The sequence below is a fragment of the Triturus cristatus genome, chromosome 5_1 (assembly GCF_964204655.1).
Source record: "Triturus cristatus chromosome 5_1, aTriCri1.1, whole genome shotgun sequence".
Lineage (NCBI taxonomy): Eukaryota > Metazoa > Chordata > Amphibia > Caudata > Salamandridae > Triturus > Triturus cristatus.
In genome coordinates, this window is record NC_140587.1 from 597,726,382 (window position 1) to 597,870,560 (window position 144,179).

Here is a 144,179-nt window from a genome sequence, read left to right on the forward strand (position 1 = left end):
TCTTTTTTGGGGGGCAGACAGCCGTCACAGGATTAGACCATAGTTCGCCCATGCCCATGTCAGTCAAAATAGATTTGATTTCAGACAGCCAGCTAATTCTATGGGAGCCCCCAAGGGCTTTAACCTCTAGCAGTGCCTTAGCATATAGGAACAGTTCTGGGGTAGTCCATAGGCGTCGCCAAAACGCCAGTGGCCTATACCGCACCATGTCCTCAACAGGCTGACAACCTAAGTCATATAGGAGGGGAATACGTGGAGATGATTAAGGTAGCCCTACTGCAGACCTCAGAAATTTATTTTGTGCCACCCTCAGGGAATCCAAATTGCTAAACCCCCATAGTTCAGCACCATACATTACAGCTGGGAGAATTTTAAACCCGTAAATTTTGATCAGGGGAGCCATAGGTTTAGTTATAGATTGCCTATGTTCTTCAAGTAATTCTCCACCTAATTGTAAGTGCTTAAGGCTGAAAAGGTCAATCTGGGGCTTCCAACTTAGATTGTCACTAAAATTGACCCCCAAGTAGGTAAAGGTGGATGTCTGTTCCAGGGTAACTCCACCCATTTCAACCCTGGCTTTTACTGGACGGGCGCCACGAAGGACCATAAACTTGGTCTTCCCCACATTTACCTCAAGCTCATGATCGCGGCAGAACAACTCAAACCGGGACAGTGCTACCTGTAGCCCCTGTCGTGTTTTCGAAATTAAAAGAGTGTCATCCGTGAACATGAGCAGGGGGACTTTCATACCAGCTATGGAGGGTGCATCTATTGGGAAGTTTAGAAAATAGTTAATTACTCCATTAATAAACAAGGAAAACAGGGTGGGGGCCAGTACACATCCTTGTCTAACCCCTTTGGACACCTCAAATCTTGCTGTCACCTCCCGTCGTTTTCCCCAGCGAACCTGGGCGTATGTGTGTGCATGCAGATTGATCAACAACCGCAATAATTCTAGCGGAATAGCCATCTCCCGGAGAACTTCCCACAATTTGGACCTTGGCACAGAATCAAACGTAGACCTTAGGTCCACAAAGGCTGAAAAAAGCATGCCACCGCCAAGATAAACTTCCTTCCAGTATAAAAGCATGAACCTGAATGCTTGGTCAATAGTTCCGACATGCGTCCGAAACCCCGCCTGTAAGGGCGTTAATATGTCAATTTCGGAAATCCAACTCGTAATACCACCCAATAGCAAGTGAGCTGTAATTTTTTGAACAGCGTCTATAAGGCTAATCGGCCGATAGTTGGCCGGGGCAGAGCGATCACCTTTCTTGTAGATCGGCAATATCTCTGCCCCGAACCAAGAATCCGGAACCAATGCTCCACTAGCCAAAGCATTAGCTAGAGTGGTCAGATAAGGGACCCATAGGTCCTGCTCCTGCTTAAATAAATCTGCGGGAATGCAGTCAGGTCCCGGGGTTTTGCCACTCGGGAGAGATTTCAGGATTGTCTCTACCTCACTAGGAGCAAACTGTAAAACTTCAGCGCCGCTTTAAGACCATGATCCAACTTCTGACCCGTCCCTGGTCTTAAACTGGTTTTCAAAAAAGCTAACCCACTGTTCAGGTTCGACGTGGTTAACCGGGGTCATGTCCTGCGGGTTCCTACCCCATTTTAGGAGATGCCAAAATTGACACATATTTCTACCCTCACACGCCTCATATAGCTCACTCCAACGTGTTTCATCCCAATTTTTCTTTGCTTTTCTTTGAGCAGATTTATACGCAGCTCTACAGCTCCTAATGGTTTCCGGTAGCCTAGATTTAATAGCTATTATTAAAGCGTTACGAGACTCTCTACAGCCTGCATCAAACCACGAATTTTCCCTCAAACATTTGATCTTACCAGTAGCAGGGATGCTTTTAGTAAAAAAGGTTTTGAGCCCCTCAAATAGTTCTCTATGGATACCCGGGATGCTGCGCTTAATCCCTTCCTCAGACTCACATCTGGTCAGTTTGCACATAGCTGAATTGACCAAATTCCTAATAGCAGCCGAAACGGGTGCATTGGAAGCAATCCCTGGCCAACGAACCCTTCTCAGGTCATTAGTCAGGATAACTTGCGTGTACACCGAACTACCATCATCAGTGCGGGGGCCAGTAAAACTACTATCAGATAAGGACAGCGTCAGAGGGTTGTGGTCACTTTCTAATCTATCAGTCACCACCATATCTATAACGGCCGGCCACAACTCACAATTAACCTGGATATAATCTATTCTACTCCCACTTCTACCGTTGTTAAAAGTCAGCTTCCCAGACCTGTCCGATATCGTTCTCCCATTAGCAGCCCTCAACCCCTTTTCAAGGCACAGGCCCTTCACATATAGGGCTGCTTGGGTCCATTTCCTAATGGGATTTAATTCCAGTTGGGGAATTCCCCACACGGAATCCTCAGCCTCAGACAGTTTTCCATCATCATCATCCCCCAGGGGTTCGAAACAAGTATTAAAATCACCTGCCACCATCCTATGACCAACTCTGGGTGCAGTACAAAGTAATTGTTCCAGTAGATAGACTGACGGGGAGCATTTGCCTCCTGGAAGACCCCTCACATAGATATTAATGATGAGGATATTAAGGCCCCTTATGGAGGTGACCCTGATGGCCAAAATGTCAGGGTTGTCAGTCGGGACTTCCACAACTGTAATGCCCTCACATTGGCGTACCCAAGTAGACAGGCCTCCCACCGGTCTACCTCTAGGGCCCTTAATGGCTGGTTTAGAATAATTCACAAACCCTACTCGAAATATAGGATCAACCGTCCAAGTCTCCTGGAAACACCATATATCCGCCTAATCGACGAAGGCCACCCAATCTGGTACAACCAATCTAGATTGCAAACCAGCAATCATATTTTCATCTTTCATTACATTATTCGTGGATGAGAGATTTTTTATGATACAATCGGGTATTTTTTAAACATAGTGATGCATATACATAAATTCTTTTATGCTCTTTATGTTTAGATTTTGGTTAAAACCACATTGGATCTATTAATACAACACTACTGTGCTTATTACCAATACCATGTAATCATGAGCATTAGTGACATGACAAAAAATGAGTGGGTTCCGTTTAAATTTCATCATCTAAATTTAAATAATTATGCCTTTTGATGTGGAATTTTTATCTGAGAAGATCGCTATGGCCTCGAAAAAACTTTTTATATTGTTTCATGTGGTTTCCTTCCTCCCGTTTATTTATTTGTTTTTGGAATTTGATCGTTTTTTGACCCATCTATGTATGTAATGATGGCCAATTAGGATTTTTTGGGAATTGTGATCAGTGTAAAAATCAGGGTTTGTTGATGAGAATTTTTTACCACTATGGTACTATTTATTATTCAGTTCGAATTTCGAAACGATATGGTTCAGTAAGATTTAGTATTTCTTCCATTTTTTCACCCTGATTTTACTTGCAGTTTGCTATTTTGTCTGCCGCAATTCCATTGGTTCATGTGGGAGGAAGTCATCCATTGTTCACTATATTTTACTTGATTGGTTCCTAACGTGTCATGTGATCAAGTCCGTGGCAACGTGGCCGAAACGCGTCATGCCGATCTATCTGTAATAAAATTGCACCAAATCTATTTCCAGCGTGCTGTGGTCTGTACCCATGTTCCACCTACTAGTTGGACTTTGGGAACCTGCTTTCTTCATATATATATATATATATATATATATATATATATATATATATATATATTCACTGAAAAAACCATAGGTTTCACACACGTTATAGTTGGGAATTAGCATTTAAAAAACCTTGCAAATTCACTTAAAAAACCATAGGTTTCACACATGTTATAGTTAGCTGTACATTTCACTCGTAAAAAACCAATGAAATTTCACGTTATAGTTAGTGCAGGCAACTATAACTCACGCGACCGCAATCCTCTGCTGATGATGTCAGATATTACATCACTGATGACATATGTGTCTTTATGAAAAATAAATATTTGTAATATATGTATAGCTAAAGATACAGTATTAGCATCAACAGAGGATTGCGGTCGCGTGAGTTATAGTTGCCTGCACTAACTATAACGTGGAATTTCATTGGTTTTTTACGAGTGAAATGTACAGCTAACTATAACATGTGTGAAACCTATGGTTTTTTAAGTGAATTTGCAAGGTTTTTTAAATGCTAATTCCTAACTATAACGTGTGTGAAACCTATGGTTTTTTCAGTGAATTTGTACGGTTTTTTAAATGCTAAGTTACTTTACGCCGTTCGTGGCATGCGCGCCCACTTCACGCAGTTCGTTCCGTGCGCGCATGGTGCGCTTCGCGCACCGCGCGTGCACTTTACGCAGTTAGTGCCATGCACGCACGGTGGGCACGCGGTGCGCTACGCGCACTGCGTGCCCACGTTACGCTGGATGGGCCATGTACGCACGATGCGCTTCGCGCACCGTCCGCACACGGAGGACATATTATGCGCTTCGTTGTGAAAGGTTATCTATTAATTGTTCTTTAAAATTATATGCCATGCATAAAGGGTGCCCTTCGGGCACCTGTTGAACTCGGGGTGTGGTAAATGTGGATATTGTTTTTTTTTTTAGTTATTTTTTACCGTACGCGTACGGTAAGCGCAATCGGAGCTTTTTCAAAAAAAAAAAAATGGAATTTTTGGCCTTGGGGGTTCTTTTGGGACACCGTAACCATGGCTATGTGGTTAGGAGCTGTCTATCCTGCCCCTTTTCATGTTATCCAACTTTGTTTTTCCTCCCCCCCTCAGAGTGCGAGAGAGAAAATGGTGGCCGACACTTCCTGGTTTCGACCGATTCGAATGTTTACTAAGATCTAACAGCCAATCAGAATCGCGCTCGCGCACGGCACCGTACGCGTACGGTGAGCTTACCGTAAGCGCACGGTAAGCGCACGGTAAGCTGCCACAGATATATATATTGATTTAAATGCTATTTTCTCAGGAACTACTGAACAGATTTACACCAGACCTACAAAAGGCACTTCCTTGACCTGTAGACTACCTCTCTGCCAAATTTCAAGTAACTCTGTTCAGCCGTTCGGGCTGTAGCTGTGTCTAAAGGTCCTATGGAAAAATGCATGGGGAAAATGCGTTTTGGGACCCCCCTTTTTTCTCAGCCCCCGCTTGACGAATCCCCCCGAGACTTTCAGGGTAGGAGCGGAGCGTAGCGCCCCATTAGTTTTGAAAATTTCGCGAGGATTCGTCGACCGGCGCCAAAGTTATTCAAAATAGAATGTTGCGGTTTTCCTATGGAAACAGGGTCCTAACTATAACTACCTACTGGCGACCGCCAGTAGGTAATATATATATATATATATATATATATATATATATATATATATATATATACCTACTGGCAGTCGCCAGTAGGCAGTTATAGTTAGGACCTATATTCCATAGGAAATCCACAACATTCTATTTGGAATAACGTTGGCGCCGATTGACGAATCTTCACGAAATGTTCCAAACTTTTGGCCAGCTCCAGTCCGCTCCTATCCCGAAAATTTCAAGGTGATTCGTCAAGCAGGGGCCGAGAAAAAAGGGGGGTCCCAAACGCGTTTTCCCCATTCATTTTCCCATAGGACCTGTTGACGCAGCTACAGCCCGAACTGCTGAACGGAATTACACCAAATTTGGCAAAGAGGTAGTCCTCAGTTCAGACTCGTGCCTTTTGCTTAAATGGTGTAAATCTGTTCAGTAGTTCCTGAGAAAATTAGAGTTAAAAAGATACATATATCTGGGCGGAGCCTAACCACACATCTCATAGTGAGATCTGATTGGCTGTCAGTACTTCATCCAAGAAGTGTTGGCAGCCATCTTGGGACCAATATACATGATAGCACCTCATTAAAAAGCATTGCAGTTAATAGAAGGTTTTAAGACTTTAGTTACATTATAAATCATTTGTTGATGGTACCATACTCATTTTAGGAATTGTGGTGGGTTCTAAGGTGAATTTACCATGTGAAAAAGCCTTCTGCTGTGATATCATGAATCATGTTTGAGAGAACGGTTTTCTCATGCTTTTCCCACAGAGGTTTGGAAGGTGATCTATAAGCTAAACTGGGAGCATATTTTCTGTAAATTCACATTATCTTTCTCAGTCATGTGAGAATGAAGTCTGACATTCTCAGTAAAACATGTACATCCAACAAGGGCAGAGACTGTCTGTTGATTCCTTTGTGTTCTATTGCAGCTTCCCAGAGTGTTCTAAAGAACAACTAGAGCGCTAACAGTCCTACTTATGACAAACGTATTGCACACCTGAAGCCATCTTGATTGGAATAAAGTGGTAACTCTTAAAACATCTAATTTAAAAAGGAACAAAATGAGGGGGTTCATTTTGCCATTGAAAGTATGATTAGTGCTGCAGAAAGAAAAATTAGGGCACATTTTGAGTGACTTCTCAAATCCTCTTCTATTTCATTAAAACATTCTGACATGCAGACTGAAAAATGCACTTTCAATACCAGCAGCAGACTTCCCCGGTGAGCAGTAGCTTTACTACAGTGATCAAATGAGCAACTAGAGTGCTAACATTCAGAATTTATGGCAAATGTGTGACACATCTGAATGCCTTCTTGATGGAACCAAAGTAAAAAACTGAAAGTATTTCCTACTGAGGAGACTGCAGTAAATGAGGAAATTAGGAAACTTCATAACAAATAAATCCCCCAAGATGGCCAGCAGAGACAAAAGAGCCCAAATGTAGCCCAAATATCACCCAGATGTAGCCCAAGTATAGCCCAATGACAGAAGTGTGCAAAACACTTATTATTTGTGTATTTGCAGTTTTATATAGTGCAGACTTGTCAGGTATTGGAGTGCTTTACATGTTGGTTACATCACACAGGATCAAATTAATTTTGGTTGTAGACATGGGGAGATTAAGTGATTTGACCAGAATCACAGAATGTTGAGCTGAAGCAGAAACTCCAACCTGGTTCCCCAGTTGCAAAGCCTGCAGCTCTGGAAGTAACACCACATCCTCTCCCCTAAGTGCAACATTTAATCAAGTGGTCAACTGGATAAAAAAACATCAATATTACAAATAATTTAAAAGTTCTTTGTCGCTATTTGAAAACTCAGAAAATATGTCCTCATTTTAGTTTTTTAGAGCACTAACCATAATTTTGATGCAAATAAGACCCTCTCATATATGTAATTTCTAAAGGAAATGCTCTAGGTATTACAGTTTTGATTACATCAAGATAACGTCAGGCGTTCCACACTTTTGTAATAAATATAGAATGTTAGCAATCTAGTTGTTCATTGGGATACTGTTGAGAGGCAGAGGCCAGGGGCACGGACTCTGAAAATTGAAGGCAGGTAGGAGAGTGCAGAGGAAACAGTTTGACCACACTGGGTAGGCAGGAAGGGTTGTGGCAGCACAACAGACTATGGAGGGCAGTGGAAAGGGGGGCAGGGGCAACAAACCAACAATACAGGACTGGCAAGAGAGGCTGTGGCAATATAATATACCATTGTGGGCAGAAGGAAGAGGCAGTGGTAGTACAACCATATATGCCAACAGACCCATTTCAGCCAGGAAACGTCCAATGTTTTAAGCTCAAATGGGCTTTATTTGATCTGTCTCCTGTCTACAATCTCCTCTTTTTCAATGTAACTCAAAGGGGAAAATCAATACCCCAGTTTGTTTTCAAAATCTCCCTCTTACCAAGTTCAAAATGTTTGCAAGTATGTTACATTGGACCATGGTAGGCAGGAGGAATTTGGGTAGGGACATGGTCTCGGATAACAGAGGACAGGAGGGACATGGAAAGGTGCACCAAACTGACCCTACAGGGCAGGCATCAGGGTTTGCAGCAGCACAATACACCACACAGGGCATGCGGGACGGGAGTGCAGCACAACAATCCATAGAAAGCAATAGGGAGGGGACAGGACCATGCACATGGACAACAGAGAACAGAGGGGAAAGAGGCAATGGTAGCTAGCTGACCATAATGGACAGACAGGAGAGAAAGCTGCAGCATAACAGACCATAAAGGGCAGGAGGGACGGATCAGGGGCATTACAATGGAACAGACAAGCCAGGAGGGAGGGAAAAGGGGTCTGCATATGGAAACAAAGGGCTGGAGGCAAGGGGTCAGGGCAGGAGCAGCAAGATGACCATGGAGGTCAGGCAGGATGGGCACTAGAAACAAGACACCATGGAGAGCAACAGTGAGACTATGATGGCATACACACAGACCATGGAGGGAAGGTGGGAGGGGGTCAGGGGCAGCTAGCTGACCACACAGGGAAGGTGGGAGGGGCCATTGCAGCACAGAAGACCATGCATGGCAAGCGGGAGGGTTAGTGGCAGCACAATGGCTATGATGGGCAAGTAGGAGGGTGCAGGGGCATGCACAAAGTACCATGGAGGATAGAAGAGAGGGTCAGGACCTGGGCACAGACAAGAGAGTTCAGTGGAAGGGGCTTCACAACAGACCGCGCGGGGCAGGTACGAGGAACAGTTGCAGCACAACAGACGAGGGAGGGCAGAAGGGTGTGGCAGTAAAATGGACCATGGAGGACAGGAGGAAGGGGATAGGGGCATGGCATGTGGACAGGCAGGGTGGAGGTGGCAGGGACAGGTTACAGTCATCGGACAATGCTAGGCAGGTGGGAGGGAAGTGGCAGCTCAACAGAACACTCAGAGTAGATAGGAGTGGCAGGTCCATGGAACATGGTGGGCAAAAAGGATGGAGCAGGGGCATGCACAAAGACATCGGAGGGCAGGGGGAAGGAGAATAGGGGCAGCAAGCTCAGCACAGAGGCTAAGCAGGAGGTCAATGATGGGTAGGGGTGGGCGGAATTTGCGAAAGTGACTTTCACAAATTATCGCGAAAATGTTAAAAATCTCCGCAAACACGCGGAAATATCATGAAGATGCGGAGATTTATTTCCCGCCCGTTCGCGGTAGTTTCTGCGTGGTCGCGGCTCGCCAACTTACCCATACAGTTGCTCGCAGGCGCGGCCATCTTGTTTTAACTCTTCTCGCGGTGCATGATCGCGAGAACAAAGACGTGATCCCGCGACCAATGACATTACAGCGGGTCTCCTTTCCAGAGAGTAAAATAAAAAGTATTACACATCCGGCGGTGGATGTGTGTTTTATTAACCGTGAGGGGGGTTTCTTGCATAGTTTGGTCTAATTTTTGTCGAATCCTCTTTGAATGGCTTGGTGTGCATGTGTATTAAATGTGCCCGCCAATAGCTACCCATGTTTGTATAAATAAACGACAAGTGTGTCTACTTGGAGAGAAACCACCGGCGGGGGCGCCGGGATTAGGCACGGTAGGGCGTCAGACACGTCAGAGCTTCACTAGCGGTGTAAATACATTCCACGTGGATTCATTGTATGCATAGTCGCCTTTTAATGAATATCACGCAAATCGTCATGGTGATAGGTACATACGGTTTGTCCAGCATGTCCTAGGTGTTTCTATAAATATATATTTTTTAAAAATAATAAAAAACAACGGCCGGCCCCTGGGGATGGGGTCCCCGGGGCCATAAGTGGCCTGAGGAGGGGGGCAACGCAGCCCCCCTCCTAAAGAATACAATTTTTAAAAAAGGCCATGACCCGGGGGTTGGGGTCCCCGGGGCCAATACATTAGAAAAAGAAGGGGGGGCACACTGCTCTCCTTCTTAAAAAAATAAACTAAATAAAAAACCAGCATCGCGCTGGAGGCCACGCCCCCTCCTTGCAGCACTCTGCAAACGCGCCCCCTGGCCAGTTGTAAGTTGGAGAATTAATTCCCCTTCAATACTGAGGGTCCCTGAGGGCCAACTAGCCCAACAGGTATCTTCAGTATGCGCTAGGGAGCTGCTTTGCAGACAGGTGTTCTGAGGCCATGCCCCTTTTTACACCTCTATGCAATGCAGTTCTGTGGAGCTTACTGGAGGTACCTAGTGGGCTAGTTTGACCCTAGGGACCCTAAGTGTTCAAGGGGACTTAATCTCTCAACTCAGAACGGCCACAGGGCTCGTTTACACAGTGGTGAAGGGAGGGGACGGGGCCTGAGGTGACGTTCGCAAACACACCCTGTGGCGCGTTTTAAGTTGGGGAAATAATTCCCTTTCAATCCTGAGGGACCCTGGGGGCCAACTAGCCCACCAGGTGCTTTCAGTAAGCGCCACTGCTCTACGTTGCAGAGAGGTGGTGCAGGCCGTGCCCCTTTTTACACCTCTCTGCAATGGCACCGCCGAGCTCTTTGCCAGGGCCGGTTTTTGGACGATTTTGTTACAGGGACGATTTTGCAACTATGCTGCAAAAACGGCCCTGTAGCAAAAACGGCCCCCAGGGGCCCAAAACTGGCCCCCACCCATGCGGCGCACCAGGGGATTGTCCGGTGCCCGCTATGGCTAGTCCGGCCCTGCCTATGGGGTACCCCAAGGCTCCATTCTTAGTCCTTTGTTATTCAACTTGTATGTCAGGCCTCTGGCTGATATTAGGCATGGGCAAAAATTTTGTTCCGTTCGCGGAAATTGCGATAATTTGACATTTTTGCGTTCCGCGGAGAGTGTGAAAATGTCAAAATTTCCGCGTTCCGCAGCTTGGCGATAATTCATTTCTTGCTCGCGCTGTAAAATAATACATTCTCGCGCGTGCGCGATCGCCTTACCTGAATCCCTGCGTTCGCCGACAAGTTTTCTTGATCCGGTCGCGTTCTCCATGAGATGTTGGATTGTTTTTAGCCATTTGCGCTGTCTCGCGACAGTTCGCGCCCGCAGTGACGTCATGCGTCACGCGATCATGTCTTTCTTCTCGCGATCATGCACCGCGAGACAACTCAAAACAAGATGGCCGCGCCCGCGAGCAACCACATGGGTAAGTTGGCGACCCGCAACCATGCAGAAAATCTCGCGAACATGCGGGAAAAAAAATTCTGCATCTTCGCGATAATTTTAAACATTTTCACGATAATTTGCGAAAGTGGATTTCGCAAATTCCGCCCTTCCCTAGCTGATATTGCAGAGGAGGCTGGGTTGTCCCTGTTCTCCTATGCCAATGACACCAGGATTCTCTTCTCTCTCTCTCTACTGAGAGGGTGCCTGAGACATCTGCTCTCCAGTTGGGCTTGAGTAAATTTGCTTCCTGGATGCAAGCCAATTTTCTCAAACTCAATAGAGAGAAAACTGAGGTTCTGATTCTGGGGAAGAATAAAGATCTTTGGGGTCCCCAACACTGGCCTACTGAAATGGGTGTACTTCTTCTGCCCTCCCGCCAATTTCATAATTTAGGCTTCATCATTGATGACTTATTATTAGGCCTGGGCTAAATTTCCGTTCCGCTCGCGGAAATTGCGACAATTTGACATTTTCGCGTTCCGCGGAGAGCACGAAAATGTCAAAATTTCCGCATTCCGCAGCTTAGCGATAATTTGGTTCTTGCTCGCGCTGTAAAATAATACATTCTCACGCGCGCGCGATCGCTTTACCTGAATCCCCGCGTTCGCTGACAAGTTTTCCCGATCCGGTCGCGTTCTCCACAAGATGTTGGATTGTTGGTAGCCATTTGCGCTGTCTCGCGACAGTTCGCGCCCGCAGTAATGTCATTGGTCGTGCGATCACGTCTTTCTTCTCGCGATCATGCACCGCGAGAAGAGTGAAAACAAGATGGCCGCGCCCGCAAGCAACCGCATGGGTAAGTTGGCGAGCCGCGCCATGCAGAAAATACCGCGAACGGGCAGGAAAAAAACTTCCGCATCTTCGCGATATTTCCGTGTGTTTGCGGTTATTTGTAACATTTTCGCGATAATTTGCGAAAGTCACTTTCGCAAAGTCCGCCCACCCTACTTATTATCTATGAGACAACAAGCCATGAAGGTAGCCGCAGCCTGTTTCACCATTCTGAAATGGCTTAATAAGATTATATGGATGTTGCCCAGGGCTACCCAGAGAACCGTAGTCCAGGCCCTTGTCACCTCCAGACTGGATTACGGCAACGTTCTTTATCTCGGTACTAACAGGGATGTGACATGCAAGCTGCAGGTGGTGCAGAACTCCACCGCCAGGCTGCTCTGTCAGGTCCCCAGAGCTGCTTCTATCACTGGCTCTCTGCGTGACCTCATTGGCTTAGGGTAGAGAACCTAATTAAATTCAAAGCCCTGAGATATATGTTTAAGATTAACTCTAGAGTGGCTCCTCAATACCTGCAAGTTCTGGTCCATCCTTACTTGCCTTCACGCCCCCTTCGCTCTGCCACTCAGGCGAAATTCTCGGTCCCTAGAATTAGACTGTCACATATGGGTTGTCGATCTTTTGCCTGCTTAGGTCCCTCTTTATGGAATTCTCTTGCCGCTCTGCAACTAAACTGTTTATGAGAACTTCCGTAAATGCCTAAAAATGTGGCTGTTTAATCAATAATTTCTCCTCTCCCGTTCTGTTCCTTTCAGGCTGGCGCCGGGAAACCCTTTTGGGTAGCTGTTGCGCCTTCCAAATTAAATTAATATAACATAACATATGGGTGAGTGAATGGATGTGTGTATTGGTCTATGAACCAGTGCATGGTTGTGTAAGTACTGGTATGGGTGTGGGAATTGGTTTAAGAATGTTAGTGTGGAAGTTTAAGTGCATATATGAAAGGTTATATGGGGGGGTGAGTGGATGCGGCAGAGATTCTGTAGATTATGTCATCAATGATATCATTTGAGATGTCATCAGTGATGTGACTGACCATGAAATGAGTTTTGTAATATGTGAGGTCATGAGCAGTGCATTGCAGGGCGCGAGTTATAGTTAACTGACTAACTATAACTGTTGAGTATATCTGGTTTTGTATGAGTGAAACTTCAGCCTAACTATAACGTCCCTGTAACCTTTGGATTTTTTAGTGAATTTCTAATGCTTTTTATTCCATTTCCTAACTACATCGTCCCTGTAACCTTTGTTTTTGTGCACTGAATTTTTAAGTATTATTATTATTATATGCTAATTCCTAACTAGAACATCCCTGTAACCTTTGCTTTTTCAGTGAAATTCTTTGGGACTTCTAGATTTTGCCTGCACAGTTCTTGCTTGTGAAATCTATTGCTTTTAATATAAACTTAAAAGGAGCTAACATCCCGCCCCATCGCTTTTCATTGTTTCCTGTGCTTGCCACTTACTTTTCCTTCATATCTCTTGGTTATAGCATATTTTCCTCCATTCACAAATGCTTGTTCCTCGTCTGCTTCTATTATCAGTTAACCATCACCAAGATACTGTTAACATCTGCTTTAGTTAAACTATTTTTGCATAAAGTTCTGCCTCTTTGTGCTTTTTTGTCTTGCAGCAGATTTATATAGCACAACATCACTGGGAAAGATTACGTGATTTGCCCAGAATCAGAGGATGTTGCACTGCTAATCTCCAGCTCTTGAGTCAGCATCTCTGGCCATGGTGCCACATCCTTTCCACTCTTGTGATGCTTGTAAGGGAGCTCTTTCCTTTGCAATGGACGGTGAGTGAGAAAAACAGCGTATTATTCATTACGTAGGTGAAACCGATGTATCACCAAAGGTTGTTTATATTGCACTCAATACTGTTGTTCAGCCTAGTTCTTAATCGCTATATTTTCACATAATGGATCATAGTAGCATTACAATGTCTTCACGGAATCTCACACTTTCTATCAAGCGGGTGGCTACAATTGCATTCCCAAGTCCCCTATTTCCGAAGTCCTAAATTTAACCACCTAACTACTGCACTTTCTAAAGCATATCTACTTGGGAAACATGCATACCGTTTCAAATGTCATAAAAGCACAGATGTAAGCAATCCTGCAGTAAGCACCGCTTCTGCTTAGACTATGTATTGTGCAGATTTTTGCTGTATTAAGTGTTCATATGTAGTAGAGACCTAGCCACAAGAAGATGACATGTATATTATTTATTTTTTGAAGATCTGTATAGCGCAAACTTGGACCAAGGGCACTTTACTTGCAAGCCAGGTCAAACTACTTTTTAAAGGCATGGCAAGATTTAATGATCCCAGGATAAAAAGATGCTGAGCTGAGGCTGGGACTCAAACCCTGATCCCAGTTCCCAAGCCTGCAGCTCTGGATATTAGACCGCTTCTCCTTCCTCTGTGTGGTCAGAAAGAGTACATAACAATGTTTATATATTGCAAGGATGTTTGATTAATTGGGCAAAAGAGGAGGACTAGGGAGAGAGTGGAGTTCTCACTTTGCTTATATCTCTGTAAGGGGATGGATGACTGGTGGTGATAGGAGCGGAGCTCAAGAGAACAAACTGAAGCAGCTGTTTAAATCCAGATTCCTCAGTAAACTGGATTCCGACCAAAGATGGCTGCATGAAGTCTGTTCTAAATTAACATTTACTTTCCCGCCAGTTTGAGCAAGTGGTGTGAAGTAAATCATGTCAAATGTCATTCTGGCTGCGGTGCAAGCTCAGTCTAGGTCATCAAATGGGATTGGTTTCCCTTCTCTGAAATGCATTCTGTAGCCTCTGAACTGTCTTGTGTGGGGCCGGAGGCATTAGCTACCACCCCTTCCTTCTTGGTTGGTTGTAGGGTAAGTGTACGTTTGTCTTGGTTAGTCTCTGGTGAAGCCCAGCATTCTGCCCTGCTTGCTGTACAGTATCCATAAGAAATGATACAATTGTGTTTTTAAACAGCTGATGTGGGATACAAAAATGTGAGAGCCATTGAGCACACAAACAATCCAGGGAAAACAATAGTATTCACTCCACATGTCCCTCTTGCTCTAAAGCTGTTCCATGATCAAATAGAGACACTTTTGTGTATTTAGAATTTCTGTTGTGTACAATAAACAATAAGTTGTCACCCCAGAGTGTTTGAGGATGGGGAAGTAACACATTGATATAAGCCATGGAAGATCTTGTAAGCTACCACATATGGCTATCTATGACTTGAATGTCTATTAATGGAAACCCATAAGATTGGAATCCAACACGCATGCAATCATGTTAGGCATCCATGAGAAGGGATTTGTTAACATCATATAAAAGTGTTTTGTTTCAAACGGTATTAGGCTCAAAGCATGGAGAACGAGTTCAGCACGACAAAAACAATCTAGCACGTTCCAGGGAGAAATTGTGTGGTCCGATGTATGTGAGAAGCAACATTTTCAGATTTCTATTGTGTCCAGTTCATGCTAAAATTACACAGTTAGGTGTTTCCAGTGAGCTGGTCAGTTCAGGGTTTTGAGTTTTACACACTCCTGGCCCAGAGATCATTTTCATTATGATGTTGAGGCTGCTTTTATTTATGTATTTATTTATTTATTTTGGGGCATACTATGAAGCCACATGTAGGTACTGGTTCACATGCTCAAGACTTGGGAAATATTACAATTCTATTTTTTACATCACACATACTTTTTCTCCATCCGGATAAATCACCCCACTTGGCGTTGTGGTTTTAATCTTTGTCTGATTCTAATAATGCTAGGTTCGAATGGAGGTTAACCCCTCCCATTCTCAGGACGGCCGGGAGCCGTCCTGAGCCACGGTGGGCGTGTGCTCAGGATGGCTCCCGGTCATCCTGGCACCCACTCACGGGGGAAGCACTGGCGCTCCACCGTGGGCTGGCGATCTTTGTGCACCCACAAGGGATTGGCAGGGGAAGGCCTTCCCCTGACTCCCCCGCCCCCCCCTTCCGCGTCATCAATGATGTCAGTGCGTGAGGCGCGCTGACGTCATTGAGGGATTCTCAACGCACTGGAAGCCATTTGCTTCCAGGGGGTTGGAGATCGAGGAGGTGAGTTTCTCCTCGGGCGGGTGGGGGGTACTTTTTAAAAGGCATCGGAGGGAAGGAACGGTTTTCCTTTCCTCCGATGTCTTTTAAAAAAGCATTCCTGCTGCACGATTGCGCCTGGGGCGCGATCGTGCAGCAGGAATGCACTTTTTTGTTTTTGTTTAAAGGGCATTATTGTTTTGGGGAGCGGCCCCTTGGGCAAGGGTCGCTTACCTCGGGTAAGAGCAATGTTTGTAGTTTATTCTGCCCCCCTGGGGGTGGCAGATTTGCCCGCAAATGTAGTTTTTAATTAATACGTGCCCACTGGGCCACAAGGGATTTTCTTTTTTGTAATTGCCCATTTTGTTTTGGGGAGCGACCCCTTGGGCAAGGATCGCTCCCCTTGGGGGAAAAAATGATTTTCTTTGTTCTGACCCTCTTGGGGGGGGCAGATCGATGTCCCTAAATTATTTTAATGTGTATTTATATGTGCCCACTAGGCCACCAGGGATGTGTAATGTTTTGTAAATGGCCGTTTTCTTTTGGGGAGCTGCCCCTTGGGCAAGGGTCGCTCCCCTATTTTGGGGCAGTATCTTTTTGCTGTGTCTGCTCCCTAGGGGGAAGTTTGTGCCATTAATTTTAAATTAAAGTGACCCACAAGACCACCAGGGATACATTTATGGGGAGTGGTCCCTTGGGCAAGGGTCGCTCCACTTGGGGGCATTGTTTTGGGCTGTCTGACCCTTGAGGGGGGCAGATCTCGCCATATTTATTTTTTTAATGGCCCACTAGACCACCAGGGATTATTTTGTGGGGAGTGGTCCCTTGGGCAAGGGTCACTTCCCCTTGGGGGCAATGTTTTTGGCTGTCTTTGGCCCCCTAGGGGGGCAGATCTCACCATTTTTTTATGTAGTTGCCCACTAGACCACCTGGGATTAATTTGTGGGGAGTGGCCCCTTGGGCAAGGGTCGCTCCCCCTTGGGGGCAATGTTTTTGGCTGTCTGTTCCTCCCCTAAGGGGGCAGATCTCGCCATTGTTTATTTAGTGGCCCACTAAACAACCAGAGATTAATTTGTGGGGAGTGGCCCCTTGGGCAAGGGTTGCTCTCCTTTACAGGAGAATGATTGGGGCCACTTCTGCCCTCTTTGGGTGGCAGATCAGCAGTATATTTTTATGCCCATCTGCCCCCAAGAGGGGCTGAAGCCACTAAACACCAGGGTTATTTATTTTGTGGTGTTGGGGAGTAGCCTCCTGGGCAAGGGTTGCTTCCCTTTTACGGGGGTGAATATTTTATTTATACTGTTAGGCCCACCTACCCCTTTGCTTGGTAGGTGGATTGTGTGTAGACTAGTGCATTATTTCCATATGTGATTGTACTGTTTTTTTCTCCTTTTTACTCTAGTGTTACGCTTTTGATTTTTGTTTGCGGTTTCGGCAGCGGTTGTTCTGCAGTTTTGCGTAATTACATTTATTTGGTAAGAAAAACATTTTTGTTGTGTTTACTGCAAATGAGTATCATTGTCATGCATGAATGAATTTTTTTGTACGTGGTGTCATAATGGCAGCATATTTGTTAGTGTTCTGAGCATGACATTTTTTGTGATGTTTTGCATTGTCTTATGTGTAATTTTCTTTTTCTTTTTTTAGTGGGATATTCTTGATCCTTACTGTGTCTGTGCAGAGTAGGTAGTGGTGAGTCTAGCTGCTTCTGGCAAGTGGTATTGTGTCGGAGTATACAGGTCTTTGTGCCAAAGCTACTTTTTGTTTACTTCTGCTTTACAAAGGGTTTGTTGTTATTGACTTGTTTGACAAGCTACCTTTATTAGTAAGCATTATGGCTAGCCGTAGAATGACTGCTCAGCAGGTGGTTGGTGTGCTTCTTGAATCTTCCTCTGAGCAGGATTATGAAACTGACAGTGCGTCTGAGGGAGAGGAGGGAGGGGAAGATTCAGGCAGTGAGTTTTCTCTCCACATGAAATCATCGGATGATGAAGGTACTCTCAGTGCGGATGAAGCTACTCTCAGTGTGGATGAATCTACTCTCAGTGAGGATGAAGTGCCTGTCTTAGAGGAGGGCACTGCTGTGCCGATGGTGCAAGGGTTTGGATTGCAGCCTGAGGCTGCTAGGCTTCCTACTGGAAGTGCTGGACTCTGGGTTGATCCAAACATGGTGCAGCCGGTGTTGCCTGCCTTTAGTGGCGATGCAGGGTGTAGAGTGGATTGTGAACATTTTTTTCCTGTACAGTTTTTTCAGTTGTTTATGGATGATGTATTTTTGGGTGAGATTGTTGAGCAGACTAATTTTTATGCTGAACAGTTTTTGAGGGACAAGAGTGCCAGACTTAGGACCCACTCTAGAGCTACCCGGTGGACTCCCACAAATCTGGAAGAGATGAAGAAGTTTTTGGGTTTGACTTTATTGATGGGTTTGATAAGGAAGCCGTCCATGGCTTCATATTGGTCTACCAGTCCCTTGATAGCAACGGCCATATTTCCTGCAATTATGACTAGTGATCGGTATTTACTTTTGCTTCGGATGCCGCATAATGCTTTGCCGTTGCCACGAGATCACCCTGACTGTGACCATCTTTTTAAGATTTGGCCTGTTCTTGATCACTTTGTAGATCAATTTTCAGAGATCCATACTCCAGGGAAAGAAATATCTATTAATGAGTCTTTGGTCCTGTTAAAGGGCTGTTTTGTTTTTAGGCAGTACATTCCTAGCAAGTGGGCACGCTATGGAATTAAGCTGTATATGTTGTCTGAGAGTAGGACAGGATATGTTTTTAATTTTCGTGTGTACACTGGTAGAGATTCCACTATTGACCCCCCGGTTGTCCGTCACCATTTGGAGTTTCAGAGAAAATTGTGTGGGATCTTACTAGAGGACTGTTCAACAGAGGCCACCATTTGTACCTTGATAACTTCTACACTGCTGTGCAATTGTTTAAGGAATTGTTCAAAGTGGACACTTGAGCTTGTGGCACAATCTGCTCTAACCGTAAAGGTTATCCAAACAAGCTTGTTTGCAAAATACTTCTGAGGGAACAGTGCAGTTCCTTCCATAGTGATGAATTACTAGCTGTGAAATTTGTGGACAGGAGGGATGTGTACATGCTGACTACCATTCATGATGAGAGTACTTCACCTGTGGCTGTTTGGGGTCAGATTGCAGAAGTGCGCAAACCTCTGTGCATTTTAGACTACAATAAGCACATGGATGGTGTTGATAGAGTAGATCAGAGGTTTGAACCTTATACTGCTATTCGTAAGGCTTACATTTGGTATAAGAAGTTGGCCATCCATCTCTTCAATTTAGCAACTTTCAATGCTTTTGTTGTGTGCAATGAGTGCTCTCCTACTTCAAAATTGACTTTTGTTCAGTTTCAGGAGTCTGTGATAGGCAGCCTTGTTGTTGTGGAACAGGCAAGTGTTCCTAGAGATGGAGTGGTGGAGGATGTGGCTACATTGAAAGATTGCCACTTTCCTGATTTAATTCCTCCCACGCCCAAAATAAACAATCCCTGTAAGAGATGTCGAGTCTGCTTGCGAAGAGGTGTGCGGAAGGAGAGTCGTATGCGCTGTGCCGATTGTCCTTCTAATCCTGGGCTCTTGTATCACACTCAAAAGAGTTTTTGGGAGCACCCATGAGTCTAATAGTGTGCTGCCTGGTCTGTATGGTTTTATATAGTTGTTCAGTTTAACGTTGGGCAATAGAATGATGTCTTTAGTTATTGCTGTTGTTTTTGTAGTTATAGTTTTGTACTTAGTTGCAATATGTTTGTATTTTCTTTATTGTTTAAAATAAAATGATGAAGGTGTGCGCAGACTAGCACTTGGCTGGCGGTGTGTGTGGACTGGAGCTTGGCTGGCAGTGTGCGTGGACTGGCGCTTGGCTGGCGGTGAGTGGACTGGAGCTTTGCTGGTGTTGAGTGGACTGGTGCTTGGCTGGTGGTGTGTGTGGATTGGCGCTTGGCTGGTGGTGTGCGTGGATTGGCATTTGGCTGATGGTGTGCGTGGATTGGCACTTGGCTGACGGTGTGCGTGGACTGGCACTTGGCTGGCGGTGTGCGTGGACTGGCGCTTGGCTGGTGGTGGGTGGAATGGCGCTTGGCTGGCGGTGTGCATGGATTGAGGCTTGGCTGGTGGTCTGCATGGATTGGCACTTGGCTGGCGGTGTGCGTGGACTGGTGCTTGGCTGGCAGTGTGCATGGATTGGCGCTTGGCTGGCGTGTGTGGACTGGCGCTTGGCTGGGGGTGTGCGTGGACTGGCGCTTGGCTGGTGGTGTGCATGGACTGGCGCTTGGCTGGCGGTGTACGTGGACGGGCGCTTGGCTGGTGGTGTGCGTGGAAGGGTGCTTGGACAGGCACTTGGCTGGCGGTGGGGGAGTAGTGACTTGCTGCTGGTCACTACACACACTGCTAGCTAAACGCCACTCCATGCAATCCGTGCGCTGGTGTGGTTGCTGTGTCAGGAATGTGGGCGTGTGACAGTGATAGGCCCTTGAATGGCACTGTCTGCTGGTGTGAGTGTTGTAATGTGCTGGGTCCGCGGCTGGCGGTGTGAATGGTTTTGTATGTGTCACATGTATGAAAGGTATATGAATGGCCTGTAAAGTGGTTGGTGCCTTGTCGTGGCTTTACAGCTCACGAGCTGTGAGTCAATGGTTCAGTTTCTCGTCCTTTCAGTTATTAACAGTGCATTTCATTTTTGTGAAATCACTTGCTAATACAATTGTATATACTGAACCATCACTCACCCTCGTGCCAAATCCAACCAGTATGTGTGTGTGCTTGCGGATTAGATGGCGGTGCAGTTATATTTGTCTTTTTTGTCTTTCTGAAGCAGGGTGTACCTTGTCCCTTTTTGTAAATGTTGTAATGTGTTGGTTTGGGGCCTGGTGATGTGAATGGTCTTGTGTGTATCACGTATGAAAGGTGTGTGAATGGCCTGTAAAGCGGTTGGTGCCTTGCCGTAGCTTTACAGCTCACAAGCTGTGAGTCACTGGTTCATTTTTTTGTCCATTTAATTATTGACAGTGCATTTCATTTTTGTGAAATCTCTTGGTAATAAAATTTTATATACTGAACCATCACTCGCACCAAATCCAACCAGTATGTGTGTGTGTTTGAGGAATAGATGGCTGTGCAGGAATCTTTGTCTTTTTAGTTTCTCTGCCAAGGTGTACATTCCATCTAAGTATAACCTATCAACTATAGATATTGTCCTAAACCCATGAGAGTACATGGTGATGTCTCTCTTGTTAATCCCATCAAGTTATTTTATCCACAATGTCCCGCAAATCTCACAATGTCTGTCACATTTTCCTGCAATATTGTGCCAAAATTTTCACGCTGCAGAAATAAACAACTTATAAATTATCGCCGCTTTTGCGTTCGTTTTCGGAAGAAAAGCGGCGATAATTTTATCGCCTAATCAGCAAGGTCATGCTGTCGCATGAATCCTTGCATTATCGCCTGTTTACTGAATGTCCAGCTTTGCATCTCTAATGAGACATAACTGGAGAAATGTTGCTAATTTCTCCAATTATCAATGGGCACGCTAACCTGCAGAGCGACAAGCAAAGTAGCGGTAACCTCTGTTATCGCTATTTTCCTTATGCCTGCTTCAAAACTGACTTAGCCATGATATCCTATGTAAGGTGGATATCATGGCTAAGTATGCCTTGCCCTATCATCAAGCTAACGCTAAACTTTGTGAGATTATTGCTGGATTTCCAGCGATAATCTCACATTTGGCAGTTAGCGCTTGGAATTTTATCGCTTTTGAGATAAGCGTTGCTAATAGCACGCTATCTCAGCAATCAAATTCCACATTACCGGGCGATAAATATTCTAGCACTAAGTGCGCTTAGCGATAATTATCGCCGGTCCTTGATGATATGCTCCTAATTTTCTCAAAACGACCTGGTTTTGTAAGGGGGGTCACCTGGGTTTTTGGCCTCGTGCTCGGCGGCCATCTAGGGAAACCTCCCAAACCTACCTATTTCTGAGAACTAGACACAGAGACAGGGGTTTCCAGGGAGGTATGGCTTGCGTGGATTCCCCAACGTTTCCTTACCCAGAATCACCTGCAAACCTCAATGTTAACTGAAAAAATAAATGTTTTCATAAATGTTTGTGTGGGAAAGTTGTGGCATTACTGGGCTCACACAAATTTCCTACCACCCAGAGTTCCCCCACGCCTCCTGAAAAAAATGGTGCCTCACTTGTGTGGGAGGCCCAAATACCCGCGACAGGCAAGGGCCCAAAACGTAGTGAGGCGACATCAAAATTGCCTATCTCAAAACCACCTGGTTTTGCAAGGGGGGTCACCTGGGTTTTTGGCCCTGTGCTCGGCGGCCATCTAGAGAAACCTACCAAACCCACACATTTCTGAAAACTAGACACCTGGAGGCTTGCAGGGAGGTATGGCTTGCATGGATCCCCCAACGTTTCCTTACCCAGAATCCCCTGCAAACCTCAATTTTAGCTGAACAAATCACTTTCTTCGCACATTTTTGTGTGGGAAAGTTGTGGCATCACCGGGCTCACACAAATTTCCTACCACCCAGCGTTCCCCTGGGTCTCACTTTTGTGGGAGGCCCAAGTACCCGCAACAGGCAAGGGCCCAAAACATTTTGAGGCAATATCAAAATTGCCTATCAAAAAATGTTTTGGGGCCTTCCCTGTCGCGGGTACTTGGACCTCCCACACGAGTGAGGCACAAAACTACAGCTAGGCACTTTACCAAAAATGAATAATTTTTCACTGCGAAACTGAGATGTGTCCACATTGCGTTTTGCGCCGTTTCCTATCGCGGGCACTAGGCCGATCCACGCAAGTGATGTACCATTTTTCTTTGAAGACTTTGAGGAACGGGGCTGGGTGTAAATTTGTGGATCCACGCAGATTCCAGAACTTTCCACCACAGAAATGTGGGGAAAATGTGTTTTTTTTGCCAAGTGTTTTAGGTTTGCAAGGGATTCTGGGTAACAGAACCTGGTGGGAGGCAGTCAAGTCACCCCATCCTGGATTACCCTCGGTGTCTAGTTTTCAAACATGTATAGGTTTGCTAGGTTTCCCTGGGGCCCGGCAGATCTATGCTTCAAAAACTACAGCTGGGCACTTTTCCAAAAAAGGGTCATTTTTCACTGCGAAATTGAGGTGTGTCCACCTTGTGTTTTGCGCCATTTCCTGTCGCGGGCACTAGGCTGACCCACACAAGTGATGTACAATTTTTATCGGAAGACTTTGGGGAACGCAGGGTGGGTGGAAATTTGTGGATCCACACAGATTCCAGAACTTTCACCACAGAAATGGGGGGAAAATTGGGGTTTTTTTGCCAATTTTTTTGGTTTGCAATGGATTCTGGGTAACATAACCTGGAGGGAGGCAGTCAAGTCACCCAATCCTGGATTCCCCTGGGTGTCTAGTTTTTAAAAATATATAGAATTGCTAGGTTTCCCTAGGTGCCGGCAGAGCTATGGTTCAAAAACTACAGCTAGGCACTTTGCCAAAAAAGGGTCATTTTTCACTGCGAAATTGAGATGTGTTCACGTTGCGTTTTGTGCCATTTCCTGTCGCAGGCACTTGGCCGAACCACACAAGTGAAGTAACATTATTCTCTGAAGACTTTGAGGAACTCGGGGTGGGTGGAAATTTGTGGATCCACGCAGATTCCAGAACTTTCCACCACAGAAATATGGGGAAAATGTGTTTTTCTGGCCAATTTTTTAGGTTTGCAAGGGATTCTGGGTAACAGAACCTGGTGGGAGGCAGTCAAGTCACCCCATCCTGGATTACCCTTGGTGTCTAGTTTTCCAAAATCTATAGGTTGGCTAGGTTTCCCTAGGTGCCGGCAGAGCTATGGTTAAAAAACTACAGCTAGGCACTTTGCCAAAAAAGGGTCATTTTTCACTGTGAAATTGAGGTATGTCCACGTTGTATTTTGCGCCATTTCCTGTCGCGGGCATTAGGCCGATCCACCCAAGTGAGGTACCATTTTTCTCGGAAGACTTTGAGGAATGCGGGGTGGGTGGTAATTTGTGGATCCACGCAGATTCCAGAACTTTCCACCTCAGAAATGTGGTGAAAATATGTTTTTTTTGCCAATTTTTTAGGTTTCAGCCTCTTGGAATCTTGAGGCTTTCTTCAGGACCGTGTAATGTGTAGATTCCAAGAGGCTGAAACATGTCGACCACCAACAGTGTGTTAGATTAGTAACTGGATCTACACACACACCACCTTGTTTTTAATTTTACACACCTCCATGTTTCTTTAATAAATGTTCCTCATATGGCGGTGTAGGGAATTTTAACTCACTTCACTTAGAGCACCATCACTCATCTTTTGATTTCTGGACCCTACTGTAACACCGGTTGGTCTAACCTCCGGGTGAAGGTCAGCATAATAAACTAAACCCTATGATGATGCTGTCACTTTACTGAAAGGCGGAGAATCAAGATATACCGCCTGATGCCTGTGTACATGTATAAGGGTTTTTTAAGAAGGATCCACAATCAAATAGACCCTGGATACACAGGGCAAGTGGTCCATTCTCCCCCCATTGATTTTTTGATGATCACTGGTGCAAGACTATTTCAAGCAGACAACTGGTGGGTGATGGAATATTAAGAAAGTGCTAGCCTTGGAAATATGATGCATCCACATTAGTTTTCAGTCAGAGATTTCCCACACCAAGATCAATGCCACCTAAAGGGGCTTTATAGTATGAAAAGATTTGCATCTATAGTTATGCATGTCTGATTGTACTGGTTTAGATGGAAGGCACCAGTTAAAAACATTGTGAAGCCTATAATAATCAAGCAGTAGGTCTCAGTGGTGCCCAAGGCAAAATTGTGTGGAAAGATGTATGCTACTCTCCTCCCTTTGTGCAACAAGACTACCAACATTTAGAATTACAGCGGCCAATCAGACATAAAAATATATACACCTTCTAGTTCTGCACTAAACATATTTGAAAACTAGACTGCGTTTTAAAAAACAACAGTTTTATATTTAGTTGAATATTCTACCACAGGTCTGTTTCATTTAAGTGTTGTAAAAGTTCCTCACTTTGTTGCTTTTTGGGCAACTTTGTCCACACTAAGGGATTTCAAGTTAGCTGGATGACTTATATCTTGTGGTTTTGGACTCTGTCCAGGTTTATCATCTTCAAGTAGCTCTCCTTCAAATGTCTACTTTAAGCAATGCACTCTTTGTATCACTCCAGTGCTCGCTTTATTGGCCAGAAACATTGAAACATTTATGACAGGCGGTTGGACTTTAGGTATGGCAACACAATTCTGACCAGTTTTAATTGTCCTCAGGACTGTCTAATTTGACACTGGTCGAAATCTGATATTATGTTCTCACTAATGGCAATTGTGTTTATTAACTGTATACATTTCCATCCAAAAATACATCCATGAGACCACACTATATCATAACATATTTAGACTAATAACACTCATGATCTCAGGTCCTGCCTGAATGTCATTCAAACCATGATCTCTGCCGAATATCTAACACCCAACAAAAATTGTTTACACTTATTAACAGGAGACCCCTTGAGACTATCACACAAATGTTGCTCCACAGCATGAACTTAGATAACTTCTACCACCATGTATAGTCCTTTGCTAAATCCCTAGATGTTCCTGTTCCCTCTCTATATTTATCAGAGCTATAACAAGCAAAAGCACAAACAGCATACATCCAGCAATTTCAAACCCTGTTTCTTATGAACTTCTGGTCTATTCTTCAAGTCCTCACGTCACCAAACTCTGATGCCAGACAAGGATCCAGGACCTGGAGAGGCACTTCTTGGGGATCAGGAACTTACTCCAGCGAAGTCCAGCTAGGCAGGTCCAGTTGCAGGTCCAATTTTAGCAGGTCAGCCGGGCAGTTGCTGACGTTTGGGTTGATTCTGGTTAGCCTGGGATAAAGGCAAGTAGATCCAGTCTTCCCTCTCAGACAGGAAGTAAGACCTTCAAGAAGCAGGGCAGTCATCTGGCTGCAGGGCAGTCCTTCTCCTGTAACTTCAACAGGTCCAGGAGTGTTCTGATGAGTGGATCTGGGGGTTCATACTATGCACAACACAGATATCCCACAGCTATATATCTCTCCAAATTAAGCATTAGAGTTGAGCAGTTATATCAGGAGTCCTTATTTGCTTGTTTTTAAAACCCTCACTCACTCTATTACTGGCATGCTTCATCAACGGGTCTCATCCTGGTCCCTAAAAAACAGGATGGGCTCACACATTTTTTAGGGAGCATTAAGGGATATTACTTGACGGGGTATAGTTATATAATAGTATCTTAGGAACACATGGTATCCTTTTTTATTGGTTTCCTAGGTATTATTAAAAGGGTGTTTCAGGCTCTCTAATCGTTCTTATACCCTTCTCTTTTATGTCAACATACTACAGACATAGTTTAAGCAGTTTCTAAGTATCATGGGCTTCTATTAGGACTGGTCTCACCCTTTATAGGTTAGTTATAAATCACTAGATGTCCTCTCCATGTTAGTCAGATGCATTGACAGACAAACCCACATGCAGGTGTACTTGCTGCAATGTAGGAAACACATATTTGCTCCTATAAAGATAAACATGGGTTATTTACCAGTCCGTTATGCTCCTATTCCACCTTTTTAATAGGAACACAGTTTTGTTCAGACACAGCACATTAGCAGGCAGAGGAATACATGGTAACATACCCTATATGTTGGGTAGCCTATAATTGCATTATTAGGGCAAAGAACATAAAGGCATCAGTCACACACTGGATAGAAAATGCATGTGGAACAAGGTTGGGAGAGACCTTTTATAAGGGAAAGTATCATGCATTCATTTAGACAGACCATATGTGATGCACTGCACAGCAAATGTAGGTGAGATACTATGCTGTAGTGGAATTGTATAGTCACACTATGTTAGGGTATAATAATATGGAATGTAAGTAAACTCCGTGAATCGACAGGCCCAAAAGATCCTGAAGATAAGCCAAAGTAAATTATCCTATTCATTGTGTCAAGGGAACCATACCGGTAATTCAACTACTGTTCTACCCAGCTGCAATCCTGGCCGCACACCCCTTAAAGTTGTGAGGGTTTTTTAAAGTGACTTCTTGCCAGTTCCTCACTGCTCCGAGAGTGGCGTTGGTCAGGTGATGCGTCATGACATCCAGACAGGGTGTGTTCACCTTGGAGTATTCATGGGAGTTGTTGTATCTCCCCAATGCGCTCCACAGATAAACAAGAGAACATTGTCTCTCAATGTTAACCTACATTTTAGTATAGGATTATAAAAGTTTAAAATTGAACAGGCCTACATTTTGTGTTTTTAAAACCCCTTGCAAGGAAATGTCATTATTAATCACATTACAGGAAATAAATGATGGTGATCTGAGCCATTTCATACATGTTGTTTTATTAATACCCATGGAAGGGCCAGAGATAATTCCCACTATTGTATTTTTATGTGAAGGGAAATATAAATAAGGTGCAGAAGCTGACACTTAATTATAGGTTTTGTGTAGACTGGTGTCATCAGATTCATATATATCCTCAAAGACCCCGGAGTACTGCAATCATGAAAATTTACAGTTTAGGTTACAGTGAATTTAATTGATTTCAAGGGATGTCATAGTTCAGGCCATTAATATATGTCTTAAGTCAATAAACCCAGTGTTGTTCTCTTTCCAGTAGGGTTCTTTACATGTTTGGTTTGGCTGTTATCTTTTCAATCACAGTCGAGAAAAGATTGTTTTCTGAGTGTCCTTTAGTGAGAAAGTGGGCAGTCATTTTTGTGCTCTTTTGTACTCATGTAATATTCCTCCAGTGTTTATTTATTGTCACCTTCATCTTCCTAGAGTTCAACCCCATGTATATGAGTTTACATGGGCACCATATCATGTAAATCACACCAGTAGAATTGCAATTTGTATGACTGAGCTGTTCTCGTGGCTTAGGGAGACTCAGATATAGCGCCAAGAAACCAAACGGTGTACATGCGCTCTACAAATAATTTTACATAACATTACAGATCTATCAGGCACATGCATCAAGCACAAAACCGGTCGCAAACGGGCAGATTCTCAGAATCTGCCCCTTTGCGACCGGTAGTTTTGCATTTGGGATGCATCATCCCAAATGCACAAATCGCTATTTAAGGAATCTCAAAATAGCGATTCCTTAAATAGCGATAGCATTTAAGGAATCCCTAATTGAGATTCCTTAAATGCAATGCATTACAGTTTTAAAAATAGCGATTTCGCTATTAGCGTGAGCAAATTACCATGAGGCTGGACTTCATGGTAATTTGCGAAAACTTAGAAAAATGCACTTATTTGCATTTTTTTAAGTTTCATGTTGCGCACACACATGCCCTTAGAGCATGTGTGTATGCAACATATGTGCAGAGTTAACATACATGGGTGCAATAGGGTGTCATTTTGACACCCTTGCACCATCGAAATTGCGGGAGCAATTTGCGAGTACCTACTGGTACTCGCAAATTTCTCCCGCAATCTCTAATTCATTCCTATGGGCCTGGAGGCCCATAGGAATGAATGGGAAGACATTCCTTAATTGCGACTCGCAATTTGCTAGTCGCAATTAAGGAATTTAGCGATTCCTACATGCATAGGGTTTTGCTATTCCTTAATTGCGATTCCTTAATAATCGCAATTAAGGAATCGCAAAACCCTATGATGATGCATGTGCCTGTAAGTGTTCAGTATGCCATTTTACAGAACCTACTAAACAATTCCCACAAGGGTAATGTCCCCTTACTGGTTCCACGTTTTATAAAGTATTCTGAGCAATTACAGTTGGTTCCTTTGGTAAATATGTACTAGCATGTCTCCAACTAGTGTTTCTCTAATAGAAGAACATAGGTATGTCAAGGGAGCATTTTGTGGAATTAGGAATACGCCAGTGATTTTGTACTAGAATTGGTACTGTTAGTGGTAACACATATCAATTGCTTGGGATCTTCTGTTGTTTTATTCACTAAAAGGCCCTACCTGTGATTCTATTGAGCATGTTTTTAGCTTTATCTATTAAGCCTTTGAGGTAACTTCTGCCTTCGAATCGGTTTGCAATTCATTTGCCTCCTTATTGTTGTCTGCTATATCAGAACAGCTTCTGTTAATTTTTAAGAACTGTACGATGGGTAAATTCCCCCCTAAGACTCGGGGATGTGCACACTCGAAGTGTAAAAAGTTATTCTTATCTGTTGGTTTGTTGTACACCCTTGTACCTAATCTCCCTCCACTGCTGTTATATTGAAGTCTAAAAATGAGGATTCCTGATTACCCATGGAGGATGTAAATCTTAAGTACCGATTCTGTGTATTAAGCCATTTAATAAATTCCACAGGACTTTCCTTATGGCCTTCCGAAAATGTGAAGACATTGTTTATATAACATCTCCACAGGGATATCTGTGTGTAGTAAGTATTATTAGCCCATATATTCTATGTTTCAAAACGATGGACATAAAGACGTGCCACACTGGGAGCAAAGCTGCTTCCCATGGATTTTCCATGTTGTTGTAGATAAATGTTTTTCTCAAATTCAAAGTGATGTTCTGTTAGTGCCAGCCTTGCTAACTTGATTATAAATTGGACTGGTGCCTTACATGTCCATTCTGCCACAAGGTGAATATTTTCAATCACTCTCAGATTTTCCTCTTGGGGAATGCTGATATAAAGAGCTTCTATGACCATACTATTGCTCTGCAGTAGGATCAAACTCAATATCTTTTAACAGGTTCAACATGCGGTCAGTGTCTTGGATGGTAGATGGCATGGTGCTCACTAAGGAACACAGGAACCTTTCTTGCAGAGAAGTACACTCTGATGCCAGGCAAGGGTTCAGGACTGTGGTAGGCACCTCTTGAGGTTCAGAGACTCACTACAGCAGATGGCAGCAGGGTTCAGGCAAAGCCAATTGCAGATCAGGCAGGTCTTTTTTCAGCAGGTAAGCTGGTTAGTTACAAGGAGGCCTATGAAGCTTGTTGCTGCAGCTCACACAGGAGGTCAGACAACTGACCCTTGTAGACACTCTGGTTAGCCTGCGAGGAAGGCAAGTAGGTCCAGTAGTCCTTTTCAGAGAGCAAGGAAGTCCTTTGAGCAGCAGGACAAGCCTCTGGCAGCAGGGCAGTCCTTTTCCTGTAACTTCCACAGGTCCAGGAATGTTTTGATTTTGACCCGAGAAGTCCAAAATGTATACCTGGTGCCAGCCTTTGTGTGGGTGCACTCCCTGTCCAAATTCCACATCTGCTTCTGGAAAGTTCTTCCACTTCCCCTATCAAGTCTCCAAACTTTCCCAGGTGACAAAAGATAGAGCAAGCCAAGTGACATGTTCTTTTGTGTATGCAGGGGACAGAGCCCGTTTAAGTGTAAGTGGGGCTGGGTACAGCTCCTCCTAGCAATCCTGTCTGGATGGTCAATCCTGTCCACCCCTGAGCCTCCTTTTTGATACTGTCATGAAGCAAGGGGGTCGGTCGTCTGCATGGTGTTATATAGTTACGTATGGTAACATATTTTTACTTTATATTAAAAAATAAACCTTAGAAATTGCCTAAAATAAATAAAGGTTGAAGTGAAGTTCTAGTTAAAAGTGGTAATAATATTTTGCTTCACTTTTAAAAAATCTTAGAAATTCACTGAAAAAAACAAATGTTAAAATGGTGTTATATTTGGGGAAAATGTCAGTTTAAACCTAACATTTGAAACAAAAAAAGAACACTGAAATTCACCACTATTAATAGGTTCTGATAGGTACTTTATTTATTTTGTTTTACAGGAAGACGAGGAAAGAACTCTCATGCAGGGAGGCAGTTGCACCAACTTTTGGTTCAGTCTCCCACCCTTGTCTTCAGGAGCTGATCACAGTAGGGTGACAAATACTTTGAGTTTTAGGTTTCCAACATATAATGCTTAGAAACTATAATGATTTTTGTATTTTGTCTGTATTTGTTCTCTATTGTATGTGCTTGTGTGTTTTCAGTATGCAGTCATTCTCTAACAAGTTCATTTAGTAAAGGTGCCTTGGAAGGTGAGGATATCCCACTAGGGCTCCATTGAATCTACTTTACTTTATTTTAATTAACTGAGAGTAGATTTTTATTTCTATCAATTTTGAATGTATGAAGCAACCGACTTGGATAGGCCCACTTGGGCTTCATTGAATTTACTTTACTTCATATAATAATATGTAGGCACAAATGTTTATTTTGGGACTCCGGTGCACTGTGTCGATCGAACTATATTTCCTACACCTTCACATGATGCTGCGTCAAGTTCAAGCAGCAGGTGAAGTAGAGATTAAGGAATGTCCAGGTGTACCCATCTTTGAAGGGGAAAATCCTTAAATGTGATTGGGTAAAACAAGATCAACCCCTTAAGACTAGATTTTCTTGTTCAGACCCCTTAAATAAATTAGTATACTCATAGCCAGCATCCTAGAAATAGTGGTCACCATTATTCCCAATACTGGGGAAGACCTGACATCATGTGTGTTACTGAACAATATCCCTGTCAAACACAGATGTAAAAATTGATGACTCACAGGCAAGAGGCTAAATAACACACTTGGTTCATCTTGAACAGTCCCAATTTATCAAAGATCCCAAACTGATGACAATGTCATAAAGGAAACACATCTAATACATCATCTCCACAAATCCAAAAAAAATGTTAGTTCTATCTCTGAATGTAAGGAAAGCATTGACAATGGTTGCCTGGAGTTTCTGGCATTAATGGTGTTCAACAAGTGTTTAAAAACCAAGATTATAGTTTACTACACAATGGCCTATGCAGGAATAATTGCAGGTGAAATCTTTACGATAGATCTAGTTACACAGAGTTACTGGTAGGAATGCCCTACCACTTATTTGTTTCATTATGTGTGGATGCCTTAGCATAGCATGTGGGGGAAAACACTATTATAACGAGGGCAAGATTGGCAATTACACATTCAACCTGTCCATGTTCATAAACAAGTACAAAATCATGGATGTCACACTTCTCATGGCGAATGAATGTTCTTAAGGTACTGCATGTGAGTGTAACAATGTATTCTCTAAACCTAAACAAGAGCAGTCTGACCAAGTATATTTACAATGACCAGGGGACAAATGGACCCCGAAAGGAGTAGTTCCTTATAAAGTACACCCTGTTGGGTTTGGGTGTAGAGTGGCTGCTTGTAAGACTATTTAGGACCTCAAAGGGTATAGTGCCAATACCCCTGACACCATCTAAGTCTATTAAATAGCCCATAACTTAAGAGGGCATAAATTGTATAATATCTTATGCACTGTGCAGGATGAGATTAAGTTTCAGAAACCAGTGTTATTAAATCGATGAAAAATAGTGATCATATGATTCTCTTAGAGTTACTCAAAGAAAGAGCTAGTGATAATCATATGTTATAATAAGGGGTGGGCGGAACTCATGGAGTTTCACTCCGTGTATTTCCTTGGAGTTATAGAAAAACTCAGTGCAGAACATGGTGTACTTTTAAATTTGTACAACTAGAGGCCGATTCACAGAACTAATCTGAGACAAAATCCTAAACTTACTACTTTTGGTATTCACAGAAGGCATTTAGTAGTAGTAAAGTTAGGCTTCCTAACTTTACTACTACTAAACTGAGAAAAGTCCTAACTTTATGACTTTCAGTATGCACAAAAGGCTTTTAGTAGTAGAAAAGTTAGGCTTCCTAACATTACTACTACTACTACTAAACTGAGACAAAATCCTAACTTTACAACTTTCGGTATTCACAAAAGGCATTTAGTCGTAGTAAATTAGGATTCCTAACTTTACTGCTACTAAATGTCTTTTGTGAATACCGAAAGCCATAAAGTTAGGATTTTTCTCAGTTTAGTAGTAGTAAAGTTAGGAATCCTAACTTTACTACTACTAAATTGAGACAAAATCCTAGGCCGAGGTATTGCTTCAATATACTAATATGTTATGCGGGCGGTCCGATAACGAACGAGACTCCTCCATGCTAACTAGTTACGCGACCCCCAGCGTAACTTATTAGTATATTGAAGCAATACCTCGGCGCATAGAAATGTGGCCCATCTGCACCACAATCTAACTACCCAACAGCCGATCCAGGCAAGGAGCAGCACGCTCCAGCGCCCACTAAGGTTTATAGAAACCTTAACTGCAAGCGACCAAACCAAAAGCAACATCATTGACGCTGGTCTTCATTGTCAGTTTCCACTCTGATCTGCCATATGTGATACCCCTATGTCCTCAATTTGGGCGCTAAAAACCAGGCAAATGTTATAAATTTAGTCCTGAAGATGATCCCGTTAATCAATGAGCTTGGGATCAAAACGTCGACTTTTTAAAAAATAGTGCCACAAATATTCATTGTGCTTACTCGTTGTGGTCTCTATTTTGTCAAACTTGCTACAACTCCATTTATGCCTGCAAGTTGCTACAGCTCTCAGTCTTTTCCTGTAACTGTTGTTTGTCCTAAACTGTCTGCATTGTTATTCCCTTTTTTCCCCCGCACGTTCCCCATGTTGTAGGGTGCAGGATTGTGCCCCACGATAAATGCAGTGTTTTCATTATCCTTGACCATATCCTTGAGTATCTGATGAATAAAAAATCCCCTGTCTGGCTGGACATCGGATGTGTATAGCAACCCATTGTGGTCTATATTTAATTGTATGTAAAATTTAGTGTTTGCTGAGGACCATTGTTTTCTACATATATATTAGAAAGGGCTGCAGCACAGAGACAGCCTTACTAAATATAGCAGACGACATCCACAAATGTATCGATGCCGGTCGCTGCTGCCAGCTATTCCTCCTAGACCAATCTGCGGCCTTCTACAAGGTGGACCATAAACTTCTCAACACCCTAAAACAACGGATTGGAGCAGACGGCATGGTGCTGAAATGGTTCACCTCTTTCTTTCACACCCGTTCTCAACAAATCAAAATAAATAACGCAATCTCCGATACCTCCACTATCACCTGAGGTGTCCCTCGGGGCTCAGTCCTCTCACCTACTCTCGTCAGTATCTACATGGAGCCCCTCACTACCATAATCAATCAAGCAACATCACTTACCACCTATATGCAGATGACATCCAGCTCTACCTGGAAGTCTCCTCCCAGAAGACATACATCGTCTCAACAATACCCTGAATACCCTGAAAACAATTCAACAACCACCTAAAACTTAACCTATATAAGACAGAAATCCTTCTCCTCTCTAACGACGGACAAACCCACCAGGTCCAAGAATGGATTACGCTTATGGACTCCCTAAACTTTGCCCATACCCTGACCGGCTCTGCCAAGTCGCTGGGCATCTTACTGGACCCTTACCTTAACACGAGCTCACACATAGAGGCTACCGCAAGGAGTGCCCACTACAAATTAAAACTATTCAACAAAATCAAGCCCTTCCTCCCACCTATTAATCTCAAGACCGCAACGCAAGCCCTGGTTCTATCCAGACTAGACTACAGAAACGCTACCCTCACAGGCACAGAAAAATCTCACCTATCCCCCATGAGAACAACTCAAAATGTAACAGCAAAAAGGATGATCACTGGAGCAAAAAGGCACAATCATATCTCACCATCCCTGAAAAGCCTCAAATGGCTCCACATTGAAGCTCGCTGCCAGTTCAAAACGGCTTGTCTCACCTACAAAGTCCTTCACACTTGTAAGCCAATCTACCTTGCAGCCAAGCTCACCAAGGCAGGCCAGGCAAGAAACCTGAGGAGCACCAACAACCTACTTCTCATTCCCCCAAAGAGACACAAACAGAAAGCCCTGGCGTGCCCCTTTTGGAGAAATGCCCCCAAAATCTGGAACTCCCTACCAGCAGATGTCAGAACTAACACCTGCTTTGTGACCTTAAAAGAAAAACTTAAGGATCTCCTCCTCGCTAGACACCTTTAACATTCGGACCAAAACGCAATAGTGCCTTCCAAAAGACTCTCCATTTTGCTCTGTCTGTCTGCTCTTTCTTATTTACCTGTGTACATGTTGTAAAGCACTCTGATCCACTCTGGTCTTTTCAGCACTATATAAAACTCTCTAAATAGATATCATAAGTAAGTTTGAATGATTGTATCAGCTATACGAGAATTGCACGCATTATGCATGCAGTGTATCCAATTTAGGATCAGATTATCTTGCATACATTTTAAGCTATATAGGTAGTGACAGTGGCAACATATTTGAGACACACAATTATTTGTTCTATTTTTACCTATAATGTCCTAGATTGGCTACATAACAGTTGCACAGCCTTAGATTAGTTTACATAAGTGTGCATGGCTAGTTGCTTAGGAAATGTAGCCATTATCCAACATGTCATATGTATATTTAAATTGCCTTTATTCTTACATCTTCAAAAAAGACAAGGGAACCCAAAAGGTAATTAAGGACCTTGGGTAATAGTTAATTATAAGAAACAATGGTCCTTAATTGATTTGAATAAAGGTGGAATAAATATAGTCCAGAATCGATACTATATTTTGGATGTCCAGCCGGACAACCCGTTTAATTCTTCAATAAACTTTGCAAATATAAAACAACATATTACTTGTGGGACACAGTCCTGTATCCAATAGGAAAAATGACATCACAAAACACACAAGGACATTTCAGGCAAGACAAAAGAGCTTGTTTGCATTATCCAATGTTTTAAGCTTTTTTCAAAACAACAATTGCACTTTTTTACACAATAGATTGATGTGCATGTTGTTTAACTGAGGTCGACGACGTTTCGATCCTATTAAAGGGATACTAGGATCATCATCAGGACATAAATGTGTGCTAGCCTGATTATAAAAGGAAATTGCCTGTGGGAAAACAAAAAGGGGTGATGTAAAGGGGAAGATAAGCGGTGATTGAGATGGGAAAAAAGGAAGATATTAGGGCGGTAAATTAGCAGCAGCGACAAGGTACAAGTATGGCACCAAAATACATGCTAATGTGTGAGCATGCGTCTGGTTACGGTGAAGGTTGGTAGGTTGGGGAAGTGAAACAAGGGATGCGCAGGTGACGTGCGTGTTCGGCACATGTGTTCCAAATGGAAGACCGATTGATAGGGTCACGAAGTAAAGAGCATTGCAGGTGCGTACGAATAACTACTGAAGTGCGGACTACGGTCCATCAAGGCAACGTGCGTGTTGGGAACAGGTGAGTGACTGATGGAAAGGGCCGCGAGGTGAAGGCGCCGGAAAGGGTCAAGCATTGCAGGTGCCTACGAATAGCTAATGAAGTGCGGGCTAAGGTACAGCAAGGCAACGGAGAGCGGCAGAGAGCGCTCACCGTGTTCAGGAATCCGTAAAAACAACGGGATCAAATCCTCGGAAACAATTAACGCGCTGGAGACGTGAGATGGTGCGGTCCGGCGGTGATATGGAACGTTAAGTTCACTGGAAATGAAAAATGACCGTGTTAGTTAATAAGATCGTGAACATACTGGGCATATCGGGGTGGTGAGGGGAATAGGGTACCTGTGATGAAGGAGATCGAGAGTAAAGTCCACTTGTTGACAATCCAACGGAATGGTGGCACTAGTTCGTATTGCCGTGACAATGCACTAAAAGGAAATTGCTAGAGGTTAAAAAACGATACATAAAACTGGGGCAGCAGGGACGGTGAAGGAGCGCACGCTTACCGGAGTGGAGCCGGGTCCTCTGATAAGATGATCCGAGTGGCGAAGTAGCGGTGAAGTGCACGGGTATAGATACAGTGAACTTGTGTGAGCGACTAGAGCGTGTAAGCCCGGCACCATCTTGGGAGAGTCAGAGTGGAAAGAGAAGATAGACTTCGAAGATAATCCGAAAGGGTTACAAACAACGATTAAAAGAGAGAACTATGCAATGAGCAGTAAAGGGAATAGAGACAGTGGAAATTGTGTAGTACTGATTGCATCACAAGAATGAACAACAAATTAAAACGGGAAGTCATTTTTGAATATTTGAGTGAAATCGAAGTGTTAAACCACTGCTAACAGATGTCACTTTAACCACCTATGAGTGGCACTCTATAGGGGAACAAGAGAGTAGAAAGGAGGGATACCTTTACTCATCATGTGTGTCCCCAAAAGTGACAGGTGCCACGCACTTTCGCTGTGTCACCAAAAGTGACAGGTGTCAAACCCCTTCGCTGTGTCGCCAAAAGTGACTGGTGCCATGTCCCCTCGCTGTGTCCTTAAAAGTGACAGGTGCCACGGCCCCTGGCTGTGTCCTTAAAAGTGACATATGCCACATCCCCTCACTGTGTCCTTAAAAGTGACAGGTGCCACGCCCCCTCGCTGTGTGACAGGTGTCAAACCACTAGGATGTGTCCTTAAAAGTGACATGTGCCAAACCCCATGATGGATGTGTGGCAGGGTGTGGCACATGGCAAGAGATGAGCGGTAGGGTGTGGCACATGGTTTGTGGCAGAGGCTAGCAGGGTCTTTAGGATGTGTAAAGAAAAATGTGTGCGCAAAAGTGTCTTCATGGGCATGTTTTAAAACTGTGATGGCAGGGTTGTGACAGAGGGTGTTTAGGCATGCTGAGCTGTGAATGTGCAGGCCTTCCTCAAATCCCCCCACCCCCAAGGTTGGCAGTGTGAGGTTCATGAAACGGTTGTCCTTAAAAGTGCCAGGGTACTTCTGTCCTTAAAAGTGACAGCTTGTGAGCAAATAGTTTGGGAACACGATGAATGTGTTGCAGCCCTAAAGGAGCTGAGCTGTGTGTGAGGGTGTGGCACAAGGTTTGTGCCGGGGTTGAAGGCATTGTTAGGCTAGCAGGGCATTGTTAGGCTATCAGGGCCTTAAGGTTATGTAAAGAGAAATGTGTGCGTAAAGAATGGCCTTTGTGTGAGAGGGGGATGTCTGGGCATGTTTAAATGTGTGCAGAGCAAAGCCGAGAAGAGGGGAAAAAAACTAATCAACCAGGCCCAGCCTTCCCAGGAGAATGAATCCCAAACACAGCTGATTACGAAGCCCTCCCCTCAGCAGACAATAGTTTATTAACAGATGTCATAATGCTAAGGGGTGTATCTAACACACAAAGCCCTGATTAGAAAATGTACCCTGGTCAACCGGTATGTCCCTAAACTTGAGAGCGCTTATCTTCCCAGGAGATTTAGTCACAAACACAGCTGATTACCCAGCTCTTCCCAGGACAGGCAGTAGGTTTAATTAACATATGTTAAAGGGGGCATCTAGCATAAGCTGTACATTGGTCAGAAAATGTTCCCACCCAGGGACCCCAATACCTGGTTCTAAACCCCACCTCCATAAAGGGTGGTGACCTAATTAGCAGGCCAGGATAGGTATAAAAGCATACTTTGGGGTCAGCAGACATAGCTATTAAAAAACGCCTTGGTGGAATGACATACGTGGATTGTTGTGCTGCACAGGATCAACTCTGGAATTTAAAGGAACTTATCAAAGATTGACACCGCCTACTACACATTATGGGATGTAAGTAAAATAAGGGGTCTGGCACAATGTGACATGTTTAAGTTTTTTTTTATTTAAAGTATTGGTGGCAATGCATTTAAAGTGAAGGCTGCACTTTAAAAGGGTAACTAGCGCTATGTAGGACTGTATTTATAATGTTTTAAATAATATATGATGTGGGGTAGTGGTTTGGTATCTAATGGCGAGGATAATAAAGGCCTATGGGATACAGCTTACATCGTATGCAGACGATACCCAGCTGGTGCTGGGCATCCATAAGGATGGTCTCACGGTAGCAGCCAACTTTCAGAAAGCTATGCTTGAGGTTAGTAGCTGGATGGCTTTGAACTGCCTTCGCCTCAATTCGGATAAGACCGAGATCATGACCTTTGGAAGACTCTCCCCTGAATGGTCCTTTGGTTGGTGGCCAGAAAAGCTTGGCCCTCCACCTGTCCCAGTAGAAAAAACCAGAAACCTGGGAGTGATCTTTGATAATAAGTTGGTTTTCGACCTCCACACCAACAAGGTTGTGTCGTCGTCTTTTTTCATCTTGAAAAAAAAATCAAGAAGCTGCTGCCTTATCTCCCGCCGTCAGCTGGGAAGACCCTGGTCTCTACCCTAGTCTTCTCCAGGATAGATTATGGGAATGCACTTCTCCTTCACACCCAGAAGCGTGTCACAACGAAGCTGCAATCTATTCAGAATGCGGCTGCTAGGATTCTTCTCAACATCCCTCGTCGCAAATCTACCACTCCTGGTATTCGTCAGCTTCATTGGCTGAGAGTAGAGAGCCGCGTCAAGTTTAAGGCCCTCTGTATTGCTTATAAGGCTGTACATGGCATTGGACCTAGGTTCCTGGTTGAAGCTTTCCAGCTGTACACTCCTAGGAGGCAATTAAGATCGGCCAATAACAGTCTCCTCCCGGTGCCACGCACAAGATCGGTCACCTGGGGAGACAGGCGCTTTCTTGTGGCCACTCCAAAACTTTGGAACCTCTTGCCACTAGCCATCAAAACTGCCCCGAATCTGATGAGCTTCCGCAGGCTCTTGAAAACATGGCTGTTTAATCAGTAAGAGGATGACTTGATGATAGATTCCAGTTGCTCTACAGCGCCGAGACACCTTCGGGTATTTGTCGCGCTATAAAAGTTGCGTAAATAAATAAATAAATAAATAAATAATGTGAATAAGGTTGGAGGTGAAATGTGGTTGTCATTTTAGGTTTTTTTAAAGGCGCAAAGCGCAAGGGGGAACTGTATGTAATGTGAATAAAGGTGGATGTTTTAGGGTTGTACATGGCTGCATGTGACGTTTTTAATGGCCATTTTATACAAGGCATGACTGTATCTATGATATCTAAGGATACTGTTTTTGGGGTGTTGGGGACCTGTTAAAGGTGTTTTTTTTTTTTAATGTGGGCCTATATTTAGGGTGAATACTACTAAGGGTATTAGAGGTGCGACAATTCTGTAACGTAAGGCTTTTACAGTTTCTACAAACCTATAACAATACGGTATGGGTCTATGGGGTCAGAGTACACTACATAATATACAATGTATACAGGTCAAAATAAATAAATACAACTGTGTACTTACCCAATGGCTATGCTGGTGCTGCAGGGTGTCTGGCGCAAGTTGTGGCTGGCTCAGCAGGTGTGTCCAGGGTTTGGGGTGGTCACAGTCCCGCAGCATATTTTAAAATAAAGGCCCCCAGAGTCCGCTCCCTTCCATGGGCCTCTGGGGGCTCCTGTGGCCTTGGGGTGTTGTGGAGGTCGAGGCCCTTTTTATATATGAAAAAGGTCCGCAGAGTCCACTGCCTAAGTGTGGGACTCTGCGGCTTGTGATGCGGTGGTGTGGGGGGCGCTAGGCCCCTTTTCATATAAAAATAAAAGCCCCCAGAGCCCGCTTCCAAGCTTGGCACTCTGGGGGCATGTGCAGGCTGTGTAGGGTTGAGGCCCGTTTTTTAAAAATGAAGTCCCCGGAGCCCGCTGCCCAAGTGCGGGGCTCCGGGGTCATGTGCAGGCGCTGGGGGTCGAGGCCCTGGTTTTAAAAAATGAAGTCCCCGGAGCCCGCTGACCAAGTGCGGGGCTCCGGGGTAATGTGTGGCGCTGTGGTGGTTGGGGCTCGAGGCCCCGGTTTAAAAAAAATAATGCCCCCAGAACACGCGTGTGTAAGGCGTTGTTCTGGGGGCATTGTGTTTGGCGCGGTGGTGGTTGGGGCTCGAGGCCCCGGTTTTAAAAAATGAAGTCCCTGGAGCCCGCTGACCAAGTGCGGGGCTCCGGGGTAATGTGTGGTGCGGTGGTGGTTGGGGCTCGAGGCCCTGGCTTTTTAAAAAAATGAAGTCCCAGAGCCCGCTGCCCAAGTGCGGCGCTCCGGGGACTTGTGTGCGGCGGTGTGGGGGTTTGGGGGCTCGCGGCTCCAGGGTTTAAAAAAACAAAAAAGAAATGATGCCCCCGGAGTCCACTCTCCTCCATGCGGAGCTCCTGGGGGCTTGTGCAGGAGGTGTGGGGAGTTGATACTCGCTTTAAAAAAAATTAAGCATGGCCCCCAGAGACCGCTTACCGAAGGCGCTGCTCTGGGGGCTAGGGCCCGGTTTCCTTGGATCCCACGTGGATCCCGATGGCGGCTGCAAGGGTGCAGGGAGCTTCCTCGTCGTGGATGGTGCAATAGGCCCCACCCAGTGATGTCACCGGGACTCCCCTGATGTCATTGCAGGGGTGGCGCCTACCACTGCAGCCTCGCCGAGGAAGCTCCCGGGTGGGTTCTCCGGTGTGGCTGCTGGACACCAGGAGGCAGCCAATAAAAAAAAAGACATTTTAAAAAAAAGGCATCAGGGCCACAGGGTGCTTCCTCGCAGTGTCTGTGAGGGCCGGCCCCGTCCATCCATGATGTTCCCGGGGACACCCCTGATGCGGGGTCATCCCTTGCAAACACAGCATGGAAGATCCCGGAAGGGGCTTCCTACATGACAGCTGTGCCCCAAGGGGGCAATAAATACAAAAAATATATAAAAAGGTATTTTCAGCCACAGGGACCGTTTTAGCAGCGTCCCTGCGGCTTTTCTATTTTTTTTTTCAATTGGGCTAACATTTTTTAGAGTGCCATAGCCCCATGAGTGTGGGCATACAATTAAAATAAAAAAATAAAATAAATAAATGTCTTTTCAGCTGCAGGGACCGTTTTTAGCACCGTTTTTAGCAGCGTCCCTGTGGCTTTTCTTTTTTTTTTTTTTGCAATATGTGGGGCATATTAATTTAGCGTGCCATAGCCCCATGAGTGTGGGCAATAAAAAAAATAAATACAAAATAAAAAAAGGTTTTGACAGCCACAGGGACCATATAGCAGCGTCCCTGTGGTTTTTCTTTTTTGTTTTCAAAGGGGGACATTTTATATAGTGCAAACTCAACCTGAAGGTCTAGGAGCTCTCTTTTTGGAGCCACTGTTACGTTACACAAAGGCACATTCATTTTAGGTAGGCAAGGGAAGATTAAGTGTTGTGGCACAGGGTTTTTTTTCATGTTTTTGCATGCCCCAGTCAGCCCTTTAAAAAAAAAAAATGCATGCATATTTATGCGCTCCCCTAGACAGCCCTTTTTAAAATGCGTGCTTTTTCTCTACCCAGGTAGCCCTTTTAATTGCAACCCAGAGTGTGTATATAGTGTGGACCATGCTGCGCATAATGTATTTAGGGTCGGATTGTGACAGGTTTTTCTCCTAGGCGCTATACTTTTGTTACTTGCAGTTTATAAGTTAAAAGTCTAATATAAAGCAGTGAAATATTAAAAGGTTCCCAACAGCAGCTTGCACAACCATTATATAGATATATTGTATAGGATATGGGTGTAGATATGGTGGGGCTTGTGGTGAGGAATCAGAGGTTCTCATTAAAAAATTAAATGTCAAGGCAAGGCTGTTTTCAATTTTGAATTTATGATTGGCATTTTCTAAGGTGTATGTAACAAACTGTTATGCCGCGTTTATGAGGTGTAGTTTTAAGCAGCCATTTTTTTTATCTAACCCTAAACACAGGACTTACCGGAAATAACCATCACCGATGCAGAAATGCTAGCCCTGCAAGCAGGTATATGTATTTAGAGTTGCGTAGTTCTGAGTAGTTTTTGTACACCGCTGCCTCAGTAGCTCTGCTTTTCTAATGGTATTCGTATAGATGTATGTTTTGATATATCATGATACCAATGTACAGCAAAATTTTGATGATATAAAGTAGTACCTGGGGTCTAAAGATGTGTCGCTGAGTGTGCAGGATACAGTGGTTCTTTCAGGTAAATCAAAAAATGCCATGTTCTTTAAACTACCTAAGACTTAGACTTTGTTAGACCAAAACCCCCAGGGGCATACTGTAGGAGGGCTCCTCAGAAGGGACTGCTGAGGTCTTGTTTATACCGCAAAGTGTGATTATTTTTTTTCTTTGCAGGGTCCTCAGAGTCATGCATGGCCGATGCCACTTTGCAAGAGGCTGCAGAGCCTACAAAAGAAAAACAGCTAAAGAGGAAATCTTCAACATCTGAAAATGGACCGGTGACAAAGAAAGGAGCTGGCAAAAGACCTCTAAAAGGTGTGTTTTACAAAAGGGTGCAAAAAAAGAACTCTCTGTATTTTATTCTCGCCATTAGAAGGGGGCATCGCCGTATAGTAGGGGTTGTATAAAGGCGGGCGTGTAGAAATTAATGTGCTGGGATGTCTGTGGGTAGTGTAAACATCTTATACATGTTCTTTATTTTTTCTAATATATATATATTTTTATCTTACATTCTAGGAGCCATTCAAAAGAACCTTGAAGAAGATTTGTGTAAGGTCAGGAGGTCTACAAAACCATTAATGGACATAACAAAGACAGTTCAGAATGCAGAGCTTGCAGCGAAAGGTGGGAGTAGGCGTGTGCGCCAGGACAAGCTCTGCACATACTACACGCACATACAACAGAGAACAGACACTGCTGTGAAATGCCAAATCAAGCCCTCTGCCAAAATGTTGAACACTCCTACAGGAATGTCTATTCTACAAAGGGTGGGTAAAACAACGGAGACGTGCTTACAAACCCAGACAGCGTAATGCCTGTTCGGTGTAAAAGCGATGTTGCGTATCTGAACCCTCTCCATGCCTCAAAAGGGCGCCCCCTCTCAAACAAATCAACCCTTAACAAGAAGCAGAGGGATCAGGAACCCCAACACGGTCCTTTATACCTCAAGAAGATGTCTGTGGTCCCGGAGTCCCAAGCAGGCCCTTTAGACCTCAAGATAAAACCTGTGGTCCCTGAGCCCCAAACTATGCCTCTAGATCTTTCATTAAAAAATATTGTGACATCTGTGAATGAACCCTCTACACCCCTAATCTCTAATGGGCCAGCAGCTGTGACGGCAGTGGTAGAAGATCTGGTACAGCCCCAACCCCCTAAAGTGAATTGCCTCTCAAGAAAGTATCTGAAGAAGAAGCAGGGGGTACAGGCGTTACAAGTGGAAACAGCAGCAGATCCCTTAATCAAGCCCCTTACACCGCAGGCCCCTACCCACACCCTGAAACCCTCTATAGTTTCAAATAAGCTAACAACATCTACAGAGGGGCTCAACCTAGACCAACCCCGAAAACTGGCTATAATCATGCCTGATGGTCTTAGGAAATCAGAGATTGAAAATGCTCAACCCTTAGGACCCCCTTATATTGGTGGCAGCGGATGTCTCAAGGCTTTGACAGAGCTGATAGACAAACTTGATAGAACCTCAGAAGCAGTGCACAAGGGTCCTTCTAAAGCGTACAATGGGGATCTGTATACAGATGTTAGACATTCACCCTCCAAAAGCACCGACAATTCCTTAGCCGATAGGGTCCTAGATTATTTTGACGGCCATTTAAACTCCCCAACCCTTACGTCACCTATCATCCCTCCCTGTGCATACCACCCAACCAGCCCAGCGGTCAGTTTAAACCACACATCATCACCAGCAATATACGGTGATAATAGTACGGGTTGGGACGACTGATCAAATCAGGGTTTGGAGGGCATATTAAGTGAGGACCCGTCCATGGCCATCCCGGGGTGTTCGCACTGGGACCCTCTGTCTATAACCCTCCCGGTCCCTCAGTTACAGAATGTTGTTGTGGCGGGCGGGGACGAGAGACAATCCGGGGGTGTTACAGGCAGTTGTAGAACCAAACACTGTATTCATCCCTAATCCGCCGCAATATGATTCTGTAAACCCTAAAGAGGTACTAGGGGCCCATGTGAAAGACATACAGATGGCGGTCAGAAAGTTAAAATGCCAAGCAAACACCGCCACCTTAAAACTAGGGGGGTGCGCTCGCGGCGATGGGACAGGGCTGGAGACGCAGCAAAAGATACTACAAATGATTGACAAGTGTAAAAGGGTGATCCTACAAACATGCCAAACAACAATGGCCGACATATGGAGTATCCCCTCGTGACTACATATACATAGGCCCCTAAAGAACCATCATGCCCCGGGTCTTAATAAAAGTAAGCACAAATATAAATATAGCAATAAGGTCCATACGGTGCTGACAAAATCCCTGCGCTTCTTACGCTTGCTCAAGCGTAAAAAGTACAGGGAACCCCTCAAACAAAGGCATACATTTTCACAAACAATGCCTGAATCACATACACCAATACCATGCACCCTACATTACATAAATTCAGACGAGAGCTGTCTGAGGGGGGTACAAGTGAAGGGATCAGGGGGTAGAGCAACAACACACCAAGACCAGGAACAAACAGAAGGGCCGAGAGATGGGTCTGTAGCAGAGACCTCTATGAGCATGTTGCCAACCAACACAAACCATACAGTGCAGATAGGATGGGGTATGCTACCTAGAAAAGTATGGTCACGTAAAAAACAAAAGTGGGCTAATAGCTCTAAGCAGAGCAGGCTTTTAATAAGCAAACTAAAGAAAGGCAGAATATGCGCTACACGGATGCTTAAAAGAATCCCAGAGCCCGGGCTAAACCAGAATGCCCAAAAGGATACAGCAGCAAAATCCCCCATAAGTCAGATTCATCAAGATGAGGATTCAGAGGCTGTGTTCTTAGAGAGCGTGAGAAGCTACAGTCTTACTGTAGAGAGATTTAACGCTACAGAACACTACGAGGAGTTTAGGTTTATTAACCTACATCAGATAAGGTCCTCCACGCATGGGCTTTTAGCCATACATCAGGCTGTGCAAACACTCATACAAAGATTGTTACGCGATGTGGGTCCTAATGATTTTTTCCTGCTATGCTTCCAGGGGCAGGGTATTGACAGTCCTTTGTTCACCAAGCGAAGGTCCCTTGATGTGTTTGATGCAGTGGAATTTCTAGAAAACCTCTTGAGGCTTTTGCAGAGTAAGGATGAACTAGTCGCCTATGGCACTTTCAGAGTCATAGCCCTCATTGTACGGGGTCGTGAGGGGGTGCTTCCAGGCCTTTAAAGAGCGACCTATACAACAAGATTATTGGTAAGAAACAACGTTGATTGCTCAACTTTAACAACGGAGCAGTCAACACATGTCTGGCGGCCAGCATCGTGGGGTTGCTGATGGGGCGCAACACCTCCGATGCTGTCATCCTATCTAGAGCGGCTGAAGCCCATGAGGTTCTTGAAATACCTCCAAGACCGCATGGTCGGCTTTGGCGACATAGGTCTTTTTGAGAACTATTTTGCCATTACGGTGAAAGTTCTTTATCACAATGGTTCTTGGAAGCACTTTACAACCGGGGAACGTGTGAAAAACAAGACCGTATATGTCCTTCACCACGAAAATCACTTTTATGGTATCTTGAACCTTAAAAGTTTTCTGGGGGTCAAGTACGTGTGCACACATTGCGACAATATATACAACACTAAGACACATCATAAGTGTGAAATACATTGTAAGATGTGTCAAAGGGATGGGTGTGTCGTAGATGCCGCCCTGAAGGTGCTATGTCGTAACTGTAAAATGTTTTGTCGCTCGCAAGATTGCTTGCGCATACACCGCATAGCTGTTAAATGCAGCCCTAAAAATGGATTGCCAAGAGTGCGGCCGGTATGTGTCGACAGATCACAAATGCAAAGGCAGGAAATGCCCAAGGTGTCAGATTCCATGTAGGGTAGGATTTGTACACCATTGTTACATGGTTAAAGGCAGACCCCAGACCAAAACCGAAGATTACATCGTTTTCGATAAGGAGTGCACACAAGAGACGGGGGTACACCAACCTAACTATATTTACACCCACCATCTAACTTCTGATGACTGCTGGGAGTTTGAGGGGCGAACGTGCGTTGGTGATTTCCTTATTACATTCATCCAGACCAAATTGAAAGGGTAAACCATGTTGGCCCATAACTCAAAAGCATACGATTCATTCTTTATTTGACAGAATATGATTCGTGAAAAGGTGCAAGTAGAACTCATCACTCAAGGTTCCAAGCTGATGTTGTTAATGGCTGGCCTGTTACAAATAAGGTTCATAGACACCCTAAATTTCCTACCCATGAAATTGAGCATGCTGCCAAAAGCCTTTGGTTTCCCCGGGTGTAAAGGTTATTTTCCACACTTTTTTAACACCTGGGCGAACCAGAATTATGTGGGGCCCATGCTGCCTCCAGACAGCTACGGGGTTGATTATATGATGCCTGCTGAGAAAGAGAGCTCTCTACAGTGGTACTCTGAAAACCGTGAAAAGGAGTTTCATTTTCAAACCGAGTTGAAAGCCTATTGCCAGGCCCATGTAATGATCCTGCGACAGTCCTGCAACCTCATCAGAGATGTTGTGGTGGCCATGACTAAGAAAGTCACGGTCTTGAAACCCAAGACGCCTCAAATGACTAAGAAAGTCAGGGTCTTGAAACCCAAGGCGCCTCAAATGACAAAGGCGATTGAATACATTGACCCTTTTCAAAACATCACATTGACCTCCATGTGTATGTCCATCTACAAACACATGTTTTTAAGACCAAAAAGTATCGCTCTAGTGCCGCCAGACCTCTATAACGGTAAACAGAAACGTTATTCAACCCCGTCTAACTAATGGCTCATGCATGTCTCTGAGAAGGAAGACATACATATTCAGCACGCCTTACAGGGTGGTGAATACCGCCTGGGCCCCTATTACCTGGATGGGTACGCTGTAATTAAGGGAGTGCTGACGGCCTTTGAATACAACGGCTGTTTTTACCATGGCTGTCCTCAGTGTTAAAAAAAACCACGAGTTTAAAAGACTGATGGGTGTCAAATTTGAACACTTACACAGACGTACTCTGTTGAGGGCCCAGTATATAGAAAAATTTGGCTTTGCGATGAGGGTCCTATGGGAGCACGAGTGGTTAGATATGCTAACAACCGACACAGAGCTCCGCTCTTTCCTTCAGAGTTGTGACTTACCACAACCACTGGAACCCCGCGATGCCTTGTTCGGGGGGCGTACAAATGCCATACAACTGTACAGGGCCGCTGGTGAGGGTGAGAAAATACACTATTATGTACCCATTTGTAAACAAAATGAAGGTATACCCCTTAGGACACCCTACCATCATATATAGAGACTTTAAGCCCCTTACCGAATACTTTGGGCTAGTCAAATGTGAAATCTATCCTCCAAGGCAGCTTTACTTTCCAGTGTTACCATACAGAGTCGATGGTAAGCTGATCTTCCCCCTCTGTCGAACATGCGCCGTGTTTAAAGAGGTCGGTGGTTGTAGTCACACAGAAGAACAAAGGATGCTCACTGGGACCTGGTGCAGTATCGAGGTCCTAGCTGCACGAGTTGTGGCATTTTAAGAGGACCACGACACATCTCTTTTCACGCTACATTAATTTGTTTCTCAGAGACAAACAGGATGCCTCAGGATATCCCGATTGGTGTACTAGTCAAGATGCAAAACAGAAATACATCGATGACTACCACACGCACGAGGGTATATGTTTACTGCCCCATTTGATAGAGGTCAACCCTGCCCACCGACAGTTAGCCAAACTCTGCCTCAACTCCTTATGGGGAAAATTCATACAGCATACAAACATGTCAAATACGACCTTAATAACAGATCCTGACAAACTGTTTAAGTACCTTTTTGCTCCTTGTTACGAGGTGTTCAGCTGCGAGTTTATCGATGACGAGACCACTGCTGTGTGCTGGAAATACACAAAGGAGTACCCCACAACGTGTAACAACATAAACATCTTCATAGCATGCTTCACGACTGTACACGCCCGTCTAGAGCTTTACGGGGTTCTGGATAAACTCCAGGATCGCTGCCTGTATCATGATACTGACACTGTGATTTTTCTGAGTTAACCGGGGGATGAAGATCCACCTCTTGGGGATTATGTAGGTAATTTGACCAGCGAGCTTGATAAGGATGAGCACATAATAGAATATACCTCAGCCAGGCCTAAGACATACTCGTACAAAATTAACACCAACAAAGTGTGCATGAAGGTCAAAGGTATAACATTAAACATCAGCAATACCCTACAAATTAATTTTGACAGTTTGAAAGATCTGGTGCAAGAATACTCTGCAGCGGGCGATCGTGAAAATGATAGAACCATAGTTGTTAGCCAGCCCTGCATAGTCAGATCCTAAACGAAGTGGGAAATTACAACCCAGCCCCTACATAAAACCTTACGCGTTGTTTTTGACAAAATGGTCCTGACTACGGTCTGTAAAAAACTGCCGTACGGTTATTAGGCGCATTAGAGAGGACACCAACAGCACAATGGACACCAGATTACAGCAGCTGTTCTACTGCGTGTTAGCAGGGCCCTCAAACTGAGGTAAAAGCTACTTTATAAAATGCTCTTGGAAAATGCTGCAGGAGCTTTATCCCAAACACCTAATAACATCATGTGGCTTTATTCGTGCTGGCAAGATCTTTATACAGACCTGTCCCACAGCTTCCCTCATATCAGATTTATAGAAGGTATACCCGATAATCTCAACGATGATGAGCTGCTACCCCCAACCCTTGTAAACATGGTAATTGTCGATGACTTTATGCGTGAAGGTGGTGACCATCCTGAGCTAGAGCGAGCTTTTACTCAATATTCACACCATCGCAATCTAAGCATATGCTACATTGTGCAGAACTTGTTTTACAAGGGTAAGAACAGTCGCTCTATAGCACTCAATGCCTCATACCTTGTTTTATTTAAAAATCCCCGTGACAAACAGCAAATATCCGTCAAAGCTAAGCAGATTTACCCGGGAAACACACAATTCTTCATGGAGGCCTTTAACAACGCTACATCAAAACAACACGGCTATTTGCTGGTCGACTTAAAAAATAACACTCTAGAGGACTACAGACTGAGGGCTGATATTTTTCCCCTTGATCTCCCAATCGCTTACACCCTAAATCCCGAGCCTATAAAAAGCATCAGTGAAGACCTTTAATGACATTTGTAGCCCCGGCCCTTATAACCCAGGTGCTGACCATGTCTGACTATCTACGCCGCATTTTGGCTCTCCTGAAAATGTTGGTAACAGCCAGTCCCCAGCACAGAAAGACCCTCCTCTGCGCTGCTTCTGACTATTTAGTGGCTGCCATTTCAGAAATAGCTCTAAACACCCTAAAAGGCAACGTCCCTATATCAAAGAGCCAGACACAAGTGTTGAAGAAGAAGCGTCATCTTATCAAGAAGCTCAGTAATAAAAGGGCCTCACTCATCACTAAGAAGAAACTGGTGAAACAGTCTGGGGGTTTTATAGGCTCATTGCTGGGCATAGCTATACCCATAATTACAAACCTCCTATCAGGACTGTGATGGAGCATGCCTCAAAGATGTATTTGGTTCCTAGACAACAGTTGGAGAAACTGGGCTATCTATGGACAATGCCTGGGATATACGTCGAAATGAGACTCTACGACTGGATGCTGAAATTAAAGACATTTTGAACCGGACGGATCTAAACACGTACAAAAAAGCTACCCTTTACACCAGCACCCTTAAATATTTCTAAGCTACTACAGGCAGTGGGATACCGAAAAAAATAAGCTAACTTTATATGCCCCGGACTCTGAACAGCCAGCAATGCCTGCGCCTGCTACGAAACCCCAACAGCCGCCGCCAACCCCGTCCCCGACCTCGGATATCTATGTTGATGTTCTCCGAAAAATTATAAGTCAGAGGCACAGGGGGGCCACGCAAATGTTGCTGAGTAAACTCGCCGCTTCTAAAGACCTAACAGGGTGGAATGAGCGAGGTGAATTTCTCTACAAGGGGCAACCGGTTGCTGGTTCACACATGTACGACCTAATCAAAGGTCTCACGCACCCCAAGCCCCTAACACATCAAAATGCTCCTAAAGGATGGGATCAGTTTCTACGAGCAGCCGCTGATCTCAATATCCCTTCCACACTCGCGGGTAATAACGAGAACCGCCGTATGCTTGAAAGTTTAAAGACATCCCTCCCTCCATCGCTGGCCGCCTCAGACGTCCTTCTACTATCCCCCTCTTGGAGCAACCCACTTGCGCCATCTGTACGGCGAAAAAGGCCATTGTCCAAAGCCCATACATGGATTCATCCTTAATGTTTCTACAGACATTTGTCAGATTTTTCTTCATATATTTCTTTAGTAATAGATGTCATTGTAATGCGCACCCTACATAACTGTTTGTAATAAACACTTTATAACTTTTCAACCCGTCTCACTTGTGTTTTGAAAACATTTTTTTATTATTGGGGTATGGAGCATCATAGAAATACAGATTCTGAATGCGGGTTTTAAAAAGGACTTTATTTTAAGCGTTCATCATTAAACATACACATGTTACAGGCCCTTACAATTTTGACAAACTTTATATTCTGTTTTCGCAGGTCTGACAGATGCCCTTGTGTTTTCTTTTACATATTTCACAACTATGCTGTCATTGTTAACAAGGTCACTCGAATATAGATTTAAGAAATTTCTAAACGCCACACCCTATGACATTTTACTGATAAAATAAATACAGTGTTCCCCGCATGTGATGGCTAACGAATCCTGGACCCTTAGCTTGCTATACTCAACCCTCGCTGTGGTTTTTTTCACAAACTTGAATATGGGCTGTGTATAGATACTGTGTTCGGGGAACTCTGCTGTACTGTCAAACACCGTAACCATGTCACTATCTATAAACACTGCAGCCCAGTGGGTTCCACCCTTGTAATGAGGATCTGTATTAAAGACTAGGGTGCGTGGTCTTTCCGACCCTATTTCAGTTGGTAGTTCATCGCTAGGGAAAACACCTAAAAAGTATTTCCTAGCGTATTTATGTCTGCTTAAGAAGTCACGTATCTGTACAGTGTCCATTTCACAATCTTTTAAAGAAAGTCAAACAAAATCTGTCTGGCGTGGTTGATCTGAATGATGCTGTCAAATACCGAGAATACGACCATGTTCACATTCGCAGTTAGCGGATCATTAAAACGTATTTCAGCTTTTAGATTGCCATTTTTGACCAGGTTGTACTGATCACCGTCTTCCATGTCAGGAGTCAGATCGAATGTGAATAGCGTGTATCCGGCCCCATAGCCTTCTCTTGTCACAGCTACCCCGCAGTCCCGCAGATGCTTCCCGGTTATCAAAACCAGCCCCATGTATTCCCTGATGTAATTGGAGATTCTAAAACTGGGTGTGTAGGGTTTTGCAGGAATCATGATTCCCTCGTGGACCAGCGCAGCGTAGTTGATGTTGTAGTGCTTAAAACTGAAGGGGTTTGAGCCATAGACAGCGCTAAAAGCTGTATTGTCCACAAACCCTATGATGATAAGCTTGGGTAGTTGTCCCGAAATAAATTCTGTTGCTGAGTTAACCGTGTACCCGCAGGGATACTGAATACCTTCAGAGCTACTCTTTCCACAGCGTACTTGGCGCCTGATATTTGCAAAGCATCGGCGTGAGCGAGTCTGACGCTTGGGGACACTTTCACCCGCTTTACAAACAGACTCGCTGACAGTATGTCCAGCTTATACTGTTCCGCATCCCCGCTGATGAGGCAGAATGTGTCCTTGTTGCGCGTGAGTTTTATCTTAAGATCAATTCCGTTGATGAGCAGCTTATCTTGGAATAAGAGGTCTGAATGTATGCGCCCCAGAAGGTCAAATTGATGACTTCCCCCCGCAAAGCCGGCTCTTTTTACAAAACCCTGATTGTCACCGTCCAGCTCCTTGGCTTCAAAGTGTCCGTCTGTGTCCTTGTAGAAGAGTCCCGCTGAAAGCTGCGTGTCAAGGGCTTCGCTACTGTAATTTAGAATACTCTTGAGGTAGGCTCTGTAGGCATACATGTTATCGCTCTGTGTGTTGAGCCGATCACCCAGGGTGATGTCCACCTGATTAAACATGGCTGCTAGGGGGTAAGCGATCGTCGCCACTTTAGCATCTTCTGCTATATTGGCTCCATCTGCTTTTACGATTTTACACGTAAGATGGAGTAGCGTGTTGTTGAGATCTAAATACATATCCGTGGACCCTGATACATAAAACTCTATAGGAGCCAGAGGCGTCAAAGCGGCTAAACCTCCATGAAGAAGCTGTTTTCGATGCTTGTCTGCGTGGGCTTTAGAGTAAACAAGTCTAACTCAGATTTGGTGCACTTGCCCGAGGCACAGTGTACGAAGGCCATGCTTTATTTTGCTCTGCTTTAAGAAATATTTACTTTAGAGGCGGGTCTCTTATTCTTCTTTGAAGTTCTCTTCCGTCTTGGGGTTTTTCTTTTCTGAGTGCGTTTTGAAGATCTCCTCCTATTTTTATAGGGGGCCGGTGGTCCTCTGCGTCTCGAAGCGCGACACTTTCTTTTAACACGCGTTCGTGGTCTGTACACCAAGCCCGCACCATCTTGCGGCTGTTTGTTCATGCGTTCGGCAACCGCCGAAGTAACAGACCCTACCACGTCCTGGGTAATGTTCGTAGCTGCCGCTTTAACATGCGGTTTTACAATTTCTTAGCCTTTTCTCAAGAAGGGCATAGCTCTTCTAAACAGACTGCAGAAGAAACCTCCTAGACCAGCCCCGTATAAAACAGGTGACCCTTGAAAGTACGGCGGGCCTCCATAACCGGCCTGGTTTCGGTAATAGTCCCTGTACATAGAAGGGTCCCCGTATGTTTTCACAACCACCATGATGCCTGCTTTATAGCGTCCAGGTCTTAAATGAAACTTAACAATAACTTTTCCGTGTTTAAAGGACACAGGATCTGACTGGTCATCGAAGATCATAATTGAAATAGTGACAAAATAGTTTTTAGAGACTGCGACGTAGTCGGGTTTGTGGAATTGAATATTGACCATCGTATTATTTTCACCCTGTACATGGACCCATATTAACAACGGTGAGTAACTATCGCCGATCCTCTGGGCCTCCACAATATCACTATACACATAGAGCGTCTAGAACCCCCCGTTAATATCAGGGCATGTGTGATCCGGTTCGATCTGACTTTTCGCATTCTGTACTGTTCCTAAAACTCTTCTTAATTTACCTGAGCAGTTAAACGTTGTGGTGGAACTTGGGGCTTTAAGAAACACCTTCCTTCTGACGTTATCTAGCGACAGATGAGTATTGGTATATTTTTTGATGCTGCCTATGGCTTTGTTGATGGCGTCGACAACACTTAAAACGTTTGGGTAGTAGCCGTAGGGAAGGCTCTTGTGCACGCTCACAGGGTCCTGCTCGCGCTTTAAGTAAAACTTGGCCTCGCTCTGTGTAAATGTATTCCAGGTTCTAGGGTACTGAATCTCGGTTAGGGCTATCTTCCAATCCCCTTTTAGTTCCACTGGCTTAGCCAATCTCACGGTATAATTAGAAGTCTGGTTGTCGGGGAACATGTCTTTAGAAGCATTGGACAGCAGGGTGATATAAAAGGGGGTTGTCTCCATCTTAACAGCAGCTTTTAGACGGTCCTCAGCTCACACACCCTTCAGGGAGCTGGCCAACACCCAACTTTTAAATTTCTCCAGCCATCCCCGCCATTTGACATATGTCTGACTATTAGCACCTCTACCTTTCCTTTTCAGAATCTTTTCAACCCTATACACCCTGTGCGGGTCATCGGATATCCTTTGTAACTCTTCCTTGTAAAAGACCCTCGATACCGCTTTCCCATCGTAGTCCTTTAACCTGTAAATATACATCCCTTGTTTAAGCTCCACACTTTCCACTATAAATATTTTGTCGCTAAAAGTCTGTTAGTAGCCCTTCGTAAAGACACCTTTCAATTTTGAAATCCTTACGTGATCACCTTTTTTAAAAATAGGCTTCTTCACCTTTGTAGCGAAGTTACGTCCATACACCGTTCTCCAAACATTTAAGGTACTAGGAGTTACCTCTACGGGCGCTGTTTTGATGGTCCTGTGATAACTGGTATTATATAAAGCTAAAAAAGCTTGTTGAACATCTACGTATCTGTAGGTGTTGTGGGCTGTAAAATACCTTCACATCTTAGACTTTAAAGTTCTGTTAAACTGCTCTACAACCTCTGCTTTTACCTCCGTGTGTGTTACAAAATGTTGAACTCCGTGGTGCTTTAATAATCTCCGAAATGTATTGTTTAAGAATTCTTTACCGGCATCTGTTTGTAGTTTTTGAGAAATTCGACCCTTCTCGAAGATGGCTTTAAAAGCGGCCGTGACGCTAGTCCAAGTTTTAACGCGTAATGCTTCTGCGTAGGCGTACTTGGACAGCACGTCTATGACGGTTAATATATAATGAGCTCCGTTATGTTTTGCTAAATCTTGAAGGCTGATGATATCCGCCTGCCATTGATTAGGCCTGGGCGGTAAATTCCGTTCCGTTCGCGGAATTTGCGAAATTTGGGTAATTTCGCGTTCCGCGGAGAACGCGAAATTGCAAAAAAAATCTACGTTCCGCAACTTCGCGAAATATTTTGCTTGTTCGCGTTCTCAATATGCGTGTTCGTGAGATATTTCACCCCGAGCACGCAAACAGCGATCGCGAACAGGAAAAAAGTATCGCGAACAAGCAATTCCGCGTGTTCGCAGAATTTCTGCATGTTCGCGGAGATTTTTTACCGTTTCGCGGAGATTTGCGTAACGCGATTACGCAAATTCCGCCCACCCCTACCATTGATAATCTAATTGCGCATTAACAATTGAAGGGCGTCTCTTAAACCGTCTTCTGGCTGGTTTATGGAGTGAATACGCCTCCTCTCCTGATAACCAGGTCTTCACCAGGTCTCTGCTTACAGGTTCGTTTTCATTCACAGCCCTACTATATAGAGCTTCGGTGCTTCCCAAGCTGCCAATTCCCTGTGTATCATAATAAAGTTTTCTTAACAGCTCCCCCGGCATGTTATCAACCGCTGCACTGCACACAATGAATGACAAGTGTTTTGCATAAGGACCTTTTATTAAAAGTAAAGAATATTAACAAAACATAAACAGAAGGCACTTTACACTTTCACAGTAACGTCATAAGTACGGTTTAACACATAACCACCATGCGGTGTAACATTCCACTAGTTTGTTCTAAATACATGCTATCATGGCACGTTAAGTTAGACCTTATTTATTTAAAATAGTCTTCGAGGGGCCAGAGACCCTATTCTTCTATTTTTTAGATACAGCTTACACATACGCCTTTCTACGAGTCTTTCTATCATCTTTCTATCAGAAGTCGCACACAGCCCCTGCATACATATGAGTTTTAAGCCAGGGTAATGGGCATGTTGGGTTTCCTCGAGTGTCGCTCTCAAGAGCTTCAGCATCTCCGTGTGAACATATTTCTTTTCAACGGACAGCCCGTACACCAACCTTAACAGTTTATACACCTTGTACGGGTCTAACAAACTACATATATAGCGGATTACTCGATCTCTGTATGCATTGCCCAGACACTCATGCGCTGCCTGCTGAGGATCATTCATTTGATGCCCGTGACAAAGGCCGTAATAGTCATGCTTGACACAAGCTTGTACCACAGCCACTGCGAAACCTTTAACAGCCATCATGTCATCGTGGGATACTACTTGAATTTCTTTTACATCAGCGTCGCTCTTAGAGACATAGTCACGCTTCACAGGAACATCTGTACTTTGTCTTGTGGAACTTTCAGTCTGTTTTGCACAACATAGACAGTAAAAATGTACACTGTTTGCTTTTGTAGGAGGCTCCACGGCCTCAGTTCTTTTTGGGGTTGCTCACTAGGGTCAAAAGAAGAAAGATTGACATGCCATTAGTTTAGTTGAAGAAATAATATACATCATTATGTAACTGTCTGCTCATAACATTTTTTATTTTAATTTTTTTTTTTTCTAACCTCAACATTTTCACCGCCCTCTGCGGCGGCTCTGAAATCTTGAGAGTCATTAATGTCCTGCGATGCCCCATCATCGTCGACGCTTGTACCAGGCTGTTGCACAACTACCTTCTCAGGAGCCGCTTCCTTCAGAAAAACCATGTCTTCATAGGCGGGGGATTTAGAAGGTGCTCCAGCTTCTTCCCCATAGTGCTTTATGAAGTATTTGCATCCAGCTGCGGTTGCTCTCTAGGGTCAAAAGAAGAAATATTGACACGCCATTAGTTGAAGAAATAAAAGACATCATTATGTAACTGTTTGCTCATAACATTTTTTTTCTTTAATTTTTTTTTTTACTAACCTCAGCATTTTTACCGCCCTCTGCGGCGCCTCTGAAATCTTGAGAGTCGCTAATGTCCTGCGTTGCCCCATCATCTTTGACGCTTGTACCCGGCTGTTGCTCAACTACCTTCTCCGGAGGTGTATCCTCCTGAAAACCCATGTCTTCATGGACGGGGGAGTAAGGTGGAACTAGCGTATCTTCCAAATCGCCCAGCTCCACGAAGCTGAATCCCTCATACTCGCTGCCATCACAAAAGTCCACACTTCCGATGCAATCAACCTTGATAGGTGACATCCGGCATACGCAATCCTTGAGACTATGTGCTTCCATACACCGACACTGGTCATCGACAAAACCAGTAACATTGCAACCCATTTCCTTAGGTGTTTCTTGTTGAGCATCCTTGTCCATTACCAGGGGTGTTAAGCTGTGGTAATATCTATCGACAGTTGGCTGGCCTCCACCCCACATGGGCCTTTTCACAAGCGGGTTGTATCTCTTCATTTTGCTATGGGGACCTTTTCGTATTCAGGCGCCGACTTGCTGTCCAAGGCTCTTAAGGAGGCCTTATATGTATCCTAAACAACCCCTAAAAGGAGCGTGCACCTCTACATCACAACATGTCCAGCCTCCATCATAGGGCACTGCTGTCTCCAAAAGTAGCCCCGCCCTATGTAACACCGCCCCTTGGCTCAAAGGGGGGCACCCACATCCATCATGGGGTTTGGCACCTGTCACTTTATAAGGACACATCCTAGGGGTTTGACACCTGTCACTTTTGGTGGCACAGCGAGGGGGCGTGGCACCTGTCACTTTTAAAGACACAGCGAGGGGACGTGGCACCTGTCACTTTTGGTGACACAGCGAAGGGGCTTGACACCTGTCACTTTTGGTGACACAGCGAAGGGGGCCTGGCACCTGTCACTTTTGGGGACACGTATGATGAGTAAAGGTATCCCTACTTTCTACTCAAGAGGAATTGGTTAGTCCGTCACATATCGTCCCTATCAATACTTTAATTCAAAAGATGTGAAGTTCTGTATATTATGTGATATGAACAATCAAAAATGAATCATTTGTTCACGTTGATTGTGTACTCTGGACCTCAAGGAGTATCCTTTTCAGGATGCACAGACTCTCACTCACTGAGGTGGCATGCTACATCATCATGTTGTGCTCCATGTTAGGTGAGCGATACAATACCAAACAGCCCCCTAGATGGGGCACTTTGATGAAGATCTTTTCTTTTGCAGTCTCAGATTCAGAATGGGCATTTGAAACATTTACTGGTTCTACTAGAGCCGGATGGAAATGTTAAATCAGAGAGAGGTGTTGTTATTGAATGAAGATAAAACTACCTAGGTGTAACCATCACCCATTTTTTTAATAATGAGTAGTATCCATGGTAAGATTAAAAGAAAAAGTGGTCCCTGAGTCCGTGATCTGGTCTATATGTTTTATGCCTTTCTTGATCTTACAGGGTCAACGGCAATTCCTCAGGAACTGAATAACACCCTAATCTCCTGTCAAGGAACACAAGAGTTTGAGTGAAATAAATATGCCCCCAGGTGTGGAAGCTGTGGCCGCTTCTATTAAAGTGCAATTGTTTCGTGATCCAAAACATACTTTCTGCAATAGATATTACATTATAGAGCCTAGAGAGAAACACAGTAAAGAACAAACTTATGTTAGTAGCACAGATGGAGGAAAGGCTGGGTCAAGTCTACCTTACCGCATGCTAATCTCTGACCAGGAGACTGCAAATATGCCTCCACAATTGCTGCAGATACCCATTGAGCTATAAACCCTCTAGATAAACCGGCTTCCCTGTGCAGGCATTTGTGAAAGTATTCAATGTTTTCTCTTTCAACAGTACAAGCTGGTCACCTTCTCCAATCACAAGCTTTTTAAGCCATGCTGCATAGTACAGTATGGCTGGAAATCATAGGCAAAACAAACAGGATAGGATGAGGATGTGGCAATATGCCCAGAGCTGCTGACTTTGGAACCAGGGAACGAGGTTTGAGTCTTAGCATTGGCTAAAATCCAGTGATTCTGGGCAAAACACATATTCTCCCCTTGCACCCAAAAAATGGATGTTGTCTTGCTTAATGTAACTGGTGCTCGCGTAAAGTATGCCAATACCTTTTGGTCAAGTTTGCGCTATTTAGAACTGCAAAAAAAAGGTTGCGAATAATTGGCTTTGACAATGCTTGTTTGTACAAAGCAACGGGCTTGCACTGCAAATTCAATATAACTACTCAGGAAGCGGTCTAGGGTGCAAGCATTGATCTTGTTAGATATAAACTCAATAGGACCCTCGACTTCCTCACCGCAAGATCAATATCGTGGATTGATTTAATTTCAAGAAAAAAAAAATAACCAGTATTTTATGTAGAAATTATTATTGTAAAATGTAACATGAATTAATTAATGTGATAATGAACCTAAATCATATGACTACTGCAATTAGCTGGAGGTGGCTAAGTGCAATAATGCAAAAATCACTATTCCATAAGTTAATTAACAAGATATACATATTATACTACCTTATACCACATCTCTGAAAATCAAGGCACAATTAGTGCACAAACTATTCGATCAATTCATTTTTTGTGTTGAAGAAGAATAGGAAATGTGCAGATTTAATTTTAGTCTGAGTTAGAAGGTAAGCTTGGAAAGTGGGGAGTGATGAAGCGAATTGTGTGAAATGTGTTATAGATTTTCAGAGGCTTCAGTATTGAGTCCGAAACTGCTGTTTAACACGCATACATTTTAGAGGTGAACATGAGGGCAATGTTTTCATCTTTGCTGATGATGCAAAACTGGCAGGGTCATAAATATATAGCGTGCCACCTTAATTTTGAGAAAGGGATCTTGAATCTTCGATGGCATGTGTTTGGTTATCAGGTCAGTGCATATTAATGCACAGGCCTAGCACAGAGTAAATAGAGTGATGCTTGTAATCCAAAGTGAAGAAAAAATCAAGGGAATCTGCTATGCAACAATTTAAATAAACCAAACAGCCTAAAATATGTTATTTGTACAGAAGGTCATTTGTTCAATTGTGTTAATCTAAGCATGTGTAAAACAGTCACAATATTTATGTTTCCACTGTGCAAGTTCTGAACCAGTCCTTATTCTGTAGATTGTGTACATATGTTCTGCATGAAAAAGGAGTTTAAAGAGAGTTGAGTGTGAAGAATGATTCTCAAATTAATAGAATCATTGAGTTATCCTTGGTCATGTCAACAGAGACCAGGTTGCCTTCTAATCTACACAAACTAAAATGAGCCTACTTTTGTGTTCAGGGATTCTGGGCCTGATTTAGTTTGGAGGATGGACATTTCATTACCATTGTGATAGATATCCCGTCATATTATTAGAAGTGCTATAGGTTATAATGGATGTGTAATAAGGCACTTGTATTAAAGTAACCCTTCTGTCAAATTCAATATCAGGTCCTAAAAATATAAGTCTAAAAGTAGAAGTTGAGTTGTTGGTGTGGACAGCATTGATGGATACAGACTTTTCTAGGGTGTTAGTGAATGCTGGTGCCAGAGCAATTGTGCATGAAGTGAAAGCGGATTTGCCCTATTGTTCTAGAGCAGTTGTTCCTAACCTACAGTTTCTCGGGCCATGGAACTCTGGGGGCCTGTAATGCCTACTATGGAGGTCCACAACAGAAAATCAATATAGCAAATCAATAACGTATTTACACATAAAAAACTAAATGTTAAAATTGAAAACTTTAGAACTCTGTGAATGGGAAGGAATTTGAAATTGAAAGCTAAAAAATAGTTTGGTATCCTTAGCTTGATTTGTGGGAGCTGAGCAAGTATAGCACACAGTTGTATGAGGATTGGTGGCCTCGGCAAAATTAAGTATGTGCTGATGAAAAGAGAACATGCATTAGGAGTAAAAAAGATAAACTGATATGCTAGAGTTCACCATATTACTTTGTCTTTTAGAAATAAACAGTACACTTTTAAAAGCTCTGTCCATCCTATTAAAACTAAAATGACTGTTTTGAATATTTTGTGTCCGTGAATTAAACAAGCTATTTCATACATACATATGTATTTTAAAAAGTTGATTCTATATGTTTTTGTATTGTTTTGCGGTTCTAATTATAAAAACTGTTTAGGCCAGAGTCTCTGACTTGTAAAAGAGATTCACTGGGGGTCCAGAGAACTCAAAGGGCCTGATTTAGAGTTTAGAGGATGGAATACTCCATCACAAACATGACTGATATATAGGCTTGGGTGGAGTTTGCTAAGCTGCGCGGAACTCCGCCAATTGCTAAAAAAAACCTCCACAGCGCTACATGGAGATCCAAAAGCATGTAGAGTTGCTTGCTGCACCAGTTGTTGTGGTGTTTTACATCATACGTAATGCAAAGTTTGTTCTCATGCCGGAAATCTCACGCGACCTACAATGCACGGTTTGCATGAGCGCGACCATCTTGGTTTTTTTGCACTGTTTATGGTGCTGGGCCTGTTTTCAATCCCTTTCTAATCTTCTTATTCCTACCCCTCTGAAACCTATCTGCCCATCATTTTTATCTATACCCTACCCTGTGTCTTTGTGTTTTTGTATGTTATGTTTTTTCTCATTTTTTTTGTGTTTTTGTGTAAATTTGTACTTTTTTATTTTGCTTTACTTTCTTACTTTTTTTCTTCCTTCCTTCTTTTTCCTTTCTTCTACTTAGTTCTCTTCCACGGCCCCAACCCAGCACCATTCCAGAGCAGCGGAGCAGCAGCACCATGCCCACCCGAACCAGCACCGCAGACATCTACCTTGCGGTAGGCCACGCCGTGAAGGGGTGCAGCCTGTGCATTATTCACAGAGATGGAATTGGCTTCACTAGTTTTTTATGTGCAACCCTGGCAGAAGGCAGCAGGCCTATTAGCGGTCATGTCCTCTGGGAGCATAAGCAGTGGTGGGAGAGGCTGTGCCAGTCTGCACGCCGCAGTTCTTTGATCTGGTGCACCCAACAAAAGCCTACGCACTGGTGGGCGGACAACCTGGATAAGGACCTGCTCAACCTGCTTGATGTGGAGGTTGTGGGGCTTGGTGAGTAATCATTATTTTTTTGTTGTGTTCTATCTGTGCTAATATTTTTCCTAAATAGCAGACATGCTGCTCACACTCAGGTAAGTTAAGTTCATGTTACAAATATATGTGATCATCCTAGAGTAGACAGGTGCTTGGCGGCACTACCTAATCATACTAGTTGGCACTCGCCTGGACTGTTTATTTAAGAAGTCATGCAGAGAATCCTCTGTCCTGTAACTGAGATAGTGGTAGCTATTGGTATTAGTGAGCTAGCGTGTTCTCTCCCTTCTCTGTGCCTTTATTTTTTCTAGCTCGCACAGTCCAACTCCCAACCCCAAGTGATTTTCCAGTGATGTGTTGTAAGTACCTATGCATGCATCAGCATATATGAATTGAAAAACAATGCAGACTGAGTTGACCCAGCAAAGGGTAAGAATGAGACGAGAAGCAAAGATAATTCATTGCAATTGATTAGTAATTTCAAAATGTAGTTTAGCACATTTTGAATAGGGTTAAGAATTTAAGGAATAGGTCTATGATAATAATAGGAGAGGAGATCTCATTTATAAAAGTTAAATCAAATGCTACTGCATTTGCCTCTCTCAGTGAAAATATTTTTGGGGATATTAACTGTACCATTAATATTTTTTACATTGTATTTTATTTATTTCTTACTTCAACATCCAGGGGCAGAAGGGATCATCCAGCTAATACCACCACTGAGGCGCCGGTGGGCGAGGGGACTGGGACTCCAAGAGTGCAGATGGCTCTGCTGGGCCCAGTAAGTCCACCTGTTAATATTATTATTATGTCCCTATCGTGATTCTTTTCCCACTCCACATTTAGAATTACTTTTTTCTTTTTACTATGCCTGTCTTCCAATTTCAACTTCAAAACTATCTGTACTAGTCTGTAGCTTCCTTTTTCTTCTGCTTTGTCAGTAAGTTTTCCCTCTCCCCTTATGGACTTGTAGTACAGTAAGACTTAGAGAACCCATTTTAGGTCAGGTACTCTATTGTGATGATTGTATGCCTAGTTAAGGTATTCTAGGCATGTTTTTTGTTGCACATGCTCAACAGTAAAACGAAAGAGTGGTCATGGTCATGGTGGACCCCCCAGTGTTGTGCTTGTATACCAGCAGTTAATGACCGTACAGCATGGCTGGAAGTATGATTAGGAGGATAGCCCCATTGCATTTGCCAACTAAGACCATATGTCCTTCATTGACCAATTATTGCACTAATTCAGTGCGCTTCAATAACTAAGAATCATTATAACTCTACCCCTCCATTACACACATTTTTTTGTTTGGCTTTTCAATGACTGCCAACCAACATAAACACCCTATATGATGTTTTGAACTTTTGATAGAAGATAAAGAAAATACTGTAACTGGACTGTGGTGATGTTTTTTTTCGTGATTGTATTTTGCTTTAAGAAACTAGGGGAGGCATATCTACCATCTAAATATATAAATGTGTCATGTTTTTTCTAGCTGCTCAGACCACCAGTGCTGGGGACGGCGCCAGCGGAGGAGATAAGGCTGCAGCGATCACCACTGAGGGGAAGTACCATCGGCAGCAGGGGAAGGATGTTGTAAGTCACATTGCTTTGTTATTGACAAATAGTAATATACTCACTGCAAGTGCGTTGACTGACTCCTGAACACCCCACTTTAGCAGATTCAGTGGGAGTCAAGTAGTTCTGTCCTCTTTTATCTGCAACTCTGCAGACTGAAATCCATTTCCAGCCCTAGAAACACTACTTGACTCCACCTCTTTTTCCACGCACCTGCGCAAATTGTCCATGATATGAGCTGGCCTCTTCAAGAGTTGATACCCATGTAACTTGACCCCATGACGTAGATGGCCTCCGAGGGTTTGTGTAAGTCACTCGCCAGATCGTCGACAGAAATTATGTTGTAAACCAAAGACAGGAGTCAAGGTGATGTTCAAGGTAAACTTGTTTATTATCACGAAACAACACTGACTAGCCACCAGCTACTCTCCTCAACATGAGCTGCTCTGTAACTGTCACTCCCTTGATCTCCACTTCGAGCATGGACCCAAACACTGGATTCCATGCTCAACATTCTAACAAAGACAAGGAGGCGAATACTACAGGTTCATAAATGAACTTTAAGAATGAGGGGTTGATGGGAAAAGCAATACAGGATGGAAAGTGAAAGGATGGGTGGAATGTATGTAATATATCTGTGAAAGGATCCATGGGTGAAAGTATGCAAATAGGCAGGTGATGATGATAGGAATCAATCTGCATGGCTGGGTGGAGGACGGTTGAAAGGGTATGTATGGGTGTAACTGGAAGGATGCCAGCCTGGGTGGGTGCGCAGTTTAAAGGAATGTTTGGGTGGGCTTAGGCAAAGCAGGATGGGTGTGAGAACAAGGATGCATGGGTGGGTAAACGGATGATTGGGAAAGGTTTGTTTGGAGCTATGTTTGGAAGGATGGATTGATTAGATAGTGATGACTAGTTTTCTATGGTTAAAGGGTGAATGAAATAATGCAAAACTTAAATGGTGCATCTCAAAGTCTAGGGTGAAGAAAAATGAAATGTTGAATGGATAATGTGATTGCTTGACTTCTGTGGGTGCGATAGTCTGTGACGAACGTGCCAAAGCTATATCCCATTCCTTAATCCTTTCACTGACTATACTGCAGTAGATTGCTTTTACCACTGTCCACTTGCGCAAAAGGATGTAGGTTATAGCTGAGGGAGTTAAAGGTTAAATAGGCCTGAGGTTATAACAAAATTAATATGCACATGGCAACACAAGGATCCTTGTTTGGCAATATCTGTTGACAAATTGTATGACCAGCTATTTAAAAGAAAATCTAAATACCTTTACCCAAGATCTAACAGGCTTCCTAAACCTCGCAGAGACAAAGGTCCGATCATTTTGGACAGTTTGTAGAGCACTGATCTTCTATGAAAAATATGCAAATGAAAAGGTCACACTGGAGATTCTAAAAGAAAATTGTTGAATCATACCAGAATCATTATTGTAGCTAAAATTAGACCATTCCTTAGTAAATGTGTCTAATTCATGAAGCCCCAAACCATCCAACCACTTTACTAGGGATTCCTTCAAAAGATGAAAAAACAGATGTTTTTTTAAAACTGGTGTGTTGATGTGTTTTTTCTGCCTTAATTCCTTTCAGACAGTTAGAGCATTTGCCTTTAGTTTTATCGGAGTCGGTAATGGTGACTGTGACTCTAATCACATCAAATAGAATGACCCAAGGGGAACATCAATTTACTACTACTGTGCCAACCATTACGTAATTTTCAACACGTTTTTGGCACAGAGAATTGTTTATAATGTGTCTTTTTTTCCTTTCTAGCTGCTTCTGGTAACCAGGACGCATCTCACCAGGATGCAGCAGCCTGGATGCGGTAGCTGGAGGCAATATGGGCCGAGTGCCAGTGACTGGTGGCCCAGGAGGCAGAGGCAGCTGCCCAGGCCCCAGCCATGCCCCGGCACCAGCACCTCCAGCTTCCCACGCACAACATTGGCACTGCAGCCTGCAGGCAGCTACCCACCAGACAACACACACTGCTGCCCCCCTCTCCAACCACACCCTACTACGCTGCGTTCTTTCAAGACTGGCACAGATTGAAGCCCAGCAGAGACAAATGGACCGGCACAACGATGAGATCCATAACCAGGGCCCGCCATGCCTAAATCCCTCTGCCGCTTTTTTAAATTTTATTTTGGTGGGTGGGATTTGTTTGTTATTGTTGGTGGGAAGGGTGTGGATGTGGGATTTGGGATCGGGGTTCAGATACTGTCTACAGTTTTGACTTTTTGCAGGGACATTGGGCATTTTGATTTGAGCTGCACAATTGTTGGGGACGGGGACAATTTATTTGTTTGAGGAGAGGGGTGGGCCACTTCCTTGTTTGAGATTGGTAGAAGGGGTGTGTTTTTTGTTTGGGTTTATTAATAAATATTTAAGTTTCTTTATATCTGCTTCAAATCTAGGTTTTTGAGGGTTTTTTACTTTTCAATGCTGACTTTTAGCACAACCTATTTTTAGTTCACTTACAGAATAGAAGAAGTGAGGGCTGCCAGATTTCCCAGGGTGCCATGTTGGTGGTAGTAGTAGCAGGCTAGCAAGCTAACAACAGTGCAGGAATCAAAAGTCAGGTCCCACTCCCACCTAGTTGAATTCACACTATAGGATTTTAATGTGAATTCATCGCAGGCAACTAAAAGGAAATAAAAACTGAGCTAGTGGGTTATATATTATATCATAGCTTTACAAACAATTGAAATCAGACTCCTACACAACAAAGAAGACCTGATGCCGAATAACAAAGAAAAAACAATACTAAATTATTCAGAGCGATGCTGAACTAGTATTTCGAGTAAACAAAAGTGACACTCGAATAATTTGTTAAGAGGACTTAAAGTCTGGAGTGGACATGGTTATTAGTTAAGCAATTAACGCAACACGAAATGCCTGAATAATGATGATACTGATGGATGATGTTCTTCCATAACTAATAATATCAAGCACTTTTATATGTGGGTGGGTAAATGGGGCCAGTGTGGACTATTGTTTCAATAATAGGAGTAAAACTGAAGATCCTGCACTGAGTTGATGTTGCTTTCACCACATCCGCCCCACCAAGCATGTGATCAATTAATGGTGATAATTATTAAGTCACACCTCAATAAGCATCTCAATAAAACGCACAGCCCCGGGAGAGAGTTAAGGGTTTGATGAATGGATCGGAAAGGGGATTTGGGGAAAGGTCTGTCAAAGACAAACAATACACAAAGACAATAGTCATCTGGGCAATGAACAGCCAACCATCATCAATCTGTTATAGGGGGTAAAGGAAACAAAGAAATAAGTGCAGGCAAGTTAAATTGAATGCAATGCAAACCAAAGAGTACGTCAGCCTCAGAGAGACCCAAGTTACATTATTATATATCTATATGTTCTGTCACCTAGTTTTGAAAAATAGCAAATACATTACAAATAATGTAGGAGTGAAGCAAACAACACACACAGTTCTAAAAGATGATCATTAAAAGGAAAAATTATACTGTATGGAGAAATGGGGAGGTGCATCTGCATTGGTCTTTGAGTGTCCATCAATCTTGAGTTCCTGCCTGATGCGGTCCGGTAAGGTAAGCATGAGTGCTATGGTGCTTTTGCTCTTTTGTGCAGACAAAGAGAATGCCTGTGGATTGAAAAACAAAAATGATATTGTAGAATCAGGGAGAAGGACAGAAGTTAAACTTCATAAGTAGTGCAGCAAGAACTCTCACAGGCAGCATAAGAGAGAAGAATATTCCTTTTTACAATCATTAATTTTATGACTAATGTGCGATCAATTAGTTAGGTGAGAGAAATACAAAAAACAACAATCACACTCAAGTGGCCACATGTATCAGGCTGATCGAACTTGCAACTGTCAAGATCATCAATTAATCATCATCATAATAATAATAATAATGCATAGCCTGAACAGCATGTGCATAATGTGATGATCATTCATGACCACTTGTCTATCTCCAGTTACCTACAACAACAAGCCCCCCACTTAACCATCACATAGTTTCAAATTTGAGCCAGAAGCACACACACACAACAACATTGCATTTTCCAAATCAAGTAAAATCAATGCACCTCTCTCACTTCACCAGCACTCCACAGAGTTGGGTAGGCCTTTTAAAAGTCATCATCAAATCGGTTGGCTTCAGTGAAGTCGATAAGCAACTTCCTTCTTCTGAGGGCATGTGTCCAACTCCATACTGACTTAGTCTCGACTCAAATACAAAAGAATGAACTATAGTACAATGCTGTTGAGGAACAACAAGAGAAACATATATAGTCATGTTTTGTGTAGACTACATTTGCGTTTGTTAGCTAAGGCGACTGGTCAGGTCTGTGAGGAGCGTGAAGCAGAAAACAAAGCAGTGTGGACCTGGCAAACAAATCTTGCTAAGTGACAAAGGGGAAGTAAAAAATCACCTTCAGGAAAATAATCATTAACTGTCGTTGGGCAACCAACATTGTAAATCATCACAAACGCAATCAAGCTTAATAGTTATAGTTAAACAAACACCCAGTGTCAGTGTCTGCTACCACGTGAATCATCTCCACACGCTCACAAAGATCAATCACTCAGCATGCAATGCATGCCATTTAAATGTTCTAATTCAAGTGTGGTAATCATGGTGCATTGCCGATCCATTTTTTCATGAAACAGGCATTGGTCAGTCTTATAAATAAAATAATGTGGGGCAGTCTGGCTATGGGGATAAACTAAAGAAAGGATAGATAGGCTTGGAATGGAGGCAGGCACACATTTGTATCTCCAATGTCCTTGAGGGGAATTAGGGGGTTGGGGAATCGATTCTTCACTGCACACTGGCATAAAAATGTGTCTAAAATAGTGGGGATGCATTAGTCAGTCAAACACAAACAAACAAATTAAAATAATGTATATGTCCCCCTAACTACATCTTTTGTTTTTTTCCTTTTTTTCGTCAGAGCAGTTCGTCAATTGAGAGAGAACGTTCAATGGTTGGTGGCCCAGGCCTAGTAGTCACAGAAGTAGAGTTCATCTTTAAACTCAGGCAGTTCGCCCAGAAGTAGGGCAGCTAACACACTACTACCATGACCTAAGTCTGACCAATCACCCTCAACCTCCTGCTGCCATACTTCAGGTATGGTATAATCCAGTGATATAAAGCGCCGATTCATTTTGACCATGGTTAATCTCTCCACCTTTTGGGATGAGAGACCGGTCCTTCTCACTGTCACAACTGCAACAGCAGCACTGAAAACACAGTCAGCAGACACACTGGCTACCGGGCAGGCCAGATAGTTTATTGCCAGCCTGCTGAGCACTGGCCACTTTCGCCTCTTCCCATACCAATACATGAATAGGTTTTGATCACGATATACCTTTTTGGGGTTATCCAGATAGGCCTGGACCCTCTTTTGAATAGTCATTGGTTCTCTACCTTGCTCGACCTATCTTGTCTTTGTCTCTGCACTTGACTTTGCCAGTAGAAACCAATCATATGCAGATTTTGGGGCTAATGCTGTGAGTCCACAGCATTGCCCTCAGGCTCTGAAGATGGAGGCTGCACTGCAGAAAGTAGGCCCTGGAGGAGTTGGCCTCTAATTCTCAGCCGTTCTTTTTCTAAGTCACTGGCTTGCTCAGTAATTCACGTTTTGTGGTTTGAAATATCCCCATCTGAAAAAGGAATGAAACTTGCCAGTAATGGTTTGTACTGTGGATCAACATTTTTGGCATAGTTGTAATGTTTTGAAGGCACAATGTCTCTTTGCACCCTTACATTAACAGATAAGCAAGGGATTAAGCTCTCCACCAACCCATAGGCATCTTTGTTTTCGTCCACACCTGTGTATATTTCAGACACCTCCTTTAGTTGTTCCCATAGCATATGCAACAATGGAATAACTTGGCCTATGGTACTGTCCTCTTTGCTGACTTCCCATGTGAAAACCTCAAAGGGAAGCAGCATCTCTGTCAGGTATTTGACTGGGCCCCATTGGTCCATCTCAATGATCATGCCTTTCACAATTGCATTCCCTCTTTGCATGACATAAACATTTGTTGGTCTGTACTGCTCAAACAGATGTTGCAGTGTGTAATAAATACAATTACAAATTATTGGCACTTCCTGTATGAGTGCTTTAACTGTCATTCTATTCTCACACTGAATGACCCTGAGCTGCTTCCAGGCTTTAAAAGAATGGCTGAAATGAGTGCAGATTCTTCTGCAGGTGGACAGTATGTTGCTGACTTGGTCTTCTATTTTGAGAAAGTCTTGTACAATGATGTTGGAGCAGTGTGCCAAACACAGGACCATGAAATAGCCATCATCTGCCATGTCCTTAACTATATTACTGCCATTGTCCATGGCAACAGATCCAATGTTAAACCCTCTTGGTCACAGCCATTCAAAGACCTTGTTGTTAAAGTCTTCTACTATGTTTGCAGCAGTATTGGAATTCCCCATGGCGAACACGGCTACTGTGGCATACTTCCAAGTGCCAATAAAAATCACAGCAGTGTCAACACCTACAGATTTCTTTTCTTTAACCCCCACTAAAATGATCCAGTGTGCAGTGGTGCACATGTAATCAGTGACTTGGCAACTGGCCCACATGTCTGTCTCCAGGAGGATTGTGTATCCAAGCAATTCCAGCACATCGTGTGTAGCACTGGAACTGGAACTCTGGCAAAATAGGACCGGCTTGGAACCTTCATTTTGTGCAAATGGCTGCCACAAATTCTATAAAACCCACCCCTTCCAAAAAATAAAATAGGAGGAGGTACAACGCTAACATTTTAGCCAGCTTCGTGTTGTACACGTGCCATTGTGTGGCTGCATTCATACTGCCTCTCCTGCCTAAATATGCCAGGAATAGTAACATGGATGTTTTCCTTTTCTGGTGCCACTGATGCAGGTGATTCCTTGAGAACAAACCGTGGTAGGCTCAATGTGCGTCTCAGCAGGGCAGTCACTGTAAGCTCCTGCCTTGGTGTCTTGACCTGAGTCTTGTGCCATTGTGATGCTGCTGATCTGGGCGATACCTCTACACTGCTGGTGACAGGGCTGATTTGCGTAATGAAAATGTCTTCCTCTTCTTCCCCTTCCACCATGATCAGATTGGATTCCCTGCTCAGCCTTTCACCCCCTTCACCGACACCACTTGCAGTTTTTTGGCCTTTAAGGTGCTCCTCCTACTGGATTGTGTGTGTTTTCTCAAATGTGTTGTTTGGTCTCCAGCACCATAGTTTGTACCAAGTTTACCCAGGCTAACACTTGAGCCGCAAATGGAGCATATGGCAATGTTAGGTTCCTTCTAGCTAACCATAAAGAACTCCCAAACTGGGGAGGTTCATTTTCTGATGCTGGTGCCACTGGCACTGCCATTGTCGGATGAACTGGTGGTAGGTGGGCATTTTGATATTTTCCTCTCTGCGGTACCTACTTCTAATGTGGTGGTTGTGAATGTAGGTTGCTGCCCGGGCTTTGCAAATATTGCAGCTGGCGGTGGTGGTGGTATCTGTGGTGCCACATCCCTCAGAGCAGGTTGGGATGGGGTAACATCAATCTCCACTGGGGCTGGGCTAACAATCATGATGACTGGCTCGTCATCATCCTCCTCTTCTACATCCTCAAGTCTAAGGCTTTCAGGAACCTCCCTTTTCCCTAGCCTCGCCTGCTGTGTCTCATTCTCAGATTAAGGGGAGATCCAAGTGGAGTCTTGTTCATCAGAAGGGGGGTTTGAAGATAAAAATGGTGGACTAACCTTCCTTTTTCTTACTGGACATCTGGAAGACAATGGATCTTCTGAAAGAGTGGCTTCTTCTACTTCCTCAGCAGGAAGCTCAATATCCTGAACTGATCTTACTTTGGGAGGAACTACTATTGCTGGCTGAGGCTGTTGTTGTCCACTTATCTGAGTTTCCTGCACTGATTGGGTACTACTTTGTAAAAGAAATAAGTTCATTTCAACATCACTGCTCATTAGCATTGCCGTGGTTAGACTGGCTGTCACAGTGATAGACATGGGCTTGGGCCTAGGTTGGGGTGGGTCCACTGATGTGGGGCTGCTCCTCCCAGCTTGCTCGCTGGAGGCTGGTGTGGAAGGCACACATTTTTTTGCCAGAAAAAAGCTTTGGGTCGACATACCAGTGGTGGTAAGCTACTTCTTACCACTGGCCACTTTCTTGGTATCACCTCTCTTTTGGGCCATCTTGAAGCTGTCAGTGGGAAGTGGCACTTAGCTTCACAAGCTGATGAGATGTCCGCGATGCGTGGTCAGTCACGTGTCAAGTCGTGCACAGACTTTCTGTCTAGCAGTACTGCGGATGATGTTTAGAGCACCTAAAAGCAAACAAGTGAGAAGAAGAACATTGGTGAAATGTGGCATTGTAACATTTCAACAAGTAGTTCAAACAAACAATATAATTTAGTGTGGTCACTGGTTACTTAAGTTATTATAAACAATTAACAATACAGTGTGTCCATTCGTAAAACCACACCAACATAAACATTCATGGTGTACACCCATAGGAAGGATAAGAAAGAGCAATAACTTCAGCATACATATGTAACTGTTTGCTTTATGTGCATCACGTGTGATATGGCACTCGGGGAGGTCAAGCTGAAAAATGACGATGGAATAATTCTTAGACAATGAATGCTTTTGTGCACCTATAGCAGACAAGGGTTGATTGATGCCAGATGTAATGGAAATGGGGAAAAATGGGGGGAAATGGCATTAAAACCTAAATACATAAAAAAATAAAAATAGAAAAATTACAAAAATTGATATATTAAAATTAAAAAAATAAAACAAAAAATGTAATTATAAAGCCTAAAATAAAGAAAAAAGTAAAATATATATTTTTTAAATACGTGAAATTATCCTCAAGCATATAATTCATTAAACTGTTATCTCATTTCTCAACCATCCATGCAAGCCTACGGCAAATGGCCACACTGGCTGGACGCACAAAATGGCTGCCAGCCAGTGTCACATGGTCATCAACAAAAACAACACTGAGCAGGAAGGCTTTGTGAACAAAGAGAAGAAATGCAGGCCTATGGCAACAACACACTGACTGCCTACACAAAATGGACACCGGCCAAATGTTGAAACAGCAAGCAAGGACGCATGGCCACAACATAATGATAGAAGAACAAGACATGCAGGCATATGGCAAAAGCACACTGGCTGGCTTCACAAAATGACCGCAAACCACATGGTCACTCGCAACGACAAGCAAGAGTCCTGGAAAACAAAGAACACATGTTAGACTATGGACTCTGACTATACAAAATTGCCCCTTGCCACATGGCATGGGGAACAAAGGCAAATGCTGGCCTATGGCAAACACACACACTGGCCAGACAAAGGGGACATGGTAACACAGAGAACATAACACAGTATTAATTCAGCAATGCCAAAAATGAAAATTAACAGGGCTAAAACTTTTTACAACACACATCTTCCAGTCATTACCCCACCTATACACCGTTTGCAGGGAAAACACATGAAATACCACAAAAAACACATTTTGGGCCCGATTCAGAGAACTAACTTAAGACAAAATCCTAAACTTACTACCATTTTGGTATTCACAGAATGCACTTACTGCTTTTGGTATTCACAGAATGCACTTACTACTTTTGGTATTCACAGAATGGATTTACGACTACTAACTTTACGTCCGCACTCGGCCCGGAAATTCCGGCCCGGAGGCGGAGCTTCCGGCCCGGAGGCGGAGCTTCCGGCCCAAAGGTGGAGATTTTGGCCATGGCTAAATCTCCGCCACTGGCTGGAATCCCCACCTCTGGGCCGGAAGTTCCGCCTCCGAGCCGGAAGCACCGCATCCGGGCCGGAATTTCCGGCCCGAGTGCGGACGTTAAGTTAGTAGTCGTAAATCCATTCTGTGAATACCAAAAGTAGTAAGTTTAGGATTTTGTCTTAAGTTAATTCTGTGAATTAGGCCCAATGTATTTCAACACAAAGCCATCCATGGCCTAAATGATATCTAACTTTAAAAGACACCACAGAAACAGTTGTTTCATGTTCCCGTTACTAGTACAGGGCCTACTGGCTGGAAGACCCATTGACAGACTAGGCCACATAGTGAATTTAAAGCTTATTTCAATTATTTTAGAAAATATGGAGAAAATGCACGAAACTAAGACTAATTACATGCAAAAAATAATTAGGCCCCTACTAAAACTGCAGGCCACCCCCACCACAATACATTTAAAAAGAATGAATGAAAATAGAAATGAATCCTGGCAAAAGCCATCTATCAAATAAACAAAAAGCCTTACAGAACAGTTTATCTTAACTTGTGAAATCCAAATACAAAGTCCTTAAATCTAATGGTATATATGCAGCAGATACAAAGAGAGATCCTTCCAGCTCCAAATCCAAATGAAATGTGACTGGAAAAAGGACAATGCACTGGGAGACAGGAACAGGAAGTTGGAGACTCTGGGGCACTTCCTTCCTGTTGGAACAAAGTGAACAATAAACGTGCTTCTCGCACAAAAAAAACAATGCCAACGGTCCTTTTGATGAGTTTTTTTTAATCCAAATCATAATTTCGGGACGGTTTTGATGCTTCTCGAGGCGAGATTCTTCTCCAGATTGCAGCCCTGAGCAGAGCTGATTTTTACACCGAGGCTTACTGATATCCCATCCGCCGTATTACAAATGCTATAGACTATAATGCACTTGTAATATGGCAGATTGGATATCAGTCATGATCGAAACAAAATATCACATGTGCCAAACTCTAAATTATGCCCATAATATTAAGAACCACTGTTTTATCAAGGTGAAGAAATATATTTTTTTCCTGCACTAATGATGCCTTCATTAATGGGGCTGGATGGAGAGTCTCATCAAAACCTTCTTTCCACGGTTGACTTTTTAACAATGTGTTTCACACTATTGTTTGAAGGAGATTTAGTCTATGGGATTGTCCTTTTTGTTAATATCACACTGAGCCTTGGGCACCACGATCCAAATCTCTTACGTTCGAGAAAGCAAACAAAAAGTTAAGTCAACCATTATACCTGTCCTAAGAGCAGTGCTTGAAAGACTTGCAGTTGTCTACATGCGACAACCATCACAGTTGGCAACGTAATTTGCGCTGCCAGTAATGGTTAAAGGTAAACCATATTCATCTCTTTACTCCCAAATTAAAGTAATTAAACTAGTTTATTAGACTAAGTGTTGTAAACAGTAACAGCCATTAGAATAAAATATAAGTATTACAATATTTAAAATGCAATGCATTGTAGTTTCACAGTATATTGTGGAAACATCCCCAGTGTTAGAGTTAATCAGACACATTTTAGATGAAGTAAAAAGGCAATTGTGGCTTTTAAAGTATTCTGCTCTGCTGCAACATTGGCCTAAATGTTACCATGTGAATGTTCTTAAATTGCAGTGGCTGCCATTTCTGCTCACATTGATTTCCGTTCTGCTGCAATTCATAGGTCAACTTTTCTAGGAAAAGGTTCTGCCAGAAAAGGAAGGCATGTCCTATCTTTTTACGTGCATCGTGCTCCACCCCAATTGTGGAGTTTCTGCACTCGGAAACTTACTAATAGAATGTAATTGTGTGAATACTGAAATAGCGTAAACTTAAATGTGTAATTTTACCTTTGTGAATCAGGCCCTTCGTTTTTATACGTAGGTAAATATATGTATTGCACATGCCATTAGGTCTAATTGGTATCCACAGGAAAAGGAAGGCATCTCTTCAGATGTATGAGTATATAAATAAAAAATAGAGACAATCAACTATTTAATATGTAATCTCCCATCATTATTCATTGTGCATCATGTCCTACTCCGCAGACCATCTTTGAGGAAGGAAGGCAGGTCACAATGATCCTGACTTGAAATATCACCCTCCATAAAACAAAAGGGCGATGCCATCCTCATTTAATTTTAGTTTTTGAGGCTTGGTGCTGACAGGCCAAGTTCATTCCCATGGGTTTTGGCACTGACATCACATCAATAGCCCAAGTGAGATGGGCAGCAGATATTGGTGGCTAATTCTTTCCAGCTACTCACAGGTTTTAATTGCCTTAAATACAGTGTAATGGCCAGGAGGGAAGAGGGAGAAAAGAGGTGCAGTCTGCATTGTGTAAATGCCAACCTGTTAAGAAAATCTGACGGGTGAGTTGATAATTTGATATTACTACTTATGAATAATAAAACATTAATTGTAAGTAAGCATGATAGGATGTCAGAGCATGCTTTCAATGAGGAGAAAATAGTATTTACAGAGAGATTACAATCTCTAGTGTGTTATTTGTTTACATATAAATATACATGTATATATGTAATAATTAATGCAATCACAGTGTTTAGAGCAGGGGTCTCCAACCTTTTCTATAGTGAGAGCTACTTCTGCTCAAGGAAAGTCTTCCTGAGCTACTAGCACATTTTATACCTGTAAAATAGTGACTACACTATGACCACCCAAAGCAAGATTTTCAGTAGTTACCACCCAAGTATACCAAGTGTGGTTACCAGCAGAAATGCAGGGAAAAAGTTCTTCAATATTAAATACCTCCCCTTGACTTATGAAGTAATATTCAAATCTTGACATGCCCAGTGGCACAAAGGACATAAGCACAGCAGTACATCTCCCCAGCTCAGCTTGAATTATTATTCACCAGTTTCTGAAAATGCACATTTTTCTATCTAATACTACTTTCCACTGTGGGCAAACAAACTAAATTTTCCAGAAGAACCCCCTTTTTGAAAACTAAAACTGCCTTTAAAATATCAGTTTTCAGTTTTTGAGAAATCCACAGTCTCAAAACATGAGCTTGTCATTATCATCATGTGATCCCATGTACAAATGCCTCATATGGACATACTACTTTGAATTCCCAGGTAATACAAACATATGCCATGGATGCTCACCATTGGTATAGGAAACAATGGTCCTAGACTTCTTTAAAGCTACTCTTCAGTTATGAAAAACATTCATTAGTCAAAGGGCATCCGGTACATATAGAATTACCATTGTATTATTAATGTACCACCATTTTCTTTACAATGCAAACAACTATATCCTCAAAAGACACAAAGGCACAAAATATCGCTCCAATAGTGACTGTTTATTATTTAGTTACTTTTATAACAGTTCACCATATTCAATGCTCGAAATAGAGAAAGAGGTTGCTCTAAGGGGAGTGTGAAAACGGAAAGTGCTTGTGAGGTAGGACAGATATAAAGGAGGGGAATCCAAAAGGCAAATTCAATAACCAATCAATTACACATTTTGGTATCCTTAGTAAAACTGGTTGTGGTTCATAGTGGCACCAGTTTTACAGATAGGCCTGTCCCTTATGGATTTACAAATATTCATTTCATGATTTTCTGATGACGCACAGAGAACTTTCATCTGTAAAAAGACAGGGCTGGGATGATATCAGGTACAGGCCCACTGGGGGAGAGTGTCAACGTTTTGACCCTGGTGCAATGAGGGTCATTTATATCCTCTGCAGTCGGGTCTTCCTCAGGACGGGGGGAGGAGAGACAACCTAGGGTGAGGTACAGTCAGGATACAGCCCCTGCAGAGGATATAAATTGCCCTCATTGCACCAGGGTCAAAATGTCGACACTCTCCCCCAGTGGGCCTGTACCTGATATCATCCCGGCCTGCCTTTTATAAGAGATATATATAGCAGTAGAATGTCATACAGAGAGTAATATTCATTTTATAATTAATTGATGAGACAATCAATATTTCATTCAGTAGAATACATTTCTTTTTGGCAAATCTTCCTGTGGCTTGTATTCAATTATCTACCAACATTTCGGCATAGCGCCTTTTTCAGGAAAGCCACATGCTAGTAAAAATCAAAAGTATCTGCAAATACATATCACAATAAATATTGCCCTCAACAAAAAGATGCTCAAGATCTCTAGCAGTCAAAGAGAACTAAGAAGTCTTAATTTTGTTTTCTTTTATACCCCAAAGTTTAGAACCTCTACAGCTCAAAGAACATTCTCTGGTGCAGTCCCTGCATAATGGAACTTTCTCACTCCAGACCTTTAAATTCTGACATCACTATTGTCCAGAGACAATTAAACATTTGCTTCTTTAGACAATACTTACTCTAATTGTATGGCACAAATAAGAATAATTCTATCTTCATATGCTCTGTCTTAAAAGTTCAATACATTTGTTAAAATGATAAAAACTGTCCTCCTTTCTTATCTCGTTGTACCCTGTTATTTTGGAATGATTCACTGTGAAGCACTCTAATACCAGTGAAGTCCAGGGGGCTCATTAGTATTGCGGGCTGATAGGTCCGGGAAATGGGACCACCCTCTATGTATGCGGCGGTCCCGCGTTAAGCATTAGGATGCCCCCGCCACACTGGCGTGCAAATCCCGCATTCCTGACATTGTGGCGGGCGGTGCTTTCAGCAGCACCCTCCGCAATGTCAGAAATGCATGTTGTGCATTTGCATGCACAACGTGGCAGGCCCTGCGTGGTGCCGGCCACCTTGTGCATGCAAATGCAGGGGGGTACCATAGGTAACCCCCATGTGCCCCCCATCCCCCAACATCCTGGGGGCCCACAACTTCAAACTCTGCATGCCTTTCCGTGGCGGCAGAAAGGCTGCCTCCCGCCTGCATCCTGATATGGATGGCGGTGTCTAGCAGACACCGCCACCATATTAAACACTTTTCTGCCCGGTCCACTCATCGGGCGAGGAAAGATATAGGGTGGATCACCACCGCCATGCGGGCTGTGGCGATCCGCCCTACATCCTAATTGACCCCTAAGTGTCTTATTTCAATGATTAAAATTAATTAATTAATTAATTAAGGATACGATTTGTTCTTTCCCACTAGCGGTGATTCTTTAAGTATCCCACTTTGCCATTATGGGGATGCTTTTGATATTTGTTGTTTCTCTCCTTCATGCTTGCATTGTGCACCAAATCTGATCACAATGATTATGTCCTTACTTGTGTTCACCTTCAAAGGCATGTTGTCAAAACACGTCATTTTCTCTTGCTTCCTAAGTGAATTACCTAAGTGTCTGCTTCTGTACAGCCATGCTGTTTGTATCATAATGAGCAAGATCAATTGTGTTCCTGCAACATCGAGATGCAAATATACAGATCTACAGAACTTTATTATAATTTTCATGGTTGTTTTTGACGATGATATGGATCTACCCATGGAAGTTCCAGCAGCAGACATATTAGCGGTAGTCTTCACTGCCTTGTTAAATGTATTGCTCTTCATGTGGCCCTAGTTAAAATTCAATTCACTTGGTGAACGTCATTTAATTCTCAACAAGTTAATATAAAGACCTGCTGATCTTCATGATAGTAAGTTGATTTTTTCTTCTACTCAAGCCTATTGTATCTACAGCAAACTGTAATCTTAACTATACCCAAGGCACTATAGCATCAGCTGGGGAATTTGATAGGGTAGCATTCCAAATGATGAAAATACTTTAGGGTGCCACCACCATCTTAATCACTTGAATTTTATCTCACAAAGACAAATGGAAAGGAAGCCTGTACCTCAAAGAAAGCTGCTTTCAGTTTTGAAAATCAGTGCTTCCAAATTGTTCACTATCATCTCTTTAAGACATCTCAAAATGGCCATATATTTGAGATTATTGGTGAACCGCTTTAATCTATACCCTCCTATGATTGCACTAGTCGTGAGTCTGAAAATTAGGACAACCTTTCTCTTCCCCCAATTTACTCTATATCTAGAGAATGTCGAAAAATCATTGGAGTCATGCAGTTCAACATCAAAGAACTGAGGTCAGAGACTGTGTGCAATATATCAACAGATCACAGTCTTTAGCTCTCCCCCTTGGCTATAGATGCTCTTAACTTCCAATGACAGACATATAGTTGCTGGAAGGAGCTCCAGTGCAAGTATAAAAAAGGAAGTTGATAAACAAGGCACCCCATTATAGTGCCTCTCCAGACATCAATATATTGGAGAAAAGCCTTCAGCAAGTTATCTGACCAAGCATGCAGGAATATAACTTCTGCACTTTCTAGAAACATAAGGGCATGACTCAGACTAGTTCTCATGAGTGTTCTGAAGAGGTGACACAACTTTGACATGGTTAAATGTCTTCTATAATTTGTGTAAGATAGCCTCAATATTTAGAGGCTCGCTTAGCATGATAAGCACAATGGAGAATAGGCAAGTAGTTCCTTGAGGTGTGGCTTAGAACAAAACTCATTTGGGAGTCATGTACATAACTTGGTACACCTTCTTTCATTTGAGAACCTTGGCCAAACTTTCTACATCAACATTAATAAGTGGTTTTGTGTAATAGTTAGAGCAATACAAGTGATCTTTCCTGGTTTCTTTAGAAGTGATACTGCGGCCGTGATTAATTTGTGATGGGTGGAGTGGCAGTCTTTAGCATCCTTGAAGCACATTGGAGAGTAGCCTATTAAGCTTGTATAATTCACTTGGAAAACCATTTTCACCATGTGTCTTATGAGAGAGAATGTCTTTTATAATATCCTAAATATCCTTGACAGTGGCCTAAGCTTCTAACAGTAAACTGTAAGATTTCCCAAGGTGCTCTTCTCAGATTCTGGAGGTTCTGTAAAATCAGAATAGTAAATGTGGTCAAAGAATATTCAAAAGTCTTTACGATTGCAGCAGGATGAGAGTGAAGTGTTGTTCATTGTAGATGTCTGGACTTGCCGACTCAGTCTTTTCCATCCACCCCCTTTGCAAATGGGGTGCTAAAAGGTGGTACACATTTTCCCTTTATTCATAGTGGTTCCACTTAATTGTGGATTCAGCCTGCCAATTAAAAGAGATTTGGGGTGGAACTTTTTTCTCTCCAAGTCAGGGAGTGGCTTTGGGGTTGGTCTCCTGTTATAGTGCCAAGTCAGGTCTCTGAATGGGTGTTTCATAATATATTTTCTTTCTTTAATTTTTTGTGTGACCAAGGCTGGGTGTCTCATAATCATTCATCTTAGAGTTGCTTCTCCGCAGAACAGGTGACTTGAGTAGAGAAGACCAAGCACTCTAATTGACAAAGAGTGTTGAAATGTGTATTCTAATGGAGTCTTTTTCTTCTGGATGCATGTATCTGGTGGCGTATATTTTTCATCTCAGTGTAAATGGAGTCCCAAATCGAGTCAATGCAGTATCCCTAAGGAATCGGACATGCTCTTTTCGAATACAGAACAGTGGGATGTGTCAGAAGGAAGGAGATCTGAAACAAGAAAAACATCAATACAGGAGCGTGAATGATGCAAGCAACAAAAATGATATATCTCGTCCAAAGGATGATCCAAGTGGCAGGGATCCGGCAAGTTCTTCTGGGATGTCTCTGGATATTGCCTTGCCAATGGCAGTGCGCATAATCTAGTGCATGCACCTGAGTCAAGAAAAATGTTCTAATCTCCACTTTTTATAATAATCTGTGATGTGCAGACCTCACAATACTAAGGAAAGAAACTTGCCTTGAGTGTGATTCGAGTACAAGCAAAGCCCACCACTATCCCTACAAAGCACTTGGTCTTTGCACAAACATATTTTTCCCTATGATCTGTCCTAGTTTGCAAACGTTTGCATGACGTTTTCTTCAAGAGGAGAGCTAAGCATTTTTTCGAGCTTAGTAAAGATGCAGGCAGCATTTGGAAGTACAAGGCGGTGCAGCTGCTAAGAACCCAGTGCCTTAGAGGGTTTGAGCTAGGTTACCTGCAAGAGTGCAATATCAGGTAGTGTAAGATCTTTTTACTTTTTATGTAGTGCAACAGAAGACTAACCTTCAATTATATAATCTGTAGGACTTTGAAACCACTTTGGAAACATAGTGCAGAAAAGAGACTCAAGAGCCATGGGCAACCTAAAAGCCTCACTCTAGAAAGTGCAGATTCCTGATGTCAGGCAATATTACGAAGGTGTAATTATGAGCAGTGTGGTAATGGCTGGAGCATGTGATAGGTAGAAATTAAATTACTAATTATGATCATAATGGACCTGATGGAAGGAGGGAATATGAAAAAGGATTAGTAGGGAGAGACGAATATTAAGGCAAAGGAGAAACAAATATTTTGTTGCTGTGTGTACTGCATGGCCTCATGGAGGAATATATTTGCGCTTATGACAGCGATCCACTGATATGTCTGACTCTCTATGGCAAAAAAAATTCCTGTGTACCTAGATTCTTCTGCCACTCATTCGTCTTCAGTGTCTATCCTTAATTCTTTAAATCACTAGTGGTCATACCTCTGCTCAAGACTCTGGCCATCTGTTCTTCTTAACTGTCAAACTATCATCATGTTTCTCATATCCCTTTCTTCAAGATGCTTAAAGATTAGTCCTTCAATCATCATGCCCTCTTCTTTGCCTTTATCTAATTCCTCAACACTCTGATTTAAGGGAATGTTTGATTTTGCAGCCGCCGGTCAGTTGGTGTAGGAATCACAATCTTTTGCAGGAAGTTCCCCATATTTGTGCCATGACTGATTTTGCTGGCAGTAGAACTCTGTGCACTTTAAGTGTGCTAAACAGTGGTTAAATGTCGTTGCTCCTCTTTTCAACATGATAAAATTGGTACACTCCTAATCAATATATTTCGCTTACATATAAGTCCCTAGTGTATGACACAAAATGTACTCATAGCCTGCAAGTTCAATGTCACTAGTGGACTGCATCCCCTATTATGCCCTTCACCACAGTGACAGTGAGAGCATGGCGTCAGCTTCACTATTTTAGCCTGGCTGTGGCAGTTTAAACACTGCAATTCGACCCCTCAAAGTAAACCTTTTTGACAGGTCAGAACCTTCATTTTGAACATTAATAAGTCACCCCTATGTAGGCCATGTTGTATTTTAAAGTAGGATTCAAAAGCTTTTTCCCTATTTTAAACTGTCCTATGTAGAAACCTAGAGTACAGATTAAAACTCATAATACTATATCTTGTGAATGGGACTAGCTAGAAACAAATGTAAACAACTATTTTTTATGGAAATTAAAAATCCAACTAAAAGGTGCAGTCAGATTTTTAATAAACATTTCCCTGTTTGGATTTCCTGGAGGCTTAATTTGCATTTGCTGTACCACTTCTTCCAGCCAGTAATTACCATTTGAATAGGTGTTAAAAAGATGCTAACTGCCTCCCAGGAGCAAACGAAATGCTGAACAGAATGGGCAGAGGTAACTCCTCTGAACCTTATAAAACTTGTCGGATGGGGCTGTGAGCATCATTTTCTTTATAGTAAAGTGTAACAAATTGCTTTAATGTCAAATCCTGCTTGACACGTCTGCTGGGTTTACATACAACACTGGGGGTACACTTGAAAGAAAGAAAACAGGATCTTAAAACAATTTTTCTGTTTCCACTTTCTAGTTGCTGAAGTACCTGCTTTGTCTCACCAGACTTTTGTCTCTGGGTTTTTACATATAACACCTGACGCACACTTGTGAGCAAGAGAAACAGCATACCAAAACAATTCCTGTGTATCCCATGTTTGTTAGCTGAAAACTCAACTTTGTCCTACCAGACGTCTCTGTGAGGTAGTTGTGGGTACAGGAACTGCCAAAAACGGGATTTTGGTGTTAGGTGTGGGAAGACACTAGGATTTACGTAGTACACTCCACACGCATACCTCAGTCTTCAGAGCCTAAGTTTAGGTTAGGGGAAGACTTCAGCCATCTTGAAAATGCCCAAAGTGGGCATAGTAAGCCCCCAGGAACCTTTACCTTATTTGTAAGGACATACCAAGGGGCCATCACACCCTCTAGCTCATGCTAGGCATAAATATGACATCTCCAGGCACCCACCTCATAGCACTCCTGGACCTGAGGAAGATCAGAATAGGACTGAATTTGCTGTCTGCAACTTGTGAAGATCCATGGAGGTCTGGACCTTCTTTCTCTCGTATACCCAGGTCTAAGAAGTGGGCTCCAATGGTCATTGGGCTGACCTCCTTTTACAGCTACAGGGACACAACAAGCTACAAGAGGCCTTTTCCTGCAACTACCAAGATGACCAGTGGCATCTGGACCTGGACTGGACCCTGCTGTTTGGCCTCTGCCATTCTGTGAGTTTCCCAGTGGCTCTCCTGAGGTCCTGAGTGACTTTAAAAGTGTACTCCACTGGTGGGTTGGGACAAACCTGGTTGGTGGTTCTTACTGTTCTGCTCGATTTTCCCGGCCTTCTTGTGTTAACAAGTGATTGAATGTGACTTCAGTCTCTTACCATTCAAGCCTAAGGGTTAGAGTAGTGAATGGAGCCTATTTACTAGGCACTTCGACATGATTCTGTGCTCTTCCCCATAGATCAGGGCTTGCACACATAGCCTAGGGGATAGATTCGTTAGTATTAGGGATAACCTGTCCTGTAGTGAGGGTATTTCATGGAGCTGTGCTGAATTCAGGCCTGGTAGGCCTCAAACGGGAGAGACTCCATCTTTCTTTCTGCTCCGGCAGCTTGGGATTCTTCTAGGTCAAGAGTAATGTTTTAGTTATGAGGTGTTATTCGCTTGGAGAGAACCGGTTCAGACCGGCCCTTATCGAAGGATTGTATTTTTCTTCATGCCGAAGACACTACATCAGGCCGGCCGGCTGGGAACGTGTCCTTGGTACGGGGAGGTACGAGAATTTGGTGGGCGGCAGGTTACGGGCCGGAATTTTCCATGAGGAAATGCACCTCTATATTAGTGAAAGTCTGAGGCAGTTACATGTTCAGTCCGTAGGCGGCATCTAGCCGTTAGCAGTAAAGCTACTACTTATTCCAGGGAAGACAGACGCCATCTTGAAGGCGGAGAAGAACTGAGAGACAGATGCTTTCCTAACAGAATAGCCAGAGAGGAGAGAGTAGCCGATAAGGGAGAGGTCCCAGTGACTCGGAGAAGGGTGATTCCAGGCGAGCCGAGGCACAGACGAGAGGGGAGCCTAGATGACCACTGAGTGCGGGCTACATACTACTAAGGTGATGTCGACCCTTTCTTATTAGAGTGTACAACTTAATCTTTCACTTTTCTTTGCAGGTTATGTGTTATATCGTAATGTTATGTGATTGTGTATGTAATGAGTAATAAAGTATCCAGTTTGTAGTGAACCAACATGTGATGCGTGTTCTTGTATAAGAGGGTAGCCTATTCTTCTAGTCAGCTGTGGCTACATGAACAGATGTTAACCCTGATCAGGTAAGTGGTAACTGAATAAAGGAAAGAGGAGCCCCTCGAACCTGAGAACAGGCTATGCCCGAACTGGCAATCCTTGTGTGATCTGATGAATAGTGAGACTGATTCCCTTTTTGTATGTTATGGTGATCATAGGATGAACTGTCGTATGAGACTGCCGTCTAGGTAGAGAGGTCTCGATTCGTAGGGGATCGCGAGGCCGCCGATTGTGCTGATACTGTCGTATGGGCAGAGAGGTCTGGGTTCGTATGGGACCGCGAGGCCGCCACCTGTGATACTGTCGTATGAGCAGAGAGGTCTGGATCCGTATGGGATCGCGAGGCCGCCGATTGTGCTGAGACTGCCGTCTGGGTAGAGAGGTCTGGGTTCGTATGGGACCGTGAGGCCGCCACTTGTGATACTGTCGTATGGGCAGAGAGGTCTGGGTTCGTATGGGACCGCGAGGCCGCCACCTGTGATACTGTCGTATGGGCAGAGAGGTCTGGATCCGTATGGGATCGCGAGGCCGCCGATTGTGCTGAGACTGCCGTCTGGGTAGAGAGGTCTGGGTTCGTATGGGACCGTGAGGCCGCCACTTGTGATACTGTCGTATGGGCAGAGAGGTCTGGGTTCGTATGGGACCGCGAGGCCGCCACCTGTGATACTGTCGTATGGGCAGAGAGGTCTGGATCCGTATGGGATCGCGAGGCCGCCGATTGTGCTGAGACTGCCGTCTGGGTAGAGAGGTCTGGGTTCGTATGGGACCGTGAGGCCGCCACTTGTGATACTGTCGTATGGGCAGAGAGGTCTGGGTTCGTATGGGACCGCGAGGCCGCCACCTGTGATACTGTCGTATGGGCAGAGAGGTCTGGATCCGTATGGGATCGCGAGGCCGCCGATTGTGCTGAGACTGCCGTCTGGGTAGAGAGGTCTGGGTTCGTATGGGACCGTGAGGCCGCCACTTGTGATACTGTCGTATGGGCAGAGAGGTCTGGGTTCGTATGGGACCGCGAGGCCGCCACCTGTGATACTGTCGTATGGGCAGAGAGGTCTGGATCCGTATGGGATTGCGAGGCCGCCGATTGTGCTGAGACTGCCGTCTGGGTAGAGAGGTCTGGGTTCGTATGGGACCGTGAGGCCGCCACTTGTGATACTGTCGTATGGGCAGAAAGGTCTGGATCCGTATGGGATCGCGAGGCCGCCGATTGTGAGGTCTTGGTATGCATAGTAGGAATCCCCTGTCCTTAGGTGATAGATATATGTGGTTGCAGGATTGTAAATAGGGTCTAGGGAGGGGGTAACGTTCTGGCTGGGTTAGTGAGGCTCTGATGAGCGGGTTCTATCTGATCCGAAAACCCAAGCAGAACATTTGGCGTCACGAACCGTTTACGAAACCTGTGTGCGTTGTGGTTGTATCGTGTTTGCCTTCGGTGCGTGCGTGGTTTTGTTTCTATATTATTTGTATATACCTGCGTGTAGTTTTCTTTTCTCTTTCTTCTTTTTCTTTTTCTCTTTTTCTTTCTTTTCAAAGATGTTTTCTAGAAAGTCGAAATCTACTTTTAAGTTGCCCGTTGATATTCCCGGCTGGGATTCAACGCCTTATGAAGCCTTAGCCCGTGAGTGGGCTGATTCTACTGGTTTGAGTGAGAATTGGAATTCTTTTTTGGAGCTGGCGGAGCCGGCTAATGTGATTACTTGTTTGCAGAAGGCGCCGGTATCTAAGGGTGATGAGCTTCCCGTTTTGGGGCGCAGAGGTTGGATTGTTCTGTCTGCGTACAGGATCCTGCATGAGAGGTTGTTGAAGTTACAGAATGTGCATAAGGATGTGGAAGCGAACTTTGTTGAGATTCAGAATGCTCATACTTTGTTGCGGTGTCAAAATAAGTTGCTTGCTGACAAACTTGAGACGTACCAAACTATTGCCGAGAGGGCGGCTGTGCGAATTGCTCGTTATAAATACAAGAATCGGCGTGGTCGGGTTTCGACGCGGAAGGTGCGTCTGGTCGTGGCGAAAGCCGGACTGGATTGGAATCCTGATGAATGGGATGGTGATATCTGGAACTCGAGTGATTCTCCTTCCTCGGGTGAGGAGTCTGCCAAGCGCGAGTCCTCTCGCTCCGGCCGTGCTTGTAAATCTGCTTCTTGCGCCTCTGATGGTGCACCCCGTGATTGCGCTCGTCCTTCGAGCGGGGTCGATTCTTCTTCCACTGATTGTTCCTCTACGTGTACTGGTCGAGCTCCTTGTGATGCTCATCCCGCGGTCTCGGCGCATCCAGTTTTTCGACGGAAGGTGCAGCAGGCTCCCGGTGCTCCGAATGGTATTGCTTTAGACTCTTTGGAGGATTTTACTCAACAAGAAATTAGTGATATTTTGCAGCGATTTCGACAGCGAGTTGGTGAGCCCTTGCTCACATGGATGGTGCGCCTTTATGAACTGGGCGCTGCTGGCATTATGCTGGATGCTGGCGATTGTTTGAAGTTTTGTTCCTTGAGTTCGGATTCTACTGTACAGGATCATTTTCGTAACTTTAATGGTGGTGGTCAAATTTCTTTGCTTCAATTGGCGACTGAGGGTTGTAATCAAAAATATCCTACTGAGTCTGACTGGCCTCTGAATGACAAACCGTGGTATACTTTGCGCGATGCTGCGCAACGTCTCAAAGAGGAGGTGATGAAAACGGCAATTTTTCTGAATACTGCTGACCGGTTGCTTGATGGTTTCTTAACATCTTCTGTGCGGAATCGTATTATTCGTTCTTCCCCTGTTGCTTATAAGCAGGTCATGATGACTTTATTGATTAATCAGACTGGTAACATGTTATCTGTGGTGCTGGAATCGGTACGCCAACTCGGTGAGTTGGGTGAGTGGTTTAAACCTGAACGGCAGTCCCGGCCTGACACTCGTACTCCTGGTGACAATAAACTTACTAGACGTGATATGTTTTTTGGTCTTATGGCCGATGGTGTGCGGAAGGAGGACATTGATGGTGAGACTACTTCTCGTTTGTGGGAAATGTTTCGCAAACGTGGCTTGGATCGAAAGGAGGGTGCCCGGCGTGTTCGGACAACTGAGTATGATCGTGGTTTTTCTGACGGTAGCGGTGATGACGACCGCCGTGGGCGCTCTGATCGTCGTGATGATCGACGTTATGCGCGTGATTTGTCCCCCCGTCGTGAGAGAGACAGGGAGAGAGAGGGGGAAAGAGAGAGGGGGAGAGATGATTATGTTAACAGCAGACGTAGAGATGATAGGGATCAATCCCCTGAGTTGAGAAGGAGAGAGGATCGACACATATTGGCCGATCGAAACCCGCAGTACAATGCAGGGAACAGTAATCCATTTCGTAATGGAGATGGATATGAACAGGAGGTATCGATACCTAGGAACCGTGAGAGTCTTTATCCTGATTTATCCTGGTACACAGAACACAATAAAAAGGACTAGGAAATAGGTCAAGCTCCAGTACACAGATGGGCTCACAGAGATAATAGACCCTATGTAGATATTGATATTTATTGGAGACATCGTAATATCCAAAGGGCCCGAGCATTGGTAGATACAGGAGCGGAGGCCACTCTTATTCATGGAAAATCAAAGAAGTTTAAAGGTCAGCCTTTTACAATTACCGGATTAGGTGGAAAGGAAACTCCCGCAGTTCAAACCTTACTTGAAATGAGAATAGGTAGAATTCCTAGAAAAGAATACTCTGTATTAGTGGTGCCACTCTTAGAATTCATAATTGGAATTGATATTTTGAAAGGAATGACTTTGCACTTAGATGATGGATGTTACCAATTTGGAACTAAACATTATATATCGTCCAGGCCTGTACGGGTTGGTCGTTTAAGAATGCCCCCCATAAAAGTTCCCCAGGCGACAAAAGTGGTTCGTCAGAAGCAGTATCGTATTCCAGGTGGTCATGAAGAGATTAGTACCACTATTCAGGAGTTGGTGGATGCAGGAGTTATAACCCCAGTTACTTCTGCTTGGAATAATCCTGTTTGGCCTGTACGTAAGAGTGATAATTCTTGGCGCATGACTGTTGATTATCGAGAATTGAATAGACACACACCCTCTTTGACTGTTGCAGTACCGGATGTTATTACCCTAATTGAAAGAATCCAGAAACATCCAGGTACATGGTATGCGTCCATTGATATTGCTAATGCTTTCTTTTCGATTCCGATTGCCCCTGAGTGTCAGGAACAATTCAGTTTTACGTGGAACGGGCGTCAGATGACGTTTAGAAGTCTTCCTCAGGGCTATGTGCATAGTCCTACGATATGTCACCGGCTGGTGGCAGAGCATCTGGCTGAGGTACCAGTTCATCCACAAATTCAGATATGTCACTATATTGATGATATTTTGATCCAAGGTGAATCACAAAAGGAAGTTCAGACCCACTTGGATAGAGTCATTGAGTGCTTGCGTGAGAAAGGTTGGGAAATCAACCCGGATAAATTACAAGGTCCGTCCCAGGCTGTGAAATTTTTGGGTATTAATTGGCATGAAGGGCACCGAGAAGTGATCCCTCAGGTTAAACAGAAAATTCTTGATTTTGAAGTTCCGAGAAATAGGAAAGAAGCCCAAAGCTTCATTGGTTTGTTTGGATTTTGGCGCCAGCATATTCCTCATTTGAGTCAAATATTGGCCCCTTTGTACCAGGTCACTCGTAAAAAGAATGCATTTGAATGGGGTAAACCACAGCAAGATGCGTTCAGTCTGGCAAAAGAAGCAATTCAGCATGCTCTGGATTTATGGCCTGTATGTGATGGTGATGTGGATTTGAATGTGTCTGTACAAGGCCTTTATGCGAATTGGAGTTTGTGGCAGAAACAAGGCAAGAGTAGAGTACCGTTAGGTTTCTGGACCAAAAAGTTACCTGATGCTGGTGAGCGTTATACACCTTTTGAGAAACAGCTACTTGCATGTTATTGGGCTCTGGTGGATACCGAGCAATTGACTTTGGGACATGATATAGTTTTGCGACCTGAAATTCCTATCATGCAGTGGGTTATGAGTTCGCCGAAAACTCACCGAATTGGACACGCTCAAGAGGCGAGTGTGATTAAATGGAAATGGTATATACAGGACAGGGCACGTGTGGGACAAAAATGAGTTGCATCTTTGCATGAGCAGGTGGCACGGGCGCCATCAACTGAAACTGAGAGTGAATGTTCCGTACCTTTAGTACAGGAATCTCCTGTTAAGTGGGGTAAACCTTTTGATGATTTGTCCGCAGAGGAGAGAAACCATGTCTGGTTTACGGATGGTTCAGCAAGGTTCATAGGGACGAAACGGCATTGGAAGGCAGTGTCCTATAATCCGATCACACAAAAATTGCTGAGTACAACTGGTGAGGGTAAGAGCAGTCAATTTGCTGAACTCTATGCTGTTTATCAAGTTCTGAAACAAGAGTTACCTGGCATATGTCATATTTTTACCGATTCTTGGTCTAATGCCAATGGACTGGCAGTTTGGTTACCGACTTGGCATTCCCATAGTTGGAAAATCCATTCCAAAGAATTGTGGGGAAAAGAATTATGGCAGGAGATTTGGGAAATGCTCCCACAGAGTACTGTTACAATCTTCCATGTGGATGCTCATACCCCGATAGACTCTCTTGACAAATTCTTTCATAACATTGCAGATGAGAAATCTAAAATTGCTGAGGCAGTGGTGGACACGCAAGATTCTGATATTGCGGGATTGGCGAAATGGGCCCACCAGAAAGCAGGACACTTTGGAGAAAAAGCCACTAGCAGGTGGGCTGCTGATCGAGGAATTTATATTCCCCTAGATTTAATTAAAAATGTTATTCTACATTGTCCCATTTGTCAGCATATCAGGCAGCGCAAAGTGCCCCAAATTGTTAAAGGTCATTTACATCGCGGGAAATTGCCCGCTCAGATTTGGCAGATTGATTACATTGGTCCACTTCCTATGAGTAGGAATTGTCAATATGTTTGCACCATTGTTGATACATACAGTGGCCTGTTGGTGGCCCTTCCCTGTAAGCAAGCTACCCAATTGAATACTATTAAAACATTGGAATTGATTATGATGTATTATGGTGTGCCATTCCAAATTCAATCTGATAATGCATCCCATTTTCGTGGAAGATTGGTACAGGAATTCTGTGTGGAAAACAATATTGAATGGGTGTTTCATATACCATATTATCCACAGGCCTCGGGTCTTGTGGAGAGGTTGAATGGCCTGCTAAAAGACCAACTGCGCAAATTAACAGATGACAAGTATAAGAATTGGCGAGATTTTTTGCCTCAAGCGCTATTGATTTTGAATAACCGTCCTTTTCTAAATGCTGTATCCCCACTTATGCGTTTGTTTCCTCCGAATGTTGATGCTAAGCCCAATGAGATCAGAGAGACTGTGATGTACTGGGAGATTACTCCCGGAGCTTTGGCTCCACGCAGAGCGACCCCAGGGTCGGCAGGTTTAGACTTGCATGCCATGGATGACACCATTATAAAAAGTAAAGATCGAGTCATCATTGAAACAGGTGTTGGTGTTCAGATACCACCTGGAAATTTCGGATTAATTGCCCCTAGATCGGGGCTGGCTGTAAAAGGCATTCAGGTGCTTGGAGGAATCATTGATAGTGATTATCAGGGAGAGATTAAGGTGCTCCTGCTGAATAGCAGTGAGGTTGACTTACTGATACATAAAACTGACCGAGTGGCTCAATTGCTAATAATGCCTGTGTTCAGTGGTGAGATCACAAAAGGCACTGCCCCAATGTTGCTAACGGTACGAGGCCAGAAAGGTTTTGGCTCCACGGATAATCCTGGGGCCAGAGTTTGGGTGCAGTCGCCTAAGAATCCCCCTGAACAAGCAGAAGTGATTGCAACCGGTCAAGACAACACCATTTTAGTTATGAGACCAGGGAAAGATAGCTGGGAAGCAGTCCCGGCTGACAAATGTTATTTACGAGAATGAATAATGCCTGTATTTGATTCTTTTTCAGATCATTCTTTGGACTGTTGCTGCAGGATGTGTCGGCGTTGGACTCCTTTTGGGATGGTACGACGAGAGAAGAGGGATCCCATCAAACCGGGCTGAGTTGAGAACCCGAGTGTCGCGTTCCTTCGCTGCGTGGGATTCGTCGCCAAACTTTTGGGTTACATTGGCCAAGCAAGTGACGAAGACCCCTCATTTCTGCTTGACACCGATGAGATCGGTAACTGATATATTGGCAACTTGTTTGGTTGCTGTCCCTGCTTCATTGGAGACTCTGACTCATATTTTTAATATAACAAATGCTCGCCCCAATGTTCTTCTGGGCGATTTCGCTGCCCATGAGTATTGCCCCTTGTGTACTGTACTGTCAGACCCGATACCGCCTGTCCAGTCCCAAATAGTTACCTATAATATCACACAAGGTGATTTATGTTTTTTCCTTACTTGTGATCCTAGTGCGATTTCTGAATGTATGCGTTCAAAATTAAAAGGTGCCACTTCATTCACCGCTCATGAACAAACTTTGTGCTTTCAAAGGACACCGAAAACATGTACTTCTGTTCAGAATAACATGACTTGCAAGAGTATGGTAGTTACCCCCAGTCACTATCGCACGATGTTACTACCTGCCGGATGGCTTTTCTCATGTGGTAATACTTCCTGGCCATATATCCCCGCAAATATTTCTGGAGGCCCTTGTGCCATTACTAGACTGAGCCTACTCATGTTCTCGTCACATCCGAATGCCAACTCTCGTGTGATCCGAGATACAGTGAGGTTACAGGAGGATTGTGACTCATCTTTGCATTTATATTCCAAGTCTGAATACCTTAGCCTGGCTGTTTCAATTGTTGGTGTTCCTGCTTTGGCAGTTTATAATGCCAAATCTATTGGGAAAATGGCCTGCTGGATGGTAAAATCCATCAATCATACTTCTACAATCCTGTCTGACATGCTATTAGACGCCCAGGGTGAACGAAGGGCTATCTTACAAAATCGAGCGGCCATTGATTATCTTTTGCTTAAACATGGACACGATTGTTCTGATTTTGAGGGTCTTTGTTGTTTTAACTTGTCGGATCATACAAAATCCATTCAGGTTCACATTGACAAATTACATGACTTGACAGAAGAAGTTAGAAAACATATTGACCAGGGCTGGTTTGACTGGCTCTTTAATTGGTTACCTGATTTGCATTTGTTACGTCAAATATTAGGAGGTATTCTGATTACTATCGGCATTTTGATTTCTATCTGTTGCTTTATTCAGTGTATTCCTTCACTACTTCAATTCTGCACACCTGGTACTAGACATAGATCAGTTAGTCTTGTTTCATATTATTCTTCCACAGATGTTAGTTCTGTTTAATGAATGTATAATAGACTGAAGTCAAGGGTGAAATGTTCTGCTCGATTTTCCCGGCCTTCTTGTGTTAACAAGTGATTGAATGTGACTTCAGTCTCTTACCATTCAAGCCTAAGGGTTAGAGTAGTGAATGGAGCCTATTTACTAGGCACTTCGACATGATTCTGTGCTCTTCCCCATAGATCAGGGCTTGCACACATAGCCTAGGGGATAGATTCGTTAGTATTAGGGATAACCTGTCCTGTAGTGAGGGTATTTCATGGAGCTGTGCTGAATTCAGGCCTGGTAGGCCTCAAACGGGAGAGACTCCATCTTTCTTTCTGCTCCGGCAGCTTGGGATTCTTCTAGGTCAAGAGTAATGTTTTAGTTATGAGGTGTTATTCGCTTGGAGAGAACCGGTTCAGGCCGGCCCTTATCGAAGGATTGTATTTTTCTTCATGCCGAAGACACTACATCAGGCCGGCCGGCTGGGAACGTGTCCTTGGTACGGGGAGGTACGAAAAATTTGGTGGGCGGCAGGTTACGGGCCGGAATTTTCCATGAGGAAATGCACCTCTATATTAGTGAAAGTCTGAGGCAGTTACATGTTCAGTCCGTAGGCGGCATCTAGCCGTTAGCAGTAAAGCTACTACTTATTCCAGGGAAGACAGACGCCATCTTGAAGGCGGAGAAGAACTGAGAGACAGATGCTTTCCTAACAGAATAGCCAGAGAGGAGAGAGTAGCCGATAAGGGAGAGGTCCCAGTGACTCGGAGAAGGGTGATTCCAGGCGAGCCGAGGCACAGACGAGAGGGGAGCCTAGATGACCACTGAGTGCGGGCTACATACTACTAAGGTGATGTCGACCCTTTCTTATTAGAGTGTACAACTTAATCTTTCACTTTTCTTTGCAGGTTATGTGTTATATCGTAATGTTATGTGATTGTGTATGTAATGAGTAATAAAGTATCCAGTTTGTAGTGAACCAACATGTGATGCGTGTTCTTGTATAAGATAGTAGCCTATTCTTCTAGTCAGCTGTGGCTACATGAACAGATGTTAACCCTGATCAGGTAAGTGGTAACTGAATAAAGGAAAGAGGAGCCCCTCGAACCTGAGAACAGGCTATGCCCGAACTGGCAATCCTTGTGTGATCTGATGAATAGTGAGACTGATTCCCTTTTTGTATGTTATGGTGATCATAGGATGAACTGTCGTATGAGACTGCCGTCTAGGTAGAGAGGTCTGGATTCGTAGGGGATCGCGAGGCCGCCGATTGTGCTGATACTGTCGTATGGGCAGAGAGGTCTGGGTTCGTATGGGACCGCGAGGCCGCCACCTGTGATACTGTCGTATGGGCAGAGAGGTCTGGATCCGTATGGGATCGCGAGGCCGCCGATTGTGCTGAGACTGCCGTCTGGGTAGAGAGGTCTGGGTTCGTATGGGACCGTGAGGCCGCCACTTGTGATACTGTCGTATGGGCAGAGAGGTCTGGGTTCGTATGGGACCGCGAGGCCGCCACCTGTGATACTGTCGTATGGGCAGAGAGGTCTGGATCCGTATGGGATCGCGAGGCCGCCGATTGTGCTGAGACTGCCGTCTGGGTAGAGAGGTCTGGGTTCGTATGGGACCGTGAGGCCGCCACTTGTGATACTGTCGTATGGGCAGAGAGGTCTGGGTTCGTATGGGACCGCGAGGCCGCCACCTGTGATACTGTCGTATGGGCAGAGAGGTCTGGATCCGTATGGGATCGCGAGGCCGCCGATTGTGCTGAGACTGCCGTCTGGGTAGAGAGGTCTGGGTTCGTATGGGACCGTGAGGCCGCCACTTGTGATACTGTCGTATGGGCAGAGAGGTCTGGGTTCGTATGGGACCGCGAGGCCGCCACCTGTGATACTGTCGTATGGGCAGAGAGGTCTGGATCCGTATGGGATCGCGAGGCCGCCGATTGTGCTGAGACTGCCGTCTGGGTAGAGAGGTCTGGGTTCGTATGGGACCGTGAGGCCGCCACTTGTGATACTGTCGTATGGGCAGAGAGGTCTGGGTTCGTATGGGACCGCGAGGCCGCCACCTGTGATACTGTCGTATGGGCAGAGAGTTCTGGATCCGTATGGGATTGCGAGGCCGCCGATTGTGCTGAGACTGCCGTCTGGGTAGAGAGGTCTGGGTTCGTATGGGACCGTGAGGCCGCCACTTGTGATACTGTCGTATGGGCAGAAAGGTCTGGATCCGTATGGGATCGCGAGGCCGCCGATTGTGAGGTCTTGGTATGCATAGTAGGAATCCCCTGCCCTTAGGTGATAGATATATGTGGTTGCAGGATTGTAAATAGGGTCTAGGGAGGGGGTAACGTTCTGGCTGGGTTAGTGAGGCTCTGATGAGCGGGTTCTATCTGATCCGAAAACCCAAGCAGAACACTTACCTACTCTCCCTTGTTATCAGCATCAAATTGCACCTCGGTCCCGGTCTACTACAACCTTTTACTATCATTGGCAATTTATGCTTCTTGGCTTGAAAAATTCAATTCTCCATTTCCCCTCTTTGGATTTTTGTCATTTTGATGTTATTTTGTTTCTGTTTTGGCACTGCATAACAATTGTACAAATTGCCTCTAGGTTAAGTCTGTCTGCTCTGTGCCATAGCTACCAGGATGTTGATCTCAAGCTTATTTAGTGATTTACCCTGACAGGGGTTGTGATGGTTTCCTAACTTGAGTAGTCACCATCCCTAATAATATTGCATTTTCTTACAGATGCCAATTGTACTAGAAGAAGTGACTGCCAGCATAGAAGTGCAGCATATCAGTGCTGCAGAGAATTATGTCTTGCATCAGAGTTACATCACCAATCTCAAGTAAAATCAGAAACCTTAGTAGGTACACCAGAGTCTATTTAGGATGTCAATATTGGTCTGGCAATATAGACAGGGAATGATTAGATATTGCCCTGTCAATATGGCATAATACCTGGAAAATCCAGAACATATGTTACTTAGGGATGCACTCAGGCAGGATGCCTTAATGTACTTTCTGCACTGCTAGTTTTGGGGCCAGCAGGGGCAGCAATCACTGCTAGTGATACAAGTAGCAAAAAAGGGTTCTATGCTTCCATCTTTAACTTTTGGGTTGAGTGGTAGAGAAGTAGCCCAAAATACACCTAATAATTATGAGGAAGGTCCACTTGGCAGGTTGGATTCAGGAGCAAGATTCCCCTCTTAAATACATTTGGGCAAAGTTTGTTTCGGTATATCAATTCCTGTACCTACACTAGAGGGAAGTCACTTGAAGTCTGTCCTTGGACACCTTTGTATCCATACATGTACCTGGATATCATTGACGTTATTTGTGTTGTTAGATTTTATAGTGTGGGGAAGGAGAATGTACAGACTAATGTGGGTGAGAAAAGAGACAAACCTTGATGTATATGGCAGAAGAACAGCTGACTGCTTTTGATAGAAAGATACACGGTTTGACCTGATTAATACAATTATCTAATAAATATTGAAACGATCATCGCCTAGTCCACTGATGCCATGTTTTTGACTAAATATGTTTGTAGCACAGCTAGTCCAACTTTATGAACTATGTGCCCCATTGAGGAAAGTAGTTCTTCCCTTGTGTTGGTTAAATGTTTTTCCCTTTCTCATTGTAGGTTAAAGGGAGACTGGGAATCAATGAAGAAGCAATTGATTAGAAATTGGCAGTGAGCTTTCTTGTGCCAATCGTCCCTTGGGTATTAGCGACAGAAGGTAAACGCAAGATTGTTTTTGATAAACAGTGAATTGATGACCTGTTTCAAGTGGTACGGTAATTGCCCATTCATATTTATGAAGATGATATACATTTTAAACTGGTCTGTATCAGTGTTTGAAAATTGCTATGTGGTTTCCTTTACTTGACAAAATCCACAGTGATCATGTGCTTTAGGAACTTGTTTAAGCTCTTGTACCACTATGGTCTGAGGTGCTGTTTTTATTTTTAGTGCACCCTTTACTTACCACCTTCTCCCTCAGCTTTCAGGTTATATATGTTCAAGAGCATGTTTCCAATCAACTTTTGTACTGTCGTTGAAATAGAGACTATTTGCTTCACATTGTCCTTATTCACCAAAGTCAGTGTCCACTACATTATTTTCAGGAACTATTATTAGCAAGCACTGGCAACACCAGTCCATAACAAGGGCAGCAATGCACATAGAGAGAGACGCAGCTAGTTGAGCACTCATTACCATTGCCTGTGTGATCTCCGCATCAAAAGTTTGTATTCCGTCAAGACCATATTCCGTCAAGACCAAATCATCCTTCATCCGTCTCAGGTGAATAAATTGGTTACCATGAAATTGAGGAATGGCAACACCTGGTATCAACAGGCCAAAAACTATGGCATTGAGACAAGAGGAAAAGGGTACGAACTTGAGAACATGTGCGGAAACTAACCCTGACAAACGTCAAAGTCCAATTGAAACAAACTCCTACAGGAGAACAATCTAATAGTCTCCCTTGAATTCCCATGTTCTGCGCCTTCTCTTATGCTGACACATAAAAGCATTCCCAGGTGCACGAAATGTATAGGTCCACCTGAAGCCTTTATTCTCTGTCAGGGAGTTATTCTAGTGCTCCACGTCATCAACACAGCCTTCTTATACATTCGACAGCTATGACAGCCAATGGCAGCACACAACAGCACCCAGGCATTTCCGGCATTTGTGGTCCTGCCGGAGCACTGTGTGATCAGTAATCGTTCGTGCTATTTCTCTGAGCCCTCTATGAGGAGGTAGAGGATTCTAACCAGGACCACCTCTTTTGAATCCCAGACACGCTGCACAGCCCAATTTACATCCTAGTTACCACCAGTACTTGCCATACCTCTGCTCAAGATCCTGGAGGTCTTTTATTCTTAACTATCAAACTACCATCATTTTTTTTTAATTTCCCTTCTTCAAGATTTGTAAATGTTAGCTGTTCAATCATTTTACTCTCTTCCTTACCTTCTGCTAATTCCTGAACCCAGTCTCTAGGATGGGCTAATCTCACTTTATTGAATGAATGCTCGTATTATTCAATGCAGTTACTTCAATATAAATAGATGACATACAGGACAGTGACTAAACACAAAAGAAGGGCTATCATTAAAGAAGCCCACGATCATAAATGAAAACAAAGAAGCTAGGTATCCTGGGGTGGATGTTCAATGAGATACAAAAAGCACACCACTAGAGACTAAAGCCTTCTGGGCACTCTCACTAGCAATAATTCGTGCTAGATTGCCACCCTCCAGTGACTTGGTCTGCACGAAATGCAACTCAGGGGCAGGAGGGATGACAGAACATGGGTGAAATTGGTAAGGATAAGTGGCAGTGGGGAGGTGAGTGGGGGACTTCAACAAGCAAGGATGGAGAAGTGAGGACAGAATGTAGGAACCAGGCAGGCGAAGACAGATTGACCTGGAGAGGTTGGAGAGGGGAGATGGGCAGAGGAGGGCTAGAGAGGACACAGTGACAAACGCAAACAGGAGTGTGGAGGTGGATGGGGGAAGATAACAAGTGAGGGGTGACTGGTTAGGAGATATTGCAGAGGGAGGCGGGCAGGGGAGAAACCAAAGCCAGCAACGAGAGTGAAAAAAAGACACACAGGAAGGGTGAGAAGCAGCAACAGTAGTGATAGCATCCAGTGCTAAAAGTGAAAGATAAAGAAATATGCAAAATGAAAGTATCTGCTTAACATTGGTAGTTGAAAGATGTACTCATCTGTTCAAAAGGCAGGGTGAAACCTAAATGGTTCGGGTGCAAGACAAACACAAAAGAAGGGAGCAAAGACATTGAATCAATAGCAATACATTGAAATAGACAAAGAAACCAACCAATCATCGTCATCATCATCAAACAGTTTTGTAAAGCGCGACCCAATCATAAACAAAGGGTAGACATGAATCCTGCTCCGAGAAATATACAAGTATTGATTAGTATTGATTACAATGCCGTCTGTAGCATGTCCACGAAATTATAACAGTCTATTCTAGCCTAGTGGTTTACTCACACTATTTACCAGCCTTTATGGAAAGTGAAATAGTCACAAATTAACTTGTAAAGAAAAGAATAAAACTCTAATATATGCCTCTGGACTCGCTCTTCGATTAGTCCAGGCCCAGCGGAGACAGTGGAGCCCAACAATAAAGAATCCTGAAAAGATCTGGACCCTCCTCTGTAGAGGGGCAGCACACCCAGATGATGGGGAACATCTTCATGGCTGACAGCATCTTGGCAGCTGAAGTTATCTGGAGAAATGCCAAGACACTAAAGGCCATTCTGTAACTGAAGCTCAGTCTTCCCACTGAGCCAGATGTTACTTTGAGGTTAGGAAAGGGAGCAGTGCAAGGACACCGTACAATGATTGGCCAGTTTTAGAAACAGCATGCATTTGATTTGTCAATAGTCGATCATGCAGCTACCAAGCTGTCATCTGCCTTCTACTTCGATGCAAAGGCGCTTATTGTTATTGTTATGTGTGTGTTCCAAAGTAGGCGCAGACGGTTTGAACCGTGCGACCACATGCAAAAATGAACCTATGGAGACAGCTTCAGGAGTGAAGAATATATTGTGCATGTGAAATTACGACATGCAAATAATTGTTGCTAAAGTTGCATAGCCGTGAACCAGGCAAACATGACTGTCAGGTATTGTCACTGTAGTGGAATAGGTAGGTGACTTGAACACATTGTGTCATTGCAGAGATGGGGGCAGCTTGGAGCTGGACTAGGGGACCCTTGCCTCTAACACTATGAAAGATGAGTGTGTAGGTGGTTCCTATGGCTGATTGGTCAGAGTTCAAACATGATGTTTGGATGACAAATAATAGTTTGGGTTGTGAAATCCTAGGAGAGATCAAATGTGTCTGACGTGAACGACACGAGGGCTTTATAGCAAATCATTGTGTCATGTTTACATTAATACTTGCAGAGTTTAGGCCAAGCTGCATCTGTGCCACAAATCCATGCCGCTGGCATAGTATAAGCCATGCGCCATACGAAGAGCATTGGTTTGCCTTCTGGTGTTACAGGTCAAGTCTTGTGCTTAGCCTGAAACAATCAGGTCTGCTGGGAGGAGGATCAGCACGCCTTGCACAACAGCAGAAAAGCTAGTTGTCCACACCAAAAAAAACACTTCAACACCCCATCAGGGGTAACAAGCACTATATAAATTCAAACCTTTTTCCTCCTCTATCCCTCCGCTATCCTTCTCAATCCAAATAACTGGCTTACATATCCACCACTCAAATTACTTTCATATTTCACTATACTAATTCAACACTAATCCTTCTTGGGTTCCGGAGTAGCGTGCTATTCGACGAAAAAGTGCTTCAACACCTCGTCAGGGGTAGAAAGCGCTACATAAATGCAATTACAATATAATACAATACATAAATTATGTATTATGTGAGGTGAGCATTATATGCCTACTGAGCTGGAATCGGTAACTGTTGGCAGTTCTTTAACTGAATTGCGCTGTAAGGTATCCCAAGCTATCCTCTCTTTTTTTTTTTTAACTTCACAATTCAAAATTTTGCATAAGTCACCCATACTTTAGATTGTGTGCAGACTACATTGTGAGCCTCTTCATTCCCATGGACAGTTTTTTTTGTTTTTTTCTGAAGGTTGGCTTACACAAATGTATATTTATCTGCACACGCGTAAATTTGTTTCCAAAAGCGTTGACTCCCCCAGCCTTTCAAACTGAAGTCAACAAGCGGGTTGGTGTCAGTCTGTGTCCCGGGCCATCAGTTGTCGATTACCGCTCCCACAATATAAATACAGACAGCCAACAACTCCTGTCTTAAAAAGCCTGTGCCCAGGGTTCGACTGATCTCATGGGCAACCTGGCTCAGTCAGTTGGGCCAGTCTGACAGATCAGTGTGGCCGGTTCTGTGGCTGTTTCTGAGCTGATGTTGAAAAGACTTTGGGCCATATTATCAAGAACGGCAATAACATTATCGCCGCTTTAGGGGCAGGAAAGCAGCGATAAGGGGCTAGATAATATGCCCTAGAGAATTCCTATAGAAGCCCAGGTTCTGGTGTGAAGGACATCAAACCTGGGCTTCTATTTGGAATTCTCAAGGGCCCCTTATCGCCGCTTTAACGACAGTTTCCTGCCCCAAAAGCGGCGATCATGTTATCGCCGTTCTTGATAATATGGCCCTATAACTAGGGGACAGTGGCGCAAGCAGCACCACGAGTCTGTGGATAATGTTATGATTATCTCATTGAATAAAGTGTGACTGGCCCAATGCCATCCCTGTTTTTATCTTTTCAATAGAGAAGGAGCATGGAGAATTTCACTGCAGCGTTTCTCGGTCATTGCCACGCACATTGCCCGTAGCAAGCACCAATGCATGTAGGTCCCCACTCCTTAGACCCCGCCCTGATAGAAAACCTTAAAAAGTCGACAATTGCTCGATGTACAAATATGGGCCACTTTTTTTCACTACCCAGGTCCTAAATGTGGGTCGTTTTTAGGTAGGTGCCCGGACCTATTATCTGCCCTGTCCCACCATCCTTGTGCCGCACAGCGACGTGGAGGAAGACATTAAGTAAGGATTGAGATTGGAATTATCTGCTGCTAGAATATATTTTAATGATATTTCAATTTGAAATAAAGAAATTATTTAATCGTGACGTGAAGCTCCTTTGCACTGCAGAAGAGACGCTGTCCGGCGCGAGTTTCTTAAAGTGAAAAAAATGGTTAGCTTCGAGGTTTTATACGTTTAATGTTTTTTTTTGTTGCTGTTTTTTAGTACATTTCGCAAAATCAAAAAAAAAAGCGATAGCACACATCGAATAAGAAACATGATAACTTTAACAGTTAAATAGATTTGCTGCCCATGTGTATTGTTGAAAAGTTGGAGAAATACATTTCCAAGGTTATTTCAAACCTCACACATATACAGATTAATTTTAACACGCAAAACCCCTAAAATATGTTGTAAAGTAAAAGCACCAACATTTTAACAGTTTAGCTTTTGGCGGAGTGCCCTTAACCCCATTTTGTCTGCGCCGTGTCATGGTTGGAGCAACCATCTATTACATTTACAGCTGTGCATTTTGTAGCACAGGGGCTGACACGCCACCCATGCAGTCATCACTGAGTTGCTTAGCAACCGACTGAAAGCACGCCCCTTTCTCTTTCCCATAACATTACTATCCCTTCGGTCTACTCTCGTTGTGTTGCAGGCGCTCTTTTTCAGTCAGCTACGCAGGATGTGGTTCCACTCACTCCATCCGTGACAATTTCCCCAAAAGCGCAAACTGCCTGAATTTTGTTTGTGACGGGCGTGTCCGCTTGGTCGATGAACTTTGTTTACGTCGAGCAATTATTTTTTTCCTAAAGTATTACATAAAATAGCACCGACGGCAGTGCGCCCTGCGCTCTTGATTTGAGTGCTTTTGTGACGGGTGATGTCAATGAGCCGCATTGACCTGCCATGGTCTCTGCTGCTCCTGATGGTTTTATGACACCTGACGCCTGGTGGGAATTTCTGCAGGTAGAGAAGCGCTTTCTCCACTCCTCACTGTCTTGTGTTGGACGCTCCAACTCTGACACAATCACACATTTCAAAATTACACTGAGATTTTTGGCTCCCGTACTGAAATGTATAATGTCTGACCGAAGATTGGCTGGTAATATTTTGCACACTGCAGATGGGCACCGAATGAACAGGGTTAGAAGCATCTTTTTATCTCTTTAGCCCATATTGAATATACAACTTCACTACTGGACAAACCCAACAAAAATATAACTGGAAGTGTTCAGCAAACAGTAAATAAAAAAATACATAGATAAAATAAGATGAAATCAGTAGGGCACACCAAGCTTTCATTCTTCCTGATTTCGAACGTATTAAACTTCCTATGAGAACAATACATATTATTTCATTCATTGGAGTATCCTTCTAGCTGAAGCATACAAACCTCCAAATAACACCCTACAGTTTACTTAAACATGCAAACAGTTTGTGGAGCCTTTTCACCCATGTTATCTGTTTTTCATTTCTGTCCTGCCCTGGTGTAGTCAGCTTTCTATCCCTAGTTAGCTGTAATTGCTGTTTTTACACCAGGACAATGTGAAGACCTGCACCGCGGTAGATACAGCCAGGCCCATTGTTCCACGGTAACGTGTTATAAAAGATAAATGGGGGTATCTGACCCGAAATTACTGCGAGACTTTTTACCACCCTAAGTAGAGAAAGCAATGAATAAATTAAGACCCACTTCTTTGTTTCCTCAGCCTAATCCCAAGGCAATCCTAATAGGAGGTCAAAGGTCAGTGTTTCAAGCTTTGCAATGGGAATTTACCAATCTTTATATTGCACAGAAGAACATGGGAGCGGGAGAAATATTCAAACATATTTCATACCAACAATAGTGCCATTTAAGTGCATTGCTAATTCCATGGGAATAATGTACTTTAATCTAACATTTTAATATATCTCTTTGTTAAATAGAAAATAGACAAATAATTTTAGAAACTATTTGTGAGGAAGGACGGACATGGTTTTATTTATGAATTTGGTAATTAACTATGATTTCTGAGCGGGGTTTATTTCCCTTTTATGGTGTTCCCTGCTCCTTATCTTTATAGTAGTTTTGTACACTAATATCAACCGAGAATGAAGAATGCATGTATTTGCCCAGGTCGATAGAGAAACAAACATACAGACAGATGTATCTTGATTGCTTGACATCATGATTGTCTTCTTATGCACGTGGTTCTCGTACATTATTGAAAGCTTCAAGAACTGCCATAATCTAGTGCTATCACTGATCGAACACATTTGCTCCATGCACCATTGTATGATGAGCTGAAGTACACAAAAGAATGGTGGATGGAATGCTTTAATTAATCTCTGCCAATAGAAATTACTCGGGCTGCGTCCAGTCCATCATTATTCTGCACACCATGTCACCTCAGTTTGGACCCAGCCATATGCAAATCAGTCTCCACCCTGCTGCAATGGGAACAGTCCAGCCCAAATTGCCAAATCAGGCCCTCTCTGAACTGGAACACAAGCAATACAGGACTGGGTTTGCTCATGTTAGGGCTCACCAGCCAGGTCTAGCGTGGTTCCAGAGGCACACTGTGCATGGGACAAACGTCTGGGTATTCCCCATCCCACTTAGGGTGATACATTAAAGTATACAAAAAAGTAATGGATGGAATGCTGAAATTAATCTCAGCGCCATTGGTGATTACTCAGTCCCAGTCCATCGTTTTTCTGTACTCCAGACACCTCAGTTTGGACCCAGCCACGTACAAACCAGTCTTGACCCTCCTCCAATGGGAACATTAGAGCCTGAACTGCCAGGTCTCGTCCTCCCTGAACCGGAACACAAGCAACCAAGACAGTGTGAACCTTTATTAGGACTTATCAGCCAGGTATAGGTTGGTTCAGATATAGAAGCCAGGATTTTTATCCAAGACAGCCAGGAGCGTCTGGACCATGTTACGAGGTAGAGACCTGATCGGCTGCTCAGGAGAGGCTTTGGATCTGCCCTTGCATGAGCGTAATGCTGAGAAGAAGAGGGATAAGCCAAAGATGTCAACCACAGCACCCGTGAAGGACCTGTATCACATTGCGAAGATGAGATTTAGGAGCCCCAGAAGCAACTCTGCAACATGAACAAGATGTGTGCTCCCAAGGACAGAGGCCACTGAGGAACTCTACTCTGTCTAAGTTTCATTGCGATCACTGAGCTCCATGAATCCACAAAGCACTGCCTGAATCACGACTGCCATCTGCAATCCCTTACAAAAGAGAAGCAAGAATGTGGGGAAGAACCACGTAGACAGATAGGCTTGAATCAAGATCTAATCGCTCTCCAAGGTGAGCACATAGACCTTTGGAGGGTCTGATTTGTGGCTGGGCTAAAAAAAGATTTCATACAGCTAGAAGTGCAAGGCCACAAGCACCACTGTAAACTGTAATGCCTGGTGCTGTTTCTGCAAATCTATGTTGACACTGTAAACACCAATTTCACACCAGTAACATGGGCTGGGATGAACCCCTGCCTCCTGTGCTCTATGGGCCATACATTGCACAAAAATTGTAGAAACACCTCCCACCAAAACACCAGGCTTACAGGCACTTCCTGCCTTATTACATAATTGGATTTAACAATTAAGTTGCTGTGCCACCCAAGGGGACCTGAATGGGGGTGAAATTGGTGAAGTTTATTTTAACGGGTAGGAGAGAAACTGCCAGAACTGAACTATTACTGGGTTGGTTAGCTGCCTAATCCTGCATCTCTATTGGAAGGACAAAATAGCTAGGGAATGTGACACTAGGTGTTCTTTACGAGGTTGTCTCATTAGGGTAGTCTAAGCTTTGTCCTCAAAAACTGCTGAAGGGAAATAGTAATATCTGACATAAATTGCTGCCTTCGAAAAGTTATGTACAGTATTGCTCTGTGTGTAATTGAGTAAAGTGCTTGTTCTTTGTTAAGACCAAGCACTGAAAGGACATTGAATTATTGATTTTTATTGATTGGATTATTGAGTTCTGAGTCTCTAACCCTACACCAACTCCCTGATTAAACTTTGGAGTGCTTGAGTTTGCTACCCTAATGGTGAAGTGCTATTGGGTGTCTTGGCTGCTGAGGTTTTGACTGAATAGTAAGGTTAAGGCATTAGTGGTAAAAGGCTCTTATTGACACATTTTGAGCTCAGTAACACTTGTCTGCCAAGCCCCTCTTGTAAAAGTTTCCATAGTATCACTTGTAGAAATAGTTATCAGTTTTCAACTACTTTAACAGTTCATCATGTCATATAAAAATGAATGCTCAATGCCTATAATATATAACTATTTTACTCATTACCTTATAAATTTACCAACTGTCCAAGACCCATATGTGTGGGTGCCTTGACCTCTTGAACTGTAAGTGTTGGCTCTGAAAAGTATAATTGCTTTAAGTTTTGCCTACAACCTCCCATTTTTTGCAGCCGTTTGTGTTGGCTTTTAGAATTCTGCACACTTTACCCTTGCTAACCACAGCTAAAGTGCATGCGCTCTCTCCTTTAAACACTGTAATATTGGCCTACATCCATTGGCACATTTAATTTACTTTAAAGTGATACTACACGTACCCAGTGCCTGTATTAAATGCTAATAGTGGGACTGCAGCCCTTATTGTGCCACCCATTTAAGTAGCCTTTTAAATTTGTCTCAGACTTGCCATTGCAGCCTGTGTATGCAGTTTTAAACTGCCATTTTGACCTTGCAAAATAAACCTTTTACCAGGCCTAAACCTTCTTTTTTAATAAATATAGGTCACCCCGAGTGCAGGCCCTAAACAGCCCAAAGGGCAGGGGAGAGTGTATTAAAAATGTTGGACATGTACTTGTAAGTTTTACATGTCCTGGTAGTGAAACACTCTTACATTCATTTTTCACTACTGTGAGGCCTACCTTTCCCATATGATAACATTACGTTACATTATCACATTTAATAATGAAAACCTTCAATTGGGAGCAGGTAGGAATGTCAAATTCGGTCTCTAAAGAATTTTAATTTAAAACCCTCCTTAATGGTAAAGTAGGCCTTTGAGCCACAATTCTGAAAATGCCACTTTTAAAAGTTGGCATTTCCTTGTCCTAACCATTTGGTGTCTGCAGCCTGTGTCATGTGTCACATGACTAGGTGTATCTGGCACTTGGTCCTTGTGAATTCCTCCCAGACAGTGCGACAAAGGGACAATATCTGTGACCAGGATGTGCCATCTCTAACTTAATAAGAAGGTAGAGCTGTCACCTGCAACGATTGTGCATTTCAAAGGTTCTGCCTGAGAACAGTCATAGGGTTTGACACTAGACAATTATGTATCCAGACAGCTGGGGCCAGGGCAGGGAGGCAGAAAAGTCCATGCACCTCTGGGGGTGGAAACATCTAGAATATTCTCCTGCTCCAAAGCTGGCAGCAAGTATAAATATTGGACCCTCAGACCCACTTTTCAGTCCTCCTCTGGATCTGTGAAAGGCACAGAAGGACTGCAGTGCTGCTCTGCAAAAAGGACTACTACTCTGCTGCCCTGCTGCCTGAGTATAAGGACCGGACCTGCATCTTAAACCCAGGCAACCACTGTGACTCCAAGGGCTGGTTGACTGGTCTCCTGATCAGAGTCTCAGGGACAGAAAAAGGCTCCAATCACTTTGAACCCAGCGCCTGAGCTCTGCCCACTATGGGTCTTACCCCACAAGTGGTGCCACCCCAGTACTGTACCCTTGGAGTAGGGCTGAAGGTGCTCTACCAGCACAGCTGTTGTCCTGTGGGCAGTACAGATGCAGTGCAATGCATCTCCTCACATCCCCACTTCGAAACCACCAGAGCGCAACACATCCCAACGCTGAAACTCGCAACACAGCAAGCAGACTTCTCAGAATCACCACTGCAGGCATTTGCATCACAAGCCCTTCATCAACAGTATCCTTGACAACAATGCAGAACTCCGCATCGCATCACCGCAGCTTCCTTGGAACCCCCTCTCCACGATTTATCCGTGACACCACACTTCACATCGCAAGCTCCTCGTTGATAGCATCCTAAACGACAATCCAGGGCTCTGCATTGCAGCCCCACAGCTTCCATGGGACAGCTGCTGCACAATGCATCCTCGACGTGGGATCTCGCAACGCTCTGCAAACCAGGATTTAAGGTACTTTGTAAGGGGTCGGTGCATACGCCTCCCTAAACCCCTCATTACCCATCCTAAACACCTCCTTAATCTTTTCTAACCCTACCATCTAGTAGTAAGTATGCCACTTTTTACAGCCACTTCCCCGTTTCCTCGCACATTTACTACTGAGTAGTAAACATGTACATGTGAGTTCCTCCCCAATTGAAAACATAACAGAGGTAGAGGCAAAGATTTACACTCGTAGGCTTGTGAATAGCATGTTGTAGTATGATTTAGAAGTAGCACTGTAGTAGTACTACTAATCACACTAACAAAATGCAGTTAGAATATAGGCTACATAGTTTCTGTGTGCAGGTGATAGACCTGTTTTTACTTTTCAAGCACACCATGGAAACTTTCATAACAGGAAGGCAAAACTCTCACACAACCAATACTAAGAGGTGTAATTTTTTCTGCTAATACCATTGAAGGATGACTATGGGATGAATCACCGGATATCAAACATGATCATACAATAACCCAAATTCAATTGTAGTAAGATGATGGACGGAATGCTGAACATTGTCAAATATTCACCCCCAGGACAGAGATCAGGGCCTAAATCCATTGTTTATTTGCTCACCATGCCATTTCAGTTTGGACCCAGCCATAGGCAAATCAGTCTTGACCCTGTTTCCAAACAGTACAGCCCGAAGTGGCAGGCCAGGTCCTCCATGGGCCGGAAACAAGCATCCTTGGACTGGTTTAGGGTATCACCCCTCATCACCCTCATCAGCCAGGCTAGCTTGTTTCTGGTTCAAGGAGGACCTGGCCTGGCAGTTCGAGCTTGACTGTTCCCATAAGGAGCAGGGCCAAGACTGATTTGCATATGGCTGGATCCAAACTGGGGTGGTCTGGTGAGCAAAAGAACTTTGGATTCAACCCAGATCCCTTGACTGGGGGTGAGTGATTAAAAAGTTTCAGCACTCCGTCGATCATCTTGTTCTGTTTACCATTTGACCCAGTAAACAGGCTGCAGGCACCAAATCGTTAGGACATGCAAATTCCAACTTTCTAAAAGTTGGCCTCAGTAGCAACAATTTACCAGTTTGAAAGAAATGGTGGCATTCACAACACCAAAATTGCAAATCCGCAATATGCAATTTATTTTCAAAGCATCGATAACTTGTTATGGACAACACAGTTATTTAGATATATGGAACAAGATTCTATTTGCAACAATGGTGAACTAGTGCAGGATGAGGGGTAGGAGTTCTCTGGTTCAAAGAGAGTGACAAAGACAAAGACAAAAGCTTTATTTGCATAATTAATTAAAACTATTACAAAATACACCTGGTGAATACAATTACAATGACTAAAACCTCTTTTTTTTCATTTTAAAAGGTGTTAATACTGAACATAAATACTCTTTACTTTCAGAAGATGTGCTTATGCTGTCCAGAGATTAAGAAAGGAGTTTTATTGCTTCTTCGATGAATTTGACTCCACGGCAAGCTAAAATTATCGAGGAGCCACTGAGCCAACATGTGACTGCCTGTCTGCAAGATCGAATGTTAAGCACGTTTAAAATTGGTTTCAATAAAAGTCATCTCTGATTTATCAGGGCCGGGCATATACAGAAAAGATGAACCAAGGTTTCTGTATGGTACCCGCAAAGGCGACATTGTTTCGTCTGATGCGGCGGTTTCCAAGATGGTAGTAGATCTTTTGAGACATGCATCCCCATCCGATAAGCTATAAATACGTTTTTAAGATGTGCATTGAAGTGGGATGCTAGGTAGGGCAATGGTTTTGAGGGTATGAAAGAGTTCATGATGGTCCAACCATGCCGACGTTTTACCAATGTCTCTTTATCCTCCATAAATGATTTCCTTTTTGCCGCCACATTGGCTAGTTTACTAAACGTAGCCTTGTCAGACCCTGATTTCCAGACTGAATCCAACTCCAGCATTTCCACACATTGTTTCAGATATTGACCCCAAATATTCGGCTTTTCAGATTCCCCACGTTGTATTATTTCCTCCCAGCTTAGCCAATCCAGTGTATCTGTGTGAGCAGATCGAAGTTTATGACAAAGTTTCACAAAACTGCTCATGCGCCGATATTTCTGGTTTTGCAGGCCAAATTCAAGCCTGACTTGTGCGGCTGATGCAGATTTTGGCAGATTGAAGACCGCTTTGTAAATTTTGGTCTGTAAGATGTTTAATAGATCAGCCTCCTTCCCACACCATGTTACCAAGCCGTAGGATAGGGTCGGGATTATCTGGGCTGCCATCACTTTTAATTGGTGGCTATGGTTGGGACAGTCCATTTTACCTTTTATGGAGCGATGGGCAAAGATAAGGGATTGTGCCTTTGTTTTTAATGCTGTTTTGTGGTCATTGTGGCTGCCTCCTTTTGTTATTATTAGGCCCAAGTATTTGTAACTCTCTTGTTCTTTTACTGGTATCCCTTGTGCCGTCCATTTATATTTTAATTTCTTCGGGTCAACCAACCAGACAACTTTTGTTTTTTCTTTATTTAGTTCCAAACTTTCCTTTTCCAAGTATGATGTTAGTTTGTTAATGGCTCTTTGTAAACCGATTGGGGTTTTACTCAACAACACTATGTCGTCAGCATATTGTAGGTAGTAGATTGGGTTGTTAGCCAAGTGGGGGGGATGACTATCTGCTGACTCAATTGCCATAGTGAGGTCAGCAAGAAAGAGATTGAAGAGGGTGGGGGCTAAAACACAGCCTTGTTTTAGGCCTTCGTGCGTTGGGATATTCCCTGTTGTACTACCTCCATTTCCCAATTTCACCTTTATCCAAGTATTTTGGTATAAGGCTTGAGTGGCTATTAATAGCTGGTGAGGCAGCCCCCAACTCTCCAACTTACTCCATAAGCGCTCTCTATTTACTCGGTCGAAAGCAGACTTGATATCAATAAAACAAGCGTACAGCCGCGTACCTTTTCCTGTGGCTTGATCTATTAGAATTGACAAACAGGTTAAGTTGGTTATTGTTCCCATTCCTTGCCTAAATCCAGTTTGGAATTTTGGCATGATCTTTTTTTCTAAGATCCAAGCTTGTAGTTCTGCTAAGATGCAAGAGGCATATAATTTAGCCTCTACATCTATTAGAGATATCAGTCTATAGTTCGAGGGGTTTCGATGATCACCGCTCTTAAAGATGGGATGGATGATACTCCCTTTCCAGGAGGTGGGTAACTCTGCATGTTTGAATATTTGGTTAAACATTGGTGTTAGTGTCTCCGACCACAGGTCCGGGTCGTGCTTAAAAATTGCGTTTGGCAGCCCGTTAGGTCCTGCTGCCCCCTCTGTCCTTAGTCTTGAGATTATCAACCTTAGTTCGTTTTTGCTGGTTAAAACGTCTGATTCTGTTAACCCGTTCTCCATGTATTCCTGCTTGAATTCCCCTTTTTTGGTTTTATAGTCTCTTTTTAAATTCTCTACCCCGGAGTTATTGTTGTGACCCGCCTCCGTTTTGCTATATAGCAATTGTACGTGTCGAGACCATATATATGCTCCAACCCCGGCTTCCTGCTGGAGTTTAGACCCTTGATTGAGATCATTTATGATGCCCCAAAAATCCCGATTGTTCGGATTTTTTCCCGAGATTAGCAATTTATGCCAGATGGATTCTTTATATGCATACTTTGCCGCACTCAGTGCCTTTCTATATATACTCCTTGCTTTCCGCAATTTAGAAGTATTTATCGTTAGTCCTGCTTTTTTTTTATATGCCAGGGCCCAGACCTCCTTGGCCACTTTTCTTTTTTTTGTTCTGAGATCCATATTGAACCACGGCTCCTTTTTGTTGTAGAGATTTCTGTGGTACCCTGAACTAGCTGGGAACTTATGTTGCAAAACCTGAATCATTTGTTCCCAGTTGGATACTCTGTCCTCCTCCTTTTGGGATCCAATGTCAGCCAACTGTGCTTTAACTGTGGCCATGATTTTGGCCAGACCCTCCCCACGCCATTTTGTTTATGCAGGTTAAACTTTGATGCGTGTTGCAATAAAGAGGTCATTGTTGGGGCCATACTTGGTGCAGAATTCAAACTTATAATTTGGGGGAGATGGTCGCTTTCCGCTCGGTGTTCTATACCAAATGCTTTAATATTGGGAATTAACTCATCACTTGTTATGGTGTAATCAATTATTGATTGAGCCCTGCCACATAGATATGTGGTGGCAGCCGACGTGTCTTCCTTAAAATTCCCGTTTAGAATTGACAAACCGTGATCTTTAAGGCTTGATGTTAACTGTTTTCCTCCATTGTCTGCTTTTATCTTCACCCTCGCCTTGTTTTGATCAATGAGGACGGTGTTGAAATCACCTGAAATGACCAATGGATATAGTGAGTAAGTCCTTTGCAGGAACTTGATAAGTGATATCAAGGTCACATGTTTTTCTTTCTGTGACTGTTTGTCGGGGTGGATATAGAAATTAAGAATGATCAATTTCCAAGGATCCATCCCCTGTGACTGGTTTCCAATTATTCTGATTACTTGGAACCACTTCAGCCCCACGTCTATCTCCTCGGATGCCCAGTTGAACTTAAGGGTTACGTATATTGAAAGACCGCCACGAGGGTGGCCATACGTGGTGACTCTTTCCACGTATATTTGAAATTCTTGGAAGCCTGGTATTGGCGTTGATGCAGTTTTCCAGGACTCCTGAATCAAGATTATATCCTTCCGTTGAAAAAAGGCTTGGGTTTCATGGTCATAGGCCATTTCTCGAAAGCCATGGACATTCCATGAACAGATGAAGACTGTGGGCTTCTTTATTGCTTTCTGGCGGTACCACGGCAGTCGTGGAGTCTCCGTGGACTTCGAAACGGGGTTAGGTAGCTTTGTTACTCAGGACAGCGGGGATCCAGGACCAATCCAATCTGTCTTTGTGCTGACGATCAATTACTTGTACCTGATGGGTTGTACTAGAAGACTCTGGCGTAAAGGCCCTTGCGCCTCGTAGACAAGTTGACGTTTGTCCTTTGCTCTCTTTCTCCTTTGCTTGATCCCTTATGCTAGATTGTAATGGATATGGGTATCTCGGGCGCTTGTGGCGCGTTATGGAAATTTCCCATGTTTCGAACTGAGGTCTTGCAAGGTATATCATGTCTGGGAGGTCCTTTGAGGCCCAGGTTGTCACTGTTTCTTCTATATCCGTTTTATTTGCATTTTGCTGGAATTCCACAGAATAGAGATCCTGGGAGGTAATACCTTTTAGATCCGGTACTTCTTTAAACAGAGTTAACAGGTTGCCTCGATTCAGGACATCCTGGATGCCCTTTGTCGCGTAATCAGGAATAAATGTTAGTTTTTGCTCGTATAGATCTGAGTAATTCCTTCCCTCCTTGATTTTTGTGTCGGTTTTGCCAGGGGTTAGGTTACAACCTTGTGACCTGGTTCTGACGGACTTGATCAGTTGTTGTTCTTGCTCAATCTGGTCAGGTATTAATACTTGATTCTGTATAAGAGCTGTATTTTTTGTCTTCAGCCCGGGCGTGCTTTGCTCCCTTTGTGGAAAAGAGCATTTACGTTCTTTTTCCAAGACGGTAATCCACAGGGATTCAGCACTGTGTTGTTTGGAACTGCTGCTGCTGCACCACGTTGTTTATCTCTTTCAGGGAATGTAAATAATTGTTGATCGTTAGAGTTTTCTATTGCTGGATTTGGAACCTCTTTATGGGTGTTTTTTGTAATCAAACTGTTTGTTGCCGGGGTTCGTATCCTACTATGCTCCTCGTAAACTCTGTGTTCACCCCCTTGAGGTTGTTTTGCCTCATTACGTCCCCTCGCTTGTACTAAAGAGTGGTTTATTCTTATAATCTCTCTGCATTCGTCTCTCATGGGCAGGTATAGGCCTTGGTCTGCTCCTGATCTAGGGCATTCTCCCCTGCATGTGAGTACTGGATTTAGTTTGTCACTTGGGTCTACTGAATGACCCTCACCACCTGTTGACCCGTTCGAAAGGCTAAAATTATTTTCAAGATGGAGTTTGTTTTTAAATATAGGGAAGATTTTCTCAGGAGCCCCGTTAAGTTGTTTCTTGTTCTTAAGCCTTGCTTTTCTCGCCCTTTTCCTTTCTCTCTTTGTTAGTTTTTTCTTGGAGCTTGCTTGGGTGATCGATTGAGATTCTTCATTGACCGGGACAATTTCACTTAGACAACTTTCCTTTGCTGATAGGTCTGGGTCCGTTGTTTGTTTACTTTTTAAGGCCTTTCTCTTGAGTATTTGTGATTTTTCCGGGGAAGGGATTATTTCTAGCACCTGTCTGTTAGCTCGTGAAAGTTTAACCTCCCCTAAGATGTCCATCAAGATGGCCGGAAGGCTTGTTAATTTTTCTATGATGGTTCCACAACCACAGTTTTGGGTTTGATCACTCCTTCTTCTAGTTAGTTCTGGTATCCCCTGCGTTGTAAACAGCGCGGAAATGGAGTCCAATTTTGCGTTTATGCCTGAAATATGCCCCGCCATTAATGTAATAAGGTCAATCTGGACTTCCATCTTGTTGGATTGGTAATTCAGCACCCTTATTGCTTGCTCTAGGGTGCTTAACAAGGATTGGGTCCATGCTGTTGAAGGCTCTTGTTTTTCTATATTACTCAGGTCCTTTAGTTATAAGTCCGACATGTTCCCTGATGAAATTGTATTTGGCAATGGAAGACCCGGGAGTTGCTGAATGACCTGTGTGGTTATGCGATCATTAGTACCTGTTTTTTGTTGGTCTCTACTTGGGTCAAGGCCTCGAGGGGTTGAAGCCAGCATGCCCGTACTCAAATGCTGATCGCCGAGGTCGGATTTTACTCGTGAAGCTCTCTCTTGAGTGTCGCTATATTTTGTGATTCTCTCGGAGAGTTCCTCGAAGCGAGAATCGTTTGATAAGAATAGGGGGTTTAACCATGAGTCCGCTTCAGGCCCTATAGGGATGGATTGATTTTTGTGACCTGAGATTCCCTCATGGACACCCGTATTTCCTTTAATGTGGTCACCAACGTTAACATTGTCGTCGCTTGTCACGGCTATAACCTCACTTATTCTTTGTGTCTGCCTTAGCGCCTTTACGGGGCAATTATCTTCCATGACCCTTACAGCGCTTCTTCCATTGATTTCTTTTGTGGCAGCTGAGGCGTTGGGACCATGCACTTGTGCGGTGGTCAACCCGTGTTTGCTTTGAGGGGAACACATAGGAATGGTTGGAGACTCTGGGTTAATCTTTGGCAGGTTTAATGGCTCAAGAGGGCTTGGAAGCTTAGAAGCCTCCACTGTTGGAGCGTAGATCGGTGCCAAAGTGTCTTTTAAATAGAAGAATTTTAAGAGGCCAGGTTTCCGTCTGGGGTCTGGTCTTGGCTCGGGGTTGGTACCGATACCAACTTTTCTCTTGTTATTGGTTCGTACCCCGGTTCCGATGATCTTTTTTCTTCCATATTTGACTTTCTGGATTTTTTTTGAGGTTTTTTACTTTCCGCAAGTTGGCGTGTTTTCCCCGATCTCATTTCCCCTTTCTGGGACCCACACTCCTGTGGGCCCTGGCAAGGAACAGATCTTGGCAAGTAATGTCCAAATAATGTCCAGAATTGGCGAGCCTTGGCGGAGTTGGGCGTATTTTTAGACCGCCACTCTACTGGCCACGGCTGTGCTCCCCGCTACTCTCTGGAACTTTCGCATGATCCTTGTTTATTTATTTATTTATTTATTTATTTGCCAATGAACTGGCTCTGCTCAAGCCAGAGTGCAGGTATGGAAACAAATGTCAAAATACAGGGTGCGATAGACTGTGCGATGGGCTATGCGCAGGGGGTGGACGGGGAGCGGGGAGCTGAAGGCCAGGAATTAAACAACTGCCCCTCCACTCTACCCAGCTCTACCCAGCTCTACCCGACTCAGCTTATTTTCACTCACCGCTGCTGGTCGCTTGTACCTCTCGCCTCGCCTCGTCCCTCTCCTCTACCTTGATTACACGCTGGTGTTTCAGCTAATTCGGCTAATTCGGCTGCCTGCTCCTCTCCTCTCCTCTCCGGTGGCAGCTGCGTTGGAAACGGTGAAGCAGGGTAGCTCCTCCTGCACCTCCGACCTCCGTCCCACATCCCTCGTCAATGTCAAACAATTTAACAATGCTAATGCCAAATGCGAGAGCAGATGTCAGGCGGAGATGTTTCGGCTGTGTCGCCGGCTCTGCATGCTCGTTTTTTTTTTACTTTCACCCGCCCTGCTTAGCTCAGTGCAGAGGCGAGAGCAGAGCAGAGCACAAACAGGGCTCAAGCGAGCCGCCGGAGCCGGATCCACTGAGGCCGCGTGGAGCAGGGAGCAGGAAGCAGGAAAATGTACGACCACCGCTCCACCGCTCCAGCCCGCTCTACCCACTCGACCCACTCAACCCGGTTTGTCTCCACCGGCTGCTGGATCTTCGCGGCTACGGCAGCTACGGCTACTGCCCAAACACGGCCCCACGGCTCCGCTCCACTCAAGCTGCTGTACAGGCACACTGCGAACTGCGGGAAACTCAAAGAGAGTGAGTGAGGGTAATAGATAAGGGAGAGGTAATGTGACATATATACATTATGTTTACATAATGAAACCTGTCCGGCCTATAACAGGCCAAATATTCAAGTATATACACATAGCACTGTAAGGACACTGATAATAAATTTCAGTTGTCAGAGCTTGTATTAAGGTAGGTAATGGTCAATTGATTAATGCAGTGTTTTCACTGATTTCGAGCTTAAGTTCACTGATCTCCTTATGTAGTTTTTCGACTTTCTCGATGGCCGTCACAATGCCTAACACCATCCAGTGGCATGAGCAATTGTTGGCTATGAAACTAAAGCCCTCTTTAAGTTTTGGGAGATCCACAAAAATGGCAGGCTCGTTATTGACCTGCAGGCCCAACGGGATGATATTAGCCTGAAGGTATTTGGTCAGAAGATGACCATGTAAATATGTACAAACCAATTTTTTCTCAAGGCATTCCAATTTGTTGATCTTTTCATTGAGTGAAAAATCTATGTTAGGGGTGTTCGATGTTAGAAAACAAGCCCCGGATTGTCCTCATATTAATCTATGTATGTATTCATTTGTGTAAGAAAGTGTTTCATTTTCTGACATGATTGGACTGAGAAGTTCCAAAGGAAGAAAATAAACCCTCGCAGGCACCAACCTGCACCTAGAGTGTTACGTATCAATGGGGTAACCTGAAATGCTAACTGACCCGGGTCAAAAGTGCAGTTCAATACACAATTGTTTAAGTGTCCACCAATGTGTGGGATCATTTTGTATTTATCAATCATATGAGGCTGCCTCGACCTATTGTGTTTTAACTGTGTGCCTTTTTATCACAGTTAGTTTCAATTCTTGGATGTCTCTGGAATCTAAGTTATTCGACATTGTGAATGTGCCCATATTTATGGCCTCCTAGAAGTCGAGTCTTCCTAGCACTCGAGCAGAGTGCCGCGTATTCCGCCAATGTCACTCTCATTATATATATAACGCATTCACAAGTACATTAGGGATACATAGGTTGAATACTCCGTATTGACACCAGAGTCTTTGTGAGACTCTCGCATGAAACATCTGCCATTATGCGTAACACGTACATTATTGCATTAGAGATACAAAGGCTGTATACGTTACATTTGCATCAAGGTAATGACTCTCTAACTCAGCATTTTTGATTCTGCATTGGTTTACCACAAGCACAATTTACGGCTCTAAACGGGCTGGCAGCGAGCGGTTGTACCCAACGTGCACTTAACCACTTGCGTCTTTATCTAGCTCCTCCATCTGGTTCGGTCCCACTTATACTTCTGGATTTAAGACTGCAGGTTGAGGTATGTGTCTTATCCACACCGATGTTTGCTTATAGTGTTCATTCATCTTATCGGCTTTTAGATTGACTGCATCTCTAGTTTTGCTCATGCGCCGAGCATCGTCACAGAGTTGTCACCAACACTCCTTTGCCCAGTAACATGGCCAATGCTGCTGAACCCATTTGGGATTCACCGCTATAGGGACATGTATTGCTTATATTGTTTAGAGTGATTAGACAACCCCACGGCTTTTGGATAGTTTCTGCTTTCTCAGCTTTTCCAAAGTGCTGAGGGACTGCTTGAAGGGGTCACCAGCACTCATTTCCCAGTAACATGGACATCTCTGCTGAATGCACTGGGTCAGATATTAGCCCTCCTGATAATGCGTTATACCACTCCTTGCTAGATGGATTTCCCACACCGTAATATGACTAATTTCCACCATCCTGATTTTGACTACGACAGCGTGCTAGACCACATTTTGTCAGATGGATCTCCCATACCGTAGTAATACTATTGTTCTCTTCTTTGCATGTGAGGATTGCCTTGTGATTGTGTGGGATCTGCTGACCCACTGTCATACCACGGATGGTTGTACGTGTACTCATGACTGTGCGTTTTCCCATTATTAAGTAAGTTAGTTTCCCTCCAGAACAGGCATTCGTTGTCTCAATATGACCTGTTAATTTGTATTCTATTGTTCGTCTTCTCTGATATAGGAGCTTCTTGGAGCCTACTCACCTTGCCTTCACAGCTTGATTCTTAATGCTGTTGCTACTTTGGGTAATTAATATATGTTATTATGAGCATTCACATCATGCCATTAGGACACACTTCTAATACGGAGTGCTCTCTCACACTGTCCTGATGAAGAACCCATCCTAAGGATTGAACTACCTTGAACATTCAAGGGGTCGAAACGTTGACCATTACCTATCTTAATACAAGCTCTGACGACTGAAATTTATTATCAGTGTCCTTACAGTGCTATGTGTATATACTTGAATATTTGGCCTGTTATAGGCCGGACCGGTTTCACTATGTAAACATAATGTATATATGTTACATTACCTCTCCCTTATCTATTATCCTCACTCACTCTCTTTGATCCAGAACTCTCCTACACCCCCTCCTGCACTAGAGCACCATTGTTGCAAATAGAATCTTGTTCCACATATCTAAATAACTGTGTTTTTCATAACAAGTTATCGATACTTTGAAAATAAATTGCGTACATTGCGGATTTACAAATTAGGTGTTGTGAATACCACCATTTCTTTCGTACTGATAAATTGTTGCTACTGTGACCACTTGTTAATTGTACTGCAGTTTTGACCCAGGTCAGGTAGAATTTCGGGTTACCCCATTGATACGTAACAACTTTCTAAAAGTGGCATTTGCAAAATTGTGACTTAAAATCCAACTTTACCATTAAAGTGGGCTTTAAATTACAATGCTTTAGACACCAAACTACTCAACATTCCTACCTGCTCCCATTTTAAAGTTACCACTTATTAACCATGATATGTTAACCTAGTGTTGTCCTCTGGAGAGGTAGGCCTCACAGTAGTGAGAACAAATTTTTACCAGGGCATGTAAAACTTAAAAGTACATGTCCATTTTTTTAAATACACTGCACTATGGCTATTTAGGGCCTACCCTAGAGGTGACTTATATGAATTAAAAAATGATATTTTGGATCTGGCAAGAAGTTTATCTTATCAGGTCAAAATGGCATTTTGAAACAGCACACAAAGGCTGCAATATCAGGCATGAGACATGTTTAAAAACTGACTGCAGTTGGTGGCACTATGAGTCTGAAGTCACCCTAGTTACATTTATTTTACAGGCCCTGTGCATATGTAGTACAACTTTACTAGAATCTTAGAAATAAATGTAACATGCCAATTGGGTGTAAGCCACTATTACCATGCTTAGAGGAGAGAGCACAAGCCCTAGCAGTGGTAAAGTTTGCAGAGTCCTATGGCCAGCAAAAGCGAAGACCGCAAAAGCAGGAGGCTCGAAGGCAAAAATGTTGAGGGGCAAACCACACCAAGGATGTCGGGTCCAACAATAGAGCTACCCAAAAATCAAACTCGTGCTATCATTTTTGTGCGGTTGATTATTTGACAGCAATGGGACACTTATTTGCCTGAACTGGGCTACTCGCATCAAAAGATTTAGCACAATTGTTTTGCATACTACAATATTCATTTACATGGAATACCATGTTTTGAAAACTAATGGGGGTTCTCAATTTACCTCTAATTTTGGTCTACATCAAGTAAAGAAGTAGACGTTGATGTCTGTTTGTCTACTAGTTATTATCAGCCTCAGACACATCAAAATGCAGAATGATTGAATGAATATATTGAACAGTTTCGAGATAACAAGCTTTGTTACTAGAAGAACATTGAAGTAAGACGATGTGGTGGTTAGCAGAATTTACCTAAAACAATGCAGAACATTCTGCCAAAGCGATATCACCATTCCTTTTGTACTAACATCGTCTTATAATGTTCCCTTTAGACTTACCCTTTTCTGTGTGTATTTCCTCAGTACAAGAACATCTAATTGGACTTCAGGAAACCCAAATGTCAGCAGTAGATATATTAGAAAATACCAAAACTAGCGGCATGTTATTTGCTGACACAAAAGTATCCCATCACGTCAGTATGTAGCTGGTAAAATACTTCTTGTTATTTACAAAAACATTAAATTAGAAGAAGGTCTCTGTGTGGCAGTCCAAATGAGTTGGCCCATTTGACATTGAACAAATTGTGGATTCTATAATTGCAAGGTTAAAGTTTCCATTGTCCATCAAAATCCATGTGCCTTTGTTAAAACGATGCTCTGCAAAAACGCAGTTTGGTCTAAGTCGTGCATCTTTACAGTGAATGCTGAATCAGAATATGAAGTACATAAACTTTTAGATGCACAATTTGTTAAAAGAAACTATCAATAATGAATGACCTGGAAGGGGTTTGGCCCAGAGGAACGAACTTGGATTCAAACCCCCAATCTTCATGCCCTTTGTCTTCCGTTGAGTTTAGTTATGAAAGGTTTGCCTATTCTTTAACAATAATATTTCGTGCCCTGCTGTTTTGGTTTACTTATCAATATGCTTTTAAAAGAAAAGGTCACTATTGAAGATGAACATGAGTGATTTTGTATTGGCAGTCTGTTGTAGGATGAACATTTCTGGGTACAGTTGGTGAACAGGGTATCTTTGCCTGTGTCTGGTCGAGCTTTAGATATGAAATTTATATCCAAATTTGGAATTCTTGAGTATGTCTTGTGTTGAAGCTATTTTCAGGTAGAGTTGCGTGTCAACTGCATACTGTTGTATCTTGACATTGTTGTTGGTGAAAATGGAGTTAAGCGGTTTTATGTAGGGGTTGGGGAAGACAGGGGGCAGGGTGGCTCCCTGAGTTACCGCAAAGGGGTCAGTGAGTTTATAAGATTTAAAAATTACCATATGGATGTGCCAGTGGCGTTTGGTGAGTTAAGATGACATGTATATCAGGATAAGGAGCGGTGAGAAGAAGGGATTAAAGAAGTTGGTATATATTCACTCTTGAATACAAGAATGTGAGAAGTTGGCCTCACATGATATGATGTCCACTAATTAAAGTGGGCACCTTGCACCAGTCCAAACAACCCTTATGGTGATTTAAGAGGTCAAAGATAACCTTAGAAAGCCATCCAAGTGGAAGCTGTGGAGAGCAGCCTTCAGGCTTAGTCTTGAAGGAATGTTAAGCAGCTTGTTTTACCAGAATGTAACTTGAATGTATTGGTTAAATGAAAGGAGAACCACACAGAAGTTATAAAAAAAATGTGTTTATTAATATAACACACTTTAAATACCTCACAGTATCTGCTACACACAGATAAACATAAAGCACACAATAGTATAGCACAGAAACAAACGTAAGTAGCACAAATACACATTGGTGTCCAGGAGGAATCCAAACTGTATACTAAACAAGCATTGGCATATCCAATAGGTCTCGCTTTAGGGACATTATAAGTGTTTAGCCATGCAGCAGTTGATGTTGCACCAAGGATATATTGTGCTGCATAATTAAATACTTATAAGGTCCCAAAGGCGAGACCTATTGGCTATGACAATGCTTGTTTTTATTACTATCACCCCCCACCCCTGTCTCACCACTTTTTATTTGCACCAGCCGCTATTAATCAAATCCTGAACTAAAACACATTTCTATCGTCCTCTCTCTCTGAAAACCGGAACATGTACTAAATTCACTGAAATCTGTTGGGACAAATGGTGAAAATCCAGAACTGCCCCCTACAAATCTGGCAGGCCAGGCCACCCTATGCAAACCTCTGTGGGCCCCTTGCAGTCCAACAGTGTCACAGGGGTGCAGAACCTGTGCCCCGGGGGCACTGTGTGTAAAATGACCCCTGGCCTGTGTTTATACATTTGCACCAACATGGGAATAACTCTGCTACAGCACTACTAGCATTTTAAGGGTGTGCCTGACATGTGCCTGCCTCTTCCCCAACCCTACTGGCCTATCCAAGGTGCTTCGGGCTTGACATGCAACTGTGATAGAGAGTTTTCAAGTGTCTCCTTTCAATGCGTGAGAACCTCAGCCGATCCGAGTTTCCCTCTGCATTTTTTGACTTGTAGTTCTAATGTTGTATTAGAAACAACAGGACTACAAATCCCAGACTGCAACGGAAAAATCAGAACTGGATGCGGTGCTCACTCATGGAACTAGGAAACACGTGATCTCTGGTGATGTGAAACATAAACATGTTCCGCTATCCACATAATGGCTGGTCTTACATTTCTGCATCTTTATTATAATAGAGGTTTGGGGAGGAGGGCAGGGTTGTAAAAGAGGAATAGAAGCAGGACATTCCACAGTCTCTTTCACGTAAATCCAGTTAGTGGTGATAACATTAAAATGAAAAAAATGCTTTCCAGCTACATTCTCTTAAAGTGTTTTTTTCCTGAACTCACATTGGAAATAGACAGCCGCGACCAATCGCCGTGTCCACGACTCCACAAAAGGGAAGGCTCTTTAGTGTCCGAGACGAAGCTGCCTTGTCATGTCTTTAGCGCGGGGCTGTGCGCGCTTCGTGGCACTCGGTGGCTCCAGTTGCTTCCGCGCCATCATCTCGCTGCAGTGGGCCAGGCCGGGCTGGCGGGCTCGGTGTGAGCCGGCTGTTGCTAGGGAAACCCGGCGATGTTCCCCTTGAGTAAACACATATCTTAAAGACATCTTATTTGGGCAATGGAAATGATGGACCAACTTTTGCCACTTTGCTGTAAAGTCTGGCTCCCCTCTCTCGACAGAACCCACCCCCTCACTGACCGAGAAAAGGCCCCTTTTCTCTGTGTGCGAGGTATGTACACGAGGCCACTGCCTGGGAGACCATCCCTTTGCGAGTGTTGTTAAGGCACTATTCGGTCTCCAGATAGTGTGGATCCAGGCATTGCAATGCCTCGCACCCCCTCCGTAGAAGGTGTTTTCATGCTTTCCTGTGGATTGGTGGCTCAGTGGATTAATGCTCTGCAGTGGCTTGTGTTTGAACTCATGGCCACAAGTTCAAATCCTGGCGGAGCCTTTCATCCTTCTGAGGTCGATACCATTGAGTTGGGTAACAATAACGGTCTCTTATTCAGCGCCAAGATGCCCACGGGTGTACGTGCGCTTTACAAATACACCGATGTTATGTCTCGAGCCCCCAGGCGTGACTGCTAAGTAGCTCTGATTTACAGCTGAGTCACAGGACGGAGTGGTATAAAGAGTGCAATTTTCTCAAATGTCAACATTTTCAGGCGGAGAACAGCCCTGCGTCTGCTGCCTCTAACTCAACGCTTTAATCAAGTGCTGAGGGCCCATTAATGCATGAAAGGGCATTCGGATTGTAAAATACTATCTGTAAATAAATATACGCCGTGATCCCTGACAAGAGTCGATAGAGAATTACGCCGTGAATCCTGACAAGGTGAATGTAGAGAGGGGGCAAAGAGAGGGAGCAAGTCAGGGAGGGAAATAGAAAACAAGCCTTGGCCCCGCGCGGTGGGAGAAGTGGGAGTTGTGTGCGCGCACGGCCAATGCTTTCCTAAAAAACAAGGATACAAGCATTGGCCACAAAAGTCATCGCGATCACGATCGCTGTGAAAGCGAAAGTGATCGCGATGACACGCTAAAGGCGTTCCTGAGTGCTGCTGGCCGGTCTAGCGCATGGCGGCTGTGCGCGTGCGCGCTCACGTGCACGCAAGCGCTAGGCCAGCAAGCAGCACTTAAAAAAGCGTACATACAAAATGTCTCTCCGAGCCAGCGCATGCGCTGGGCTCAGTGAGACCTAAAAAATGGTATAAGAACCACGACTCGAGTCAAGATCAGTATCTAGAGGTTGTAGAATCGCTGGAACCCCATGGAACCATCAAAGGTGAGTAAGTAGGGACCCCACAGAGAATGGGTGCAGTGTGAGAACACAACCGCGTGCTATGTACAATTCAATGGGAGAGTCGCAGCTGCAGTTTTAGTGTTTAAGAACCCTTCTCAGTGGATTATGGAGACACCCTTTGGAACTTAGAAGGTTGGAGAGCCACCCCACCCGCGAATACTGAAGTACCAAAGTTCCCTATCCCAGGGAAGCCATGTGCTTAGGGTCAAAGTGGCGTCGGAAACCGCTGACGTTCTCAAAGGGAGCCTTCAAAGAAATGCCATTTCTGGAAAGTAGAAAAGTGTCCGGTGGAACCCACAGGTGGATTCTTGGAGGAAGGAACCTGAAAGCAGAGGGGACAGTGTCTGGGTCACTCAAGAGTGACCAGGGGCTCGTTAGACGAATGCCCACCGATGTCGGATGCTGCAGGTGCGAAGAGGAAGACCTTGACTCTGCAGCCACGGGGACCAGAGATGTTGAGGACAACCAGGAGCCGGATACGAGCTGTGCCACGAAGGATGTCAGGTGCTGAGGGGTCGGTGTCTGGCTGGAGTACCAAAAAGAATTGGCAGTGGCAACCCAAGAAAAAGGTCGAGGAAGGTCATGGTCTGGCCCAGCAAGTACTAGGAGACTCACCACAGCAAGGGGAGTCAAAGCAGGCCTGGAGCAACCAGGGGAGCCCAAGAAAATCAGTGAAGGCCGTCAAATGGACCCACAGGCCGAAGGCACAGGAGTTGCGAGGGGACCTCTAGCAGTCTCACAAAACAACAGCTGGCAGGGCACAGAGTTTGAGGAGGCCAAAGTACTTTGTATGAAATGTGCACAGAGATTGGGGCCATCGATAGCCCAATGCACTTAGTTGGGGAACATCAACAAGCACATGTACTCACAAATGTACGCGGTGCACAGGGTTTCAGGTTATGCAGTCCCCACAAGGGATACTGACCTCAAACTTGGTGTGTCGGCAGCTGCACCTCAATGAACATTGAAACCCACCTTCTGTGCTGCTGGAGCCTTCAGAGTCTGCGGGAGCTCAGGATCAGCTGACTGGTCAATTGCATTACGGTGCCTTTGAATGCAAGGGAGTGACTCCTTCACCCCAAAGGAGATACTTCAGTTGTCCTTGATGCTACAGAGGTCCTGCACTGAGCCTGTATGGTGCACGGTTGAAGACGATGCTTTGGACGGAGAAGGAGACAAAGTCAGGCCCAGTAGAAGTCCAGCAAAGTCCAGAGTGTCCAGATGGTCAAAGTTCAGTGGTTTCTCATTCAGAATCTTGTCCACAACGAATCTAGGGTCCTACAGCTCCTTTTTACCCACGGGAGAGGGTTGGACAGATTCAGGGGACCCTCCCAGAGGAGGGTCAGGACAGTGGGGAGAATACTCATTTGTCCTTTGTACAGTTTCGTGCCAGATCAGGAGCCAACGGCTCCCAGAACTGGTTTGAGCTGGACTATGCACAGGGACACCAAGTATGCCCCTTGTGCAGACTTTCAGGCACGTTGGAAGTGCACCCACCCAGCCCCAATACACTAAATCCTGTCTGGGCGGTGGTCACACCTCCTTGTGACAGGATGCCTATTGTTCTGTCTTCCCCTGCTTGAGCTTGGCTAAACACCAGGAGGACAGAAATGTGTCTCTGGTTGGTAGCAACCATTTTGTACTGTCCGGGTTGAGAAGGCTGGTACCGCAAAGACTAGGGACCCCATGAAGCTTGCTTCAGAATGGTGGAATCATACCTCCCACACCGGTTACCGATAACAATATGTTTTGTTTCAGCCGTTTTCGAGATAGCATTTACCGCAATGTTATAATGCACCTCTACCTATATGTATGGCTGCATCACAGACAACTCGGGAGAATGGTCTCCGAAGACTGCAGAGGGGCTCTGCTGATGCAGGGGCACCCTTTCTTTTAAAACCCAGCACCCTGCCTTCAGGATTGTCAAGGGCTGCTATAGGGGTGACTTATAAGTTTTAAGTGTAGTGACCTATAGAGATAGTAAACCTATATCTGTCGTAAGTGATGCAAGCACCAGCTTACACAGGCTGCAATGGCAAGCCTGTAGTTCCATTTTGGATGGTCTCTCATGGGTGGCATAATACATGCTTCAGCCCACGGGAGGCCTCTGGAGTACCTAAGCCCTGGGTGCATGTGTACCATATACTAGGGACTGACAAGTGTACCCCAGTATCCAATCTGGAGTGTACCTAAGTACATAACACAACCAATTTAAGGAGAAAGCAGATAGACTTTGGTCCTGATCAGCAGGATCTCAGTCAGACTAGTCAAAAAACAACAAAACAGCAGGAAAAAAGTGGGGGTAACTATGCAGTCAGATCCTACCTTCCTACATAACCCCCCCCCCCCTCAAATGAAAGGAGATAAGGCTAACCGTGTCCAGTTGATACTTTATTTCCTAAGTGACCATATAAGGAAGGTCCTCCACTAGCATGGATACCCCTGTCTTATGGATCACTAAGGAGTCCCTACCCTGAAGGGTTTTGGATTCTCTCCAAATTTGGGATAACTACCTGTAGTTTGCTTTGGTAAAGAAATAGGCTGGTGGGGTGCCTGAGTAGGGAAGTGAGGCCCTAACAGGGTTTGTCTCAGCTTTCTCAGAGCACTGGTCACCATGGAGGCCTTTCTTTCAATGACTGAGTTATATCTGGCCCTAGGGGTCAACCTCTGGCTGCAGGTTGAGTCCCTCTGGTTGGAACAATGGAGTGCCAGGGAAGGTTTGGGACAGCTTTGTCCCAGGTTTTCCTTAGCCCATCTGGGGGATGTCACTACCTAAGGGTAAGAGGAATCCCTCAGAATTTCGAGGAATATTCACATGGCTAGTGGTACTAGACTGGGTGTCCCCAATCTGTTGATGAGGGTGTTTCTCTGGGCATTGGGCCCCCAGGGGTTCACTGACATCCCTGACCTCTGCATCCCTAGACTGACTCAGGCTGGGTAGAGAGGGGCAGGATACCTGCGCCAGGCTGGGCATCTCCTTGGGAGGGTCCCCTCCCCTCAGTGGTTCTGCCAGGACAGGCCTGATCACCTCTCGGGCAGTTCCTTCACAAGGGGTAGGATCGGTTCCCTGAGGAAGCTGACCCTTACCTATAGTCTGGGGGGAAGAAGACTTTTCTTCATTCTCTGTGCTCTCTGGTGGTGCAAAGTGGACCATTGTTTCAGGCTCCACTACTCTAAAAGTTTCCTGGGTTTGGACTGCGGCCCTATGGGTCCCACCAACTCTCTCAGGTAGGCCTAACATCTGTAAATTGGCCTTCAGTCCTACTTCAGCACAGGCTGAAGTTTCTAAATCATTACCCAAGAGGCAATCTACAGGCAATTTTGGGGACACTGCCACTCTCTTTGGACCAGTGACCCCTCCCCATCAGTATTGGTCACCTGGTACTTGAACTGAGGTAAAAGCTGGGCTGGGGCACTAGGGTTCCTGTCACATGGTGACACAAGCCCCTGTGTCCCTATAGGCTGCTTCTTTCTGACCATTGATCAGAGGCTCTTGTCTGTACTTGCCCAAGCAATTGGAACTGACAGTAAAAGTGGCAAACCCCATACCACCATCACAGACTAAAGTGGCCTATGTGGGTGGCCTGTCTAGGCCAGGGTCCACCTCAGTTCCCCAAGCAAACCCAACTAAATGTTTGGGTGCACTTCCACCACCTGGGGGATTGCTACCTGTAGTACCAGGAGGTGTAGAAGTAGTGTTTGGAGGAGTATTTTCCTAATTGCTGACCTTGGGGCTAATTGCATCATTTTTCCTGTGGCCTGGCTTCTTACAGACAAAGCAATAAGGTTTCTTGTCCGGGGAGGAAGGAGTTTGGGACCCACCCCCAGAACAGGATTTTTGGAGCCATTCAGAGGACTTGTCTTTTGATTTATCCCCATCTTTCTCTTGGGTCTTGAAAGAATCTTTCTTCTTTTCACCACCCTCCGTCTTTTGTTTTGTCCCTGGGTCTAACCCATTTATTTGCCTTCTTTCCCAATTCTTGGCGAGAGGTCAGATCTGAGTACACCCGGTACTGGTGTAAAAGCTGTTTTTGACAATTACTAAGGATCTGCTCCCTCATAATCAAATTGTACAATCCTACATAGTCATGCACCTTGCTGCCAAGTATCTAACCTTCCAGTGCCTTTGTAGCACAATCTACAAAGTCTGCCCAGTATTGAGTTTGTGCCTCATTAGTGTCTCGGACCGTAATCCTATACTGTTCAGTGGTTAAGCCAAGCCCATCAATGAGAGCACTCTTCTGGACTGGGTAATTATCAGCATCCTCTTCTCTAACAGTGAGGATCTTATCTCTACCTTTGCGTGCAAAGGAGAGCCACAAGATGGCTGCCCACTGCTCTTGAGGGACCCTTTGTACTTTGCAGGCCCTCTATAAAGCAGTTATCCATCAAGTTTCAGCGGTCCATCCATTATCTCCTTGTGTTTGCTTTATTCACCCTAAGTTGGCATGATATGCCCAGACGTGGGTCCCTTGTTCACTTTGTCACTGGATTCAAGCTAGCCTGAATGATGAGGGCTGTTATCCCGAAACCGGTCCCAGGAGGCTTGTTTCCGGTCCAGGGAAGACATGGCTTGGCAGTTCGGGCTGGGCAGTTCCCATGAGGCATTGGGTCAAGACTGATTTGCATATAGCTTTGTCTGAACTGGGGTGGCGAAGTGAGCTAAAGAGCGATGATGGATTTAACCCAGATCTGAGACTGGGGGTGAGTGTCTGAAAAGTTTCAGCGCTCCGTCCATTATCTCCTTGTGTTTGCTCTGTTCGCCTTAAGTTGGCAGGGTATGCCCAGACGTTGGTCCCTTGCTCATTTTGCCACTGGATTCAAGCTAGCCTGGCTGATGGGGGCTGTTAGTCCAAAACCGGTCCCAGTATGCTTGTTTCCGGTCCAGGGAAGACATGGCTTGGCAGTTCGGACTGGACTGTTCTCATGAGGCACAGGGTCAAGACGAATTTGCATATAGCTATGTTTGAACTGGGGTGGCAAAGTGAGCTAAATAACGATGATGGATTCAACCCAGATCTGTGACTTGGGCGGAGTGTCTGAATAGTTTCAGCACTCCATCCATTATCTCCTTGTGTTTGCTTTGTTCGCCCTAAGTTGGCAGGGTATGCCTAGACGTGGGTCTCTTCTCACTTTGCCACTGGATTCCAGCTATCCTGGCTGGTGAGGGCTGTTAGCCCGAAACCGGTCCGAGGATGCATGTTTCCGGTCCAGGGAAGACATGGCTTGGCAGTTCGGGCTGGACTGTTCCCATGAGGCACTGGGTCCAGACTGGTTTGCATATAGCTGTGTCTGAACTGGGGTGGCAAAGTGAGCTAAAGAACGATGATGGATTCAACCCAGATCTGTGACTGGAGCTGAGTGTCTGAATAGTTTCAGCGCTCCATCCATTAGCTCCTTTTGTTTGCTTTGTTTGCCCTAAGTTGGCAGGGTATGCCTAGATGTGGGTCCCTTGCTCACTTTGCCACTGGATTCTAGCTAGCCTGACTGATGAGGTCTGTTAGCCCGAAACCGGTCTGAGGATGCTTGTTTCCGGTCCAGGGAAGACATGGCTTGGCAGTTCGGGCTGGACTGTTCCCATGAGGCACTGGGTCAAGACTGGTTTGCATATACTGTATCTGACCTGGGGTGGCAAAGTGAGCTAAAGAACGATGATGGATTCAACCCAGATCTGTGACTCTGGGTGAGTGTCTGAAAAGTTTCTGCGCTCGGTCCATTAGCTCCTTGTGTTTGTTTTGTTTGCCCTAATTTGGCAGGGTATGCCCAGACGTGGGTCCCTTGCTCACTTTGCCACTGGATTCAAGCTAGCCTGGTAGATGAGGGCTGTTAGCCCGAAACCAGTCCCAGGACGCTTGTTTACGGTCCGGGGAAGACATGGCTTAGCAGTTCGTGCTGGACTGTTCCCATGAGGCACAGGGTCAAGAATGATTTGCATATAGCTGTGTCTGAACTGGGGTGGCGAAGTGAGCTAAAGAACGATGATGGATTCAACACAGATCTGTGACTGGGGGTGAGTGTCTGAAAAGTTTCAGCGCTCCGTCCATTATCTCCTTGTTTTTGCTTTGTTCGCCCTAAGTTGGCAGAGTATGCCCAGACGTGGGTCCCTTGCTAACTTTGTCACTGGATTCAAGCTAGCCTGGCTGATGAGGGCTGGTAGCCCGAAACCAGTCCCAGGATGCTTGTTTCCGGTCCAGGGAAGACATGGCTTGGCAGTTCTGGCTGGACTGTTCCCATGAGGCACAGAGTCAAGGCTGATTTGCATATAGCTGTGTCTGAACTGGGGTGGCTAAGTGAGCTAAAGATCGATGATGGACTCTACCCAGATCTGTGACTGGGGGTGAGTGTCTGAAAAGTTTCAGTGCTCTGTCCATTATTTTGTTGTGTTTGCTTTGTTCTTCCTAAGGTGGCAGGGTATGCCCAGACGTGGGTCCCTTGCTCACTTTGCCACTGGATTCAAGCTAGCCTGGCTGATGAGGACTGTTGGCCCAAAACCGGTCCCAGGGTGCTTGTTTCCGGTCTAAGGAAGACATGGCTTGGCAGTTCAGGCTGGACTGTTCCCATGAGGCACAGGGTCAAGACTGATTTGCATATAGCTGGGTCTGAACTGAGGTGGCAAAGTGAGCTAAAGAGCAATGATGGATTTAACCCAGATCTGTGACTGGGGGTTAGTGTCTGAAAAGTTTCAGCTCTCCTTCCATCATCTCCTTGTGTTTGCTAAACATTAAAGCCTCAGTAGCCACGGCAGACAATGTTGCTTTCATGATGCACTGCAACGTCGGCTCCAGTGTCCCAGAGAGACATGGTCAATTTGTTTGTTCACTGATAACCAGTAGTACACTGACTGCTTAAATGAATGCAGCTCCTCAGTGCACACGTCGTCACCAGGAGCTTTAATATGCATGACATTTAGTGCGGAGATGCGCACACCCGCACTAAAAGGCGTTAGTGTTACCACTTATGTATGGTACTTGGCAGGGCTGACTTACCTTTGCATACGATTTCTGGGCACACAATGATCTCTGCAGCAGGTGTTTTAACCCTGTAAGATATTATCAAATGCAGCCTCTTTGCCAAAAAAAAGAAACAAAGAAGCCCCCAGAAATTGAGAATTTGTGGAAAAATACAAGGAGTCAGTCAGAGAGTTGGAAAACAGGCTACGATCCACTTGAGTGACAAAGACATGCTGAGCAGCATGAGACAAATAAAGACAGCAAATAGAAAGCAAGCAAATGTGAGTTAAAAAACGCAAAAGCAATGGAAGGAAATGGGTGGAATGCATTGCTAGGGAACCTTTCAGAATGCCCCAAATATATATTTGCACCCAGATAGCTGTGCGATCTGGTAGGATTCACCCTAATGAAACTGTGTGCTGTGGTCCAAATCCCTTGGTTGTAACCTTTACATTTCCTCTTAAGCTTAACAAGCAAGGGCATCTGCATATATCTGGTGCAGTTGGTCTATTTTATGAAGACATTTAGGCAGGTTATCATAATGTTTTTGACAATGAAGACGGTGTGGTGGTTTTCAATGATGATCCCAGTGTACATTTTTAATCTCCACTAGACCATGCTATTGAACAGTTAATCTCCGACTGTCACTCCTCCCTCACTGATGCCTTGCCTGTTCTTCAGTCTCACAGGTGCACTGATAAATTAGGTAATATTTCTTTCAAGCCCAGGCGCTCCTAGGGAGAAGAGGTTGCTGGTTTCATTAACGTTCTTTGTAGAAAGGCCCAATGCAGCATCTTCAAGAATCCTCCCGAGGCTTACATGTAGAGAATAATAATGCTGGTGAGGAGAACCTCTCATCTGGGTCTCTGCTTATGAGTAATGGTGATAGTATGATGTCTTTCCAGGCACACTGGCTCATCTCAAAATTCTCTCTTCTGCCCAAACCTTTTCTTATTCCAGACTTCCAGACAACTCATCTGCTCTAGATCTCCAGGGCAGGCTAATGTTTAACTCCTCAGAGTGGAGACACCTTAACTGACTTCATGGGTTCCTTCTCTAAACATTGTTGATTTCCCCTTGTTGCTAATTCATCACTGCGAACTCTGCCAAAAATGATCTCATCCCAGATTTTTCCTCACACCTCCATCTCTTACAGGGTCTGTGCCACTCCTGAAATTGACTCCTGCTTCTAATATTCTTGCAGTGCATTACCCCGGACATAAAACACGCACAAAAATGTCCTACTGAATTGGATCCTGGACATCCTGGTCCTCTCATTCAACTCCCAGGTGTCTTCAAGAGGCTATAGCCTCCCAGATCATGCTGATCAGGATTCATGCAAGAGATGCGCAAAATTTCCCTGCTTTTTTACGATTTGCAGTGAACACTAAATATCCTTAACTTTGTCAACTTGGAGAAGGCTCAGACCATTAAGCAGTGTGAAATTTCCAAGCATCATGATTTTATCTGCTGTTTGGCAATCAACACGGCTGTGAGGACTTTTCTTTTACTACTTGCTGGCCTTCTTCCCCTAGGGAGAACATTCTTTTAGGGGAGTCTTCAGTCAAGTATTCAAGCCTCCAGCTCTCCTTTTAACCTCCCAACGTACTTCCTCTTTCTACCCCTATTGCCTAAGATAGGTATGCATGCATGTGGGAAGAAGGGGGTTGATGCATTGCTATTTTCCTTCACAGGTTAATGTCCATTACTCTTGGCCCCATGGATACTCCAAACAGCTTCAGTGTATCATGCAGACATTTGGGCTATTGATATTTTTACTTGATAACAGATGTCAGTAACTAAAGCATTTTTCAAAAGAGATGTACCAGTGCTTTGTCTCTCATTCGATACTCCATCCGAATGTTTGGGTTACCTGGTGAGAAATAGGGGACAATACAACTGTTTTAAAATAGTACTGGGTGAGGAAACTCAGAAAATATGGATAACTCAGAATATATAGGTAATGGAAGAGTAGAAACAGAGATATTTTGTAAAGGAAGTCTCCTGCTGTAGGAAACTGGCTCTCTGTACAGTCTACTAAAATGAGGTACACTATGTCGAGAGTACGGGGAATCCCAAATAGGTATGCAAAGGTATATGTAGATAATACTAACTCTCTTTTTGTGGAAGTGTGGGTGAGCAGTTAGGCTCAGCAGAGGGTAGTGCTAAGCATTTGTTGTACTCACCGAGGCAAAATATATGAGACACGCTCAAGAATAAATCCGAGACCAATCTGTAAAAATAATATCAATTTTATGTAATTTTTAAGACCAAGAACACAGTTCTACGGTAAATTTCGGAGATACGATTTTGCAAAGTTCTAAAAATATATCACTTTATAGGGAAAAAGCTGAAAAATGCATAGAAATTCAGGCAACCTTCTCGTATTAGGTTGATGTTGGGACCAGGTCCAAATTTCCAGCAGGAAAACTTGGGAGCATCCCGGATTGGCCAGGAGCAGAGGGCTGAGGTCTTGGAAACTGGTGCGCAAAGACAAAGGAGGATACTTGAAAATGCACTGTACAGAGGGACTTACAGGTAAGCCAGGTGTGTCTCCTTAGACAGAGGAGGTCGCAAGGGCCTGGGGACCATGGGAACAGGGCTGGTTGGTCGGTGTTGCAGCCGGTGGGGCAGAGCAAACAGGTCGGCCCGTCGTCGTAGGTCTTGAGGTCCTCGCCATCAGGAGTAAGCAACTTGGAGAGGTGATCTCGGGACAGCTGGGTCACTCAGGAAACGGGCCTTGGGTGTCTCAATGTCTGTCAACAGGTGCTTGCTTCTGGTGCTTTGGGAGTCCAGCGGGGACTCTTCTTCTTGGCGTTTGCGATTGGGGTCCGGAACCCCAGTTATATGTACACCGCAGCTCCGGTAGTTCCTGGTGTCTCCAAAATTGTTGGGGAGAAAGATCTGACTCTCCAGAGCTGCTGTACCTTCTCTTGCTTTGGTGCTGCATCAAGGTCATTGGGAAGCAACGTTGTCATTCTGTACTTCACAGGATTGATGCCTGCGGCGTACAGGGTAGTGATACATTTACTCCAAAGGAGCTTCTCAGTGATTTCTTGAAGGCTGGAGATGCTCTGGGGTTGTTGGAGTCCCATCAAGTTTAAGGATGACACAACAGCAGCGATTGTCGAGTCCTGGGAGCAGCAGGCAGAGGTTGGCACCTTTTTCTTCTGCAGCTGGGCTTTAGTTCTCGTGCAGCAGGTCTTCTTTGTCCTGCTCTTCTCTTGTCCATCAAATCTGATGTTCAGGTCTGGGGTACCACCTAAATAATGAATTTAAGGGTGTTACAAGAGTAGACAGATAGTAGCCAATAGGCTACCTACCTTTAGGGCGTCTACTTCCTCTAGTGACCACTTCCTGTGGGAAGAGGCACTATCCTAGCCCTGACAGGATGTTTTCTCACCATCCCAAGATGGTGAAATTTCAGAAGAGCGGTTCACATTGCCTGCCCCACCATAGGGGTGGTGTAGGTTAAGTGGGGACCCTCCTCCTAATCTAACTAATTATTTTCCATTTCCTTCTGCCAGAAGTGGAGCAGGAAAGGGGGCGTGGCTTCCCCAACTATCTGGAGGTTTCTGGATTGGATTTTAAAGGTGGCATCACTTTTGAAGTTTCCAGTCCAGGAAGGCCATCCTGTATTGGAGGAGGTGTGAAGCACCTCCGCCAAGAGTAGGCTTTGTCTCTTTCCTCTGAGAGGACTGACTCTCACCCCATGAAGTCAGAAACATGTCTTGTAATGGCAAGCTGGTGAAAACAAGTCAGTAACCGCACCAGGGTTTGGTAGGTTTTCAGCAGACCCTCCAAAAGTGCCTCCTGTGTACATTTATTAACAAATCCACTACTGGCATCAGTGAGGATTTATTAAGACAATAATTTTGCTACCAAACTCCTTAGAATTCAGTGCAGCCATTATGGAGCTGAGAAACTCATATTGACATGTATCCAGCCCATGTCCTCTTTCCCCCACACATTGGATATAGTGCACCCTGCCGTAGGGCTAACAACCTGCAGTAGCGGGGACTTACCTATAACTTATGCAGTGTAGAGGAGGCATGGCACGTTGACTCTTCTAATTTCTATGTCCCAAGACATGCAGCCTGCAATGGCAGAGAGCATAGCCTTGCTGAGGGGTCCCTGGGGTGGCACAGCCTGTGCTGTAGCCCCAGAGGACTCTCTTCAGTACCCATGTCCTAGGTACCAGGGGTACTATTTACTAGGGACTTACAGTGGTAACTGAAGTTGTGCTAATTGTGGTACAGGTTTTGTGAAAGAGATCTGGCACTGGGGAACTAATTAGCAGGGACCCAGTGCACTCACAGTTGGAAATCTCATCAGACACCAGGCAAAAGGAGGAGGTTAACCATGTCAAATGATGCACTTTCCTACACCTGCAAAATGGGTTTTGTCTAAGAAAGCATTATTTTATTGTGTGAATTTAACCCATGTGCAATGATATTTGAAGGTAAGAAACCAAACAAGTTTGGAAACACGTAAATGGTGTCACATTAGTAAACATTCAGAAGTCAAAATACTAATTTCACTCATTCCCTATTTTGAGCTTGTCATATTTGCGTACTCCCCGCTCCTAAGGAAAGCTGTATTTTTGTATTCATTACTTACCTTCAGCTAAGGACGTATGCCACTATCAACAACCCAAGTGAGATGATCCAAAACATTGGCCGTGCTCCAGCCACTGGTTAATTACACAGTTTCTTTCCCAGTGTTTATTACTTTACAGTAACCCTGGTATTAGTGTTATAACTTGAGCACTCGCAACATTGTTGCTGTGTAGTTTAAAATGTTTAAAGTGTGTATTTAACATTAGGTTTAATGACAGCCTCAGAATAAAATAACCTGTAAACTGAGGGTGCACCTTCAGAATTTTGACAGTTTTAATACTGAAATAAGATAATCTATGTCTGTCATCATTCATACCCTTTAACACATCTATGTCTATCTATGTTTATTCACCACCCCGACAATTTATTTCCAAATTAATTAATTATTCAGTCAGTGTCCTTGACCATTATATGTTCCCCAGTCACAAATACCTTCTCTGCTTGCTCTTTTTATTGACAAAGGCCTCATGATTGTTGACTGTTGATGGAGTCAACAATCCAAGCGCCCTCCCTGCTCTGAAGGATGTGTAATGCTTCCCAGTGAGTGAGATGGATGCATATCCTGATTGAACAACTTCTTCCAGCAGAATGGCTTCAGTGCATAGTGGGTGAAGAGGTAACGGGTCACCTTTCCACTCCATCCACTACTTTGGCTTTGCTTTGTTGTGACTCTTTTAAGTGTGGTGCCAACTCATCTGTTTAGGGATCTAGAAGAGATCCGTCAACCAGTGATCTTCAGCAAAAGAAAACTGTCTAAGCCAGGCAACATTTTACAAAAAAAACGAATCACATCTCACCTCAGGTATTGTTGGTTCATTAAAAATGTGGGTTTCGGTGGGGGAGGGGGGCACGGTACCGCCTGCTGGTTGGAGTGGGCTTTATTATTGCGAAGAGACTTTGCTCGGCACTGGTGATCTCAACAAGCTCCACTTTTTCTAAAATGGATAAGGGGTATGGGCTTTGCTGTTATAGCAGAGAAATACGTTTACAAATCCAGGGGGTGACTGGAAAAGCATGATAGGATATGGGGAGACTGGTTGTCCTACTCAGAATCGCTCTTGTCCGTGGAATGATCTTTCTGATGTCTATCCTTCCCTTACAGCTTATTGTGAAATCACAAGGACTGACCAATGCTGCTTTATTATTTTGCTATTGTATGTTGCTTTTTTTACTTGCTTCTTCTGTTCTCTAAAAATGATAAACAGATTTATAAAACAAAATGTGTGATTCTTTTGGTGTGGTCTGAGTGAGAATATTTGCAAACGTTTGGACAAAATAGAAACAAGGATGGGGAAAAATTGTCCAAGCAGAATATCCATCCTCTAAGCATTCAGCTCTCAAAACCTCTGTGAAGCCAATACTAACTTTGGCATGCAAAAGTAATTCTTGCTCCCATTTTTCGCACTCATGATCTTGACTAATGTCAAAACAGAAGCACATTCTGATGCGCATCCTTGTCTATTAACATGGTCGGCTTCACAGCTGTTACAAAAACAGGATTTAATTGAGACAAATGTGACAAAATAAATGAACACTTCATGAACATGTCCCACAGATGGTCCTACATGGGTGTGGCCCTACTGTTGATTGAATGAAGGAGAGCTAAAAAGGCCAAGGGCCAGCATAAGACAACTCCAGCCTGGATTTAACTCTAATCCTAGGTGGTCTTGAATGCCACAGATAAGGACAGTGTACTAGTAGATCGATTTCCCTACCCCATCTGGCTCTTCAGCCTCACAGATGCTCTGGTTTAACCAACAGTGGCACTAATAGTGAAAAAGGTGCTTTAGAAATAAAGAAGGAAAGTTCTAAATTTCACTTTTTATGGGTCAAGAATCACAGGATTAACAATGACACAAGCACATCAACGTTCAGGAAGGCAATTATATTCCTACCAGAAGGGTCCTTGTTTAGCAGACAGAGATCAAGAAAATGGCAAGAGGTCAAAAAGCTTTCTACTTAAATGTCAACATCCAGCAAGGAAAATTATATTTCATGGGGTGCCTTCGTTTACATACAAACAATATGCATGAAAAAAACTCTGATGGCAGCTTTTTCATATGTTTTATTCTCCATAAGCTCAGAGAATGTGCCCTGTTATGTCGCCATTTGCATTGAACACCAAATATCGCTAACTTTATCACCTTGGATAAGGTTCAGTCCTCGAAGCAGTGGATAGTCTCCAAGAAACATACTTTTAACTGCGGTTTGGCAATCAACACAGGTGCGCGCATTTTTCTTTTTTTACGCCCAGGTCATCTTCCTATCATCCTCCTCTCATCAGGCGACGTAATCAAATATCCACAAAATGTCTCACAAGGAACCTTTGGCATGGGTTATGAGGATGGGAATTTCGAATAATGCACTAAGTGCCACACCTTCTGCAATTTTTCCAAGGCAAATTCTATCAGATCAAACCACCCAAATATATCAGATGTGAACGTACAGTAAATTTTTAAAAATGTGAATTTTCATGTAGAAAATACAAATGCAAAATTTTACATACGAAAATATTTTGGGGAATAGCAGGCAATTACTACACTCAGTAAATACCTCCCATTGAGTGTCATTAATTATCAGGTTAGGTAATTCCCTCATGCTTTACACCTCGCATCACAATTAGGCCTTTTTATAGGAGTAAATATGTGTATTTGCTGCATATTTTGGGCCTGCGATGTAGTTTATTAACATCCACACAGCTTTACGGTTGGTTAGAAAAATATTTAGCCTCAATATGTAGCAGTCCCAGAATTTGCAAATCATTTATTTTACTTCTTTAACTGTTTCCTTTCAGAATCAATAAACTAATACAATACCTCAAAGAGGATGCCAAATGTAGTCTTAACCATGAAGTAATATTCTGTTATCTGCCTTCCATTGGCATACGAGGCTATCTTTTGCTTCAATTCCAAATTTGCAATAATAAAGCACGGTCTATACTTCATAAGTGCAGGCCTATAAGATTGTTTTGCTCCTGATTCTTCACAGTGTAAACAGGGACATGTTCCATGTTACTGAAAAGTATTTTAATGCACTTTTGTAGTACTCACTTTTGTGAGTAGTTTCATCGGGAAACACTATCATTTATTGTAACTTATTTTTGAAAACTGTCCCTCACTTTTCATATCCATTGTGTGTGTGCTCTGAGTTAAGTTGTTGCATTACAAATACTCCATAATGTCCTATTACTTACAGTAATCTTCAGGGTCTCGTTGTCCTCGTCCCCTTCATACTGAACAAGTGAGATAATCTATCTCATGACAGAAAAAAGAAAAGAAGGAATGCTGGTACACCCCTCCCCCCCCCCTACTGGGAGAACATAACAGTACTCTACCCAGCATTCCTCCTGAACCACCAAGCCCCAGATGAGGGCCGGAAAGCCCGGGAGGAAGGGAGGGATGCTAAGAAGGGGACGAGGACAATGGGACCCGGAGTAATGAAGATTATTGTTAATGTTATTGTTAATTGTGACTTATAGAGTGCTTAATACCTGCAGGTCTCTAAGCGCTTCGAGAAGATAGGCGATAGTCCCAGAGTGAGTGTTGTCTCTCAGAGCAGAGCGCTATGCCCAGGCTTCCGTGAATAATAATGTCTTCAATTTCTTCCTGAATGGAAGGAGGGTACTTAAGGAGCGAAGCCGACCAGGCAGCCTGTTCCATAATTGCGGGATGAGGACCGAGAAGGCTCGGCCGCCTTTAGTGGTGTAGTTGAACCGTGGACATTTTAGTAGGCCCTCCGAGGAGGACCTTAGGGTACAGCCGGGGACGTATTTCACCAGGCGATCTTTAATATATTTGGGTGCCTCCATATATAGGGCCTTATGTGTGATACAGAGTCCTTTGAATTTAGCCCTCTGCTCAATGGGAAGCCAGTGCAATTGTTGCCGTAGGGGTGAGGCCCGAGAGCGTCTTGGCAACTTGAAAATTAGCCTTGCTGCATCGTTCATCACCACCTGGAGTTTGCCCAGCAATGTGGTGGGCAGTCCGATATAGAGTGAGTTCCCGTAGTCAAGACGAGCCAAGATCAGGGCGGCTACCACATCTGTATGGTTGAAAAGGAGGTGATGAGGGATGCTTTCCTCAGCTGTCTGAGTAGGCCCACACATGCCTCGAACACAGTGGAAACTTGATTGGCCAGTGAGAGTTTGGTATCTATTTTAATGCCCAAACCTGTTACCACCAGAGCTGGAGACGGTGTGTCTCCCAGCTCGTGTGGCCAGTACTTGGGGTTCCAAGGGTTGCTGTCCATGGTGACAGCCAATATCTCCGTTTTATCCGGATTGATTTTAAGAGAATTGGCTGTCATCCAGTTTACCACAAATCACAGTATATCTCTCACCTGTGTGTGGGCTTGTGGGGTGTTTTCTATTTGTAGAATGATTTGCGTGTCGTCTGTATAGTTAAATACCTGGCAGTCCATCAGGGCTAGGTCCCTCACTAGTGGTCTGAGGTATATATTGAATAGAAGTTGGGACAGTGCCGACCCTTGCGGGACTCCACAGGTAATGGACCCCCTCTCGGACACCCAATCACCCATCTGGATTTTTTGGGTGCGGTCCGTCAGAAATGATGTGATCCATTGTAGGATTGTCCCCCCAATTCCAATGTACGGGATTCTTTCCAGGAGTTGGGAGTGGTTGACCATGTCGAACGCTGCCGACTGGCCCAGGAAGACTAGGACGCACAGTTTTTTGCTGTCAGCTAAGATCCTGATTTCATCTATTACTGACAAAATCACCAATTTGGTGCTGTTGTGGGCCCTGAAGCCTGCATGCCGGTCTCTAAGAAGTTGGTTATCATCCATGAACCTAGACAGAATTTTCAGGACATATTGTTCCCTGATTTTGGCTAAAAAGGGGAGTTGAGATATAGTTCTGTATTTTTTCATGTTAGAGATGTCAGCTCCTGTCTTCTTGAGCACAGGGATTACTCTTGCTTCTTTAAATTTCCTGGGGACTTTTCCTGTTTCCAGTGAGAGGTTCAACATGGTGAGAATTTCTCCCTCCATCGCTGGAAGTGCTAGTTTAAAGATCCTAGGAGGACAAGGATCTGCGGGTGAACCTGATTTTATTCTGGTCGCGATACGTCGCAAGGTCTCTAGGTTGAGAGTTTGGAAGGAAGTGATCAACTCTACCCTATTTCCACATGGCTCAACCCCTTCTTTGATAAGTTGTTTAAAGGGGATTTGTCAGTGTCTACCAGGATATCTTGTACTTTGTCGGAAAAGAATGACAGGAATTTATTACATTGTTCCTGGCTGAATGGCGCTTTATGCCTCTGTTTTTGACTCAATTCCTTGAGTTTTTTTAAATGTTTTTTTTTGTTTATTGGCTGCCTCCAAGATTCTGTGTTCATGATATTCGTCTTTCCTACTAAGAAGCACTTTTTATAAAAGGAGACTTTTGCTCTGTAATCTAGAAGTGCTCGCGGTTCTTAGGCTTTACGCCACAGTCTTTCGTGGTGGCGGACCATACATTTTAGTGCCCTAAGCTCTTCCGTGAACCATGGAGCGCCCTTCCCCTTGTTTTCTATTTTTATTTTCTTACCTGGGGCTAGCTTATTGATGATGGCAGATGATAGCTGATTGGAGAGGGATTCAGTCCACTCTTCAATATCAGCAATATCAGCTGTCTCTGGCCTCCCGAAAGTGAGTCCTCTAAGCTGGTTCCCTCGATTTTGTTCCAACTTCGCACCATTTTCCAGTTGGGTGGAGGTTGAATATGGTGCCTCACTAGAGGGAGTAGGAGGCTGATACAGTAGTTGTCTGACCACTCACAGGGAGTTGTATCCACTAAGTCCACTAATGAATGAGTTGCCCAGACCAAGTCTAAGGTGTGTCCCTTCTCATGAGTAGGGGTCATCTCCAGCTGTTTCATCCGAAGAGTGGTCTGAGTTTCCTCTAACTGTTGAGCCAGTGCCCCTCTGGGTTGTTGGTCCCAGTGGTAGTTAAAATCTCCAACCACCAGCAATTGTTGGAAACGTGAGCACAGATTGGTGACACATTCGATGAGTAAGCCCACAAAACGTGGGGTGCATTTTGGGGGGCGGTACGCCACCATAACTGCTATACTTGAAGAACTGTGACAGACCTTAACCATTAAAATATCTGCTCCTTCCAGATTTTCTCCTGACAATTTCTCAATTGTTAGTTGATTGTTGTACCCCCCCTCCTATTTTTCCCTCTGTCTTGTTATGCCAGATGGCATCATAACCATCGGGAAGTGATGCAATTATAGTCGGTCCAGAATCGTCATCGAGCCACATTTCAGTCAATGCTAAAATGTCTGAAGACCTCTGTGGCGTGCTTCGGTAAGGAGCGCGTGTTGAGGATGTGTTGATTACCGGTAAGTAATAGGACATTACCCCAAGGTCCCTCCTGTCCTCGACCCCTTCATTCTGAACAAGTGAGAATATCCAAGCAGCAACCGGCCATCATCACACAACAAACCACCAGGACACACAGCCATAGCAAACCCAGAAATTTATTGAAAACAGTACAAAAGAAAAGAAAAAGGGGAATCAGGAGCACACAGCCCGAAGCACCCCCAAACCAAAGTTAACGTCATCCCCCAGAACATTTTGAATCCGGTAATGCCTAACAAGGGTATTAGCAGAAGCCCAAGTAGCGTCCCTACATATCTCAGAAAGGGACACACCACGAACTTCCACCCAAGAAGCCGCCATCCCCCGCGTAGAACGCCCCTGAACCCCAGCCGGAGGAGGGGAGCCCAAAAGGGAATAGGCCAACATGATGGCTTGCTTCAGCTAATGACCAGCGGAGGAAATGGAAGCCCTGCTATCCCTGGAGGCCACCCCAAAGGGAACAAACAGGGAGTCAGACCGCCGAATGGAACGAGTACAGTCCACATAGACCCGTAACGCACAGCAAACATCCAGCAAAGACCAGGGAAGGTCGTCCTCATCCACCTGAACCGAACACAGAGCAGGCAAGACCAGCTCCTGGGAGCGATGAATCGGGACGAAACTTTTGGAACAAAGGAGGAATCCAAACGAAGAACAACGCCATCATCAGAAAAGGAAAGAAAAGGCTCCCAAGCCATCAAAGCCCCCAACTACTCAAGGCATCTAGCCGAAGTAATAGCCAGCAAAAAAACAACCTTCAAAGGGACAAACTTCATATCAACGTTCTCCAAAGGCTCAAAAGGCACAGCCAGCAAAGCTCTCAAAACCAAAGGGAGGTCCCAAAGAGGAAAAGAAGGCTGAACCACAGGACGCCAAATGGAAAAACTGTGCAACAAATGAGAAACCAGGCCATCCATATCAGGCAGATTCCCCAAGGGGAACGGAAAGTCCGAAAAGCCGCCCACTGGGCCCGCAAAATGGAGACAAACCTTTCTCAAACCCATCCCAGAGAAACTGAAGAACATCAGGCAAAGGACAAACCAACAGAGACAACGCCAGGCCGAGACACCAATGCTCGAAGTTCCCCCAGTGACGTCCGTAGGACCATAGAGTAGACGGCTTCCCGGAATGCTGAATTGCCAAAGCTAAATGCTCGGGATGCCCTGATTCCTCCACCCCTGCCTTTCAACCTCCAAACCGACAGACGAAGCCACCAGAGGGATAACATCGGAGTGGACTGCCAGGGAGACGGAGGAAAGGGGAAGAACCAAGGACTCTGAACCGCCAACAATTTTAGAGTGGGAAACTATGACCGGCAGGGCCGGAAGGGCACCACCACCACCACCTCCCGATCCTCCATCACCAGCTGAGACAGAAACCGAGAGATCAGAGCAAGGTGGAGGAAAGACATACAGCAGGTGAGAAGGCCAATGGAGGGTGAGAGCATCCACACCCCAAGATCCCTCCTGAGGGACCCAGGAGTAAAAGCGGGGAAGCAGATCATTGAGCCAGGAAGCAAAGAGGTCAAGATAAGGACGACCAAACCTCACGCACATCAGACGAAAGGCCACCGGAGTCAATGCCAACTCCAAGGAGGCGGGAAAGAACCGACTGACGACATCCGCCACCTGATTGTCCACCTCCCAGATATGAACAGCCACCAGAGACAAGAGATGCGCCTCCACCCAGCAAAACAACAGGGACACCACCGCGTTCAGGGACTGGGACTGAATACCCCCCTGGTGATTTAAGTAGACCACGGTCACAGTGTTGTCCGACCGAACCCGCACATGGCGGTGCAGTAGCAGATTCCAAAACTCCAAGACTGCCCGGGACACAGGTTACAACTCCCGCCAATTCAAAGACCTCCGACTGTCCAGCAGCGACCAACGACCCTGAACGTAGCCCATCCCCAAAGTTGCCCCCCACTGCAACGCACTGGCGCCCATCGTGACGACAACTGGAGAAGGGGACTGAAGAGGCAGACACCTGACAAGATTGTCCGACAACGTCCACCAGCGCAGAGCAGGAAGGATCGATAGTGACACCTGTACCAAGAGAGACAAATCCCGAGACAAAGGATCCCGCCGAGCAAACAGGAAGGACCAAAGAGGCCGAAGATGGAAATGCACCCAAGGCACAGTGAATACCGTAGCCGCCATCAGACCCAGACTGCGTAAACAAAGAGGGACCGGAAAGGAATGACCCACCAGAAAACGTTGAGCCAGGGAGCACAAGGTCACTGCACGAGTCAACGTCATGAAGGCCAGATTCAGATCAGTGTGGAAACGAGCCCTTAGGAACGTCAAGTCATGGGAAGGCACCAACTGACACTTGGGGAGATTCAACAGGAACCCATGGGCCCCCAAGGCTGAACACACCAACTCCTGATCCCTCAACAAGTGAACCCTGGAGGGAGCATGAAGGAGCCAATCGTCTAGGTAAG